The 107,885-nt window shown below is 43.3% G+C and overlaps 1 protein-coding gene across 2 annotated transcripts; it reads left to right on the forward strand.

The window, feature by feature from the left end:
- Positions 1-12,180: 12,180 nt before the first annotated feature.
- On the forward strand, positions 12,181-97,463 carry kat2b (K(lysine) acetyltransferase 2B). 2 transcript variants are annotated; one of them, XM_068011930.1, is made up of 18 exons: positions 12,181-12,570; positions 18,873-18,999; positions 27,816-27,961; positions 40,103-40,192; positions 42,461-42,642; positions 56,573-56,764; positions 63,880-63,983; positions 64,244-64,399; positions 65,614-65,750; positions 68,252-68,460; positions 69,638-69,764; positions 78,252-78,362; positions 79,948-80,091; positions 84,042-84,156; positions 84,296-84,332; positions 91,286-91,349; positions 91,451-91,535; positions 97,257-97,463. In XM_068011930.1, exons 1-18 carry the CDS (start codon positions 12,292-12,294, stop codon positions 97,448-97,450), a joined length of 2,499 nt encoding a protein of 832 aa, XP_067868031.1. In that variant the 5' UTR covers positions 12,181-12,291; the 3' UTR covers positions 97,451-97,463. The 2 variants fall into 2 exon arrangements, with proteins under 2 accessions (XP_067868031.1, XP_067868036.1); XM_068011935.1 differs by lacking the exon at positions 64,244-64,399.
- Positions 97,464-107,885: the final 10,422 nt, after the last annotated feature.

Raw genomic sequence — 107,885 nt, forward strand, 5'->3', positions numbered from 1 at the left:
AATGGCAGAACCCTTAGGAGTATTGACAGGCAGAGAGATCTGGGCGTACAGGTCCACAGGTCACTGAAAGTGGCAATGCAGGTGGATAAGGTAGTCAAGAAGGCATACGGCATGCTTGCCTTCATCGGTCGGGGCATAGAGTATAAAAATTGGCAAGACATGTTGCAGCTGTACAGAACCTTAGTTAGGCCACACTTAGAATATTGCGTGCAATTCTGGTCGCCACACTACCAGAAGGACGTGGAGGCTTTGGAGAGGGTACAGAGGAGGTTTACCAGGATGTTGCCTGGTCCGGAGGGCATTAGCTATGAGGAGAGGTTGGAAAAAATTGGATTGTTTTCACTGGAACGACGGAGGTGGAGGGGCGACATGATAGAGGTTTACAAAGTTATGAGTGGCATGGACAGAGTGGATAGTCAGAAGCTTTTTCCCAGGGTGGAAGAGTCAGTTACTAGGGGACATAGGTTTAAGGTGCGAGGGGCAAAGTTTAGAGGGGATGTGCGAGGCAAGTTTTTTACACAGAGGGTGGTGAGTGCCTGGAACTTGCTGCCAGGGGAGGTGGTGGAAGCAGATACGATAGTGACGTTTAAGAGACATCTTGACAAATATATGAATAGGAAGGGAATAGAGGGATTATGGGCCCCGGAAGTGCAGAAGGTGTTAGTTTAGGCAGGCATCAAGATCGGCGCAGGCTTGGAGGGCCGAATGGCCTGTTCCTGTGCTGTACTGTTCTTTGTTCTTTGTTATTTGCGCCACACAAGTGCCAGGCAATGACCATCTCAAACATGAGAGTATCAAACTATCTCCCCTTGATGTTCAATGGCATTATCATCGCAGTATCCCCCACTATCAACATCCTGGGGATTACCATTGACCCAAAACTGAACTGGACAAGCCACATAAATACTGAGTAGAAGAGCAGGTCAGAGGCTAGGAATTCTCCGATTAATAACTCACCTCCTGCCTCAGTGCCTGTCCACCATCTACAAGGCACAAGTCAGGAATGTGATGGAATACTCTCCACTTGCCTGGATGAATGCAGCTCCAACAACACTCAAGAAGCTCAACACCATCCAGGACATAGAAGCCCGCTTGATTTGCACTCCAATTACCACCTTCAGCGTTTACTCCCTTCACCATTGCCACACAGTGGCAGCAGTATGTCCCATCTACAAGATGCACTGCAGCAACTCACCAAAGCTTCTTTCAACAGAACCTTCCAAACCCATGACCTTTACCACCTAGAAGGATAAGGGCAGCAGATGCATGGGAACACCACCACCTGCAAATTTCCCTCCAAGCCACACAGCATCCTGACTTGGAACTATATTGCTGTTTCTCCACTGTCGCTGGGTCAAAATCCTGGAACTCCCTTCCTAACAGTATTGTTGATGTTCCTACAGCCCGAAGACTGCAGTGATTCAAGAAGGCAGCTTACCACCACCTTCTCAAGGACAATTAGGGATGGGCAATAAATACTGGCCTAGCCAGCGACGCCCATAGCCCATGAACAAATAAAAAAAATGTGTATTTTCTAAACTGGACCTAAAATCTAGGTGTCACCAGCAGGAAGTCAATGAGGACAGCCGCTGTATTACATTCAACATGAAGGGGTGGGGAAGTCTTGGGATTAAGGAGCATGGTGATGTAATGGTTATGGCAAGCTATACAGTCGCACTACAGTAAATTGTGAATTAATTTGGGGGTTAATACCAGAAAACCCTGAAAGCTGCTAGATTGTTACAAAACTCCAACTGATTCACTAACAGGAGCCCTCCACCTGTATCTGGTCTGATTTACATGTATCTCCAAAGCCATACTATGTAGTTGATGGATTAACACATCACTCGATAGGAAGAAACAATAGCTCTATCTGGGGGTGGGCACTAACTATAGCATTGTCAAAGTCACTCACAGAGCAATTTTTTAAAAAAAGGTTATATTGCTGCTCCATATTACTAGCCAGGGAAAACATGCTTTTGGAACTATTCTGAATGGTGTTCAAATACTGGTTAAATTTATACTGATAGTAAAAAGCAGACTGGACAGTTGGTGCTGTCTTAATATTAAAGAAGTTAAAAATGAAAAAGCTCCAAGGCTTTCAGCTGGATTTCTGGGGAACATTTTAAATTTAATTTTGCACTGATTATTGTGTACATATTACTTCCTCAACCTCACAAAGCTTACTCAAGTTTGATCCTGGTGCTTCACAACAGGTTTTTGTTTCCAAACAACTTCAGATTTAGCATTGATTGATGTCTGCCTCATGCTGAGCTAACACAAGACAGAAAAAAAAAATAGACATGAATTTGTTCAGAACTGAGTCCAGGTTGTCATGAAGACCCCTCCTGCCAAGAATGAGGCATATTAATTTTGTCATATGAACATTAATTTTAAGCTGTTGCTGGACTGAAAAGATAACTTGTTTAAAGAAATCACAGCAGTGGCTAGAAACATTTTGCATACTAAGAGACAGATGCCTTTTTAGAATATTACAGCGCAGTACAGGCCCTTCGGCCCTCGATGTTGCGCCGAGCTGTGAAACCATCTGACCTACACTATTCCATTTTCATCCATGTGTCTATCCAATGTCCACTTAAATGCCCTTAAAGTTGGCGAATCTACTACTGCTGCAGGCAGGGCATTCCACGCCCTTACTACTCTCTGAGTAAAGAAACTACCTCTCACATCTGTCCTATATCTATCACCCCTCAACTTGAAGCTATGTCCCCTCGTGTTTGCCATCAACATCCGAGGAAAAAGATGCTCACTATCCACCCTATCTAACCCTCTGATTATCTTATATGTCTCTATTAAGTCACCTCTCCTCCTCCTTCTCTCCAACGAAAACAACCTCAAGTCCCTCAGCCTTTCCTCGTAAGACCTTCCCTCCATACCAGGCAACATCCTAGTAAATCTCCTCTGCACCCTTTCCATAGCTTCCACATCCTTCCTATAATGCGGTGACCAGAACTGCACGCAATACTCCAGGTGCGGTCTCACCAGAGTTTTGTACAGCTGCAGCATGACCTCGTGGCTCCGAAACTCGACCCCCCTACTAATAAAAGCTCACACACCATATGCCTTCTTAACAGCCCTATTAACCTGGTTAGCAACCTTCAGGGATTTATGCACCTGGACACCAAGATCTCTCTGTTCATCTACACTAACAAGAATCTTCCCATTAGCCCAGTACTCTGCATTCCTGTTACTCCTTCCAAAGTGAATCACCTCACACTTTTCCGCATTAAACTCCATTTGCCATCTCTCAGCCCAGCTCTGCAGCCTATCTATGTCTCTCTGTACCCTACAACATCCTTCGGCACTATCCACAACTCCACCGACCTTAGTGTCATCTGCAAATTTACTAACCCACCCTTCTACACCCTCTTCCAGGTCATTTATAAAAATGACAAACAGCAATGGCCCCAAAACAGATCCTTGCGGTACACCACTAATAACTAAACTCCAGGATGAACATTTGCCATCAACCACCACCCTCTGTCTTCTTTCAGCTAGCCAATTTCTGATCCAAAGCTCTAAATCACCTTCAACCCCATACTTCCGTATTTTCTGCAATAGCCTACCGTGGGGAACCTTATCAAACGCCTTACTGAAATCCATATACACCACATCCACTGCTTTACCCTCATCCACCTGTTTGGTCACCTTCTCGAAAAACTCAATAAGGTTTGTGAGGCACGACCTACCCGTCACAAAACCGTGCTGACTATCTCTAATATACTTATTCTTTTCAAGATGATTATAAATCCTGTCTCTTATAACCTTTTCCAACATTTTACCCACAACCGAAGTAAGGCTCACAGGTCTATAATTACCAGGGCTGTCTCTACTCCCCTTCTTGAACAAGGGGACAACATTTGCAATCCTCCAGTCTTCCGGCACTATTCCTGTCGACAATGACGACATAAAGATCAAGGACAAAGGCTCTGCAATCTCCTCCCTAGCTTCCCAGAGAATCCTAGGATAAATCCCATCTGGCCCAGGGGACTTATCTATTTTCACACTTTCCAAAATTGCTAACACCTCCTCCTTGTGAACCTCAATCCCATCTAGCCTCGTAGCCTGAATCTCAGTATTCTCAACAACATTTTCTTTCTCTACTGTAAATACTGACGCAAAATATTCATTTAACACTTCCCCTATCTCCTCTGATTCCACACACAACTTCCCACTACTATCCTTGATTGGCCCTAATCTAACTCTAGTCATTCTTTTATTCCTGATATACCTATAGAAAGCCTTAGGGTTTTCCCTGATCCGATCCACCAATGACTTCTCGTGTCCTCTCCTTGCTCTTCTTAGCTCTCCCTTTAGATCCTTCCTGGCTAGCTTGTAACTCTCAAGCGCCCTAACTGAGCCTTCACGTCTCATCCTAACATAAGCCTTCTTCTTCCTCTTGACAAGCGCTTCAACTTCTTTAGTAAACCACGGCTCCCTCGCACGACAACTTCCTCCCTGCCTCACAGGTACATACTTATCAAGGACACGCAGTAGCTGCTCCTTGAATAAGCTCCACATTTCGATTGTTCCCATCCCCTGCAGTTTCCTTCCCCATCCTACGCATCCTAAATCTTGCCTAATCGCATCATAATTTCCTTTCCCCCAGTTATAATTCTTGCCCTGCGGTATATACTTGTCCCTGCCCATCGCTAAGGTAAACCTAACCGAATTGTGATCACTGTCACCAAAGTGCTCACCTACATCTAAATCTAACACCTGGCCGGGTTCATTTCCCAGTGCCAAATCCAATGTGGCATCGCCCCTGGTTGGCCTGTCTACATACTGTGTCAGAAAACCCTCCTGCACACACTGGACAAAAACTGACCCATCTAAAGTACTCGAACTATAGTATTTCCAGTCGATATTTGGAAAGTTAAAGTCCCCCATAACAACTACCCTGTTACTCTCACCCCTGTCGAGAATCATCTTCGCTATCCTTTCCTCTACATCTCTGGAACTATTCGGAGGTCTATAAAAGACTCCCAACAGGGTAACCTCATCTCTCCTGTTTCTAACCTCAGCCCATACTACCTCAGTAGACGAGTCCTCAAACGTCCTTTCTGTCGCTGTAATACTCTCCTTGATTAACAATGCCACACCCCCCCCTCTTTTACCATCTCCTCTCTTCTTACTGAAACATCTAAATCCCGGAATCTGCAACATCCATTCCTGCCCCTGCTCTACCCATGTCTCCGAAATGGCCACTACATCGAGATCCCAGGTACCAACCCATGCTGCAAGCTCACCCACCTTATTCCGGATGCTCCTGGCGTTGAAATAGACACACTTTAAACCAGGTTCTTGCTTGCCAGTGCCCTCTTGCGTCCTTGTAACCATATCCCTGACCTCACTACTCTCAACATCCTGTACACTGGCACTACAATTTGGGTTCCCATTCCCCTGCTGAATTAGTTTAAACCCCCCCGAAGAGCACTAGCAAACCTCCCCCCCAGGATATTGGTACCCCTCTGGTTCAGGTGAAGACCATCCTGTTTGTAGAGGTCCCACCTACCCCAGAAAGAGCCCCAATTATCCAGGAAACCAAATCCCTCCCTCCTGCACCATCCCTGCAGCCACGTGTTCAACTCCTCTCTCTCCCTATTCCTCGCTTCGCTATCACGTGGCACGGGCAACAACCCAGAGATAACAACTCTGTTTGTTCTTGCTCTAAGCTTCCACCCTAGCTCCCTAAATTTCTGTCCTAAATCCCCATCTCTCTTCCTACCTATGTCGTTGGTGCCTATGTGGACCACGACTTGGGGCTGCTCCCCCTCCCCATTAAGGATCCCAAAAACACGATCCGAGACATCACGAACCCTGGCACCTGGGAGGCAACATACCAACCGTGAGTCTCTCTCGTTCCCACAGAACCTCCTATCTGTTCCCCTAACTATGGAGTCCCCAATGACTAATGTTCTGCTCCTCTTCCCCCTTCCCTTCTGAGCAACAGGGACAGACTCTGTGCCAGATATCTGTACCCCATTGCTTACCCCTGGTAAGTCGTCCCCCGCAACAGTATCCAAAACGGTATACCTGTTGTTGAGGGAAACAGCCACAGGGGATCCCTGCACTGCCTGCTGGTTCCCTCTCCTTCCCCTGACGGTAACCCATCTACCTACTTCTTTTACCTGAGGTGTGACTACCTCCCCATAACTCCTCTCAATAACCTCCTCCGCCTCCCGAATGATCCGAAGTTCATCCAGCTCCAGCTCCAGTTCCCTAACGCGGTTCTCGAGGAGCTGGAGTTGGGTGCACTTCCCACAGATGCAGTCAGCAGGGACACTCTTGGCGACCCTTACCTCCCACATTCTGCAGGAGGAACATACAACTGCCTTAATCTCCATTCCCACTATTCCAAATTCCCAACAAATCTACTGAAAAACCAAAAAAACAAAAAGTCAAAACTTGTTAGGTTAGCAATCCAACGGACAGAACTTCCCAAATAAAAAGCTTACCTTATCAACACACCAGAGTCCTTTTTTTTTGGTTAGAGGAGGAAGGTGGGTGGGAGACACTACACGTGTAGTGTCTCGGGTACAGCCACCACACAAATATATACCTTTTTCCTTACCCAGCAGTCCCCTGGTCCTCCGAAAACAAAAGGGAATTCACTTTTAAACTTACGCTGAAATTGACTTCCCAGCTGTAAGCCCGTTCACGCACCTCCGTTGCTATCCAAGCTGCAGTCACCGAAACTAAAAGAAAGAGATTCTAAACCACACAAATATATACCTGGACAGACAATAGAGCTGCTCCCTGATCCAATTAACCCAAATGGATTTTGATCACCTGACACTGAATGTGGAACATGCCAGCTTTCCATTCCACCCCCACCCCCACCCCACCTCACTGCGGCTGTCTGCTAAGATGAAAGGAATCCACAAAATGCAGGAGAGTTTGTTTAAAAAAAAACAACTGGTCACATAACTAACCTGCTGGCCTAGGTTTGGTTTTGAATTGCTCAGAGAACAGTTTGGGTCAGACTGCAACTGAACTTGAAGAAAGAACCTCTTTCCTGCCTGGCTCTCTCTCTCTCTCTCTCTCTCTCCCTCTCATGAATTTCCAGATCCACTGAAGAACTTAGACCTCAAGAGAGAAGACTCCTACATCGAACCAAGTTTGAAAGCGTCCACTGGGGCCCAACAAAATGGCAAGATCTAACTGCAATCAAAGACTCCACATTGAACTCAAAGGACAGTAAATGAACCCTAGCCATTGCTTCAAACTTTCCCCCTTTATTCTTACTCTTTTTCTGTCTCTATCTGCGTGTGTGTTTATCATTTATGCATGCTAGCATGGTCGCGTTGCGTATTCGTAGTAGTTTTAACCGAATTAGAGTTTTAAGGTTAATAAACTTACACTTTTCTTATTTAAATCTAAGAAAACCTGTCTGATTGATTTCTTTGCCTTACAATTGGAGAGCAGTGAACAAGGATTCACTGAGGGGCAGCTAAAAACAGTGTTTTAAAAATTAAACCCTGTTACGGTCAAACCAGGCGAAGGCTGAGAGGGAATCCCTCGACCCCTTCCTCATCTGGTCGTAACAAATATTTGGGGGCTAGCATCCGGTTTTGACCCACGGACAAACAAGGAAATTGGAATTGGGAAGTCTAATTGATCCCAATCAAAAAGAAAACAGATTTCAATACAGGTTTTCTTGTGGTTGTGTGTGCTAGAATACTAACATGTCTGCAACTGAAGCTAGTAGTGACCCAAGCCAGGATGAAGTAACTTGGGATAAGTTAAAAGCACTGTCTATGGGTTGAGAAAAATGACTGAGCAGTGTGGGATCACTGTCTGTGCCAAGGCTAGAAAGTCTGAACTCCTAAGACTAGTGGCCAACCATTTTCCCCTTGAATATGAAGAAGCAGAAACAAGGTTAGAAATAGACTCTGACAGGGTATGGCTAGCATATGTGAAGAAAAAGAGAGGAGAGAGGGAAAGAGAGAGCCTTCCAGAAAAAATGCGAAGAGAGAGAGCTGAGGCAACTTGAGTTAACAAGGGGGCGACAGAGTAACCCCAGTGAAAGCATGGCCAATATGGAGGATTCAGGGCTGGGTACAGAAATGTTAAAATTTGAACAGAGGAAACTTAAATTAGAATACAGGGAAAGAGAGAGGTGGGAGAAAGAAAAAGAGAGAGACGAGAGAGAGAAAGAAAGAACCTTTCAGAAGGAACATGAAGAAAAAGAGAGGAGAGAGAGAAAGAAAGAGCCTTCCAGAAGGAATGCGAAGAGAGAGAGCTGAGGCGACTTGAATTAACTAGGGGGTGACAGAGTAACCCCAGTGAAAGCATGGCCAATATGGAGGATCGTAATTCAGGTCTGGGTACAGAATTGTTAAAATTTTCCCAATTGATCCCAAAATTCAATGAGGGAGACGTGGAAGCATTTTTTGTATCTTTTCAAAAATTTGCAAGGCAGCTAAAGTGGCGGGCTGAGGCTTGGACTCTCCTGCTACAAAGCAAGCTAACAGGAAAAGCCCATAAGGTTTATTTCATGCTGCGAGATAAGAGCTCATCCAATTATGAACTGACAAAAAATTCTATCCTCGCGGCATATGAGTTAGTACCAGAAGCCTATCGCCAAAAATTTAGAACCCTCAAGAAGCAAGCTGATCAAATGTACCTGGAGTTTGAGGGAAGTAAGCAGCTGGCTTTTGACCAGTGGCTGAGGGCTCTTAAAATACAGCCCAGCTATGAAAATCTCAGAGAAGTAATTTTGCTCGAGGAATTTAAAAACTCTCTCCCACTTTCCATAAAGACACGTGTAGAGGAACAGAAACTTCAGAGAGCTCGGCAAGCCACAGTTCTGGCTGATGAGTTTGCTCTCATTTATAATTCGGTTCCCCAGGGGAAAACCTTTCCTAATCACCCCCACAAATCCGAAAAAAGGACAAAGGGTGGGAAGGTGATAGAAGCCCAAGCATTCCTGGGAGGGAAAGAAAAGCAGGAGACACAAGGGGCCCTCCTCCAGCCAAAAAGGAAGGTGCTGTAAGTAGGAGTGAGACCCGGAGACCTGTGTGCTTCCATTGTAATAAAGCAGAGCATCTACGAGCTGACTGCTGGGGAAAAAAAGGGAAAACGTGTAGGGTTAATCAGGGCACACCGGCTCAGTGAAGGAGCAAGGACCCTGATGGAAAGCACAGCTGAACAAGCTGTGGCTTTAACTGCAGTAATATTAAGGCCCATGAAGCCTACTGCTGCAAGTGCAGGAAATTTAATAGGATTCCTGAAGGTTATCAGGATTTTGTGTCTGAAGGGAGAGCAACCCCACACCCCTCAAGTGGGGCAAGCAAGCCCATAGTAATCCTCAGGGACACAGGAGCCACTAGATCCCTTTTACTAGGGAAAGGCCTAACCTTTCCCCCAGAGAGTGCAGTAAATACCAGAATGGTGGTGAATGGTATTGGAGGGCAGTTGCATGCCTGTACCTTTACACTGGGTGCATTTGGAGTGCGACCTAGTTTCAGGACCGATGACTGTAGAGATTGTCCCTAGTTTGCCTGTGGACGGGGTTGGCCTGCTCCTAGGTAATGAATATGGTGGGGGCAAAGGTGGTAGCTTCCCCAGTAGTGAAAGAGAGACCACAGGAGGTCAGAGAGACAGGGCAGTGGCAGGAGACGGTCCCCTGCAGTTTCCCTGAATGTGTAGTGAATCCATGATCAAAGCAGCTCCCCCAGAGGAGACTGAATTAGCACTGCAGGCAGAGATCTGTCTGTCTGAGACTTTCTTTGGAAAGTTAGAAGACGCAGGGAATGAATTAAATGAATCTTCTCCAGCTGAGGCTCAGTGAGCCAACCCAGTACTGAGAGAGTTAGCACAGGCTGCCCAGTCTGAAATTGAAGCAGAGTCCCTGATTGCTATTATTTAAAGAATGAGGTACTGATGAGGAAGTGGAGGTCTACTCACAGACCTGAGAGCAAGAAGTGGAGAGTAGTTCACCAGTTAGTGGTGCCGCAGAGGTACCGGAGAGAAATATTAAGAATGGCCCATGAGATTACAATGGTTGTACATGTCAGTATATGAAAAATCAAAGCCCACATAAGACAGCAATTTGACTGGCCAAAACTCCATAAAGATGTGGTGGAGTACTGTAGGAGTTGCCATGTGAGGGTAAACCCCAACCTACAATGAAATCTGCACCCCTAAGTCCTGTATTAGTGTTTGGAGGATCCTCCAGCAGAGGGCTGGTGAATTGTAAGGGACCCCTGCCAAGAACAAAAGGGGATAGACAGGCACAGGGCTGGCAAAAGGTTAGAGAGGAAAGGGGAAAAGGAACAAAAAGGACAGGTTAAAGGAATTCCTATAGGAATCCCATCTGAAACCCCCTACTGTCCAGTCAGCCAACCCCGAAATGTTGGAAAACTTAGACCCCACATCCTCCTATGTAAATGCAGACACCAGAAGCACCCCACCAGAGTTGCTAACGGCATTTATAGAAACCTGCAGAGGCAAAGGAAATACTCAAGAGGGCAGAGAAACTGTGAGGGTGATGCCTCACCTAGTCTAAGTGCCGCAGGGGAGTGCAATAGAATCTGTACAAATACCTGGAAGCAGGAGTGTCCCAAAAGACAAAGGGAAGATTAGCAGAAAATCCACCCCCACAGTCAGGGGAAAAGGGAACCAATCATCCCCTAAGGTGAAAAGCCCTTACATGACTCATCAAAGCACTGAAAGGGAGTTCAGAGCGGATCCAACCACTGCCGACGCCCATGAGCAGAATTCCAACCTGGGGCTAATTAAATCTAACCCACCGCCTGCAGACCTCAACAGGGACAAAGACACCCTAGGCAGTCATGGAAATGTGCAAACTGGAAAAAAAACTTGCTCAAAAATCACATGTTCGTTGGGATGCCAAAAAGAACAGTTTAAAGCAGCACTGCTACCAAGAAAAGACAGGTGGTAACAATTTTTAGGATTTCTGAATGAATGGGAGAGATGAATATGTGTTTTCCTGTACCTACTCTTCTCTCTAGTCCCTTTTAATGAAAAGCGTATCTAAAAATCAGATTTCATTCCGCTGGGTGTGGAGGTGTCATGAAGACTCCACCTGCTAAGAATGAGGCATATTAATTTCGTCATATGAACATTAATTTTAAACTGTTGCTGGACTGAAAAGATATTTAAAGAAATCACAGCAGTGGCTGGAAACATTTTGCATACTGAGAGATAGTTGCCTGGAGAGACAATAGATATGCCTCCTGATCCAATTAACCCAGATGGATTTTGATCACCAGAAATTGAATGTGGAACAAGCCAGCATTCTGGAAAGTTTGATAAAAAAACAACTAGTCACATGACTAATCTGCTGGCCCAGGGTTGGTTTTGAACTGCTCACAGAACAGTTTGGGTCAGACTGCAACTGAACTTGAAGAAAGAGCCTCTTTCCTGCCTGGCTCTCTCTCTCATGAATTTCCAGATCTCTCATGAAGACACTTAAACCTCAAGAGAGAAGACTCCTACATCGAAACAAGTTTGAAAGTGTCCACTGGGGCCCAACAAAATGGCAAGATTTAACTGCAATCAAAGACTCCACATCGAAGTCCAAGGACAGTAAATGAACCCTAGCTATTGCTTCTGTCTCTATCTGCATGTGTGTTTATCACGTATGCATGCCAGCATGGTCACATATTTGTAGTAGTTTTAACCAAATTAGAGTTTTAAGGTTAATAAACTTACACTTTTCTTGTTTAAGTCTAAGAAAACCTGTCTGGTTGATTTATTTGCCTTACAATTGGAAAGCAGTGAACAAAGATTCACTGAGGGGGAGCTAAAAAGTGTTTTAAAAATTAAACCCTGTTAGGTCAAACCAGGCGAAGGCTGAAAGGGAACCCCTAGACCCCTTCCTCACCTGGTCTTAACAAGGTGCAGCAAAACAGCGATGGGCCTGGTGACTCCTGGCGAATATACCAGCTCCTTAAGCTGGTTGCTAGAGATGCGTGAAGAAAATGTTTAATTTCATTTCTTGCTGATAATTTTCCTTTGATTGTCATTGTGTTGGTGTTTCCAATATGCAGCCATATATGTATTCCAACATGTTGCTTTTTTTTTTCTTATTGGAGTGAATGGAACAAAAATATGTGGGAAATGACCTGGTGTGCGCCTGTGTGACAGTTTGTGCTCTGTACCGCCCCTGGCGGGGTGCTACTACATACAGGGAGGTAGGGCAGTGAGCTGCCACCACCGCTGTGGTCACCATTCCAGCTCGGATCACTTCCTTAAAAAAAAGCACAACACTGTTCTGCACGTACAGAGCAGCTGGGAGTTATGGCGGAGAGCGGCGGCGGAGGAGCAGGCGGGCTGCAGCCGGGATCGTTGGCGGTGTGTGTCGGCGCCTCGGACTCGGTGCCTCCTGTGCCGGTGCCGCTGGCTGTGCCGGTGCCGGTTGCCGGCTGCGCTGTGGTTGCGGAGAGCGGCCGTTCCGCCGGCACGGGGAGTCAGCAGCAGCAGCAGCGGCGGGAGAGGATCGCGCTGAGGAAGGTGCAGCTCCGCAGCTACCCCCGGACAAAGAAGCTAGAAAAACTCGGCGTTTATTCCGCTTGCAAGGTAGCGACTGGACCCTGCTGCTCCAAGAAGGGGCGAAATGCGCCCCCCCCCCCCACCACCACCACTCACAGCAAACAAACTAACCCGTTTTTTCAAAACAAGCTCTCCAATGAAGTGACATGTCAGAATTAATTTTGTTTTGACTGTATTCGTGTCAGGTCGGGTTGTTTTGCAATAGGGGGCGGGTTTGTTTCTGTCTCTGGCTCTTATGTGTTGTAAACAATGTTAGGATTGCTACATGCTGTGTCATTTTCTAAAACTCGATGACAGGTTTTAAGATTGTAATGTCATGTTCGTGTAATTTTCTCGCATGCCAGTGTGGCAGACTAGGTGTTAGGTTGTGTACTGTAAATAATGTCAGTGAGAAAGTTTTTATTAGTTTGACTTTTGGTACTGGTGAACTGCCAAAGGAATACATTTCTTAGTTGCAATAATTTAAATTTCCTACAAAAAAATGGAATTAAACATAGATCTCTGGACTAAAAATTCGATGTGGCTGGTTCTCTGGCACGAGAATTGCGATGCATGATTGATTACCCTGCGCCCAATCAAACTTTGTGCTGCCTGCTCATCTCAATGATTGCAGCATGTAGCCTAAGTGCTGCTGACAGGGGGCCCAGGTACGTGCAAGGGTTACAGCTAGCCCGCATTTCTGAAAACCAGCCTTCACCTCTTGAAAGGTGGGGGGTGGGGTTGCGTTATGGCTGCAGCAGTTGTTGTAGCTGTTTTGGAAAGTGTTTCTCAAAGCGTACTGAAGGAGCAGCAGGCCAGAGAGTGGTCTCCCAGGTTCTCTGATGCAGCACTGGAGGCCTTAGTCCAGGAATTGGAAAGGAGGAGCGATGTTGTCTTTCTGCAGGGGTCCAGGAGGCCCTGAAGGCATAAACTGTAAAGGGAATGGGAGAATTTAGACATGGAGTGTGGCCCCAAGGACCTGTTTGCAGTGCGGCAAGAAGTTCAATAAATGCATCTAGAGATGCCATCTGCCACCCACTGGGCCACCAACCTCACATGTTGCTCAGTTCACCATACCCCTATCGCTTCTCTATCATCAATCTCCAGCAATCAGCACTGGGGCATAACATTCATATGCTCACCTCAACCTCAAATATAGCACTGCTGCAAACCTTACACCCACATCTCGCAGCTTCCACATATGTGTCACAGGCACATCATCCATTGCTACACGCTCACTGATGGTTTTTCTTCTCTCTTGCAAGGTCACACATAACAGGAGAGAGCAGCAGAGAACCGGTGGGGGACAGGCCCACCTGCATCTCCTGAGACCCTCGGAGGAGACGGTGCTGCGAATTATTGGCGTAGCAGTAAGTGAGACTGTTGCAACCAGCATTGCCAAGAAAATTCAGAATGACAGTATTTTCTTGTCTTATGCACCTTCCCAAATCCCACTTATGCATTTCTGCTTTTAGATACCCAAGAACTGGGGCCTAGCCAGCCAGTGCAGCCTCACGATGAAGGGCGCAAAACAAGAGGAGACATCTGATGAGGAAGCACCTTCATTTGATCTGACACTCGCAGTCACCAGTTAGGCACTATATGTACTTTAGAGGATAGTATAGAGGTGAGATCGGCACGTGCTGAGTCATCAGGCATGAGTGGGCTGCAGCCCGGCCAGGAGGAATGGGGATAGCTTTAGCTCCCCAGAGGGAGAGGTTGCAGACGAGTTCTGCTGCTGAGGACTCCGATGAGGACCTCAATGGGCATTTACACAGAAATGCTTGGTGCATTGGCAGGCCTGTTACAAAGCAGGTCAGACAACGTCTGTGGAGAGAAGAACAGAGTTAACGTTTCAGGTCTGTGACCTTTCATCATTACTTATGAACTGTTGAAAGGTCACGGATCTGGAACATTAACTCTGTTTTTCTCTCCACAGATGCTGCCAGACATGCTAAGTGTTTCCAACATTTTCTGTTATTTCAGATTTCCAGCATCTGCAATAATTTGCTTTTATGCTACAAGGACGGATGTCACAGCCAAGGAGCATAGAAGAGTTCGGCTCCAACTTGGCACAGGGCTTCCTGTAGAGCTTGGAGTTCATCCTTTCCAATGTGGAAAGGGTGGCCAATTCCATCATGAGATCCATGCTTGTTGCCACGCAAACCCAGCTTGGTGCCGTGCAGGCTCGTTCTGCACAGTCCCAGAGGTCCATCAGTCTGTGCTAAGGTGCCTCCTTAGAGGAATAGCAGTGGCTCCATGGTCCTCCTGGGAGGACAGCATTCGTGCTCCCATCACTGTCATTCCACCAGTGCCCTTACTGATACCTCTCAGCCAGACTTCTGCCTATGCTAAGGTGCTGCAGTCCGAATCTGGGCCTTCTAGGCCCACCATCAGCCATGATGCATCCACTGGGGTAGCACTGCATAGGAGCACTCGGCCACGCAAAGGCATACACAAGGGCGGCGCAGTGGTTAGCACCGCAGCCTCACAGCTCCAGCGACCCTGGTTCGATTCTGGGAACTGCCTGTGCGGAGTTTGCAAGTTCTCCCTGTGACCGTGTGGATTTCCGCCGGGTGCTCCGGTTTCCTCCCACAGCCAAAGACTTGCAGGTTGATAGGTAAATTGGCCATTGTAAATTGCCCGTAGTGTAGGTAGGTGGTAGGAGAATGGTGGGGACGTGGTAGGGAATATGGGATTAATGTAGGATTAGTATAAATGGGTGGTTGTTGGTCGGCACTGACTTGGTGGGCCGAAGGGCCTGTTTCAGTGCTGTATCTCTATGACTATGACTATGATAAGAGAGGCACGAGGAGACAGCACAAGGACGAATAGTTGAGTATTGTATGATTGGAAAGGTTGTTGGATAAATATGTTATGGAATTGTTGGTTTGTGATGTCTTTTATTTCAAGATTATGGCCAAGAGGATACTTTGATGGTCCACAGCAGAAGGATGCAAAGGTGGGAAATTGTGGAGCAGTGGTGATGTGGGGAATAACGGAGCCTGATGAGGTGCTCATGGACAGCCTGTCTGGAGCTAGGATGTCCTGACTGTCTCCCTGCTGCTTCCTCCTCCTTCTCCCTCCTCCTCCTCCTCCTTCTTCCTTCTTCTTTCTCTTCCTCCTCCTGAGGTGCTTTCCAATGGCCTGGTGGCAAAGACTGTGCCCTTGTGATGGCCAGATTGCATGGAATGCAGCAGACCAACATGAATTTGGAAACATGCTCTGGTGAGAATTGTAGGGCTACCCCCCGAGTTGTCCAGGCAGCTGAACTGTTTGAGAAAACTGATGGTTTGCTGTTCCTGGTTACAGCATGGCTTTTGTTGTATGAACGCTGTCCATGTGTTTTTGGCTGACGAAGGGGAGTCATAAACCATGTGTGGCCATGAGCCATGGAAGTGTTTGCCATCAAACAGCCACCTTCTGGTTCGACGATGACTGACGTAGGATCAAAGCATCATGGCTGCTATTGTGATGTTCTGTGCTCAGAGGCCTTCAAACTCCACTCAACTCCTTGCAAAGGTCCATCAGCACTCTCTTCAGACTCCAACAACTCTTCTACTAATTCTGCAGCAGCTCTCTGCAGCAGTACAAGAAAATCAAAAACACCTAAGCCAAAAAGTCCCATGCTGATCTTTTTAAATAATGCCACTGGGGTTGGGGAGTCCCTTGTGCATGTTTGAGAGGATGTTAACAAGACCAGTGAGGTCCAAATTGGCAGATCAGGTGCCAAATCAGCGTTTGATGCCGACTGACATCATAATCTGTCAACTCTACATGTTTTCAGCGCATGCACAGTATGCCTGTGCTATCACCCCTCCTAAGATGACGACTGGCACAAGGAAATGGCTGGAAGGGGATCTTCCACTATTTATAGCTCCTCCAGGCTCCCATAGCACCAGAAACAGTGGTTCTACAGAGCCAGCTACAGTGGCAGGGGTATTTGTTTCAAATGATTAGATTCTTTAATCTAGGTAGGCATAGAAGGAGGATATTCGGTCCATCAAGTCCATGTCTGCTCTCTGGAGAGCAACCCAGTCAGTCCCATTCCCCCACTCTATCGCTGTAGCCTGCAAGTTTATTTCCCTCAAGTGCCCATTCAATTTCCTTTTGAAATCATTCATCGTCTCTGCTTCCACTACCCCTTGTTGGCAGTGATTTCTAGGTCATCACCACTTGCTGCATAAAAAATTTTCCTCCTATTCCCCCCTGCTTCTCTTGCCAAAACCTTAAATCTGTGTCCCCTAGTCGTTGTACCATCAGCTAATGGGAACAGTTTGTCTTTGTATATCTTATCTAAATCTGTCATAATCTTGTACACCTCTATCAAATCTCCCTTCAATCTCATTTGCTCCAAGGAGAACAGCCCCAGCTTTTTTAACCTAACCTTGGAACTAAAATCCCTCATCCCTGGAACCATTCTGGTAAATCTCCTCTGCACCCCCTCGAGGAACCTCACAACCTTCCAGAACCTGACCAGAGCTGAACACAATACTATAGTTGTGGCCTAAGCAGAGCTATATAAAGGTTCAGCATAACTTCCGTGCTTTTGTACTCAATACCTCTAAATATGAATACCAAGATCCCACACATTTTGCTAACTACTCTTTCAATATGCCCTGCCACCTTTAAAAATCTGTGCACATGTCCTTCTGTCCCTATACACGCTTTAGGACTGTGCTATTTAGTCTATATTGCCTCTCCTTATCCCTTCTGCTGAAATAAATTACCTCTTGCTTCTCTGTATTAAGTTCCATATGCCACATGCCTGCCTGTTCTGCTAGCCTGTCTATGTTCTGTTGCAGTCGATTGGTATCATCTCACTGTCTGCCACATCTCCATGTTTGGTATCATTGGCAAATTTTGAAATTTTCCAATATATTCTATTCCAATATATATCAGAAAAAGCAATGGTCCTAGAACTAACCCTTGGAGTACACCACTGTCCAGTCGGAAAAGCAACCATTTACCATGACTGGCTGTTTTCTGTCCTTAAGCCAATTTTATATCCAAGCTGACACAGACCCTCCTATGAGCCTCAATTTTGTTAACCAGCCTTTTATGTGGTATTGTGTCACACGCTTTCTTAAAATCCATGTAGACCATATCCATTACTTTCCGTTCATCAACCTTCTCTGTTACTTCATTAAAAAAATTCAAATAGATCAGTCAAGCACAGTCTGCCTTTTACAAATCTGTGTTGACTCTCAATTAACTCCGATCTCTCCAAGTGCCTGCTGATTTTTTCCCCCTGATTATTGATCTAAAACTCTAATATCCTTACACCCTTTCCTGAATAAGGGTGTCACATTTGCTGCACTCCAATCCTCTGACACCTCCCCCATATCTAGGGTAGATTGGAAGATTATGGCAAGCCCTTCCGCTACCTCCACTCCTACTTCCTTCAGCAACCTTGGATGCAAGCCATCTGGACCAGGTGACTTATCCACTCTTAAGCATAGCCAACCTTTCCAGTACAGCCGTCCTATAAATTTTCATCTCCTCCATTACCTCCACCGTCTCCCCTTCTACCAATATTATGTGGTTATCACAGAACCGTTACAGTGCAGAAGGCAGCCATTTGGCCCATCGTGTCCGCACTGGCTCTCTGAAAGAGCAATTCCCTCAGTTCCATTCCCTCGCCTTCTCCCCGTTACTCTGCACATTTTTCCTTTTCATATAACTCTCTAATTCCCTTTTGAATGCTTCAATTGAACCTGCCTCCACCAAGTTCTCAGGCAGCGCATTCCATACCTTAACCACTCGCTGCGTGAAAACGTTTATCCTCATGTCATTTTCATCTGCATACTCTACTACCGGTCTTTGTTGGTGTGCTCGTTGTTCGAGGTGATCAAATTACACCAAAGTATTAAGAAAACATTTGAATATGATATTGAAGTTAGATCAGGAAAGCTGAGCCTAGATGAACACTGTGGAGAAGCCATTTAGTTTATTTTGTGAAATGTGTATACACAAATATAATTGACAACAGGCACTGCATTGCACAGTTTGAGGAACAAAAATTAAGATTCCAAGTGTATGCACAGAGATTCACCGAATCTGCCTTCTGTAAGCAGAATATGGAATTGGGGAGATATTTTTGTAACTGCCCCTTGAGTGCATGGTTGCTCTTTAAGTGAAATCGCAAATAAATATGAGCAGTGTTATGTAAGATTTTTCACCCCAGCTTGGAAGGCAATTACTTTTAAAATACTTATTCATAATTTGCTTTTATTAGTCATATTTTTTTGTCAGTGAATTTTAATGATCTATTTAAATACAGAAATTATATACTACAGAGGATCTGACGTGTATGTCATGTGAATGTCATGTGTTCCTAATCCCTTTAGGCTGAAGAATCCTGCAAGTGCAATGGCTGGAAGAATCCAAGTCCTCCTTCCACTCCTCCAAGAGTAAACCTCCAGCAAACAGCAGTCAGTCTTACAGAACCATGCCGGAGCTGTGGCCATACACTAGGTAAATACAGAGTTTTCTCCAATCCACTTTCTGACTCAGGATGAACAATGCAGTCTAACCTCTTAATTCAAAGTCGTTTAATTCTGAGAATTTCAACCTATCACTGCTTTGGTTAATCAGTGCCAACAGAAAATTCTTGCTACTTTGAGCCAAGCTGTAGTACTTTTCAGTGGGAAGTCTGTGTTACAGTTGGAGCTAGTGTCGTAATTGTATTTTGAAAACACAAGAATGGACAGTTGCACATTATTATTACTTAGATTTTTATTGCACTTTTTATGCTTGCAAAATTGTTAGATTCCTGATTCAGGCGATATTAGTTTATAAATGTTTCTTTTAAAATATGTATTTTTTAAAGTTATCTTTTTAACACCAATGTTGCCATATCTAATTTAGTGACTGTTGACTTAACATCATTGCCCACAGACTTTTTCCCTTAAAATTTCTTTGGTCTTCCCTTTCAGAAAAGCTGGCTCTCAGAAAACAGCTAAATTGTCATACAAGGCAGAGTGATACTGAAATTTGATGTTTCATAATACCCTGGGCAATAGCAACCATGATAAACTAGATCATGCCAAATGAAATCATAAACTATGAACCAATTGTGCAAACCAATATTCAGTTGACTTCAAAAGAGGTAACTTCAAGGGAATGAGGGTCTTTAAACTAATCAGAAGCAGTATTCAAAAAAAAAACCTCAGTTTAGAACCTGTAGTAATTTCAAAGACATTCAGCTGAACGTATAAAGTAAATACATTTTAAGGACTAGGAAGCACAAAGGTGACCTGAGACTACACATGAGAAAAGAAATAGGAAATCTATTTAATATCATTAAAAATTCACAGAATCAGATGTATAATTTGCACTTTGATCCTGAAAATGTAAGAGGTTTATTTGTGCACATTACACTTCTAAATTGGCTAACTTTGCTAGCGAGGTAGTTTCATTTTATGAAGGTATAATATGACCCTCAAGATTTCATTTGGTTCTTTATCTTGGAACATTTTTTTCTGAAGTCTAGCTGCGCTGTGGATACCTCTGTGGAATTTATAGTTTGTGGTAACATTATAAAAATGGGAAAAATTTAACCATGACTGAAATTGGTGCATATTTGCTGATGGTCTAGAAAGCACTAGTAGTAATAGCAGTAATGGAGCAACAAAATATATTGGCACCATTTGAAGATTAATTTGAAGAAATCAGGCCAAACACACTGGATAACACTCTGATCATATATATCGTAGGATAGAAGTTTTACTGAAACAGCAATAATAAAATGGTTGGTGGGGAAGGAAAAAGGAAGAGTTGATGCACAGATGACATTTCTTTAATTTCTCCTTTTGTCAATACTTTATATTTTCATTATCAATTTTTCAGTTTTTATCTTACTGTATTAACAGTGATTTGCTTTTATTTTGTAGTGTTACTTGAATAGGGAAAATTTACATCACTGTTCATCTGTCTTTGTATCTGCAGACATTTTACCATGCTTTTATTCAGTGGGCAGCTTGCTATTGTAACTATGGCCCCACCCAAAAGCTGGAAACCCAGGTTGAAATTGTTGCTTCCTCTAACATTTCAACACTGAATCTTGGTGGGTTTTTTTGGTTTTTCACTGTATGTAGTCCTCATAGTCATAGAATGCTTCATCTGGAATGGGAGAAGAAAGGTGATGGTGTAGATAAAATTATCAGTAAAATCCACCTTCAGTCAACAGACCAGATAAAAGCAAAGCAGCATTGATAATACCTGCAGAGGTTTTATGAACCAGACCATCACATATTCCTTAGTAAAGGAGGAGCGCAAGGCTGTTAAAGCAGCAGACTGGTATGTAGAGTAGGAAGGAAATTTATATTAAAAAAAGTCCAGACTTTATCTGAATCACTTCAAGCAAAAGAAAACGCAGCTTTATCTTTCAGCAAATTTTGCACTTCAGTGGCGGTAATTTTTGCCTTTCAATGTAAAACAATTCTATTTTTGTTTCCACTCCTTTAAGACCCTCCAGAATCTCAAGTGCTAATAGTACACCATCTTCATGTCTAACCTTGTTTGCATAATGAATCATAATTCGAAGTACAAACTCTGCTAAAGTTATAAAGTTAAAAGACATTATTTGGGTATAAAATGGTGAGCATCACAAGGAGGCAAACAAAATTTTAGAAAGATTCAGGAGAGTATTAAAATATGTCTCAGCCCATCAACGACCTTTGTCAAATTATAGGATTGAGAAATGGCAGGCCAGGACAAAAAGAAGGGGATACAAAGGGGCAGGCATGAATATCCAGATAAGTGATGGTGGAGCCCAGATAGCTGCTGAAATTAAGTTGATGTTACGTCAGATTCTTGCGAGAAGGATTTCCCTCTGTGCCACTCAACAGCACCAGCCCAGAGGTCAGCTCTGCAGCATACCTGCATTAAGGTACAGTCAATTTGCAGGCCACAACTGACCATTATTGTAATAAAAACAATAAATGCTGGAACCACTCAGCAGGTCTGGCAGCATCTGTGGAAAGAGAAGCAGAGTTAACGTTTCGGGTCAGTGACCCTTCTTCGGAACTAGCAAATATTAGAAATGTCAAAGGTTATATAAGCAAGTGAGTCGGGGGTGGGGCAACAGATAACAAAGGAGAAGGTGTAGATTGGACAAGGCCACATAGCTGACCAAGAGGTCATGGAGCAAAGGCAAACAATATGTTAATGGTGTGTTGAAAGACAAAGCATTAGTACAGATAGGGTGTTAACGAACTGAAGATTGGACAGCAGCAAGTACAAACATGAAAAAAACAATGGGTAAACAAATTGAACAAACTACGATGAAATGAAATAGACAAAAGAAAAAAAAAATTGTAAAAAATGAAAAAAGAGAAAAAATAAAAAATAACTAAAAATAAAAGTAAAATGGGGGGCCCGTCATGCTCTGAAATTATTGAACTCAATGTTCAGTCCGGCAGGCTGTAGTGTGCCTAACCGGAAAATGAGATGCTGTTCCTCGAGCTTGCGTTGATGTTCAGTGGAATACTGCAGCAAGTCCAGGATAGAGATGTGAGCATGAGAGCAGGGGGGAGTGTTGAAATCGCAAGCAACCGGAAGCTCGGGGTCCTGCTTGCGGACTGAGCGGAGGTGTTCCGCAAAGCGGTCACCCAGTCTACATTTGGTCTCCCCAATGTAGAGGAGACCACATTGTGAGCAGCGAATACAGTATACTACATTGAAAGAAGTACAAGTAAATCGCTGCTTCAGCTGAAAGGAGTGTTTGGGGCCTGGGATAGTGAGCAGAGAGGAGGTAAATAGGTAGGTATTACACCTCCTGCGATTGCAGGGGAAGGTGCCATGGGACGGGGATGAGGTGGTGGGGGTAATGGAGGAGTGGACCAGGGTGCCGCGGAGGGAATGATCCCTTCGGAATGCTGACAGGGGAATGGAGGGGAAGATGCGTTAGGCAGTGTCATCACGCTGGAGGTGGTGGAAATGGTGGAGGATGATCCTTTGGATATGGAGGCTGATAGGGTGGAAAGTGAGGACAAGGGGAGCCCTATCACGGTTCTGGGAGGGAGGGGAAGGGGTGAGGGTAGAGGTGCGGGAAATGGACTGGACACAGTTGAGGGCCCTGTCAACAACAGTGGGGGGGAATCCTCAGTTGAGGAAAAAGGAGGTCATATCAGAAGCACCGTCATGGAAGGTAGCATCATCAGAGCAGATGTGTCGGAGACGGAGAAACTGGGAGAATGGAATGGAGTCCTTACAGGAGGTAGGGTGTAAAGAAGTGTAGTCCAGGTAGCTGTGGGAGTCGGTGGGCTTATAATGGATATTGGTAGACAACCTATCCCTAGAGATGGAGACAGAGAAGCCGAGGAAGGGAAGTGTCAGAGATGGACCATTTAAAGGTGAGAGAAGGGTGGAAATGGGAAGCAAAGTTGATAAAGTTTTCCAGTTCGGGGCGGGAGCAGGAAACGGCACTGATACAGTCATCAATGTACCGGAAAAAGAGTTGGGGGAGGGGGCCTGAGTAGGACTGGAACAAAGAATGCTCGACATATCCCACAAAAAGACAGGCATAACTAGGACCCATGCGGGTACCCATAGCAACATCTTTTACTTGAAGTAAGTGAGTGGAGATGAATGAGAAGTTGTTCAATGTGAGATCAAGTTCAGCCAGGCGGAGGAGGGTGGTGGTGGTGGATGGGGATTGGTTAGGCCTCTGTTCCAGGAAGAAGCGGAGAGCCCTCAAACCATCCTGGTGGGGGATAGAGGTGTAGAGCGATTGGACGTCCATAGTGAAGAGGAGGCGGGTAGGACCAGGAAACTGGAAATTGTCAAAATGACGTAGGGCGTCAGAAGAGTCACGGATGTAGGTGGGAAGAGACTGGACCAGCGGAGAAAAGATAGAGTCAAGATAGGAAGAAATAAGTTCAGTGGGGCAGGAGCAGGCTGACACAATGGGTCTGCCGGGACAGTCCCGTTTGTGGATTTTGGGAAGGAGGTAGAAGCGGGCTGTCCGGGGTTGCGGGACTATGAGGTTGGAAGCTGCAGACGGAAGATCTCCAGAGGAGATGAGGTCAGTGACAGTCCTTTGGACAGTGGCTTGATATTCGGTGGTGGGGTCATGGTCCAGAGGGAGGTAGGAAGAAGTGTCTGTGAGTTGGCGTTGAGCTTCTGCAAGGTAGTGGTTGGTACGCCATACAACAACAGCACCACCCTTGTCTGCAGATTTGATGACCGTGTCAGGGTTAGACCTGAGAGAACGGAGTGCCTCAAGTTCAGAGGGGGACAGATTAGAGTGAGTGAGGGGGGCAGAGAAATTGAGATGACCAATGTCTCGCCGACAGTTTTCAATGAAGAGATCGAGCGGGTAAGAGGCCGGGGGAGGAGTCCAGCTAGAGGGAGAATGCTGGAGGTGGGTGAATGGGTCTGCTGGTCGTGGGGGGGGCGGGGGAGGACTCCTGGTCAAAGAAGTGAGCCCGGAGACGGAGGCGACGGAAGAAGAGCTCAACGTCATGCCGAGTGCGAAATTTATTGAGGTGGGGATGTAAGGGGATAAAACTGAGACCTTTGCTGAGTGCAGAACGTTCAGCATCAGAGAGGGGGAGGTCAGAGGGTATAGTGAATACACGGCAAGGGGTCAGATCAGAAGGGGTGGGGTCAGAGGGAAGTGAAGCGGAAGGAGGATCTGGAGGAGCATTCGTCCCTGTCAGCTGCTGGAGCTTGCGTTCCTTGACAGTTGAAAGGAAGAAAAAAAGTTTTTTGTTAATGCGTCGGATGAGACTCATTATTGTATCTGCATATTGCAAGTTCTGTGCTGAATGGTAGCTGCTGGTATCCTTTCAGCAGATGGTAGACCTGGGCTTCTTGCTCGCTGCTGATCCTTCTTTGAGAGGACCAGTTACCATAAACCATTCCCAGGTAGCCTTGCTAGACCCACAGAAATTGTTAGAAGCATTCGGCAGGTGCGGCCGAAGAGGCACCATTGGCTCCTGATCACCCTGGAATGCAGGACCATATAAGGCATGACATATTGTGATTGGGAAGCTTCTGTAGAGTTTTCCAGCATAAGATTTAAACAAGTTGTACCACAAAGAGGTCTGCTGGGACAGTTCACATTGGGAAGAGGAGCTTTCTCCAACAGCGTTTGACTGTTAAATGCCAATGGAAGGCTTACAATAGGACGTGATGGTGTCCTCCGATACTTTTTACAGATTTCACAATTTTCACAAATTTCTTCTATTATCCTTGTATACTCTTCATCGATCATACCTGCATCCTTTAGCAGGGCTTTTAATCTCTGACTAGAAGGGTGAGAAAATTATCTGTGTAGCTTTAAGACAATTTGCTTTTTATCTCTCTGATTCTTATCACCTGATGCCATTAATACTTCTGTAACACTCTGACTAGAAACATGAGGTTTTGTTAAGGGGATACAATAATGCCCTGACTGAGTAAACTGGAAATTAACTGACTTTCTGAATGCTTTTATGGAACTTTATGCTTCATATCAAGTTTCATTTGTGCCTTTTTCATACAACGTTTACTCAACAGTAAAGGTATCTCACTGAATACTACATCCGTACTGATAAAGTGGCTTACCCCAGCTATTTTACAAGGAATTACTACTCTCTTCAGTGACTTCAATGTGTTGTCATCACCAATTCTAAATCTGGTTGCTTTTATACTCCTTAAGCTTGCGTCAATCTTCACTACTAGGCGAATCCAGATAACATTGTAACCAATTAGTTCCACATACTGTCTATATGCAAGCACTATCTAATACAGCACAGTTGAACGAATCCGCAACTAACTCATTCATAACAGGACTAAAACTCTTTGTGACCAGTACATTTTGTTCAGATTCATCAGTATCTTCCTCTTCTACCTCAGAATTCTCTGTTATTTCAAGGACTCTGCCCCTCCGCTTAGGGCAGTTCATTGCATAATGATACTTTGAGTCACATCTGAAGCACCTATTAACTGTTCCTTGGGCATTCCTGGGATTCATTTGCCTATGATTACTGTTCCAATTCTGTCTTCTGCTGTAATAGTTAGACCTGCTAAAGGTGCTTTCATTCTCATTCCTCCCGTCTTTAACTCTTCCATTATACTTATGCCTGCGTCCAGTATCTGGACCATTTCAAAATCCAGTAAAGATTGGCTCCTCCATTCTTTGTGTCACCACAGAATGCCCTGTTTGTTCTACCAGGGCTGCAAGAAATGACTGTTTCCCCAGGAATTTATTTAAGGCAGCAGACATCTGATCTAACAGGGAGTCTTTTTTTCCAAGAACCGAACCTCTGTTAGAAATAGGAGCCTCTCCATATGCAACACCGTAGCACGATCTAGCAATTTAAATGCTAGCACTGAACTAGGGATCTCCAAATTGAATTTCTTCAATCTTCTATACAGTCTTTTAAAGTCCATGATATATTCCCCATTGAATAACCATCTGTTTTCAAAAATCTATCAAAAGTCTGATCATAGGCATTCAATACGTCATCTTTCTGTTAAATTTCGTCCAAGAATTCTAACAGAATATCCAAACCTTCATCAGTATCCAACTGATGAGCATCCAGTTCACAAAACACTTTACTTCTGATTTTACTTTTGGTAGGAAGTGACAACGCCAAGGCCATACCTTGTTTCGTCTTTGATAGGGACGTAACCCGTGTCCACATATCCACTTCATTATTCTGCTGGCCAGATATTCAGACTCGGAGAACATCGGAGGGTAATCATACCCTGACAATTTACATTTGCTTTCTGCCATATTTTCCACAATAGCTTAGTTTTCTATGTTCCAATCTTCAGCTTTAGGCAATCATCCTCTGCTACCGTGTTGAATTCCAGAAATCTTGTTTATTTTATTTTTTTATTTTAGAGATACAGCACTGAAACAGGCCCTTCAGCCCACCGAGTCTGTGCCAACCAACAACCACCCATTTATACCAACCATACAGTAATCCCATATTCCCTACCACCTACCTACACAAGGGGCAATTTACAATGGCCAATTTACCTATCACCTGCAAGTCTTTGGCTGTGGGAGGAAACTGGAGCACCCGGCAGAAACCCACGTAGTCACAGGGAGAACTTGCAAACTCCGCACAGGCAGTACCCAGAATTGAACCCGGGTCCCTGGAGCTGTGAGGCTGCGGTGCTAACCACTGCGCCACTGTGGGAGGATGATGCTGAAGCCTGTCTATACTCAGTTTCACAGTTATTGTACAGAGTAAAAAGATTACAAACATGTAACTCCTCACTCAAAAAACTTTCACCAGTCTCAGTAAGTGTCTCCTTATAAGTGCTCAAGTAAGACCCCTATTAACATCCTCCATCTGCATATCATTAAACAATTGATACAAAGTTAACATGACATAGCAGCGGTATCGTTGTGGCTGACGGGGCCCAGAGCAACCCTGGGGCAACCTGACTGACAGGGCACCTTTGCACAGGTCCTCTTTTCCTCCAAACACATCACTTCAAAAGATTCCCAATGGTGAGTCCTGGTGCCAATAAAGATAACTAAATAAATAAAATAAATAATTACACCTGGCTGTAAGGCTGATAGCCTAAATGACAAAAACAAGGACCTTTTAAAAGGCCTAATGTAATTACCTTGAAAATGTGTAGGTCTTTGAAATGTTCTCCTGCCTGCAGATCCACTTGAGGTCTTATCTTCCACCAGTTTTCACTGGTGTGCTGGAGACTCGACATCCAGAGTTTTCCTGAAGTTTTTGCATGTCCCCATTTTAATACAGTAATGAAGCTCCCACCTGTTTCTGGCCAGTTTCAGATGCTCATCCCAAGCCTGATGAATATTGAGCTATGATAACTGAGTGGGAATCCGGTGGTACTCAGTCCTGCCAGATTTTTGTTCCTTTTCCATCTTGCTACCACCCAAAATCAGGGCAGTAGTCTGATGAAAGTCACCCCTGTCTGTTTCGTAACTAAATTTAATCTGCATTTCTAGCTATTTTGATCACTTTCCATCTCTTCCTCTTTTAACACTTCCATGGGTGGGACAGCTTATTATCAATGATTTTTCTGATTTATTTGCATTTTTCCATTTTGCATTTGTAAACCTGCTTGATTTACATTCGTGAAATCCATTTAGCAGGAAAATTGAGATCTCAAGTATGTTTGCAAAGCATGTTCCAAATTATGAGGCTGCTTGATTTTCCTGATCTGGATGGTGGTCTTGTGATTTTTAATGGTGTTGTGTGGGATTTGCAAAACCAATATAGTAACTTTGTTTACCCAGAGGGAAGTGAAATCCTGTTAAAGCTGAAATGCAGAACCAAGAACAAACATTGTACTGTTGTGTTTTTCAGCTGATCACGTTTCCCATTTAGAAAATGTATCAGAAGAAGAAGTGAATAGGCTTCTTGGAATAGTATTAGATGTGGAGTACTTGTTTACCTGTGTTCACAAAGAAGAAGATGCAGACACAAAGCAAGTTCATTTTTACCTGTTCAAAGTAAGTATAGATAATTTTTCATTTTGAGTCTTTGACAATTAAGTGGATGCCTCATTATATTTAATTTTTACTCAAATGACAATTATTGATGAAAAAAGTTTAAATACCCTCTACTAAATAGAATTCACAGGGCTACTTGAGGCCTAATAACATGCTTACCAACAGTATATGTTTGGTGGCTATTTTTGAGATGCATTTAAATGCATCACCAGTCATTGTCAGGTTCCACACTGGTTTCACGGCACCAAGTATCCACACAAAAATGTTTTGAAACAAATTGCAATAAATGCTTATCATATAAGTGGAAAATAGTATAGTTATCTACAGAATGCTGTAATGCATTTATGATCTGCCATTCATAACCCATATTTAATCTTGGGTGAAATGAGCAATTTGGAGACAAATTGCCTTCAAAATTGCACCAATTTTCCAAGCTGAATTCTGCTGAAACTCATTTGCATATTTGAGAATGTAAAATCTTCTCTGAACCAGTGCAATCAGGCAGCTTTTCAGAACATAATTTTTAAAAAAGTATTAAAAATATTCCTTGAAATATTTAAGAGTGGCAACCTGGTGCAGTTTTATTATTACCACTGGAAAAGGGTTTATCACGTAAAATAAGCATTTTTAAACAGAGTCTACCACCAGTGAGCCACCCAATTTTAAATAACTTTACAGGACCATTTACTATTTTCATTGGTTTACAGTAGTCAGTTTCTTAGTCAATCAAATATTTTTTTGTATCCAAAAGCTTTTAAAAGGGTGCCTATAAGTGTATTTGTGCCAAAAAAAAAACCTAAAGAGCCTCCTCAAAGGCCTGCAAACGTATGCAATCAGTGGAAACTCGCCACGGTGATTAATTCGATCAGGGGTTGTGCCCAGTTTTGTGGGCAGGGCTGGCTTTCCATGTGAAACATTGCAGAAGCCATCAGATAATTGTTTATTAAACCAGCACAAAAGATTGTGGAAATGTAACTTGCACTTGAAATTCCTCAATCCTTTGTTCTAGTTTGGTCGATTATAGGGGAATTGCACTGGGAAAATCAGTGCAACCTAGCACAAACTCCAGGCCAATATGTTTAGAGCATGCCATGTGTTTTTATGTGTGTATGTATGTATGTATATAATAGAATCTCATGTATGATTTTCTGAAGGACTAATTCAAGGGAGGAAATCTTCTGTCCTTATCCGGTCTGGCCTACATATGACTCCAGACCCACAGCACTGTTCTTGACTCTGACTGTTAATTGCCCTCTGAAATTGTAAGCCACTTAGTTGTAAGAAACTTCTACAGAAAAGCCAATAAGAATAAAACTGGATGGATCACCTGGCATGGGTCTAGGCACTGGAAACGACTAAGGCACACCCTGCCCAGTCAACCCTGTAACCCTCACCAATATCTGGGGCCTTGTGCCAAAATTAGGAGAGCTGTCCCATTGACTAGTTAAGCAACAGTCTGACATAGTCATACTCGCCGAATCATATCTTACAGCCAATGTTCCAGACACCACTATCACCATTCCTCGGTATGTCCTGTCCCACCGGTAAGACAGACCCAGCAGAGGTGGCAGCAGAGTGGTATACAGTCGGGATGGAGTGGCCCTGGGAGTCCTCAAGATTGACTTTGGACACCGTGAAGTCTGCCAGAACCAACAAGAGGGGAAAACCTACTGGACCTCATCATCACAAATCTACCTGGCGCAGACAATCTTGATAGGAGTGACCGCTGCACAGACCCTCCATCGTCTAGTGTGGCATCACCACCGTACTAAATGGGATAGATTCAGAACAGATCTAACAGCTCAAAACTGGGCATCCATGAGGCTCTGTTGACTGTTCAACAGCAGCAGAATTGTATTCAGCCACAATCTGAAACCGCATCGCCTGGCATATCCCTCACTGTACCATTACCATCAAGCCAGGGGACCAAAGCTGGTTCAATGAGGAGTATAGGAGACCATGCCAGGAGCAGCACCAGGCATACCTAAAAATGAAGTGCCAATCTGGTGAAGCTACAACAAAGGACGACATGCATGTGTGTTACGACCAGGTGAGAAGGGGTCTAGGGTTCCCTCTCAGCCTTTACCTGGTCTTATCATAACAGGGTTTAATTTTGAACACACTGTTTTTAGCTCCCTCTTAGTGAATCCGTGTTCACTGCTTTCCAATTGTAAGGCAAAGAAACCAGCCAAATGGGTTTTCTTAGGTTTAAAGAAGATTGAACTTTATTAAACTTAAACTCTAATTCGGTTAACGCCTACGGATACTCGACACGCCCACGCTAGCATGCATACGCAATACACACATGCAGATAGAGACAGAAAAGAGCAGAAGAAATGAAGTGGAAAAGATTGAGGCAAAATCTGAAGATGGTTTTGGTTACGGTCCTTCGAGCTCGCTGTAGAGTCCTTGATTGTAGGTAGTTCTTGCTTTTCATTGGGGCCCAGTGTTCTTCTTAAACCTTGTTTAATATAGGAGACTTTTCTCTCTTGAGGATCATGTGTCCTCAGTGGGTCCAGAGGCTTGTGAGAAAGAGATGAGAGCAGACAGGAGAGGTCTTCTCAGTCCAGGAGCAAACAGTCTTTCTGAGTTCAAACTCTCTGTGGCTAGTTCAAAAAACCCTGGACCAGCCAGTTAGTCTTGTGACCAACTAGTTTAACCAGTCCTGGCTTTTGCGGATTGTATCACCTTAGCAGTCTCTGGAATGTTCTTTCTTACACCTTCAATGTCTGGTGATCAAAGTCCATTGTGGGTTAAGTGGACCAGGGAATAGCTCTTTGTCTCCACAAGCACTGTCTGTTAGTATGAAAATGTCCTTCCAACCAAGTGTCTGGTGATTTTTTAACAAGTCCTTTCATCACTCCTGCAACAGTTTAAAATGAAGGTTCATATGACAAAATTAATACGCCTCATTCTTGGCATGTGGGGGCCTGCATGACACATGCTATACAGGGGACATATGCTATAGACAGCAAAGCGATCCCACAACCAATGGATCAGATCAAAGCTCTGCCACATCCAGTTGTGAATGGTGGTGGACAATTAAATAACTATCTGAAGGAGGAAGTTCCAATAATATCCCCATCCTAAATGATGGGGGAGTCCAGCACAAAGACGAGGCTGAAGCATTTGCAACCATCTTCAACCAGAAGTGCCGAGTGGATGATCCATCGTGGCTTCCTCCTGAGGTCCCCACCATCATAGATGTCAGTCTTCAGAATTAGAATCACTCCGTTTGGTGTCAAAAAATGGCTGAAGGCACTGGATACAGCAAAGGCAGTTGGCCCTGACAACATCCCGGCGGTACACTGGGGAGGGAGTGGCCCTGGAGTCCTCAACATTGACTCCTGACCCCATGCAGTCTGCCAGACTGGGCCTGCAGTAGGTAGCGAAAGAACCAATAACAGTGGAAAACCTACTGGACCTCATCCTCACAAATCTACCTGTCGCAGAAGACTTGTACTCTAGAACTTGCTGTGCCCTTAGCCCAAACTGTTCCGGTACAGCTGCAACACTGGCATCTACCCAACCAAGTGGAAAATTGCCCAGGTATGTCCTGTTCACAAAAAGCAGGACAAATATAATCTGGTCAATTACCGCCCATCAGTCTACTCTCAATCATCAGCAAAGTAATGAAAGGTGTTGTCAACAGTGCTATCAAGTGGCACTTATTCAGCAATAACCTACTTACTGCTTAGTTTGTGTTCCACCATTGCCACTTAGACCTCATTGCAGCATTAGTCCAAACAAGTACAAAAGAGTTGAAGTCCAGAGGTGAGGTGAGAGTGACTGCCCTTGGCATCAAGGCAGCATTTGACTGAGTATGGCATCAAGGAGCCCGAGCAAAACTGAAGTCAATGGGAATTGGCGGTGGGGAGAGAAGAAACTCTCCACTGGTTGGTGTCATACCTAGCACAAAGGAAGATGGTTGTTGGAGGAGAATCATCTCAGCTCCAGGACATTGCTGCAGGAGTTCCTCAGGGTAGTGTCCTAGGCCTAAACATCTTCAGCTGCTTCATTAATGACCTTCCTTCCAACATAAGGTCAGAAGTGGGGATGTTCGCTGATGATTGAACAGTGTTCAGTACCATTCGCAACTCCTTAGATACTGAAGCGGTCCGTCCCCACATGCAGCAATACATGGACAATGTTCAGGCTTAGTCCGATGAGTGACATTTGTGCCGTCCAAGTGCCAGGCAATGACCATCTCCAAAAAGAGAGAATCTAACTATCCACCCTTGACATTCAATGGCTTTACCACTGCTGAATCCCCAGTATCAACATCCTTGTGGGAGTAGGGGGGGGGGGGGGGGGGGCACCAATGGCCAAAGACATAACTGGACCAAGAGCAGGTCAGAGGCTGGGAATTCTGCAGATCATAACTTAACCTCCCTACTCCCCAAAGCCTGTCCACCATCTAAAATTGAGGAGTGTGATGGAATACTCCATTTTCCTGAATGAGTGCAGCTCCAACAACACTCAAGAAGCTTGACACCATCCAAGATAAAGCTTGATCATACCCCATCCACCGCCTTAAACATTCACTGCACCACTGGTGCATAGTGGCGGCAGTGTGTACCATACACAAGATGGGCTGCAGCAACTTGCCAAGGCTTCTTCAACAGCACCTTAGACATAGAAACATAGAAAATAGGAGCAGGAATAGGCCATTTGGCCCTTCAGGCCAGCTCTGCCATTCAAAAAAGATCATGGCTGATCATCTAATTCAGTACCCTGTTCCCGCTTTCTCCCTATATCACCTGATCCCTCTGGCATTAAGAAATATATCTATCTCCTTCTTGAATATATTTAATGACTTGGCCTCCTCTGCCTTCTGTGGTAGAGAATTCCACAGGTTCACCACCCTCTGAAATTTCTCCTCATCTCGGTTCTATGTGGCATACTCCATATCCTGAGACTGTGATTCCTGGTTCTGGATTCCCCAGCCATCGGGAACATCCTCCCTGCATCTACCCTGTCAAACCCTGTAAGGATTTTGTATGTTTGAATGAGATTACCTCTCATTCTTCTAAACTTCACAGAATAAGGCCCAGTCTATTTACTCTTTCCTCCATAGGACAATCCCTCCATCCTAGGAATTAGTTTGGTGAACCTTCGTTGCACTCCCTCTATGGCAAGTTTATCTTTCCTTAGGTAAGGAGACCAAAACTGCACACAGTACTCCAGGTGTGATCTCACCAAGGCTCTATATAATTACAGTAAGACGTTTTACTCCTATACTCAAATCCTCTTGTAATAAAGGCCAATATACCATTTGTCTTCTTAATTGCTTGCTGTAACTGCATGTTAGCTTTCAGTAACTCATGAACAAGGACACCCAAGTCCCTTTGAAGTTCAACACTTCCTTGCCCCTCACATTTAAGAAATGCTCTGTATTTTTGTTTTTCCTACCAAAGTGGATAACCTCTCATTTTTCCACATTGTATTCCATCTGCCAAATATTTGCTCATTCGCTTAGCCTCTCCACGTCCCCTTGAAGCGTCTTTGCATCATCCTCACAACTCACACTTACAACTAGTTTTGTGTCATCTGCAAACTTGGAATATTACATTTAATCTCCACTTCCAAATCCAGTAGCTGGGGCCCAAGCACTGATCTTTGCGGTACCCCACTAGGCATAGGCTGCTAACCTGAAAATGACCCATTTATTCCTACTCTCTGCTTTCTGTCCGTGAACCAGTTTTCAATCCACGCCTGTATATTTCCCCCGAATCCCATGTGCTCTAATTTTGTTTACTAACCTCTTGTACGGGACTCTTATCAAAAGCTTTCTGAAAATCTAAATATACCACATCCACCGGTTTCCCCTTATCTATTCTGTTAGTTACATCCCCAAAAAACTCCAACATGTTTGTTAAACATGATTTCCCTTTCATAAATCCATGTTGTCTCTGCCCAACCCTACCATTATTTTCCAAGTGTCCTGTTATCACATCCAATATTATAGATTCTAGCATTTTCCCTACGACTGATGTTAGACTAACAGGTCTGTAGTTCCCCATTTTCTCCCACCCTCCTTTCTTAAATAATGGGGTTACATTTGCTACCTTCCAATCTGCAGGAAACATTTCAGAGTCTATAGAATTTTGAAAGATGACTGCCAGTGCATGGGAACACTACCACCTGCAAGTTCCTCTCCATGTCACTCAGCATTCTGACTTGGAACTATATCACTGTTCCTTCAATGTCACTGTGTCAAAATCCTGGAACTCCCTCCCTAAGAGGACTATGGGTATATCTACACCACACGGACTGCAGCGGTTCAAGAAGGCAGCTCACCATCACCTTCTCACGGGCAGTTAGGGATGGGCAATAAATGCTCGCCTTGCTAGCGATGCCTACGTCCCAAGAATGAATATTTAAAAAAAACGACTAACAATGAAGTGTCTTTTACACTACCGTTTCTGAACGCACAGATTTATGTTGGGGTATTGTCCAACAGGTGGCTTATAGGCTGTTCTATCGCATGTGCTTCACCAGTGAAAATCAGAAGACTATTGGAGCATGGGGACATCTACAGCAAAGCTTTGTCCTGTCCACTTCAAGACCTGTATACACACTGTATACACACATGCATTTGCAGCAGCAATATTTGCTCAGTGTTCAAGAGTGGGAACCCTAGCTGACTCTTTTTGTTAGTATGGGAAAAGGACAGAGGCATTAAGACCAATTTGAGTATTTTTTGATTTAAAAATCAGTTGCAATATAGTGTTTATCTGATAATCTATAGCAAAACTACAAGCTTCACTTTTATCTTTAATTTTTAAAAACTTTTATGTAACTTTGTGATGTATCTTTCTGCTTGCAACCTGGTGTGGCAATTCACCCCACCTGCCAAAACCCCCTTGCTGAGAAGGTAGTTATGCATCTTTCTGCAAGTCTGCTTTCAGTGTTCCTGTAGTTTGCATCTGATGAACATAGTCTGATGGGAATTATGGGGGGAAAAAAGCCATTGCATGTAGTGTATTCCACAGAGTCAGAATGCTGTGCTACGCTTTTAGGGTGTGTTTGTGTGTGTATATATCTAAATCATAATAAAGAATCTCATGTCAGTGTGCATTTCCTGTCAGCTTTTTCCATTAAATGCCTATGTGCACATTCATCATGGCAACCGCGTATGTAAACTTGTCACAATGTAATTATGCCCTCCTCTTATTGGAGGTATGACAGCATCACCACTAGTAGGAACATGTAATGACAACTTGACACATTTACACGGACATTTTAAATTATGACTGTGGATATAGGAATTTATAATAAAGAGAGCTTGTTTTTTTTTAAATGGGAACTGAATTATGTCTGCATCGTCTGGTCCAACTGCACCTGAAGATTATATTTGGTCTTGGCTCCTCTTGTACATGCCACAGGAGATTGAATACTGTGTATGTGCGTATTATTGAATATATATGTGTGCATGTGTGTATTTCATACATTGTGGCTGGAATTTTATTGCCAGCCACAGGTATTGGGGGTAATGTATTAGCATGGATTGAAGATTGGTTAACCCACAGAAGACAGAGAGTCAGGATTACTGGGTCTTTTTCAGGTTGGAAAGACGTAACTGGTGGAGTGCCACAAGGATCAGTCCTAGGGCCTCAATTGTTTATTATCTATATTAATGACTTGGAGGAGGGGGCAGTTGTAATATATCCAAATTTGCTGATGAAACAAGAATAGCTGGGAGGGCATGTTGTGATGAGGACATAAGGAATCTGCAAGGGGATATAGATAGCTTGAGTGAGTGGGCAAAAACTTGGCAGATGGAGTTTAATGTAGGAAAGTGTGGGGTCATGCACGTTGATAGGAAGAATCAAAAGGCAGACTATTATTTAAATGGAGAGAGACTTCAAAAAAGTGCAGCACGGAGGGACCTGGGTGTTCTTGTGCATGAAACACAAAAAATTAGCATGCAGGTGCAGCAAGTAATTAAGAAGGCAAATGAAATTTTGGCCTTTATTGCTAGGGAGTTGGAGTTTCAAAATAGGGAATTCTTGTTACAACTGTACAGGGTGTTGGTGAGGCCACACCTGGAGTATTGTGTATAGTTTTGGTCTCCGTATTTAAGAAAGCATATGCTGGCATTGGAGGCAGTTCAAAAGAAATTCACTAGGCTGATTCCTGGGATGAAGGAATTTACATATCTAGAACGGCTAAACAGGTTAGGCCTTTATTCATTAGAGTTTAGAAGAATGAGGGGTGATCTTATTGAAATGTACAAGATTCTGAGGGGGCTTGACACAGTAGATGCTGAGAAGATGTTTCCACTAGTGGGGGGATCTCGAACTAGAGGACATAGTTACAGAATAAGGGGACACTCATTTAAAACTGAGATGCAAAGGAATTTCTTCTCTGAGGGTAGTGAATGTCTGGAATTCTCTGCCCCAGAGGGCTGTGGAGGCTAGATCACTGAAAGTATTTAAAGAGAAGGTAGATAGATTTTTGAAATGTCAGGAGTTGAGGGCTATGAGGAGCTGGCACGAAAGAGGAGTTGAGGTCTGGGGCAGATCAGCCATGATCTTATTGAATGGTGGGGCAGGCTTGAGGGGCCGAATGGCCTACTCCTGCTCCTATTTCTTATGTCCTTATGTTCTAGGAGCGGGCTGGTAGCGGGCAGGGGGATGGCCGTAAAATTGAGTGGGAGGCGGAGTGTGCCGTTCCCAACGCCTTCCCGCCCCACAATAATTTTACGAGGGGCAGTGATGGCGAGAAACTGCCCGCCTGTCCCAGACCGATCAAGGCCCTTAAGTGGGCAATTAACTGCCACTTAAGGGCCTCCTCCCACTGCTGCTGATATTTTACCAGTGGCGGGCGGGCAGCTCAGGCCCCCAGAACACCGCCAAGTAAAACCTGGCGGCCTCCTTGCTGGCTGGGCAGGGGGCCCTTCTGTGCCCCACGGAGGGCCACTTGTCAATTCCCAATCGCCCCCACTGAAAGAAGGTTCTCCCCCGCCTTCCCCCCCCATTCCCACCTCCCCCAACCACCCCCTTTGCCTTGCCGGGGCCCGGCTGATTGTCCATGGCGAGGCCCCACAAACTTACCTGTCTTCCGGAGCTGTCGTCCTCTTGCTGCTGTGGCTGGGTTGCAGTCCCAGCATTGGCCACCACTCCTGGCCAGCAGCTCCATTAGGTGGGACTTGCTGCCTCAGAGAGGTGGAAGTCCCACCCAAGGCCAATTAAGGGCCTAAAGAGCAAAAATTCCCAGCGTGGCTCCCCAGGCCAGGCAGAGGCGGGCTCGCCTCCCACCCAATGTAAAATTCAGGCCTGTGTGTATTAATATATTTAATATGTGTGTACAACACTGTGTGTACTTAATATTATTATGTTTGCATATGTCATACTTATTTCCTGCATCACAATTTTCAATAATTTGTATTCTTTTTCTTCTGCCTCAGACCATTAGGTAATCCTTATCTATAATTTATTTTATTTTTATTTGCTACCACCTTGGCTGCCTTCCTCATGTTGAGGTACAGTGGAGAAATGGCAGCCAACAATGGGGCAAAGGAAGTGTGGGATGCACAACAAACCGGATTTGGAGTATTGCAGAGTTCCAGAGGGTTGGAAAGCTAAAGAAGGCTACCAATATTTTAATTTCAATTGTCCATACAGAAATGGAAGACAAAACCATGAAGGGATTTAAATAGAAAGATGAAAATTTGAAATTTTGATGTGTTTGGGGACCTGGAGTTAGTGAACACCGAAATGATGAATGAGTGGGACTTGGTGCGAGTTACAATACAGGCTTTACAGTTTTGGATTACCTTAAGTTTATGGAGGGTGGAAAAAGTGAAAGCAGCCAGAAAAATATCGGAATGGTTACGTTTGGAGCTGAAAGAAACAAGGATGGGGGTTTCAGGTACATATGGGCTGATGCAGGAGTAGAGATGGGTGAGTAGCCCCCACGCCCCACACCTTGGGTTTGTTAACTCATCTTTAATTGTTTTCCAGCACTGAGCTGCGAAACTGACAATCATGATTTGAAAGCAGTCATTGTATTTATAATGTATTTACTTGACATTATAAGTACAATGAGTGCTTTTAAAACTGAACTGATGGTTTTGTTGCTCTGTATTTGGAAACTGGCCAAGATTAGGCAGCAGGCCTGGGGGAACAACAGGTATAGCTGCAGAAAACTATGTACTAGGCATGGGAGTGAGGAGAAAATGGTAAATGATGAATGGTGAAAAAGGGGAGCATAGAAGACCAGAAGGTGGGAAGGTTTAGGGATGGGAATGACAAGGGGAAAAGTGGAGGGTAGATGTAAAGGTGAGGGGGAAGATGTTTGAAAGTGGTGAGGAGAGCTAAATGAAGAGGAAAGGTGAGATATATGCAAATTAGAAACAAATCTTAATTCCATAGATGCCTTGCTAATCAAGTTGGCAGCACAAATAAAAATCACCAATTGTGAATTTCAGAACAATTTCAAAGCAAGAATGCGTGCTCATTGAAAGTTGTACTGTTAAAATTTATTGTCGGCAACAGCTACCAATTTTTTAAAAAGGGACCAATCAAATCTGGAAATATGTTTTGAAAATCCTTTTCCCTGCCAGCTTTTTTCAGTAATTTGGCTGTACTGACCAAAAAATACTTGACTATCACAAAATGTACATATTCTACATTAGCACATAAACTTTCTCAATAATTATCTTTTGTGTCTTTATTAACATTTCTCATTGGAAACCTCTTTGTATTAGAGAAGCTTGTACCTATATTTAAGGCTATTTGCTGTCTTACAATTTCTTTTCTTGGGCTTCGTAGCCCAGCTTTTGCTTTCAGCTGTGGTCTGTGGCATATCTATGGCAGGTAACCATATGGTTTATGCTATATTTTGCTAAGGGTCCTTTTTAATCATTATCTTCCAGTTTAAAAAAAAATAGATTTTCATTTCACTGCAGTTATTCAGGATTTAATTTTGGAGTGTTGGGTTACACCTGTATGGCAGTATGTGTTGCCCTTATTTTAGTGTTTTATTTATGAGCTCCTTTAAAATACATCCTTGAAAATTTTTATTCAGTTTTTAAAATGGTTCATCCCTGCTCGCACCTTTATTTATGCAGGACAGTGTACACACGACTGTTATCACACAATCTGCACACACGTTACTCTCCGGGGATACTTTCTACTTTCTCGATTGATGAGTGGAACCATAGCAAAATTAAAATGTTTCACTATGTTGCCTATAAGATAGTGAAAGTAGAAAGAGCCAAAGGGAGATGATTGAGATTGAAGTAATTGGGGGATGAGAATGTGGAAATTGAAGAAGTGGAGACAGGTAAGCATGCTTAGGAGAGAACAGGGAGCAGAGACTGGTGAAAAAGGGGTGGGTTAAGGGGTGGCACAGATAATGCTTATACTTTATATATTTTTAAACTACTTTGTTTTAAATATATTATCAATATATTCAATTTTTAATTATGTTCCTGTTTTTAAAATCTGACTAAAATTCATTACGTTTGAATTGGCTCAGTAAGGCACAGAATTTCTACCTAGTGGCCTTCTAAGGGACCAAACTTGAAGTTGCATACGTCTGTACTTTAACATTAGAATTATGTGTAGCGTGATATGACACTCGTGTCCCTATATAATTGCATATCCCCCAACTGACTGTGAGCAGGATTACAGAAGATTGGCTAGTTTTAAAAAAACATATAAATTCTACTTCAGTTGCTGCAAACCATTTTAGTATTACAACCCTTTTTTAGCAAAATATGTTGTTAGTTTCACAGCAGGCACGCTTTACTCTGTATAGCCTGAGAGTAAACCTGGGATCCTCCTGGTCTATATGGTTCAGCACCACTACACACAGTGCATTTATCAATTGAGTGATTAGATATATTTAGATCCATCTAGTTCGAATAATTATTTCAATTGAATTTACTATTGTATAAGGCTCTGTTGTTTAATAATGTTTGATGTTTGCATCCTGTTGAAATCTGTAGTGGTACCCAATTTATTTCCTTCCCATTCTTGCTGTAGCCTGGCCTTTGATCCTGTTTCCGCAGAACATTTGTCATTCTCTCTGACACTGAATGCATCCCAACAAGTTTGAAGCATATCTTCCTTCCATTTTATGCTTTTATTCCTTTCTCAACTCATAATGTGTTTTTAATTACATTTGCAGCTATTGAGAAAATGTATTTTACAAATGGGTAACCCTGTGGTGGAAGGACCATTAGGAAGTCCACCTTTTGAGAAACCCAGCATTGAACAGGTAAAGAGAGTGAAGCTATTTGCAAACTGCACTCTGAAGATTTAGCTTAAGCTGTAGGCACTGTAAAGACATTTAGGTCCTAAAACAATAGTATGCCCAAAAATAAAAATTGACGGCTGGGAGAGACTGTTCCTGCTGAGATTTAGTTTAGAAAAATGTAACCTAAGAGTCGATTGGATGATTCCTTTCGAACTTTCTGTTCTTAAGTGTGCTGCCCTTTTTTCTTTAAATGCTACCATTTGCTTCTAAATTCCTCATTCATGCCTTATTGCTCCTTGTATGACAGCACATATGCTGTCGGAAGCACTGCTGAATAAACATTCTTGTTGCAGGCAGTGAAACTCTCCTGGTACACAAATTTTATGATCTGCTTCTGACTGAAAGTTCTGCACAGCTGACATTGAGCATAGTTTTCAGGTGTAGCGGTCACTGGGCTGACCTCTCAGCCTGCCCATACAGCCCAGTGCTAAAGTTACAATCACTGCTTTGGAGCAAATGCATGAATTTCAAGTGTGCAAAGTGTCAACCCAGCCCATGGAAACTTGTCCAATTACTAAATCACTTTCAGTGGAAGTGATTCAGTTATACAGTTTAATAAGAGATATTAGAAAACACATTTATATCCCCTCATATTTTTGAGTGATATTGGAAGCTGTATACATTGGTGTAGGCTGAAATGCTATCATTCTTGAAGAAACATCATGATTCATGTGTCTCTGTGGACAGCAGGACATGTGGGGAAGGGAATGATATTTGAAGGGCAGCAAATAGTGGCGATGGAATGCAAAAATACACCACAATATAAGACCAGGAGTAGTCTATTCACCCCCTTAGCTATGTTCTGTCATTCACCTAGGTAATGGATGATTTGTACCTCAATTCTATTTACATGCTATTGCTCCATTTTGCTTGATACCTTTACCTAACAAAAGCTCCATCTTGAAAATTTCAGTAGATCCAGAATTCACAGCCTTTTGGAGAGAGAGTTCTAGATTTTCACTGCCATATGTATAAAAAATTGCTTCCTGATTTCAATTCAAAAAGGCCTAGCTCTAATTTTAAAATTATGCCCCTTATTTGGGATTTCTCAACCAAAGAAAATCATTTCTCTGAATCTAACCTAACAAATCCCTTTATCATTTTAAAGACCTTGTAAAGATCACCCCCAAACCTTCTAATCTCAAGGGAATACAAACTAAGTTTATGCAACCTGTTCGCATCAGTCAACGCTTCAAGCCCTGGTATTCCGTTCTCCCCTATCCACCTTGGCACCGTGCTAGTGACTGTCTCAAAAAATTCAGTTAGATTAGTCAGGCAAAACTATGGTGATGTTCTTTGATCAGCTCATACTTGTTTCAGGTGCTTAGTCTCTCTGATTACATTTAGGAATGAGAGAGTACTTTTGTAGAGCTATTCCTCAGGAGATTAAATAGGTGAAGAAGAATTCAAAATAGGGTAGGGTATAAAATGTTAGTGACTCAAAAAAGTACACAATATCTACCTGTTTTCTAAATATGGGGCCATGGTATTTATCTCAGAGGGATAACTGCCCGAGTGAGCTACTTACCCACAAAACATAAGTTCATAAGTTTCTTTTTAAATTAAATTGCCCTGCATTTTCTCTCGCTTCCTTGTCCCTTTGGCTAAGGAATGGCATGTGAGGTAGAGATTTGAATATAAAAATTTGTAGAGGAAATAAATTTTAATACCGTAGTCACAATGATAGATGAAGATTCTAGAGTTTTTACTTGGTTATATTTGTGGATCAGGAATTATTTATTGCAAAACTTTCCCTTGAGGCTTGTAATTCTGTGGGATACTAGCATATAAGCATTTCAGTATTGATCTGAAACATTTCCTCTGCTATTTTAGCAGAGGCATTGACCCATTTATTTTAAGCTGGTTAATACCTTGGCTAAAGTAGTGGAGAGATTATTTTCAGATGAATACGTTTCTATTTGTATTTTCATATTCCGCAAGATCAAATAGCTGGTTAGTTTCTGTGTGGTTTGGGGAAAGACTGGGCTAAGCACATTGCTTGCTTTCTAATTTCTGAACACAAAGCAGTGCAGCTTCCTTTTATTGTGCTTTTTTGAGATCAGTTCCAGCATACAGAAGTTATCCTGTTCTTTAATATACATTTATGAACCAGCTTGAAATTGACAAGTAGAAGCAAACACTCTACCTTTAACTGACATGTTTTTGCATACAAAATGGAGCTGGTGATTTTTTTTAAATGTGCTTTTACATTTTCTCTTTTTTATTTAGGGAGTTACTAACTTTGTACAGTACAAGTTTAGTCACCTTCCACCAAAGGAAAGGCAAACTATTTGTGAACTGTCCAAAATGTTTTTGAATCGAATCAACTACTGGCAGCTGGAAACTCCCTCACAACGGAGGCTTCGGTCACCAAATGATGATGGTGCTGGATACAAGGTTAATTACACAAGGTATTAGACAAAACATACACAAAGTATGAAGCCTCTGAGTGTTGTGAGACTTGGATGTAGGCCATGTTACAACTTTTAATTCTTTAAAAGCTCTCATGGCTTTTTTTGTTGCAGTTGTTCTTTGGTTACAACACAGTGACATATAATGTACACTATGCTATAAAAGTATAGTATGACATGGTATATTATGGGTGCGATTTGCTGAATGGGATAGGTTAATGATGACCCTGGAGACTATAGTTGAATTCATAGGTTACAAAAAGACATGAAGGGCTGAATATATCGCCTAACAATTCCTACTTTACCCAGTGAACCAAGACTGGGATTTCCTCGATGTTAATGCTGTGCAGGAAGTGAAACTACTTGGACTGAACAAATTGGGAGTGCAGTAGTGTTAGAACATATTGCTGTGGCTGCTTTGTGATACCACAGCTTTTCAATTAGTGAAGGCTGGGACATGGCCAATGTCAAATTGAACAGATGACTTTGGGACTGAGCACCAGAGATGCCAAACTTTAGTCCATCTGCTCTTTGAAAACCGAAGTCAGTAGGATGAAAATTCTCCATGGATTCAAATTCCTTATTGGATCATTAGCACCATTTGAACATGCGGGGACTGGATTACAATATGCCACTCTGAATGAGCACAAAGGGTTACCACTCCCCTAATATAAAGCTACTCACTGATCAAGAACGTCAGTCACATCATGCAGGCCAATGCTTGCCTCCTAGGCAGCAGCCATGATGCTTTCATTCCAACATAGTCCTTTGTTCATCCTTATTTGAAGGTGAAGACAGATTGCAAGAATGGCTGCTCAGAGACCAAAGTTACCCTCTTCTGCCAGGCTACAACACCTCAACACAAGCAATGGACCAAAGTGGAATGCAGGTCGAAAAAGGCTCATGCATTGCAGTACTGCTTTTTTCTGGGGAGTGTGCCTTGGAGCGCCAAAAGATGCAACCCTTCTTGTAGTTACCGTACACAGACACACTTCTACTTTAGCATAGATCAAACCGTACATTTGGTTCCTGTGCCATTACCATAGTCTCTGTTTTTGTGCCTCCAGATCATTCTGGCCCCCCATTTTTGTACCTATAATTTGCTATTTTCCCCCTGCCACAGGCCACTTAACATTAAGTGACATTTCCTTTTAAATGGTTGCTGCTGCCCTTTTAGTAGTACAGCAGAACAAAGAATCTTAGCTCTCATTCTGCATTCTCCCAGGGACAGCCCAATATATGACAGAAGTTCACAATGGGTTTATAATTAACTCAGACCTACACCTGAGTTTGGTGGAAATGGTGGTGGCCCATGTGTGTGGTTCCTACTGAGGGTGCATGTGAACTGGCAAATCCTTCCATGGTAAAGAAATAAGACAATCAAAGGATGAAGAACAGTATTTGGCCCATCAAAGTTCAGTCATTTATAGCCTCTACAACTTTGCCTCCTAGATTATTCGATATAGCTTTCAGAGTCATAGAGTTTTACAGCACATAAACAGGCCCTTCGGCCCAATGCGCCTGCGCCGACCATCAAGCACCCGTCCTAACTAATTCCATTTTCCAGCACTAAATTTACTTCTCACTAATTTCACATTTATGTCCTCTGGTCCTATTGCACACTTGAAATCATAAGTAGATGACGATACTGCCTTATAAGGAGCCTTGAAATAGTTTGGGCTGTCAGCCAAGCTGATATCCATCTGAGAGTCCTTAAAAAGATGGGACAGGTGCTATGCAAGCACCTCACTCGCATCTTTAATAGCTGTCTGGAGTTGGAGACTGTTCCCTTAGACTGGAGGGGTACCGACGTAGTCCCACTTTTTAAAAAAGATGATAATGCGGAACGGGATTTTGGCCCATTACCTCACTTTGGCAATAGGTAAGATGGGCAAAGGTCTAACTAGAGATTCCCTATATGACCACTTGGATAGAGAAGGCCATATTTGGGACACCAGAAGAAAAAGTTGTGTCTTACGAATTTGAAAACATTTTTTGAAGAAGTCACCAGGATGATGAATGTGGGTAACCTGGGAGATATTGTCTACCAAGACTTTCAGAAAGCATTTGATGAGTTACCTCTCAAGAGGCTTCTCTACTGGATAGAATCTAATGGGATTAGTGATAATCTGTTGCAGTTGGTTCAGAATAAGATTATTACCTGTAGGCAGAAGGTTGTTGTCAATGGATTGGATCTACTTGAAGACTGTTCATCAGTGGTGTTCCGCAGGGATTGGTTATGGGACCTTTGCTTTTTTTTTCATTAATTACCCAGATGTAAGTATTGGGGGAATGATCTGCAATTTGCAGATGACACCAGGATATGTGCAAGTGTTAGGACTGTTGAGAATGCTTGTTCTCAGTACGTTGGGGAATGAGCCTGTGTTTGAGAAATGACATTTAACTTAGAAAAGTGTATAGTAATGCTAAATATATATAGCCCTACAGGAAACAAAATTGAAACCAGTGATGACACTGAGATATGGATGTTATAGTCCATCATTCTGTAAAGCTTCATGACCATTGCAATGTGGTTATAGCCAAAGCAAACAGGGTTCTAAGGTGTTTTCACAGGACAGTTCACTACAAAGCAAAGCATACTGTTTTGGACTTGTATAATACCTTGTTGAGGCCACAGAGTAGCGGACTGCACGTGTTGGTGGATATTGAGGCTTTGGAAAAGGTGCAGAGGAGGACCACTGAATGAACTCCCAGTTTAAAACTTCTTAGCTACCCAGTTGGCTTAAAGAGCTAGGTCTGTATACTTTAGAGAAGGATAGACTTGAGAGCAATTTGATAGGAGTTTATAATAAAATGAAGGGACTATATTGTGTTTGTATGGACCAATTATTTCAACTGGATAAACTAGGAAGAACCAAGGGTTATGCTTATAAGTTATATAAGACCTAGGTTGGATGTTAGGTGTTTCTTCATTTCCCAGAGAATTCTTCTTCTTCTTCTTCTTTGGCCTCCTTGTCTCGGGAGACAATGGGTAAGCGCCTGGAGGTGGTCAGTGGTTTGTGAAGCAGCACCTGGAGTGGCTATAAAGGCCAATACTAGAGTGACAGGCTCTTCCACAGGTGCTGCAGAGAAATTTGTTTGTCGGGGCTGTTACACAGTTGGCTCTTCCCTTGCGCCTCTGTCTTTTTTCCTGCCAACTACTAAGTCTCTTCGACTCGCCACACTTTAGCCCCGTCTTTATGGCTGCCCGCCAGCTCTGGCGATCACTGGCAACTGACTCCCATGACTTGTGATCAGTGTTACAGGAATTCATGTCGCGTTTGCAGATGTCTTTAAAGCGGAGACATGGACGGCCGGTGGGTCTGATACCAGTGGCGAGCTCGCTGTACAATGTGTCCTTGGGGATCCTGCCATCTTCCAAGCGGCTCACATGGCCAAGCCATCTCAAACGCCGCTGACTTATTAGTGTGTATAAGCTGGGGATGTTGGCCGCCCTGAGGATTACTGTGTTGGAGATGCGGTCCTGCCACCTGATGCCAAGGATTCTCCGGAGGCAGCGAAGATGAAGACCTAGGTTGGATGTTAGGTGTTTCTTCATTTCCCAGAGAATAGTGGACTTGTGAAACAGGTGATTCACTGTATTTCTTCAGGAGGAACCAAAACCTGTTGGTGGGTGGGGCAGCGATCATCGTATAAGTAGGTACCCTGTAATATAAATTGGGTCAAACTCATCTGGACTTGTTTTGATCGCCTAAATTGATGAGAGATGAATTTTCTAGATTTTTGTCTCTCATTGCCTGGGGCATTTATCTGTTTTTTCGCCTCTGCCAGGAGAATACCTGTCTCCAGGTGGGTAGGAGTTTCTGTATCGTAATGTATAGGGTATCCCAACCATATGGAACAGGCTAGATAGACCAGTACGTCTTTTCCTGAATACCATTTTTGTATGTTCTCTTCTGAGAAAAGTGTGGACAGTGATGAATGGAGATTGAACATTTTTCTTAAGTTACCAATTGGATAGATATAGGGAATGAAGTTGATGTGCTGTATATAGATTTCAAAATGTGTTTGTTAAGATTTCTCACTGGAGGCTTGTTTGAAAAATTCAGGTAGATGGCATAAGAGGGAATGTAGCAGCATTGATGGAAACTTGGTTGACAAGAACGAATGAATAAAGGTAATTGGATATTGCTTAGATAGAGTAAGATTGGAAGCGATCACCTTGGGTTAGTGCTAGGTCCACTTTCATTCATGGTATATCTAAATAATTTGGACTTCTGTATAGTAAATGCAATCTGGAAATTTGATTATGCCACAAAGTAAGGCTTTGGCAAATATTGGGGATCACTGTAAAACACTTCAGGAAGGCATATGGTAGCAGGATGGGCAAACAGGTGACGGCTGCAGTTTAACGTGTAAGAGATTACATTTTAGGAGGGAAAGAAAAACAAGAAATGGGAGTGTACACAATGAAAAGATGTTGAAAGGTATGGATCAACAGAAACACCAAGGGGTTTAAATACCTAATTGCATGAAAGTGTTGAGTTCAGGTGCATAAGGCCATGACAAATGACCAGCAGTATTTTGGTTTTTATAAAAAGAGACTTAGTAAAGTAAAGAGGCTAGGATTAAATGTATACAAACCATTAATTGGGCCAAATAGAGTATTGTGGATGGTTTGGGTGTCCCATTATAGTAAGTCGTTAAAGTGATAGAGAGTTTACAGTGTAGCTTAACCAAGGATGAAGAGAAACAAAATACCATCAGAGAAGTTTGAGACATTGCTAGAGATTTTCAACATTCTGAATGATTTTGGTAGAGTCAATAGGGAAATATTATTTCCTCTGGCTGGTGAAACGTGACTGGGGTTCAATAATTTGTTACAGAACAAGTGCAGAGAGAAGCTAGGAACAATTTCTTCAGTGAAGGTTGTTGTTGTTGCATGGGTTGCTTTTCCACCGGGAGTGGCTGAGGCAGAGTTTATTTCTTTTCAGAGCAATATTTGAAATAGATCAGGTTACAGTGCTGTGGGGCGAACCTGAAGTAGAGGGGTTAGTTTTGGATTGCTTTAGTAAAGAAGCAGCATATAAGCAATGGATAGATGATTGGTTAACAGACAGGAAGCAACGAGTGGGCATAAAATGGGGCAGTTTCAAGTTGGCAGGCAATAAATAGTGGAGTGCTGTAAGGATCAGTGCTGGGGCCTCAGCTATTTACAATCTGTATTAATGACTTAGATAATAAGAGAGAGTAATGTATCTTAGTTTGCTGATGATGCAAAGGTAGGTGGAAAGATAAGCTGTGGGGAGAGGCTGCAGAGAGATATTGACAGGTTAAGTGAGTGGGCAACAAGATGGCAGATGGAGTATAATGTAGGAAAGTGTGAGGTTATGCATTTTGGTTGTAAGAATAGAAAAGCAGAATATTTTAAAAGGTGTGTAACTTGTAAGTGTCAATGTTCAAAGAGACTTGGGTGTGCTTATAGAAGGAACACAGAAAGTTAGCATGCAGATACAGCAAGCAATTAGGAAGGCAAATAGCATGTTGGCCTTTATTGCAAGGGGATTGGAGTACAAGAATAAGGATGTATTGCTACAGTTGTACAGGGTTTTGGTGAGGCCACAACTGGAATACTGTGTGCAGTTTTGGTCTCTACATTTAAGAAAGGATATACTTGCATTGGAGGCAGTGCAGCGAAGGTTCACGAGATTGTTCTCTGGGATGAGGGGGTTGTCCTATGATGAGAGGTTAAGTAAATTGGGCCTGTATTTTCTGGAGTTTAGAAGAATGAGATGTGATCTCATTGAAACATACAAGATTCTAAAGGAGCTGAATAGAGTAGACACAGAGATTATTTCTGCTGGTTGAGGAATCTAAAACACGGGGACGCAGTCTCAGGATAAGGGACGATCATTTAGGACTGAGATGAGAAATTACTTCACTCAAAGAGTTGTGAATCTTTGGAATTCTCCACCCCAGAGGTGTGGATGCTCCATCGTTGAATACATTAAAGGCTGGGATAGACAGAATTTTGGTCTCTCAGGGTATCAAGGGATATGGTGAGCGGGCGGGAAAGTGGAGTCGAATCCTAAGATCAGCCACGATCATATTGAATGGTACAGCAGGCTCAAAGGGCCATATGGTCTACTCCTGCTCCTATTTCTTGTGTTCTTGTGGGCTGAACATAAGAAATAGGAGCAAGGATAAGCCATACAGCCCCTCAGGCCTGCTACACTGTTCAATAAGATCGTGGCAGACTTCATACCTCAACTCTGCTTCACCACTCTATCTCCATATCCCTTGATTCCTCAGTGCCCCGAAATCTATCAGTCGGTTTTGAAGAGACTTAATGATGAGCATTTATAGTCCTCTGGTTTACAGAATTCCAAAGATTCACAACTTCATGAGTAAAGAAATTTCTCCTTAGTTCAGTCCTAAATGGCCAACATGTTATCCTGACACTATGACACCTAGTTCTAGACTCTCCAGCAACGGAAAACAGCCTCTCAGCATCTACCCTGTCTAGTCCTGTAAGAATTGTATGTTTCAATGGGATTATCTCATTCTTCCACACTCAAAACAATATAGGCCCATTCTACTCAATCTCTCCTCATAAGACAGCCCTCTCATCCCAGCAATCTATCAAGTGAACCTTTGTTGCACCCCCTCTAAAGTAAGTATATTCTTCCTTAGGTAAGGAGACCAAAATTGTACACAGTACAGCAGGTGTGGTCTCACCATAGCCCTCTATAATTGCAGCAATATTTCCTTACTCGTATACTTCAGCCTCCTTGCAATAAAGGCTAACATACCATTTGCCTTCCTAATTTCTTGCTATACCTGCATGAATGGACTCCTTTACTGTATAAACATCTGTAGTGTCGTCCTTACTTTACGAAGCATATTGAGCATATCAGTTATTATGAAGATATTATTATGCCTAGGGCACTAACCAGTAGATGGGGCTGCACACCTGGCTTGGCATCACCTATACCCTGTAAGGATTTATAAGCTATTCTTATATTTGCCTCCTCAAAAGTAAATGAATATAATTGTAACACTACTAGTTGCCTGTCACTTTCTTTTATTAAAATATTAGCTCGTCTTGTAAAGAAAACGTTATAACAGCAAGTTCATTATGCAGTAACCTTGTAGGTCAGCAAGGCATGGTTTAATGTCATTATGGCTGCTGCTGTACTATTTGAATGAACTATTCCTCTTGAGATAAAGGAATTTGTGATGTTATTTCTAGAAAGGGATCTTCCTCATAATTAAGCTATTTATGCTCGCCCTTCCATCCCCATAACTGCTTATCCTTTCACTAAGTAGAAAGATGATCTACTCTCAGATTGTCTACTTTGCATTTCTCTTTTAAGTCATGCATCTTTTACACTTCTCTCCAAGTGTAGGTTCTGTATTTACCACATAAGTTATCTGATATGCTTGCTTTCTCCACAGGAATGACACAGACTGCACCCTTTTTCCTACACCCATAGTCTCTTTACAGTGTCCCTTTGCCTTTTCATTATGGTCTGCAGAAGAATGAGACACTAATTAGACAAGTGTGAAGCAGTGCAAGACTGCACTTGCTGACACATAGTATGCTGACCTCTGTGTGTATTTCCAGGGTCAGCCTAACTGTAATATTATAGGTGAGAAATTGTATGATGCCACAAGACCTGTAGGCTGGGAAATCTAATTACTTTCTGAAATTTGCAAGTCAGTAAGCTGGTGTGAAAAACAATGTCTGAAAGGTGAGCAGGAGGCTATTGAGTGGCCTGTTTCTTAAGTAGGGGCTTAAAGGTTCTGTGAGAGGAAGTGAGACAGAGGAGTGGGTTTCTCTTGGCAGTGAAAGCCACAGATTGCCTTAAAGACTAGTATGTGTGAATGGGAAGACATAGTCATCAGCAAATGAAGCAGTGCACAAAAACATTTAAAAACCAGCAACAATCTTCTACTTAAGCAGTGTAGTAAGTGTGTATATGACAAAACCTACTCCTCACACTGCCTTCAAGAACTTCCAAACAATACCAAAAATATCCACGGGATGCCTTTTGTACCCAGCCTTCACCTGGAAGTGTTTCGTCACTCATATATTGTACATGCATTTAGCCCTTAAGAATATTGCCATCTGCTGTGGCTGAATGTTGCATCACACCTATTATGGGCTGCTTCCTGACACAGATATTATTTCATGTCTTCTTAACAATTGGAATATGCCACTTCTTTTACTCTGCAGGAGAAGACAGCCCATAACAGTTGAGTGAAAACAATTACAGGAGGAGGACTCCCTATCATTATACCTTAGACCCCATATGAGGAAGAAACTGTTGAAATGCTATGAAGGCAGGCCATGGAAGGTGATAGGATAGGAAATAGGAGGTTTGCTGCCATATTTGGGTTTGTTCTAAACTTCTTCCTTCTTATCCTATTCTTTAATTCAATTACAGCCTGCCATTATTCATGTAATTCAAACTAAAAGCTAAGGGAGGACTTTTATGGGGCCTACAAGAGTGGCTTTCGTGATGGGTGGAGTGACTTAATTACGCGGGAGGTGATATTTTGGATTCCCGATGGCAGGTTTAATTTTAGAGATTTAGTGAGCGGCATGTTTGTGGCAGGTCAGGGCTCACACCGTCCTTTGGTGGATTCCAAGTTTTCATACATTTGCATACCATGAATACTCATTGCCTTATAATTATTTGAATTTAAGTCCTACCTGCCAGATTCAGTCAGTGGCACACAGGAGTTTTGTGGCACCTGGTTCATGTTCATTTAAAGGTGACGTGCACCAGTCGGCTTTGTGCAGTTGTGTCCGGGATCACTGGTTTTCTTTCTTGAACTCTTTAGTGAAGAAGGGCAACATTGGAATGAATGTTTGGCTCCTGGCTCAGGACCAACAAGGGTGATGCTTTGGGGGTGATGGGGTGGTTCATAGGGTGGGGTATCGGGTGGCTGGAGGTGCAGAGGAGAGAATGGTCTAATGTTCGGGATGTGGATTTGGTGGTGCTGTTGGGAGGGGGTGGAGGGGTGTGGTTGGAGTGGATAATGTGTGTGAGGTTCAGGATGGGCCTAAAGGGAGAGGTGAGTACTGTCAACATTGGGGTCTTGTGGGGCGAAATCAGGGTGCTGTCTGGAGGAGGAAATAGTCATAGTCACGGGGGCAGTGGGATTCTGTAGGGGGGGGCGGTGCGGGGCAGGTCCAGAGTCAAGGCTGGGTATTGGATGGAATTGTAGGGAGGTGCACAGGATTGTGCGGCTACATTAAGGTGGATAACTGGAGGATTTAGGGTATATCTGGTGACGGGTGTAGGCACGGGGTAGAGATGGTATTTAAACGTCAATAATGATGCAGTCCAGGGTAACGGGGGAAGGATCAAGGGTCAAAGTATAATGTTGAGTAGGCCAAGGGTGATGGGGACAGGCTGGAAGGTGGCAGGAGGAGGGTGGAAGGTGGAGGAACCTGCCTCAAACCTTATGTTCACCATTTTTCCAAAAGAGACAAAAATCACGTGGGCACTGCAGGAATGTAAATCGAAGCAAGAGGAGGCTAATGTTGGGTGGGTGGAGTTGTGGATGTGCACAGTGGTAGGCACATACAACCTATCTGTTTATGAGTTCAATGGTTGCACGTCGTGTGCAGACAAGTTTTAAGTTTAATGCTAGTCTCATTCAAATAGTTACAAAGTTTCAATGACATGGGTCTCATACACCTAATGTTCGTGCTACCTTGGGAACAAGAGCAGAGGTTGCAACTGAGGAGCGGTGTTGCCGCTTAGCGGCTGATGCCGCAGGCAGCAACAGAGTGGGAAGCTGCTCAGAATGAAACCCTTCAGGGAAGGCATCAAAGAGGACGTGCACTGGCACGTCAGCACATCCTCAGTATAAGGACCGAGTTACCTTCAGATGTCGGAGAGGCAATGCCCGATATGTATGAGGATGTCACATGAAATGGTCACTGAAATTTGTGGGATCATTCAGCAGGACCTGCAACCACGTGTTTTTGGTGGAAACCCTATGCCAGTTGCCCTCAAGGTGATATGCGGCACTTAATTTTTTTGCAAGTGGTGCTTTCCAGGGCTCAACGGATGACATGTGGCATCTCATAGCCTGCCGCTCACATATGCATAAAAGAGGTCCAATGCCATTGTGCCAGTGATTTCATCCATTTCCCAGTACATGAGGACAGCCAGGCAGCAAGGTCAGCAGCCTTTGGCACCACCGCTCGTTTCCCAAGAGTGCAAGGGGTGATCGACTGCACCTATGTAACCATTAGAGCTCCTTGGGACCAGCCAGCTGCATTTGTCAATTGCAAAGGCTTTCATTCACTGGTTGCAAACTAGTTGAATGTTCACAGTCACAAAATCATCCTGGTCTGTGCTTGTTTCCCAGGGAGCTGTCACGATGCATACATTTTGCAAAACTCACAACTAACTGGAATTTTTGAAGCACCAGCCTGAGCTGACAGCTGGATCCTGGGTGACAAAGGTTTCCCGTTTGGTCATGGTTGATGAAACCAATGAGGCATTCCCATAGCGCAGCTGAAGAGCGATACAATGCAGCGTACACCTCCACCAGAGCCATCATCGAATACACCATTAGCTTGATGAAAATGCACTTCCGCTGCATTGACCGGTCTGGAGGGGCTCTTCAGTCCACACCACAGTGGGTATCATGAATAGTCATAGTCTGCTGTGCACTACACAACCTGGCAATACAATGTGGATATATTTTGTAGGAGGTGGAGGAACAGGAGGAGCACCACTCCTTCTCTGAGGTGGATGATTTGTATCAGCCTGAGGAGGAGCCCATTAATGTGAATGAGCCTTTACTGGATGCCAGGGCCATGGAGAGACATGCAGGGAAAACCTTATATTTGGACGTTTCAGCTAAGGGTGAGGCACCTGCAGGATTACAGTTCCAACACAAAAACTACATTGGCTTCCTGGGATGTTCACCGATCCCTGTCAGCCTAACCAGTGCTCCAATTTAAAAGCAGGCGTCCTCTGCCATCTACAATTGCACATGGAGTGGAGCTGTGCTGAATGCACTGGCTGTTGAACACTGAATTCGAAAACACCTGTGGCACACTTGAACATATGTCTAGCATCCAGCCATCAATCAGAATCAGCTACATTATAATAGCACTTTGAGTGAACCTACACCTTCTAATGTCTTCGAGTTATAACTGAACTCTGACAAACTCCTTTGCAAGGCATATAAGGGAGGGCTTGCTGAACCTACATATGAAAGCATGTCATTACAACTCAATATTACAAAACTGCAAGCTACGACTGCAGCGATTCAAGGAGGTGGCTCACCACCACCTGCCCAAGGGCAATTAGGGATGGGCAATAAATGCTGTCCTAGCCAACGACACCCACATCCCGTGAAAGAGTTCAAAAAAAAATTGACAGGCTTGGGAATTTTCTGAAGAACTATAAGGCAAGGTTTCCTGATCTCATTTGTGTCATTAGGTCTGCCATTCTGGCTATCCAGTGGCCATGGGGACAGGGTGGGTGGGGGGGGTGGGGGGGATACAATAATCAGTAATTGGGGCATGACTAGCACAAATTAGGATGCTGTTTCTTAGGATGTCAGCACATCTGAACCATCCTGCAAGCGCCACCAACCCCCCCCCCTCCCCCCCCTCCCAGCCGAATACCTGCACAAGTGTCAGCAAACACTTGGGTGCAGGCTGCTCATATAGTACAGTAGTATAGTGTTTATGTTGTTGAACTAGTAATGCAGAAGCCTGGACTATTATTACAGACAACATTGACTTTAAATCCCACCATAACTGAATTCAAATGCTCATACTATGTTAAAAATCTGAAAATAAATAGCTAGACCGTGAAGCTGTCGGATTGTTGTAAAAATTCAACTAGCATCTTTTAGGGAAGAAAACCTGCCATCCTTACTTGGTCTAGCCTGGGTTTGACTCCAGTCTCTCACCAATATGGTAAATGTTTAAGTGTCCTCTGAAGTGGCCCAGCAAGCCATTCAGTCATATCAAAAAACTACTAAAAGGCCAACCAGGGCTAGCCAATAATTGCTGGCAACACCCTCATCCCAAGAATTGAAATAAATTTGTTAGTTGAAGTGTCACAGCATGCAGCTGGTGCACCTCAGAACTTAGCTGAAGGGATGTAAGGGCTACCTCAATTCCAAGAGTCTCCCATACACACAAAATAGCCAACCAACTCACATACTACTGCCACTGAGGTAGTACCAAACTAGGCTTAAGAGTAAATATACCACATACTGTCACCAAGAGGAAGTGAAAAGTGGACACACAATATGTTCAGCTGTATTGGCCTAAATCTATCCATGTATTTGAAGTACTGCTTCAACATGCAAATAGTATGCTTGATGATTACTGTGATCCATGCCAGCACTTTATTATACTGTGTGCACAGCTGGTGCCTGAGAGACTGCAAATTCGCCATCAGCTAGGATCCACCCTGAAATTTGTTTTTGTGTATCAAATATTGAACAGATGACAGGTTCCTTTAAAATTCTGACAGCTGCCTGGGAAGTGAGCATTAACTTGCATAATCCAGTGTTATGGTTGCAAATGAGCAGAACAGAGAGTGGAATCCTTTTTGATCTGTTTATGCAGTAGTATTGTGCTAGGGATTGGGAGGGCCACATGGGTACAATCTGTAACCTCTGGACCTTTTAGGATTCTTGCCACTTGAGATGATGTCTTGGTCCTATCATGCTGTTATTAGTTGTTTGTGGTGAAAGAGATGAACTTTCTCACTCAAGCAAACAAAACATTGGTCGCTTGCTTTACACATTTACGCATTTTGGACAGCTGATTGACTTGTTACCAATGTCTGCATTGTAAGCCTGAAATGATCCCTAAAGATAAGGGCTGTGGAGGAGCTTGACTGTGGGTATGGTTGGAGGAACATAACTCTGTCATGGTGTTGTTCGTAAATTACAACCTCTGCTCTTCTTGGACAAATGGCGGCATGTCCAGCTCTGCCCTTGGATTCTGGTCTGGGGGTAGCAGTGGTTAAATGTCTTCCCTTCATTCGTCCTCTTTCTATTCCTCCAAAAAGTACAGTTAAAAGTGATTCCCTTGGGGGAAGACGTTGTGGGATGACTGCAACTGTTGAAGAAAAAAAGGCAGCCAGCCCAGCAATTTGGAATATTCAGGCTCAAAAGGAGATGTCTGAGAGGGGATCTTACTGCGGTGTGTAAGATAGTTAAGGGATTCGAAAAGGAAAATCCAAAATGTTGGTTTAAATTGCGAGCTTCGGACAAAGGACATAAATTCAAACTAATAACAGGTAAATTCAGGATTAATACAAGGAAATTATTCTTCAAATAAAGAATGATGAATCTATGGAATAGAGCAGTTGAGGCAAAAACCCTAAAATCTTATGAAAAACAATTAAGGTACAGAAAAGGGGGAATTCTCTCTGGAGGGATAAATTAGGATGGGCCAATTGGTCTTTCTCAACCACAACTATTAACTGATCCTATAATTTACTACAACAGCTCTTAAAAGCTTTAGTGATAACAGGAATAGAACAATAGAATGGCCCAGAAATGAACTTCGTATACAGCAGAGTCCCTAGCAACCATGGAAGCTCATTCTATATGAGCTGTAGATTGCTTTCAGAAGGGAGATTCCTGCCCCCAATAAATTACTTAGATAGAATATATTGCACAGAAACATGCCTTCGGCCCAAACAGTCCATGCCGTTGTTTATGCTCCACTTGAGCCATTTCAGCACCAGAAATGCACAAAGTAGGTTGAGACCCAGAGTCATTAGCAATTTATAAATCAACCATATTGAATTCTAATACTGGTTCAGCTATATAACTACTTTACCAAGAACAGTTATGCTTGGACCATATTATGCTTTAACTATTTGTACAGTGGGAAAATGAGAATTGTATCTTTATTACATACTTACCTGAGCTCAATTATAAGTCTCTTAATGTTTTTCAGATGGCTGTGTTACTGTAATGTCCCTCAGTTCTGCGACAGTCTCCCGCGGCATGAAACCACCCAGGTTTTTGGCAGGACATTGCTTCGCTCTGTTTTTACTGTCATGCGGCGCCAGTTACTGGAGAAGTCCAGGCAGGAGAAAGATAAGCTACCTTTAGAAAAACAAACATTGATCCTTACCCATTTTCCAAAGTAAGTACTGATCTTAAAGCTTGTACGGTCTCATTCCTTGAATGTTCTTCCATCATGTTGTTTTATGCTGCCTGTCAGTGTTTGAATTAGAATTGATATTAAAGCTCTTGTTAAACAAATTGTTTCATTTAAATGTTTCCATTAAGAAAATTTGTCATGTTAGCTTGGATGTAAGGGAAGTCTTTACATCACTGATTTAGATTTTTATAAATATAAAAGGTAGAGAAAGAATTTGCATTTATAGCGTACCATTCAATGACCTCAGGATGTCCCAAAACAATGAAGTAGTTTTGAAATGAAGTTATTGTTGTAAAGTAGGGCGGGGAAAGAAATGAAATAATATGGCCCCAAAGTTTCCAGACCTGGGAGGATTTAAATAAAACCTAAATTTGTCAGGGAGGTAGGATTTGGGGCAGAACTCATTTCTGCAAAGAAATTCCAATCATTGAGGAGGCTGTACCCATTTTACTCCACTCAAAGATGTAAGATTAGCAGGATAACAACTCCCAACCAGAAAGTTCACCAGTTCCACCTTTGCTAGGACCAAGAGAAAGTACACCTGCAGGAAAACAGGTGAACTTAATTAACCACTAGCGGCAGTTGACACCGAAGCGATCAAATGCCATTAGAAATGTGGCATTGAGCATTTCCGGCTACATAAAAGTTGTATAGGGAGGGAATTCCAGAGCATTGGGCCTTGCTGAAACCTGTAGCCAGGGATGGGTGAATGAATGGTGAGTGGGCAATATAAGCCTAGAGGAGGTTACAGAAATAGGGAGGGGTGACTCCAAGAAAATATTTAAACACAAGGATCAGGATTTTAAATTTGAGGACCAGGTGTTAGGAGTGATGGCACATTGCAAGATATGATATTGGGGGAGAGGTTTTGGATGAACTGAGGTTTATAGGAGGTGGGGATAAAGAATGGGAACTGGTCCAGAGAGCATTGCATCTGGAGGTGACAAAGGCACCTGGATTTAGGTATGGGGAGCATCATTTCAAATTTTGCAGATGACACAAAGCTTGGAAATGTAGTAAACAGTGAGAAGGATAGTAACAAACTTCAGGAGGACAGACTATTGAAATGAGCAGTCATTGGCAAATGAAATTTAATGCAGAGAAATATGAAGTTATGCATTTTGGTAGGAGAAATGACAAGAGGCAGTATAAACTAAATATTTTTAAATGGGGTGCAGGAACAGAGAGAGCAGGGGCTCACATACAACAATTTTTTAAAGGTGGCAGGACACGTTAGTAAAGCTGTTAAAAAGACTTATAGGATCCTTGGCTTTATACATAGAGGCATAGGGTACAAAAGCACAGCATTTATAAATAACTGGTTAGATCTCAGCTGGCATATTGTGTCCAATTCTGTAAGAAAGGATAAAACTGCATTAGAAGCAGTTCAGAGAGGTTCACTTACTGATTCCTGGAATTAAAGTGTTATCTTATGAGGAAAGTTTGAACAGGTTGGGCCTATATCCATTGGAGTTTAGAAGAATGAGAGGTGATCTTATTGAAATATATGAAATCTTGAGGGGACTTGACAGAGTGGATGCTGGAGGGATGTTTCCACTTATGGGCAAGACTATAACTAAGGGACACAGTTTAAAAATAAGGGGTTTCCCATTTAAGACGGAGATGAGGAGAATTTTTTTCTCTCAGAGGGTAGTTAGTCTGTGGGATTCGCTTCCTCAGAAAGCAGTAGAGGCTGGATCATTGAATATATTCAAGGCTGAGTTACATAGATTTTTGATAGACAAGGGAGTCAAGTGTTATGGGGGGTAAACAAGAAAGTGGAGTTGAGACCACATTCAGATCAGCCATGATCTTATCAAATGGTGAAGCAGGCTCGAGGGGCCAAATGCCCTACTGCTCCTCCTAATTCCAGGGAACCCTGGATGTCAAAGGACATAGAGGATTGGATAAGGTAAAAAAAAAGGAGGCTTATGGCAGATTCAGAGCGCTGAAAACAGTGGAGGCCCTAGAGGAGTATGGAAAGTGTAGGGGGGATATTTAAAAAAGTAATTAGGAGAGTGAAGAGGGGACATGAAAAAACACTGGCGGGCAAGATAAAGGAAAATCCCAAGGCGTTTTATAAGTGTATTAAGGGCAAGAGGAAAACCAGGGAAACAGTAGGGCCCATTAGGGACCAAAGTGGCAATCTGTGTGTGGAGCCGGAGGAGATAGGTGAGGTTTTAAATGATTTCTTTTCACCTGTGTTCACTATGGAGAAGGACGATGAAGGTATAGAGATCAGGGAGGGGGATTGTGATGTACTTGAACAAATTAGCATTGAAAGGGCGGAAGTATTAGCTGTTTTAGCGGGCTTAAAAGTGGATAAATCCCCAGGCCCAGAAGAGATGTATCCCAGGCTGTTATGTGAGGCAAGGGTGGAGATAGCAGGGGCTCTGACACAAATTTTCAAATCCTCTCTGGTCACTGGAGAGCTGCTAGAGGACTGGAGGACAGCAAAATTGGTACCATTATTCAAGAACGGTAGCAGGGATAAACCAGGTAATTACAGGTCAGTGAGTCTAACATCAGTGGTAGGGAAACTATTGGAAAAATTCAGAGGGACAGGATTAATCTCCACTTGGAGAGGCAGGGATTAATCAAGGATAGTCAGCATAGCTTTATCGGGGGAGATCGTGTCTAACAAACTTGATTGATTTTTCAAGGAGGTGACTAGATGTGTAGATGAGGGTAAAGCAGTTGATGTAGTCTACATGGACTTCAGTAAGGCTTTTGATAAGGTGCCGCATGAGAGATTGTTTAAGAAGGTAAGAGCCCATGGGATCCAGGGCAATTTGGCAAATTGGATCCAAAATTGGCTTAGTAGCAGGAGGCAGAGGTTTATGGTCGAGGGTTGTTTTTGCGAGTGGAAGCCTGTGACCAGCGGTGTACCGCAGGGTTTGGTGTGGGACCCTTGCTGTTTGTAGTGTACATTAATGATTTAGACGTGAATATAGGAGGTATGATCAGTAAGTTCCCAGATGACACAAAAATTGGTGGTGTCTTAAATAGTGAGGGGGAAAGCCTCAGATTACAGGACGATATAGATGGGCTGGTAAGATGGGCAGAGTAGTGGCAAATGGAATTTAATCCTGAGAAGTGTGAGGTGATACATTTTGGGAGGACTAACAAGGCAAGGGAATATACAATGGATGGTAGGACCGTAGGAAGTACAAAGGGTCAGAGGGACCTTGGTGTACATAGATCATAGGGACCATAGATCACTGAAGGCAGCAGCACAGATATTTATTTATTTTTATTTATTTAGAGATACAGCACTGAAACAGACCCTTCGGCCCACCGAGTCTGTGCCGACCAACAACACTACAGTAATCCCATATTCCCTCCCTACACTAGGGGCAATTTACAACAGCCAATTTACCTATCACCTGCAAGTCTTTGGATGTGGGAGGAAACCGGAGCACCCGGCGAAAACCCACGCAGACACAGGGAGAACTTGCAAACTCCGCACAGGCAGTACCCAGAATCGAACCTGGGTCCCTGGAGCTGTGAGGCTGCAGTGCTAACCACTGCGCCACTGTGCCGCCCATATGCTAGATAAGGTGGCTAGGAAGGCATTTGGAATACTTGTCTTTATTAGCCAAGGCATAGAATATAAGGGCAGGGAGGTTATAATGGAGCTGTATAAAATGCTAGTTAGGCCACAGCTGGAGTACTGTGTACAGTTCTGGGCACCACACTAAAGGAAGGATGTGATTGCACTGGAGAGGATGCAGAGGATATTCACCAGGATGTTGCCTGGGCTGGAGCATTTCAGCTGTGAGGAGAGACTGGATAGACTATTGTTGTTTTCCTTAGAGCAGAGAAGGCTGAGGGGGGACCTGATTGAGGTATACAAAATTATGAGGGGCATTGATAGGATAGACAGGAAGAAACTTTTTCCCTTAGCGGCGGGGTCAATAACCAGGGGACATAGATTTAAGGTAAGGGGGCAGGAGGTTTAGAGTGGATTTGAGGAAAATAATTTTTACCCTGAGAGTGGTTGCAATCTGGAACACACTGCCTGAAGGGGTGGTAGAGGTAGGAACCCTCATAACATTTAAGAAATATTTAGATAAGCACTTGAAACGCTATAGCATACAAGGCTACAGACCAAGTGCTGGAAAATGGGATTAGAATAGATAGGTGCTTGATGGCCAGCACAGACATGATGGGCCGAAGGGCCTGTTTCTGTGCTGTATAACTCTATGACAGTATGACTCTAATTCGTATGTTTGTATGTATCACACTTTAGAAAGGTGTCAAAGCCTTGGAGAGGGTGCAAAGGAGATTTACTATAATGGTATCAAGAATGAAGGGTTTCAGTTAACTGGAAAGACTGGAGAAAAGGTTAAGAGGTGATTTAATAGACATGTTCAAAATTATGAGGAGTTTTGATGGAGTAGATAGGGAGGAATTGCTTCTCCTAGCATGAGGGATGGTAACCAGAGGACACAGATTTAAAATAATTAACAAACAAGCCAGGGGGAAGTGTGGAGATTTTTTTTTTACACAGCCTGTTATAATCTGGAATACATTGCCTTAAAGGATGGTGGAAGCAGATACAACTCCACACTTCCCCCTGGCTTGTTTGTTAATTATTTTAAATCTGTGTCCTCTGGTTACCATCCCTCATGCTAGGAGAAGCAATTCCTCCCTATCTACTCCATCAAAACAACAAATATAACTTCCAAAAGGGAATTAGATAAATATTTGAACAGGAAAAAATTGCAGGTCTATGGAGAAATAGCAGGGTAGTGGGACTAATTGATCGCCCTTTCAGAGAGCCAGCACAGGCACAATAGCCCAAATAGCCTCCTTCTGTGCTGTATGATTCTATGAATGTTTGAGAAGCTGATTAACTGAGCTGGGGCAAAACCAGTGATGTTAGGGAGGTGGAAGTAAAGCAGTATTTGTGATTGAGAAGATACAGATCGGAAGTTCAGCTTGGGGTTGAATAGAACCTGTGGTTGTGAAAATTCTGGTTCAGCTTGAAAGAGTGGCAGGAAGTCTGTGGCAGTGAGCTTCTGGTGGGGATGGAAGACAATCGTTCAACCTTCCTAGGTTGAGGAAATGCTGGTTTATTGATGACTGAACGTAGACAAACTGTCTGACTGTACAGAGTCAGTAGTGGTGCTCTGAGAGGTGGTGGAGAGGGAGATCTAGGTGCCGTTGCTGTACATGTGGAAGCCAACCCCATGTCTGCAGATGACGTTTTAAGACACAGCCTGTAAAACGGGGAAGAGGGTGAGACCAAGCATAAATTCCTGGAGAATTCTGGAGTTAATAGGATGAGAAGAGGAGTCATTGCTGATGATGCTCTGGTTATGATTGGAATCAAGTGAGAGAAATCCCACCATGCTGGACAATGGAGGAGAGGTGCTACAGAAAGATGACTCAGTTCCTGGGATTTGGGACAAGGTTAGTATCAGGCATTCTAGCACTAAAGTCCCACTTTCCAGGTGTTTTTTCCCCTATATATTTAAATAGTTCCTTAGCTGAAGGATTAAACTCTTAAATATGATAGTTTTTCAACATCAGTCTTGAATAATGTTGTGTTCCATTTGATCTTCAGGCTGAGATTGACATTCCAGAAAGTCAATTATTTGGACATTTCCCAAACACATATCTGCTCACAGAATAAAAAAGGGATTTCTATAAGTGGAACAAGTTTCCTATGATCTAAAGTTTGTGTATAGGATGGCATGCCCAGAATTAACATATGGTGTACTGGAGTATTGCACTTTCATCTATACTGCTTTCGATGTTATCTATCCTTGTACCATTGGTAAATTTGGATGAGTGGGTTTCTATTGCATCATCTTAAGTCATTAATGAATATGGTAAATAGTTGAGACTCCAGCACAGATTCTTGTCGGACCACTAGTCACATCCAGTTAGGGTACCTGCTCTCTAACCTTACACTCTGCTGTCGCTCAGGCAATTTGTGAACCAGTTCAATACTTTTCCTTCAATTCCATAAACTTCAGCTTTAGCTAACATTCTCTTATCAAATGCCTTCTGAAAGTCTAGATAAATAACATCAACAGACATTCCCCTTCCCATTACTTTAGCCACCTCTTCAAAAAATTCAGTTGGATCAGCAGAAAATTTTCAAGGTATTCAGTCACCCTATCCTTAATGATAGACTGTAGTAATTTCTCAACAACAGATATTAGGCTGACTGATCTATAGTTCCCTGGTTTTCCTCTCTCACCTTTTTTAAGTAGTGGAGCGACATTGTTTGTTTACTTTTTATTTTTATTTAGAGATACAGCACTGAAACAGGCGCTTCTGTGCCAACCAACAACCACCCATTTATACTAACCCTACAGTAATCCCATATTCCCTACCACCTACCTACACTAGAGGCAATTTACAATGGCCAATTTACCTATCACCTGCAAGTCTTTGGCAGTGGGAGGAAACCGGAGCACCCAGCGAAAACCCACGCGGTCACAGGGAGAACTTGCAAACTCCGCACAGGCAGTACCCAGAATCGAACCCGGGTCCCTGGAGCTGTGAGGCTGCAGTGCTAACCACTGCGCCACTGTGCTGTCCAGACATTCCAGAAAGTCAATTATTTGGGCATTTCCCAAACACATATCTGCTCACAGATTTCTATAAGTGGAACAAGTTTCCTATGATCTAAAGCTTGTGTATAGGATGGCATGCCCAGGATTAACAAATATAGTGTACTGGAGCATTGTGTATAATTTAATTATAATTTAATTAATTTCAACAAAGCCCCCATATCAGGATTAATTTCCAGAGCAATCAATCTGGTCAGTCTCTAGGTGGTTGTTTTGAAATTGAGCTAGGAAGACCTCTTCCATTTCAAAACTGTAAAATGAAATACAAAAATTGTCTTATTTTATAACCTCAATTAAATGCGGGCACCATCTGCACCTTTGGAGGTGCCTGCAAACTGTACTGTACTAGCCCTCCCTTTTACCTGGAAAGGAAAACTGTACAAAATTGAAAGGGTGGAGAAAGAAAAGAATTGCTATTGATCGAAAGCTGTTAATATTGTAATTATTTCCAAGTATAAAGTTACTATAGTGTGTGCAGAAAATAGCACTGCATTTTTTATATTATAGATTCCTTTCTATGTTAGAAGAAGAAGTGTACAGCCACAACTCTCCTATATGGGATTTAGACTTCATGGTGTCTTCTGGTAACATCCAACTAGGAATACAACCAGGTAACTAATGGTCAGCAATTTTTGAATACTCAAGAAGAGTTGGGAACCTGAGACAAAGTTTACAGAAAGGGAATATTAAAATTAAAATGTTTTCTGAAAAGTTTTTCATTAGGTCAGGTTTACATCTTGTTTTTTCAATAACAGACTTGGCTAAGTTATACAAGTGCTGAGCACATTGTTATAACACCTCAGCTAAAATTATTGATACTGTTAGATCGTTGTTTAATTATTTTGGCTTCTTTATGTCTTTGGAATGTTAGTTGTCAACGCTCCTGGGGTTCCTGGGATCCTGCCAAACACAAAGCCATTTGGGTATGGATCAAGCCCAGCTTCCGGCAGCATTGATCAAACCAACAGTGGAAGTTTGAGCCCTGTCTGGAGGAACAAAGTGGCTTCTGGCTCAGAGCAAATATTGGGTATGACAGATTGGTAAATCTTAAAAATGGAGAGCTTATTGCTGAAGCCTGGCAAAATCTCTTAATGATACAAAACCTATTGATCCATATCCTTACTGAAAGCAGACTTCAGGATTTTGTACAAGTCACTGTGGAATGCCTTGTGAGTATTATCCATTCAGACTGAGTGGGCTTTACCAACAAACACTATTCAGCCAATAATTTGTGGCATTTTACATATAATTCACGAAATCTGTCTTGTTGCATGGAAAAAGGGTAGGGAATATTAGCTATTCTTCACCTTGGAGTGATTTGGCCTTGGTAAGATTTTCATCAGTTGGATGTAGATGAAATCTTTCACGCCGCAGCATCAATCTTGCCTAATGGTCTGTTTCATGCCTTCTACCTTGGAAGCTGATCAAAGACAATGTTACCTGCTGTCAGTATTATTTCACATCTAGCCATAGCCATATTATCACCACACAATGCTATAGAGTGGTAGGGCACAGGTTTGATCCCAACTCTACTGTGTACCTGATCTCAGCCACACTGTCATGGAGAGAGGATAAGTAGAGGGAGAACAAACTCACCAGACAAGTTATCCCTGGCTGTTGTCAGTATGGATCCTAGTTCTATGTAGAGTATAGAATTAAGTCTGGAATGGCTTATCCACTGTGGCTGTATACTCTGCTGTAGGTGATGCACAGTCTTAGGTGGAACACAAGAAGGGGGCAAATATTGTCAGGAAAGAGTGCTTTTTTTAATATACAGAGTTCATTCTTTATTTCTCACTGTTTTACATATCTGGACTGCAAATTAGTTGATAAGTATTTTTGTAAAGGTGGTTGCACAACACAATGACAGATTTATCTGTGGCATTTAGTTGCTAGTCTCAGCTGTGCTTCTGCAGGGAGGGATTATCAGGGAAAGACTCACTTTTGAAATGCTATTTTGTGCCTCCTAGAGGGCAGCTGTAAAGTAGCATTGATGCAGGTTTTGGAGAAGGTCATCATCTCCCATTTTTAACTTTACATGGCCTGTGAATAAGAACAGTGGAGAGAAAATTGGCATTCATACCACCACAAAGAAGATTGTAATATTCAGCACTCTATTCTATGTTAATAGTCTGGTCAGTTGTTACCTTAATTATATTTTATTAATTTTTATGGCCAGTGTCTTAAAAGGCTTATCATTGGACCAGTTAAAATTTCTGACAGAATTGTTTGTTTGAAAAGGAGAGAAAAGGAAACCTACAGAATCATTTAATATGGAAGATGCCAAGAGGCAAAGAGTTTTGGGGGATATCCCTATGGAGCTAGTGAATGAAGTAATGTCAACTATCACAGATCCAGCGGCTATGTTGGGTCCAGAGGTAAGTACATCACATCCTATTTGCACTGAATTCTTGCTAGGAGCTATGTTGAGTGCAGTTCAACTTTGTTACCGAGAAGTTATTTTGTTATGTCAGTTTTAAACAAAGAAAATGGTTATCCATTATCCCTTTTTTTTTTCTCTTAGCATTCATAAGACTGCAGTATCCTGCTCATCCTTCACCTCCCCTCCAAAAGTTGTCAATGTCAAGGATTGGATTAATACGTTAGGTTTCAACACCAAAATTAAAGAGTTGTAATTCCCTTTTTAGCTATTGTTACAACCAGGTAAAGAAGGGTATCTCAGGCTCCCCTTTCGTCCCTTCTCTGATTTGACCACAACAGGGTTTATCCTTTTTAATCCAGTGATTTAACTTACCACCTCAGTGAGTACTTGCTCCTGTTCCTCTAATATAATTGCAAATGAATCAATCAGACAGGTTTTCTTGAGTTTAAACAAGAAAGATGTAAGTTTATTAACCTTATCACTCTAAACCAGTTAAAATTACTAAGATACACGACACATCCATGCTCACATTCACATAAAAGCACACAAACATACACAAATAGATTACAGAGGGATAAACAGAGGTGGGAGGTTGGAGTAGAGTCCTTAATAAATGGAATTTAGATACTGAGTCTCAGTGTCTTTAGTTGAAGTTGTAGTCCTAAAGTCCGTGCTGGGCCACGTGCACAATTCGAGCTTCCTTCTCTGGTTCCAGAAGGCAGAAGAGGGGCTTTATCCCTGTCCCCTTTGTTGCTGATTGTAAGGACCTGCAGTTTTGTCTTCCACCAGCTGTAGTTCGAGGTTTCTCAGGATCTCTACTGGAGAGAGAGCGGGGAAGGATGTTCCTTGGCTGAATCTCAGTTACTGCCTGATCTCTGAGTCACCACTCACAAATTTCCAGAGTGGCCCAAGTAGTCATGTATTGTGACCACCTCTGTGTTTCAATCAGCATCTTCTAGAATAATCTTTGAAATTCAAGGCTGTTCAGACATACTTGGTAGGGGATGTTTGGCTATTTCAAAGTCAATGGGCTGAATTTTACGCTGGCCCAGTGGGTCGGATAGTGGCATGGGGGCGGTGAAAAATTAAGCGGGAGACTCCGGGAGGCCTTCCCGCCCCGCCTCCGGCCAACTTTACGGCGGTCGGGTGGGGGGGCAGAAATGGCCCACCCGACCAAGGCCAATCAAGGCCCTTAAGGGTCCGCGCCCGCCTCCACGTGTATTTTACCTGTGGCAAGCGGGCGTGCTGGGGATGTGAAAGGTCACCCACCGATAGTTGCCGGCCTTTCTGCTTGCCGGGTCGGGGGGGGGGGGTGCCGTGGCAGTTGGGCACAGTATGCCCAATTGAGAGCTGTCCCCACCTCCCAACCCACCCCTTGCCCCAAACGACCACCCTAGCCTCATCAGGGCTCGACCGATCCCCCTGGTGAGGCATACCCAACTTAACCTCCACTCCTGGCTCCATTTCGTCGGCTGGGCTGCAGTCCGAGCAGTGGCTACTGCTCCCGGTGGTGCTGCTGGGACTAAGAGCTGCTGGCCCGCTGATTGGCCGGCTGCTCATTGAGGTGGGACTTCCTCCCTCAAGCGGGTGGAAGTCCTATCTCGGGAGAATTAAAGCCCGGGGACCCATAAAATATGGGACGGATCCCCGGGCTGGGCAGAAGCGGGTTCACCACCGACTTTTATGTCAGTGGCAAATTCCCATCCGCCTAAGGTAAAATCCAGCCCAATGGATGTCGATGTCTTTTGATGACATTCATTGGTGAGGCTATCTTAGATAAGTGAATCAGAGAGCACCCCATTGTTCTGGCTAGACTGGGTAATCACCTCTGTCTCCAGCCTGCCTTAGGCTTTTCATGTGCAAATTGTGCATGGCCATCTTGGCTGCTCACTGTTCTGTTTTTTAAAAGTTATTTGTAACAGTCTCATTAAAAGTCTCAGGCAAAGTTCCATACGATGAAATTAATATTTCCATTTGGCATGTGGGGTTTCCATCACACTATATTACAATACTGATGAGAAATATTTTGTTATATTGAACCTAGATTCCTCATTTTGATTTAATATATGCGTGTTGCTGAATAATCTGGTATCCAATAACCTAATAGTTACACAATCAATGTGAAGTATTTGTTTAAACATTGGTTAGTTATCGTAATATGCAAACATTAACATCAGTCCTTTGGAATTGCAACTTTTACTTTACATTTTATTTAAAATAAGGAAGTTTAGTAATTAATAACTTGGGTTTTCAGATAACGTATACGTTATCTGTAATATCAAGTTCTTGATTTAGTTATAACTTCTTCCTTGTTCCATGTGTGGTATTTTGAAATGATGCTATACTTTATTGCAGTTTATGCATGCAGAGAAAATGGAGCTTTTTGTCACCTATTAAATCAATCTGCATTGCTCAAGTATTTATAATATTGATTGTAATCTTTTTAAAGTTTACAAAATACAATGGGAAAATGTTACTTATCCTGTCCTTCACAAGACCAGCTTACTATCTGCACATGCAGCCAGAGATGAGGCAGCAAGGCTTGAAGAAAAAAGGGGTGTATTGGAGTTCCATGTTGTGGGAAACTCACTGAGCCAAAAACCAAACAAGAAAATGATGATGTGGCTAGTTGGATTGCAGAATGTTTTCTCCCATCAATTACCCAGAATGCCTAAGGAATACATCACTCGGCTTGTCTTTGACCCGTGAGTGCATGGCTTACAACTGGTGTTAATGTGAATACTGTCTCAATTCAATCAACCTCCTATCTTGCTTTGTTAATTGATCTAAAAAAACATTTGTTTGTCATGTGGTAAGGCTCAAATCTTTAATCATAATGAGGGATAAATTGGTCTTGGGTGGTAGCACACAATAAATGATAGCGAATCATCAACACATTTTAAACCCACTCAACGTTCTTTTCCCTTGACACCCAAGATTAATTTCACCCTCATTATATTTACTTTGTTGTATTCTTAGTAAGTACTCATTTTCAACTACTGATGATAACAAATTTAATAGCACAAAGTCTGTTTGCTTTCATCTGTTTTGAATGTTGAGTAGATTCTTGTTTACTTGGTCGGTTTTAGGGTAATCGCCAACTTGTTCTGTAGGAGTACACTCAAGGCAGCAGAATACAAGCTGTCAGTGTGCAGCAGGATGCAGCACAGAGGTTAGCTTTTTGGACCCCATTTTATAGACATCAAGAGATCGTAGGCATCACTGTGGTCTCTTTACAGTGCTGCTCTGTGATAACTTATCCATCCTTGGAGATACATGGCAAGGGAGGACTAAAAATTGAATTAGAGACATAAAAGGAATATATTGAAAAAAGAAATAATTTAACAATTATGCCTGATAAATAGTAAGTACAACAGTCTGAGTGGTTTTACGTTGTGTGCTTCTTTTTTAATTGATGGGTATATTATAGACACAGAACTTAAAAAAAAAAATACTGGAAAGATACTCATTTACTTACTTTAGATGAAAATGTGTGATTTTGTTTGATCATTAGAAAGGCCAGTTTACCTGAATATTAGATGTTAATACATTGAACTAAAGCAAATATTCTAAATATTTCAAGAACAATTTCTTATAGCGAGCGCTATTGAGTTTAGGTTAAATAAACTTATTTACATGGGACAGCATTTTTTAGGATTGACTGTCTGAACCCCATGTGCTTAAAACTATCGCTGAAAGTAACACTTTTATCTCCTTTGATCAGCATCTAGATCTTCAGAAATAAACATCAGTGCATAAGACCAACCTTTTACAACTCAGTCACTTACCATGAGAAGCATTTGTAAAAAAAATAGAGGCTGTAAAAAGATTAGTTGACTGATTTTTAATTTTGAAGTAATTTTGTTTGTGGTTATATCTCAGTAAACACAAGACCCTTGCTTTGATCAAAGATGGCCGTGTGATTGGCGGTATCTGTTTCCGAATGTTTCCAACACAAGGCTTTACAGAGATTGTGTTTTGTGCTGTAACCTCTAATGAACAAGTGAAGGTAATGTAAATTTTACAAATAATTAGTAACTTGTGTTCACCAACGTGCAATAAATTAAAACATAAATGCTGTCTCTAATGTGTTAGAGTTCCAGTGTAATTATATTTTATGGTGGTAATAGAGATGGGCCCACATTTTTAATGTCTTTAGACCAGTACCATAATAAACGTGATAAATATGTCTGTTAGGAATTTGGAACTAGCGAGCCAAGATAGTCCATTATTTCTGCTCATGGAGTCTCACCTAAAGTGCATATCAGCAAATAACGGGCTGTGTTTTATTGGAGCCACCCTGAGACAGGTTCAGAGGCGGGTGGGTGGGGGGGGGAGCCCATAGAATTGCGGTGGTTGGTCCGTCACCTCCCAAGGGGATGGATAGGCCGAAGATGGCCTTCCTGCCCAGAAGCCAATTCAGGCCCTAAAGTGGCCTATTAGCAGTCACTTAAGGGCCACTTTCTGCCACCGCTGGGATTTCGGACCTCCAAGGCTTTGGGTGGGGCATCCTCCATGGGCAATCTATGGCTCAATGAGGGCCCCACCCCGGGTATACCTGCAACTCCCTGAACACCCCTTCCCCTGGCTGTCCATCCTTCACTCGGGCCTTCTGGACTGGCCCAGCGACACCACCCCACTTACCTTGGATCCGAGTTCCAGCACTGGGCTTGGGTCCACCGTCTCTTGCACTACCGGCAGTGGCCATCGCTCCCAGTGAAACTGCTGATACCGCTGTGATTGGCCGGCAGCTCTTGGAGGCAGGATCCCTGTCTTTAAACGGACAGGGATCCCGGCACCAGGTTGCTAATTGGCCTGGTGCCGTAGAATCACTTCGGGGGTCCTCCAGCTGGCCAAGGCAGGATTCTCCTTGTTGATTTGGCCCGACGTGGACACAAAATCTAGCCCAACATGTTGATCCCCACACTTTTCTGTCCATTCATTTTAATTGTGGGGTGCATGCCAGTGTTTCTTGGTAGATGAGGTTCCACACCTGGAGTGCACAATTTAGAAGTCTTCAATAATTTCTTTTGGAGAAGCTGTACTTCAAGAATAAGATAAAAAATGAGAACTGATTTGTAAAGATGATAAAAGTCAGATATAGCTTAAAGAATGATTGGTGCAGAAGTGCAGATTGGTAATAAGTTGCAACAAGAGAAGCTGCAATAAAGTTTTTTTGTACTAATTGTGGTCTTTGGAAATCAAATGGAATTTTCATTTTGCATGTGTATAAGCCAATTAGGGCTCGTGCTTCTAATGACTCTTCACATCATATCAGACTCTTATAAAGATTTACTTGGTAAAAGGAAAAAACACCATTCAGAAAATCCTCCATTAATTTCTATTCCCTGTTTTTGTCATTGTAAATCAGATCACTTCTCCTTTACAGCTCATATAACCCTCATCTAGCTTTAGATTAGAATTCTTCATATCAATACATCTCACAAGGTCACAATTTATTTCTCCAGGCTTTTTATTTAACGAATGAACAGTGTACAGAATGTACAGAACCTTAGTTAGGCCACGATGTACAGAACCTTAGTTAGGCCACACTTAGAATATTGTGTGCAATTCTGGTCGCCACACTACCAGAAGGACGTGGAGGCTTTGGAGAGGGTACAGAGGAGGTTTACCAGGATGTTGCCTGGTCTGGAGGGCATTAGCTATGAGGGGAGGTTGGAAAAACTCAGATTGTTTTCACTGGAATGACGGAGGTGGAGGGGCAACATGATAGAGGTTTACAAAGTTATGAGCGGCATGGACAGAGTGGATAGTCAGAAGCTTTTTCCCAGGGTGGAAGAGTCAGTTACTAGGGGACATAGGTTTAAGGTGCGAGGGGCAAAGTTTAGAGGGGATGTGCGAAGCAAGTTTTTTACACAGAGGGTGGTGAGTGCCTGGAACTTGCTGCCAGGAGAGGTGGTGGAAGCAGATACGATAGCGACGTTTAAGAGACATCTTGACAAATACATGAATAGGAAGGGAATAGAGGGATATGAGCCCCGGAAGTGCAGAAGGTGTTAGTGTAGGCAGGCATCAAGATCGGCGCAGGCTTGGAGGGCCGAATGGCCGGTTCCTGTGCTGTACTGTTCTTTGCTCTTTGAAACTTTGTGTATTGCGGCGCAGTGGTTAGCACCACAGCCTCACAGCTCCAGCGACCCGGGTTCAATTCTGGGTACTGCCTGTGTGGAGTTTGCAAGTTCTCCCTGTGTCTGTGTGGGTTTCCTCCGGGTGCTCCGGTTTCCTCCCATATGCCAAAGACTTGCAGGTTGATAGGTAAATTGGCCATTAGCAATTGCCACTAGTATAGGTAGGTGGTAGGAAAATATAGGGACAGGTGGGGATGTGGTAGGAATATGGAATTAGTGTAGGATTAGTATAAATGGGTGGTTGATGGTCGGCACAGACTCGGTGGGCTGAACGGCCTGTTTCAGTGTTGTATCTCTAAACTAAACTAAACTAAATTGAGAACCTTAGATGAAGGGTCAACACCCATAATGCAAGAAGCAGTTGAAACAGCAGGAAAGAAGTTGAGATAAATCATGAAGTAGTGATTAACTGACACCAAGTTTAGTTTTCAAACACTTGCATACTATGAGGAAGCGTGAAACAAAAGCAGAAAATGCTAGAAATACTCAACAAGCAGCATCTGTAGAGAGACAAACAGAGTTAATGTTTCCGATCTGTGACCTTTCATACGGACATACGAATTAGGAGCAAGAGCGGGCCACTCGGCCCTTTGAGCCTGCTCCGCCATACAATATGTTCATGGCTGAACTGATTACTCCACATTTCCATCTACCCCCGATAACCTTCCACCCCCTTGCTTATCAAGAATCTATCTACCTCTGCCTTAAAAATATTCAAAGACCCTGCTTCCACTGCCTTTTGAGGAAGAGAATTCCAAAGACTCACGACCCTCTGAGAGAAAAGAATTCTCCTCATCTCTGTCTTAAATGGGCGACCCGTATTTTTAAACAGTGACCCCGAAATCTAGATTCTCCCACAAGGGGAAACATCCTTTCCGCATCCATCCTGTCAAGACCCCTTCAAGATCTTATATGTTTCAATCAAGTCGCCTCTCACTCGTCTAAATTCCAACAGATACAAACCTAGCCTGTCCAATCTTTCCTCATAAGATAGCCGGCCCATTCCAAGTATTAGTCTCGTAAACCTTCTCTGTACTGCTTCCAACACATTTACATCCTTCCTTAAATAAAGAGACCAATACTGTACACAGTACTCCAGATGTGGTCTCACCAATGCCCTGTATAGCTGAAGCATACCTCCCTACTTTTGTATTCAATTCCCCTCGTGATTAATGATAACATTCTATTAGCTTTCCTAATTACGTGATGTAGCTACATACTAACCTATTGCGATTCATGCACTAGGACATCCCTCTGCATCTCAGAGCTCTGCAATCTCTCACCATTTAGATAATATGCTTCTTTTTTATTCTTCCTTCCAAAGTGGACAATTTCCCACTTTCCCATATTCTACTCCATTTGTCAGGTCTTTGCCCACTTACTTTCCCACTCACTATCTATATCCCTTTGTAGACCCCTTATGTCCTCTTCACAACTTACTTTCCTGCATATCTTTGTGTCATCAGCAAATTTAGCAACCAAACCTTTGGTCCTTTCATCTAAGTCATTTATATAAATTGTAAAAAGCTGAGGCCGCAACACAGATCCCTGTGGCATACCACACGCTACATCTTGCCAGCCAGAAAATGACCCATTTATGCCTACTCTTTGTTTCCTGTTCAGAGAGTTATACAGCACAGAAACAGGCTCTTCGGCCCATCATGTCTGTGCTGGCCATCGAACACCTTTCTATTCTAATCCCATTTTCCAGCACTTGGCCCGTAGCCTTGTATGCAATGGGGTTTCAAGTGCACATCTAAGTACTTCTTAAATGTTGTGAGGGTTCCTGCCTCTACCATCCCTTCAGGCAGTATGTTCCAGATTCCAACCACCCTCTGGGTGAAAAGGTTTTTCCTCCAATCCCCTCTAAACCTTCTGTCCCTTACCTTAAATTGGTTATTGAACCCTCCACCAAGGGAAACGTTTCTTCCAATCAATGCCCCTCATAATTTTGTATACCTCAATCAGGTCCCCCCTCAGCCTGCTCTGCTCTAAGGAAAACAACCCTAGCCTATCCAGTCTCTCGTCACAGCTGAAATGCTCCAGCCCAGGCAACATCCTGGTGAATATCCTCTGCACCCTCTCCAGTGCAATCACATCCTTCCTATAGCGTGGTGCCCAGAACTGTACACAATACTCCAGCTGTGGCCTAACTAGCATTTTATACAGCTCCATCATAACATCCCTGCTCTTATATTCTGTGCCTCGACTAATAAAGGCAGGTATCCCATATGCCTTCCTAACCACCTTATCTACCTGTGCTGCTGCCTTCAGTGATCTATGGACAAGTACACCAAGGTCCCTCTGACCCTCTGAACTTCCTAGGGTCCTACCATCCATTGTATATTCCCTTGCCTTGTTAGTCCTCCCAAAATGCATCACCTCACACTTCTCTGGATTAAATTCCATTTGCCACTGCTCCGCCCATCTTACCAGCCCATCTATATCGTCCTGTAATCTAAGGCTTTCCTCCTCACTATTTACGACACTACCAATTTTCGTGTCATCTGCGAACTGATCATTCCTCCTATATTCACGTCTAAATCATTAATGTACACTACAAACAGCAAGGGTCTCAGCACCAATCCCTGCGGTACACCACTGGTCACAGGCTTCCATTTGCAAAAACAACCCTTGACCATCACCCTCTGCCTCCTGCCACTAAGCCAATTTTGGATCCAATTTGCCAAATTGCCCTGGATTCCATGGGCTCTTACCTTCTTAACCAATCTCCCATGCAGGACCTTATCAAAAGCCTGACTAAAGTCCATGTAGACTACATCAACTGGTTTACCCTCATCTACACATCTAGTCACCTATTCGAAAAATTCAATCAAGTTTGTTAGACACAATCTCCCGCTGACAAAGCCATGCTGACTATCCATAATTAATCCCTGCCTCTTCAAGTGGAGATTAATCCTGTCCCTCAGAATTTTTTCCAATCGTTTCCCTACCACTGATGTTAGACTCACTGGCCTGTAATTACCTGGTTTATCCCTGCTACCCTTCTTGAATAATGGTACCACATTTGTTGTCCTCCAGTCCTCTGGTACCTCTCCTGTGGCCATAGAGGATTTGAAAATTTGTGTCAGAGCTCCTGCTATCTCCATCCTTGCCTCACATAACAGCGTGGGATACATCTTATCTGGGCCTGGGGATTTATCCACTTTTAAGCCCATGAAAACAGCTAATACTTCCGCCCTTTCAATGCTAATTTGTTCAAGTATATCACAATCCCCCTCCCTGATCTCTACACCAATATCATCCTTCTTCATAGTGAACACAGATGAAAAGAAATCATTTAAAACCTCATTTACGTCCACCAGCTCCACACACAGATTGCCACTACGGTCCCGAATGGGCCCTACTCTTTCCCTGGTTTTCCTCTTGCCCTTAATATACTTATAAAACATCTTGGGATTTTCCTTTACCTTGCCCGCCAGTGTTTTTTCATGTCCCCTCTTCACTCTCCTGATTACTTTTTTTAAGTACCCCCCCCTTACACTTTCTATACTCCTCTAGGGCCTCTGCTGTTTTCAGCCCTCTGGTTTTGCCATAAATCTCCTTTTTTTTCCTGATCCAATCCTCTACATCCCTTGACATCCAGGGTTCCCTGGACTTGTTGGTCCTACACTTCACCTTTACGGGAACATGTTGGCCCTGGACTCTCACTATTTCCTTTTTGAATGACTCCCACTGGTCTGATGTAGACTTTCCTACAAGTAGCTGCTCTCAGTCCACTTTGGCCAAATCCTGTTTTATCATTTTGAAATCGGCCTTCCCCCAATTCAGTACTTTTATTTCCAGTCCCTCTTTGTCCTTTTCCATAACTACCTTAAATCTTAGAGTTATGGTCACTATCCCCGAAATGTTCCCACACTGACACTTCTACCACTTGTCCGGCTTCATTCCCTAGGATTAGGTCCAGTAGCGCCCCTTCTCTTGTAGGACTTTCTACGTGCTGGCTCAAAAAGCGCTCCTGAATTCCACCCCCTTTAAGCCTTTTGCACTAAGACTACCCCAGTTGATATTGGGGAAGTTGAAATCCCCTATTATTATTACCCTATTATTTTTACAACTGTCTGAGATTTGCCTACATATCTGCTCCTCTATTTCTCCCTGACTGTTTGGAGGCCTGTATACACTCCCAGCCAAGTGATTGCCCCTTTTTTGTTTTTAAGTTCTACCCATATGGCCTCATTTGAGGAACCTTCAAAGATATCATCCCTCCTTACTGCAGTAATTGACTCCTTGATCAATAGTGCAATGCCACCTCCTCTTTTACACCCTCTCCTGTCATGCCTGAAGATTCTATACCCTGGAATATTGAGCTGCCAGTTCTGCCCTACCCTCAGTCATGTCTCTGTGATAGCAATAATATCATATTCCCATGTGTTAATCAACGCCCTCAATTCATCTGCCTTACTAGTAAGACTCCTTGCGTTGAAATAGATGCAGTCCAGCCTTGCATTATTCGCTTGTGCCTTAACAGGTCTATATTTGATCTGCCTTCCAGACTGACTCAGTTTCTGTTCTATATTTGACTGTGCATCACCCCCTACTGTACCTCCACTCTGTATCCCATCCCCCTGCCAAATTGGGTTAAACCCCCCCAACAGCACTAGCAAACCTCCCAGCAAGGATGTTGGTCCCGTTGTGGTTCAGGTGCAGCCCTTCGAACTTGTACAGGTCTCATCTTCGCCAGAAACAGACCCAGTGATCCAGAAAACTAAAGCTGTCCCTCCTGCACCATGTCTTCAGCCACGCACTCATCTGCTCTATCCTCCTATTCCTATACTTGCTAGCATGTGTCACCAGGAGTGATCCAGAGATTACAACCTTTGAGGTCCTGCTTTTTAATATGCTATCTAGCTCCCTAAATTCTTGTTGCAGGACCTCATCCCTCTTTCTACCTGTGCTGGTACCAATGCTTACCACGACCTCTGACTGTTCACCCCCTTCAGAATGTCCTGCAGCCGCTCCATGACATCCTTGACCCTAGCACCAGGGAGGCAACATACCATCCTGGAGTCACGTTTGCGGCCACAGAAACGCCTGTCTGTACCCCTTACAATAGAATCCCCTATCACTATAGCTCTTCCACTCTTTTTTTTACCCCCTCCTGTGCAGCTGAGCCACCCGTGGTGCCACAGACTTGGCTCTTGCTGCATTCCCCTGCGAAGCAATTTCCCCCAACAATATCCAAAGCGGAAAATCTGTTAGAGAGGGAGATGGACCCAGGGGACTTCTGCACTACCTGCCTAGTTCTTCTGCTCTGCCTGGCGGTCACCCGTTCCCTTTCTGCTTGAGCATTCTTTACCTCTGATGTGACCACCTCCCTGTACTTGCTATCCACGATGACCTCAGCATTGCGGATGCTCCAGTGTCTCCAGCCACCGCTCCAGATCTGAAACACGTATTTCTAGTAGCTGCAGCTGGAGATACTTCCTGCACATGTGTTCGCCCTGGACACTGGAAGTGTCCCTGACTTCCCACATTGCACAGGAGGAGCACTCCACGTTGCCGAACTGCCCTGCCATGACTTACTCTTAATTTACTCCCTTAAATTACCCACAAATTAGCTGTCAGCTAGCCAATCTTCTATCCATGCCAATATGTTACCCCCTACACCATGATCTTTTATTTTCTGCAATAACCTTTGTTGTGGAACCTTATCAAATGCCTTCTGGAAATCTGAGTACAATACCTCCACCAGTTCCCCTTTATCCAGAGCATATGTGTCTCCCTCAAAGAACTCCAATAAATTGGTTTAACATGATTTCCCTTCCACAAAACCATGTTGGCTCTGCCTGATTACCTTGAATTTTTCTAAATGCTATAACGTTTTTAATAATAGCTTCTAACATTTTCCCTAAGACAGATGTTAAGCTTCATCTGTTCATCTCCGGAGGGAGTCATTGGTTAGAAATTGGGAGCAGGGATACTGACTGATTTTTTTTCCCCTCCCAAAACAAGGGATAGTGAGGCTAGTTTAGTGTCCCGCGCCACCTTAGCTGAGATCAGCTAACTAAACATAGACCAGGAATTAAGCATGACTGAGTTAAAAGCCAACCTTACCAAATGAGGCATATGGGGAGATGCAAATAAAGGTGGCAACCAGCAGTGTTAAATTTATGAGCCACCATCTTCACTGTTGAACCCTATTATGCCAACTCCTTTAAAAATAAATTATGTACATATTAAAATCTTTCTCCTGCAATGATATTTGAGACATGTTTTAGTACATGAGCAGTGCTATAGAAATGTAAGCTTTTTTTAAATAAAAACTATTGATGGCAAATCAAGTAGAATTTTATTCTTTACTAAATGGTCAAATGTTTATTCTTTAGGGCTATGGAACTCATCTAATGAATCATCTGAAGGAATATCACATCAAACATAACATTCTAAACTTCCTCACTTACGCAGATGAATATGCGATTGGCTACTTCAAAAAGCAGGTATGCAGTTTTGTGGTCTTTGTTTCTATGTTCCTCAAAGAGTGTATTACAGTGGGAAAGTAGATATACGATTACTAATGAGAAATCTAAATAGCATGACATTCCAATTTTCATACAGATTAATGAACTGGATTTTCGGACAATATAACACTCGACTCCGAGACCTTTTGATGTTTATATTGCAGTCTCAATCAAAGTAGTTACTTATCTATGTAGGGTCAAAGTTAATAAGTGACAGATTCACAGCACATTGAATAAAACTGTGCAACTATAGAAAGGAAACCTGGAATTAATTTCCCATTCCCGCTCAGATTCTGTCTGCTGTCATATTTCCCAGGGTCTTAAGGTGGAAAACAGGTGGGATCCTCATTACGGCATGTAGAATTATTATTGTGTAGCCAGGAGAAGCAGATATGCTACCCCTGCAATCCACAGGAATGCTGTAGGCTGTCACTGCCCAGGTCTTTCCACCCTCCCCCACCCCCACCACCTTTCTGCAGTCGGTTCCTGGACCTATCCAGTGGCCGCTTGAGATCCATTTCACTTGATATTGTGTGGCCTGGAGCTAGTGAGCTGCAGCGAGACATCTATACAGGGCGTTTAGCTTGCCAGTGGCATGTTAATGCGGTCTGGCTTCAATGTCTTGGGTCTCCCATTGGCAAGAATGGGTGGGTGGGTTTCACCTCCCGCCTGCTCGTTCCATGCCTGGAGTAACATCTACCCCCTTGGTCTCATGTTTGAGTTTGTACTTCACCAGAATATAAAATATCATGACACACCTGCGCTGGTATTTCCATTAACAGTAGGAGGAAGTAAAAGAGTGGTGTTTAAAAATTCATGGCATTTTTCATTGAGTTCCCTAGCTCTTCCGCTGAATCTAAGGTGATCAAACGGGAGAACTCCTGTAAAAATTCATCCCAAAGAATTTAGTAGAGAAAGAAAGCATATTGCGTATCCAGATAGGATGAGATATTCATGTGTATTGATGTATTGGCATCTAAGAAAGTTCAGGCATAACCGTCTTGCTTTACGTAACCAAGGATAATAGTTCTGTTGCTTATGCTTTCAATTTTAGAATATTGTACTCATCTAAATATTGTAAATTCACTATCATTACAATGAAGACAAATTTACATTCCAATTTCAATGTGATTTCAAAGGGTCACTTCTCTAAATGGGCTGTTTGATTAGTGGCAGCACACTAAAACAATTCGGATTGTACACAATTTACATTCATATAGACCTAGAGGTCGCCTGTGTAAATGCAGTTGCAATTATCAGTGTATCCTGCAATCTCTCAGGGTATGTAAATCTTGCCACCTGATATGATTTGTAAATCTAAAACTATTCAATTAAATAATTGGAACTAAAACTCAGCCAGTTTAATTATTTGACATATCTGAGAGATTAGTGCTTACTGTTAAGTTGTTATGGAGTATACTAATTTTGTCAACAAGCTTCAGAAAAGTTTAAAATTATTACAAGTAATTCTCAACATAATTGCTTTTGAGCAAATTGACATTTATTTTATTAAGTACATTGAATTACTAAAACAAAAATATTATGATATTCTTTATTGTTTCAGGGGTTCTCGAAGGATATAAAAGTTCCGAAAGTGAAGTATGTTGGTTACATTAAAGACTATGAAGGGGCTACTCTGATGGGCTGTGAGCTGAATCCACGGATCCCGTACACTGAATTCTCTGTGATCATAAAGAAACAGAAAGAGGTGACTGCTTGTCCATTTGTTGCTAATGTTTTACTTCTGATCAGTTAGTAAAAAGTAGTTTCCCCTTTTTGCCCACAAGGTAGGCAGTCAAATTGTCAACTTTCAAGGGCATAAATGTGTATTTATGTTGTTTGTACTGCTCCCTTGTATTAAGTAAAAATGTCAATAATTAGGAAAAATATATTATTCATCAGATAAAAGCAATGTCTTGTTAACAAATTTTGCCATTAAGTTCAACTTCCCCTTCCAAAAATGTTTAAAATATTGATAACTGATCACATAGATTTTATTTCCGAGTAATTTACTGTGAATCATTACTCGACACACTGCCAATGATTATGTCACCCTCTTCTGTAAAAGGCCATTATCCCTTTCTCCCAGTTTTTCTGTCTCATTTGCCCTGAGACTACACCTTCTGCAACAAAGCTTCTGAAATGCCCTCCTCTATTTGTAACCAAGGGCAGTGCTTAACTGTGTCGTTCCAATTCCTGTGCCTCTGCTCTCGATACTTCTCCCTTTTACAACAATGCCAGCCCCTTGACCTTGTCCTCACTTTCCATTCCAACAGCCTCTACATTTACCAGATCATATCCCACCACTTAAAACATGAACCCATTCCCATCTCCACTCTTCTATCTGGAATGCCTTTATTCATTCTTCCACCACCTTTTGTCCTGGCACCCTGCACTGAAACTGCAGCTACCTAATCACTTTGTGGAGGGCCCCAGGCACTTCTTCCTCTAATCTAATGTACTGTATTTACCACTCAGTATGCTCTTCTCCACGATGGGGAGGACAAATGCAGCTGAGGCGACCCCGTTGCCTAACACCTGGGGCAGGACTTTCCTGTGAGCTTCTGAATCCCACCGTCAGACTCAAATGGGGGTCAGAAACCCACACTAGGCTGCATTTTATTGGCTTGCTGCCGTTCTCAGTGGCGAGCTTGAAAAAATGCGCGGTGTATGCACAGGACGTGCTGCGGAGCCACCGCGATGTTACGCGTGGCGGCTCACTAGCTTGCAGGGGGCGGAGAGTCCGCCCCCAATATCCATCCCCGGCAACGGTGTCCGGTGCCACCGTGCAGGCACCAGTGCCATTTCTAAAGGGCATCAAGCCCTGAATGCTAATTTAATTTTTTTAAGAGAACAGCACTTTTAATTTAAATAAAAACAGTCAATTAAGCATCATAAAAGCCCCTCTTTCACCCCTACCAATTATCAAACAAGATATTTATTTCCCTCCCCACCCCCGATAAACCATTTTTGCTGGTCCAGCCATTTCACCCCCAAACTTTATAATCTTTGCCCTTCAACCCCTTCCCGCCAGCCCCTCAACCAATGGAAACAGTTTTCCCCGCTTCCCCCCACCTCCTGCCCTGAAAATTGCACTCCTCCCACCTCCCCATCAGTGACACGCCTCGGATCTATGATGCGGGAGTTCCAACTGGAGGCCGGAATATCGGTTTGGGACTCTGTTGCTACCAGGTATGTCATTATTCTTTAATTGTAATATCATTTGCATATTCAGATGAAGGCTGCACCGCTGAGCGGCATGGGTGCCGCATTGAGTCCTCGCCGTTGCCGGTGAGCCTCTCCCGGAAGAGTTTTCTGGGCACCCCCCATCCCCACCACGACCCCCGACGTTAGAGGGCTGGTAAAATTCAGCCCGCTGTGTGAGAGACAGTCACTCATTGTGATTTTTCCCAAATTGGCCAATTAATGGCCAGAAGGCAAGCTTGCTGTCCAATTAAGGACGGTGGGCAGGCTCTTGAAGCTGGAGGCCCAATAGGACGCCCTCCAGCTTGAAAGCAGCAACAGGATGCCATGTCAGGTAAGTGAGGGTGAAGGCGCCTGAAAATGGAGGTGCCCTCTTCAACACTTTTAAATTTGAAATAATAAAAGCCTTTGCAGCTGGACCACCACAGTAGTGGGGGAGGAGTGAGAGGGGAGGTGGTGGGGTGAAGCCCCTTCACAGGGCAGCCTGTGGCTGCTGCTGAACTCGGGCAGGTCCCTCGTCTGCTGCCTGGAGGCCGCCTGCAGGCAGCTATACTGTCTCCCGCTGCTTGCGGGGACCTGGAGGCCGACTGGAAAATCCCAGTCGGTCTCCGTCAATAGGCTTCAATAGGCCTTTAGTTATTTTGGTTGGCTACCTACCAGGTAGCTCTGCTGCCCGCCACCACACAACCCACCCCCAACCATCCTGCCTCCAAGAAAATGGCCTGGGGGTGGGATGGAGTCGGGAACCGGCAGGTCGGCCGGCAGCACCATTTTTAGCACCCACCCAACTATGTTCCCAGCCCCAGCAGGGAATAAAATTCTGCTCCTTGTCCCCAATATTCCCAGTATTAATGGAGAGTCAGGGACGGAGTAGGGAAATGTGGGAGAAACCCGACAAGGACGGGGATGGAGAGATTCTGCTGAATTTAATGGCAGGACCTCATTATAATTTTTCTTTCAGGCAAGCTGGCCAGCTGACACATGAGAAAACCAGCGATAGGAGGCTGCATTTGGGGATGCTTGGGGATGGTCCCCGGCAATTGGGATCATAGGTCAGCCATCAGTTTGGGGTTATTCAGCAAATCGTTGCACAAGCATCAGTTGAGGGCAGAGAGAGGGTGTTGTGGGGTTGGCATCAGACTTCAGATTGGGACTTGCGGGGTGTTGTGAGGGGGTTGGTGGGGTTTGTTGAAAAGGTTACAAATCTTGGCCAGGGCTAGAGATAGGCTGCGAGCATCAGAAGGGATGCCGAAGATTTGCTTGACGGGCCAGTGGAGTACTCCTGCTCCTCCTGGCCCACAAGTGCTATAAAAAGCACTTAACGTCTGCAGCCAGCAGCTGTCATCTCCGTTTCGCTGCTAGATTTCCTGACCTCTGGGAAACCCATCCAACAGCTGTTAAATTTAAATTGGGCTCCCTATTTCACTCTGGGAGCCCAATTTAATTATATTGAAGTGTCCTGCCTCTCGTAATAGCAGCAACAAGCGCATATGTGTCGGGCTAGGAAACCGTTCCCCTTTATTAGAGCTTAAGCTCCTTACCCCTATTGTGGGGTGGGGCTAACATCAAGGCTCTCCTTTCTGTCTGCATGTATAACCCTGATCTTCCTGTGGCTTGCCACTTTAAGTCCCCTTCCCATTCCCACTCTTAGCTTTCTGCCTTTGACCTCCTATACTGTTCCAACTGAACAGTATCTCTCATTTCTCCTGGGTGCTCTACAGATCTCTAAACTGAAATTTAGACCCTGGCTATATGTACCATTTTTCTTTAGCAAGGATACAGAGGATGTGGTTGGAAGGGAATGTGGCTTGATACAGTTTTATTGGGGTGGAGAAGGGTGTTTGGTGTTGGTGTTGGCCTATTCTGTGTGTCCCCAGAATTTCCTGTTCCCAATTAGCCAGCAGGCCTTTCAGCATCTTATTATTTGTGCATACATGGACCCACACATGGACTGCAGCAGTTCAAGAAGGCAGCTCACCACCACCTTCTCAAGGGCAATTTATTTTTATTTAGGGCAATTAGGGATAGGTAATAAATGCTGGCCTAACCAGCGACGCCCACATCCCATGAATGAATTAAAATAAATACTTTTGTTCTTCTCCTATCCTGCTTCTCTATTAAGCAAGTGGCAGATAATTCAATCCTTTAATTTCCTCTAAGTGATCAGTATTTCTGTTGTCTCTTTCCCTGGCTTCTTCCTTTTTTTCTTTATGCCATTCAACAAAGGGACTTGTTTATCTTTCAGTTTCAGTTCTGAAGAAGGACCACATCCATATTATTAACTTCTCATTTTTCTTGATAGATGTTGTATTTGCAGCATTTCCTCTTTATTATTTCATTGTTACTGAATGTTTTCCTCGTGGCCTGTGGGTGCTCTGTGGAGCACAGTAGATAAAGAAACTGTTCAAGCTATTTCTTATACCTAATTATGGTGCTATTTCTCCTTTTTTGAAGATCATAAAAAAGTTGATTGAAAGAAAACAAGCACAGATTCGAAAGGTGTACCCGGGACTCTCCTGCTTTAAAGAAGGAGTGCGACAGATTCCTATTGAAAGCATACCTGGAATAAGTAAGCAACCTAGCACAGGTTTGAAGTATTTGCGCTATTCTTTATAACAATACCAGCTTATCTTACCTTATACCAATCTTTAAAATTGAATATGATTTTAATAGAGTCAAGCTGAATAACTGATTTAATTTATCTACAGGGGAATCTGGTTGGAAACCTAGCGGAAAAGAAAGAGGGTAAGTCTGTTTTTAAACATAGGTGTAACTGTATCGAGGATGTCTTCTACGTAGATTGTGCAAAAGTGAGATCGTATTGAGATGAGATTGAGTATGCTAAATAGATTTAAAATTGAATTAGCAATGGATGAACTAAAATTTCCTCCACCTCCAATTGACCAACACGAAGAGCAAAGCCAACATTTTTGACCCTCTGCATAAAGTATGTTCCTTTTCTCTAGTCTATTCTTGGCAGCCAGTCATTCATTAGAAACAGATTGTATAAAACCTTGATGTTCAACCCTTATATATTGTCCCTAACTGCTGGACCAGCCACATAAATGCCATGGCTATATAGCAGGTCAGAGGCTGTGCATCATGTAGAGAATGGCTCACCTCCTGACTCTGCAAAGCCTTTCCATTACCTACAAGGCACCATCAAGAGTGTGATGGAATAACTTCCACTTGCCTGGATGAGTGCAACTGCCACACCAGTCTAGATGGTCAACACTATCCAGAACAAAGCTGTCTGCTTGACTGGCCTCCCCTCCACTGTACCATAACTGCAGTATGTACTTTCTACAAGATACACTGCAGTGAGTCACCAAGGTGTCTTCAGCAATACCTCCCAAACCCGCAACTTCCACCATCTAAAAGAACACGAACAACAGGTGCATGGGAACACCATTACCTCCAGGTTCCCCTCCAAGTTGCATTTCATCCTGACTTGGACATAAATTGTCATTACTTCATTGTTGCTGGATCAAAATTCTGGAACTCCATACCAAACAGTACCTTCACCATACGACCATACGAATTAGGAGCAGAAGTAGGTCATTCAGCCCGTCGAGCCTGCTCTGCCATTCAATAAGATCATGGCTGATCTGTTTCTGTCTCGAATTCCTCACTCCCATCTACCCCCGATAATCTTTGATTTCCTTGCCTAACAGGAATCTATCTACCTCCGCCTTAAAAATATTCAATGACCCCGCCTCTACCACCTTCTGAGGCAGAGAATTCCAAAGTCGCATAACCCTCAGAGAAAAGATTTCTCCTCATCTCTGTCCTAACAGGGCGACCCCTAATTTTAAAACAGTGCCACCGTCCCCCTCCCCCCACAAGAGGAAACATCCCCTCCACATTTACCCTGTCAAGACGGTTCAGGATCTTCTATACTTCAAGCAAATCTCCCCTCACTCTTTTAAACTCTAGTGAAACAAATCCAGTCTGTCCAACTTTCCTCATAAGATAACCCACTCATTCCAGGTATCAATCTAGTAAACCTCCTCTGAACCGCCTCCAATGCATTCACATCCTTCCTTAAATAAGGAGACTAAAACTGCTTACAGTATTCAAGCTGTTGTCTCACCAATGCCCTGTGTAACTGAAGCATAATATCCTTACTTTTCTTTTCAATTCCTCTCTAAATAAAGGATAGCATTCCATTTGCCTTCTTTATTACTTGCTGTACCTGCATACTAACCTTTTGTGACTCATGCATCAGAACACCTTGATCCCTTTGCACCTCGGTATTATTCAGTCATTCCTTGTTTAAGAAATACTCTGCTTTTTTATTCTTCCTGCCAAAGTGAACAACTTCACATTTTCCCACATTATGCTCCATCTGCCAGATTTTTGCCCACTCACTCAAGCTATCTATATTGGCCTGCAACCTCTTTATGTCCTCTTCACAACATACTTACCTACCTATCTTGGTGTCATCTGCAAATTTAGTGACCTTGCCATCGCTCCCCTCATCTAAATCATTGATATAAATTGTAATAAGTTAAAGCCCCAGCACAGACTCCTGTGGGACTCCACTCATCACATCCTGCCAATCAAAATAGGATCCATTTATGCATACTCTCTGTTTTCTGCCAGCCAGCCAATCTTTTATCCATGCTAATATGTTACCCCCTACACCATGAGCTCCTACTTTGCGCAATAACCTTTTATTTGACACCTTGTCAAATGCCTTCTGGAAATCCAAGTACAGTACGTCAACTGGCTCCCCTTTATCTACAGCACGTGTTACTCCTTCAAAGAACTCCAATAAATTGGTTAAACATGATTTCCCTTTCATAAAACCATGCTGACTATTCCCAATTACCTGGAGTTTTTCTAAGTGCCCAGCTATGTAGCCTCCTTAATAATCGATTCTAACACCTTCCCCACAATAGATGTCATGTTAACTGGCCCATAGTTACCTGTTTTCTGCCTCCCCCCCACCCTTCTTGAATAGAGGGGTTATATTTGCTACTTTCTAGTCTGATGGAACCTTGCAAGAATCTAGCGAATTTTGAAAAATTAACACCAACGCATCTACTACCTCATTAGCCACCTCTTTTAAGACCCTAGGATGAAGTTCATCAGGACCCAGGGACTTGTCAGCCCGCCGCTCCATTAGTTTGGTCAGTACCGCTTCCCTGGTGATTGTAATTTCACCAAGTTCCTCTCTTCCTTCCATCTCCTGATTTGCAGCTATTACTGGAATGTTTTTAGTATCCTTGAGAGTGAAGACAGCAGCAAAATATTTGTTCATTTCATCCGCCATTTCCTTATTATCTACTATTAACTCCCCATTCTCACACTCTAGAGGTCCAACGCTCACTTTACTTACTCTTTTCCTTTTTAAATACCTGTAGAAACCCTTGCTATCTGTTTTTACATTTCTAGCTAGCTTCCTCTCATACTCTAATTTCTTTCTCCTGATTAACCTTTTACTCATTCTCTGCCGTTCTTGATATTCTGACCAATCATCTGACCTGCCACTCATCTTTTCACAATTATATGCTTTTTCCTTAAGTTTGATGCTTTCCTTAACTTCTTTAGTTAACCACAGATGGTGGGCCCTCCCCTTAGAATTTTTCTTTATAGCAGGAGTATACTTATTCTGAGTTTTCTGAAATATCCCCTTAAATGTCTGCCACTGCTTCTCTATTGATCCATCTCCTAGCCTTGTAACCCAGTTTACTTCAGCTAGCGCAGCTTTCATGCCCACATAGTTGCCTTTAGTTAAGTTTAAAATACTAGTCTTAGATCCACTCCTCTACCTTTCAAATTGGATGTAAAATTCAATCATATTGTGGTTGCTGCTACTTAGAGGTGCCTTTACTCTGAGGTCTTTAATTAATCCTGTAACGTTACACAATACCAAGTCTAATATAACCTGCTCTCTGGTTGGTTCCAGAACGTGCTGCTCTAAGAAACTATCTCAAAATCATTCCATGAACTCTTCATCCAGGCTACTATTGCCAATCTGATTTTTCCAGTTTATACGTAGATTAAAATCACCAATGATTATTGCCGTCCCTTTATCACAAGCACCTAATATTTCTTAAATAAAAACAAAAAGTGCTGGAATTACTCAGCAGGTCTGGCAGTATTTGTGGAGAGAGAAGCAAAGTTAATGTTTCAGGTCTGTGACCTTTCATCAGAACCTGATATTTCTTCTTGGATACTTTGTTCTACATTTTGGTAACTGTTAGGGGGCCTGTAGTCCACTTTCACTAGTGATTTCTTTCCCCTACTATTCCTCATCTCCACCCAAATCTCTAACTATTGCACCAATGCCATCCTTGATTAACAGTACTACCCCTCCACCTTTACCTAGCTTCTTCTTCTTGAATGTTATATACCCCTCAATATTGAGGACCCAATCCTTGTCATCCTGCAGCCATGTTAATGGCTATCAGATCATATTTATTTACTTCAATGTGCACTATCAGTTCATCTACTTTGTTGTGAATGCTATGTGCATTCAGATACAAAGCCTTTAGTTTTGTCTTTTTGTTATTTTTGTAACATCTAGTCCTGACTGTTGGTGTGTTCTTCGGTTTTTCTCTCTGTCTCTTCCTGCCATTCTCTGACCTTCATTTCCCATATTACTATTCTACTCTCCTGCCTTCACTTTACCCCTTGATTTGCTACATCTACCCAAGCATGATCCCTCTCCCCCCTTCTTTAGCTTAAAGCCCTCTCAACTTCCCTAGTTATACAGTTTGCTAGAAGATTGGTCCCAGCACGGTTCAGGCGCAGACTTTCCCAACGGTACAGCCCCCACTTTCCCCAGTATTGGTGCCAGTGCCCCATGAACCAAAACCCACTTCTCCCACACCAGTCTTTGAGCCACATATTCATTTCACTAATCTTATGTGCCCTCTGCCAATTGGCACGTGGCTCAGATAATAATCCAGAGATTATTAACATTGAGGTTCTGCTCTTCAATTTGTTTCCTAACTCCTCATGCTGTCTAAGCAAAACCTGTTTCCTAGTCCTGACCTATGTAGTTGATATCTACATGGACCACGACAACTGGATCCTCCCCCTCCCACTCCAAGTTCCTGTCTAGCCTTGAGAAGATGTCCAGAACCCTGCCACCGGGCAGGCAACACAGCCTTCTGGACTCATGCTCTCGGCTGCACAGAACAATGTCTGTTCCCCTCACAATACTATCCCCTACTACCACTGCATTCCTTTTTGCTTCCCCCACGTGAATGACTTCTGTACCATGGCCTATCTGCTCATCCACCTTGCAGACCTTGCTTTCATCCACACATGTTGAGAGCACCTCAGACCTGTTTGACATTGCAAAGTCTGAGGCTCCTCCACTAGTGTCTGCTGAGTTCCTTTACCTGCCTCACTCAGGGTCACATCCGCCTGTCCCTCACTGCAGATCAAAACAGATGACCCTGTTCTAAGAAGTGTGACCGTCCTCTGGAACAAAGTGTCCAGATATTTCTCCCCCTCCCTTATGTTGCACAGTGTTTGCCGTTCGGCTTCTAGATCAATAATCCTGACCCGGAATTCCTCTAGCTGCTCTCACTTTCTGCAGATCTGTTTGTCCTGGATCGCCTTGGTATCCAGGAGCTCCCACATACCACACAGACAAGAGCGTTTTAAGAAGGCAGCTCACCACCTCGAGGGCCATTCGGGATGGGAAATCAGTGCCTTCCTTGTCAATGATGCTTACATCACCTTCACAACATCACCCATCTCTGCTTAACCTCACCCCCACGCTCCACCCCACTATTGCTGAAACTCTTGTGCATGCTTTTGTCACCTGTAGACTCGACTTCTCCAACAATCTCCCATCCTGTCTCCCAAATTCAGTTGTACTTGTTCAAAATTCGATTGCCTGTATCGACAAAGACCCACACTATGCCCTCTATCCACAAGGTCCCACACTATGCCCACTGTCCACAAAGTCCCACACTATGCCCTCTATCCACAAAGACCCACACCATGCCCTCTTTCCACAAAGTCCTACACTATGCCCGCTTGCCCAACACTCCTTACTGACCTATGTTGATTCCCAGTCCAACTCCTTATGTTTTAAATCTTCATTCTTGTCTTCAGCTCCTCTGACGCCTTGTCCCATGCTATGTCTGCATTTTCTCTGGCTTTATGTTCTGACTTATGCCCTCCAAGTTTGGGTTTTTGTTCATTCCCCTCCCTTTATCCCACCATTAGTGGCAGAACCTTTAGTCACTACTCTCCAGAACTCCCTCCACAAATGTCTCCTCCACCCATTTCTCTTTCCATCTTTTAAAAACCATCTCAACATGCATCCTTTTGACCAAACCTTGATTGACCCTACTGGAAGCCAGTAGTTTGCTGTGTTTTGGCAGCACCCAATGTTGTTGATATAAAGGAATATTGCTGATCAATGGCAGTTTCACCCAGTGCTGTGGATGAGGGAACTGGAGAGGTGCAAAATTGCCTGAGTATTGATCCCAGCGGCGTCTGAGATGGCTTGGCCATGTGAGCCGCATGGAAGGTGGCAGGATCCCCAAGCACACATTGTACAGCGAGCTTGTCACTGGTATCAGACCCACCGGCCGTCCTTGTCTCCGCTTTAAAGACGTCTGCAAACGCGACATGAAGTCCTGTGACATTGATCACAAGTCATGGGAGTCAGTTGCCAGCGATCACCAGAGCTGGTGGGCAACCATAAAGGCGGGGCTAAAGCGTGGCGAGTCGAAGAGACTTAGCAGTTGGCAGGAAAAAAGTCAGAAGCGCAAGGAGAGAACCAACTGCGTAACAGCCCTGTCAACCAATTTTTTCTGCAGCACCTGTGGAAGAGTCTGTCACTCTAGAATTGGCCTTTATAGCCACTCCAGGCGCTGCTTCACAAACCACTGACCACCTCTAGGCGCTTACCCATTGTCTCTCGAGACAAGGAGGCCAAAGAAGAAGAAGAAGATTGATCCCAATCCACACCATCAAAGTGCCAATTGGAGCATATGCTGTAATGTGGGTTGACAGTAGGAGATCTGCAGTGGCACTTTTCAATCACTGGCACAGCTGGGACATGTTTCTGAGCCAGTGTTAGCTGATGGTAAACTGCGTACTCCAAATTATTGAGATTGGGCACATTGCTCAGTACTGCTTCAACTCAGTATTTGGTTCAGAGATGCACTATATAGCACACATGCTAACAATAAAAACATATTAACTGGATGCTGTATTAAAAATAATGGATGTCATTTCTATAATGGTCGCTTTTCACTGCAAAATAAGCCAGTTTTTTCCAAAGTGAAATGCAGAGACTGTACATGCCATCATTGCCTTTGTATCTGCATTTACAGAGCAGGAATTTTGGTGTTTCAGTAATATGTTCCAAATATTAGACCTACTGCTGTTGTAAAGCTTGACGTTTTCACTGCCAATAGGCCAAACTTTATACATGGGTTTGTTAATAGCTTTTAAAAAAAGATACATATTTTCAACAAAATCACTGTGGATTTCAGATAAGATGGTGGCCTTTTTTTTAAGGAGGATAAGTTTGAAAATAGTCTAGGGCAGCAATTCAGTAAAAGTGATTAAATTACTAACAGAAAATGTGTTGTTTTGAAATTATTTTGTTTACTTACATCCATTTTTCTTTTACGTTTTGCTCCAGAAAATCTGAGCAGTTGTATTAAGAGATTCCACTGCAGGTTCTTTTTTTAAACTTGACTGCTTTGTTTCAGAAAAGACTCCAGAGACCCTGACCAGCTTTACAACACCTTGAAGAACATTCTGCAGCAAGTAAAGGTAAAAACCAAATCTGATCTTAATGTTGACAGCTGTTTACTTATTTTGTATCTATTCTTGTCACTTGAAACTAAAAGCCTGAATTATTCATTCTGCTGTAGAGTCACCAAAGTGCTTGGCCATTCATGGAACCAGTTAAGAAAACTGAGGCCCCTGGTTATTATGAAGTCATTCGCTTTCCAATGGGTGTGTAAGAATTCTTTTATAAAGCTTCAATTATAAGTACACGGGCTCCTAATTAATCCTTTTTTAATCCTAAAAGTGACCTTCATGTTATATTGCTGAAATGTCACCAATTTGCCCTGAAACTGCTTCTAGAAGGAATTTTTTTTAACGAACATACAAAAAGGACAGAGCCTGTCTATCCAGACACATTGCAGCCCACATGTACCATATACTCATCACCCTCTCCTCCATATACTGCCAATTTCTTGGAGAGGCAAAAAAAAACATAGACCAATTTACAGAAATAAACGCTGGGATATCCTAGCCCCATGAAAGGAGGAATTCTGGATCGTCTTCAGTCAAGCCACCAGCTGATACTGGTTGGAGAGTGCATGGCACATGCTCTGGCCAGTTTAATCAAAAATATCTGCCCAGTGGTAAGCTACAGTAAACATTGCCATGGCCATAGCAATGGTATTGGGGTGGTCGCTCATTTCATTGGGTGCTAGGGCTGAAAACCCAGAATAATTTCACAGTAAAATTATTATAGATACTAAAATTACTAACTCCAGCGTCTTTTATTTGTACAGAAATAGGTTATTGAATTAGTGCAAACTGCAAATCTAAGGCTAAAAACAGCAAGGCAACACAAAATCTGTTATTAAGGATGTGGTAACAGGGCACTTGGAAAATTGTAATATGATTAGGCAGAGTCAGCATGGCTTTATGAAAGAGAAATCGTGTTTGACAAATCTATTAGTTTTTTTTGATGGTGTAACTAGCAAGGTAGATGAGGGGGAACCAGTGGATATAGTAAACTTGAATTTTCAAAAGGCATTCAATAAGGTGCCACAAAAGAGGTACAGGAGAGTGGGGTGAGTGAGTATGAGTAAGGGCCTGTAAAACTGGCCTCTGTACCACTCGCAGCTTTGCTGGTATAGGTAGTGCATTGGTACCAAAATGGCTTTCGTGCCGCACTTTGAACGCTTCCAGCACGACCCATGCCAAACATCATCTTGGTGAGGACCTAGTGCAGGTGTTCGGAGCATGCGCTGGATGTATGCAGAGAAGGCAGATCGTGACTTCAGTCAGTGCATTGCACTGTTTTGATGCCAGTGCTGCTATTTTTGACCTCGCCGCTCCAGCTAATGCCCACTCTTAAACATGCACAGCTGAGCATGCATCCAGCAGCAGGAAGGACTGGCACCCACCCCCATACACACACACACACACACACACAAACCAGCCCTTTTTAAAGAGATTATCAACTAATAGCAAGTTAATTGTTGATTAATTCTACTGTGTTTGCATTTGTAGAAGTGCTTGGTGGTTTGTAGAGTTGGTTAAAGTTCATGAAGATGACAGGGAGCAGTGCTGCATGTGGAGAAGGCCTGGGCTTTGACTTCAAGGGTTCTGGTCAGACCACTTGCTCCCAGTCATGATTGCTATAGTTACCGTCCCCATTGGCCTGCAGTGTGAGAGGGAGGTGGAGTAGAAGAGGACAAGCTGCTCACTGAGGGAGGAGGAGAGGGAGAAGGGCTGTCAGTGAGAGGCCTTATCCACCTAGGGTCTTCCGGAAGCACTTCTCTTACCTCAAACTCAGCCAGGAGCAGTGTGTGCATTGTCAGTGTTTTATGAAGGAGATGCTCACAGCAATCTGCCACCTCCTGCAACTTCAAACGGTGCTGCCAGTGGCTGTGAAGGTGACTGTGGCCCTGAATTTCTTGGCATCCAGGCTGGAGCAGGCGACATGTGTAACATCTCCCAGTTCGCTATCCACTGCTGCATAAGGAAGGTATCTGACACTCTTGGTGCCAGCAGGCAGAGTATGCAGGGGGGAGGCTTTGTCAGGATAGCAGGCTTCCCCACGGTGTGAGGTGCCATCGACAGCATGCATGTGGCTTTGCAGCACCGCATCTAAGCGTTGAGATGTACCACACCTGCAAAGGTTACCACTCACTGTAGGTGCAGTTGGAGTGTGAGAATGCCCACTATCCTGGCAACAATGATGATGCTTTTATTCTGCGTCAGTCCACCATTCTCTCAGTATTTGAGCTACCACGTCAACCCAAAGTCTGCAAAGTGCCAGTAGCTGAGCTGGTGGGCTGTGTGTGAGACCGAGTGATAGTGTTTCTTCTTCATCAGTGTCCTGCTCCTCTTGCACTACATCTCTGGATTACTCCCAGTGCCACACCTAAGCAAGAGTAGAAATAGGAAAATAGGGAGATTCAAAGCATGATGCAGGAGGAAGGGCTTCAGATTCTTGGGGCCGTGGGACCAGCTCGGGCAGGAGCCACCTATTCAAAATGGACAGGTTGCATCTCAACAGGACTGGAACCACTGTGCTCGCGGGGAGGTTCACTAGTCTGGAGGGTTTAAAGGGAGTAATCCAGTGTTCTGATGAAAGGTCACAGACCTGAAACGTGAACCCTGCTTCTCTGTCCACAGATGCTGCCAGACCTGCTGAGTATTTCCAGCATTTTCTGTTTCTATTTCACATTTCCAGCGCCGCAGTATTTTGCTTTTATTTTAACGAAAAAATGGAGGTGGGGTGGCAGTACTGATTAGGGAAGACATTGTAGTGTTGGAAAGGGACAATGTCCTTCAGGGGGCAAAGACAGAATCCATTTGGTTAGAGTTGAGAAGCAAATAGGGTACGATCATGCGACTGGGATATTCCTTAGGCCTCCAAATAGAGAGAGAGATAGAGGAGCAAATCTGCAAGGAAATCACAAGAACTATAGACTGGTGATATTGGAAGACTTCAGTTACCCAAATATCGATTGGGATAATGTTAGAGTAAAGGGTAAGGAGGGGGAGGAATTTCTGAAATGTGTTCAGGAGAATTTCCTTGACCAGTATTGTTCCCAGTCCAACTAGGAAGGAGGCATTGCTGGAACTGGTACTGGGAAATGTGATGGGCCAAGTGTCTGTGGGGAACACTTGGGTAAGAGTGATCATTGTATCATAAGGTTTAGATTAGTAATGGAGAACAGCAAGGAACAATCTAAAGTAGAACTTCTAAATTGGAAGAAGACTAACGACAATGGAACGAGAGGGGATCGAGCCAGGGTAAAATGGAACCAAAGATTGCCAGGAAAAACTATAATGGAACAATGGGTGATGTTTAAAGATGTTTCAGGTGCAGGCTAGATACATTCCAACGAGGGCAAAAGGTAATGGAACCAAGGCTCCTTGGATGATAAGGGAGATAAAGAATATGATGAAACAAAAATAGAGGCTGTATGATGCATGTCAAGTGAATTCTTCAAGTGAGAACCAGGCCAAATACAGTAAGTTGAGAGGGGAAGTGAAGAGAAAAAGACTGGCAAAGAGAGATTATAGAAATAGAATGGCAGTTAACATAAAAGGGAACCCAAAAATCTACTACCAGCATATAAATAGTATGCAAGTAGTAAGAGGTGGAGTGGGGCCTATTTGGGACAAAGAGGATGATTTATGTTTTGAGGCATAGGGCAAGACTAGAATACTTAATGAGTACATTGTATCAGTGTTTACTAAGGAAGAGGATGCTGACAAAATATTGGTAGAAGCGGAGATGTTAGAGGTAATGCATTGGGTGAAAATTGAGGGTCAGGACCACTTAGGGCGGCACAATGGCGCAGTGGTTAGCACTGCAGCCTCACAGCTCCAGTGACCCGGGTTCAATTCTGGGTACTGCCTGTGTGGAGTTTGCAAGTTCTCCCTGTGTCTGCGTGGGTTTCCTCCGGGTGCTCCGGTTTCCTCCCACATGCCAAAGACTTGCAGGTTGATAGGTTAATTGGCCATTATAAATTGCCCCTAGTATAGGTAGGTGGTAGGGGAATATAGGAACAGGTGGGGATGTGGTAGGAATATGGAATTAGTGTAGGATTAGTGTGAATGGGTGGTTGATGCACAGACTCGGTGTGCTGAAGGGCCTGTTTCAGTGCTGTATCTCTAAACTAAACTAAACTAAAGGATGTGGTGGAAAGGAGTGGATGCTTGCGGTGGATAAGTCGCCTAGTCTGGATGGCTTGCATCCCAGGTTGCTAAAGGAAGTGGGAGTGGAGATAGTGGAAAGGCTTGCCATAAACTTCCAATCTTAATTAAGGAGAGAAAGCACAAATTTGTAAAAGGCATATTGTGTTGATGGATCAAATTGATTTTTTTGATGGAGTAACAGAGAAGGTTGATGAAGGGAAAGCAATAGATGTTGTCTATATGGATTCTAAGAAAGCGTTTGACAAAGTACCACATAAACGGCTGGTTAATAAAATTGAGGCTCATGGAGAGTCAGTATCAGCTTGGATAAAGATTTGGCTCAAGGACAGAAAACAGCGAGTCGTGGTTAAATGATTACTTTTCAAACTAGAGGATGGCAGATAGTGGTATTCCTCGAGGTTCAGTGCTCGGACCACTTTTTTTGATATATAAATGACTTGGATATTGGAATACAGGGTAAAATTTGGAAGTGTAGCAGACTCAATACACTTAATACCTTTTTATAGATAGTCTAACAGAATTGGCAGACAAATGGCAGTTGGAACATAATTCAGAGAATTGAGTTGATGCATTTTGGCGGAAAAGAAAGGGGAAGGCAATACAGACTTAATGGCACAGTTCTAAAGATTGTACAGGGACAGAGGCACCTCAGGGTTCATATGCATAGATCTTTGAAGTTGGCAGGACATATTGAGAGAGTAGAACAAGGAAATTATGCTGAACCTTTATAAAGCTCTGGTTAGGCCACAACTGGAGTATGGCATCCAGTTCTGGTCACCACACATTAGGAAGGATGAGAGGGTCCTTGAGAGGGTGCAGAGAAAATTTACCAGAATGGTTTCAAGGATGAGGGATTTTAGCTACAAGGTTAGGATGGAGAAGCTGGGATTGTTCTTCCTGGAGCACAGGATATTGAGGGGAGATTTAATAGAGGTATACAAGACTATGACAGGTTTAGGGAAGATAGACAAAGAAAAGCTGTTCCCATTAGCTGATGGTACAAGGATGAGGGGACACAGATTTAAGGCTTTGGGCATCAGATGCAGGGGGAATGTGAGGAATATTTTTTTACACAGTGTGTGGTAATGACCTAGAACTTGCTGCCCACGAGGGTGGTAGAAGAGGAGACAATGAATGATTTAAAAAGGAAATTGGATGGACACTTGAGGGAAATAAACTTGCCGGGATAGAGTGGGGAAACGGATTGATTGGATTCCTCTACAGAGAGCTGGCATGGAGGCGATGGGCCAAATGGCCGCCTTCTATGCTGTAAAGACTCTAAAACTCTATGATTTCATTGAAATGTATAAAATTCTTAGCATAAGCCAGGATGGATGCTGAGATGCCGTTTTACCTGGCTGGAGAGTCTAGAACCAGATATCATAGTCTCTGGATAAGGGGTCGGTCATTTAGGACTGAGATGAGGAGAAATGTTTTCACTGAGGGGATTGTGAATCTTTGGAATTCTCTATCCCAGAGGGCTGTGGATGCTCTGTCTTTGAGTTATGTTCAAGACTGAGATCGATTTTTGGCACTAAGGAAATCAAGGGGATAGAGTGGGGAAGTGGAGTTAAAAAAGTTCAGCCATAATCTCGTTGAATGGTGTTGCAGGCTCAAAGTTCCATATGGTCCACTCCTGCTCCTATTTATGTTCTTAAAATAGCCAGCACTTATTCTAAATCTGGACATTTCACATACATCTTTTAAGTAGTGAGAATGCCTTTCTTTAACATTTTCTTTGGTACAATATCTTCACAGATCTGAAAACAATGAGTGAACGTGTCAAGAACCGTTATTACGTGACCAAAAAGTTATTCATGGCAGACATGCAGCGTATCTTCACCAACTGTCGAGAATATAATCCTCCAGAAAGTGAATACTTCAAGTGTGCCAACATCTTGGAAAAAAACTTTTACAGTAAAATTAAAGAAGCTGGACTGATAGACAAGTAAATTCAAAATTTTATTTTTTGTGGTGCTCTGACCAGTCTATGCTATTTTAATGTACTATGTAGTGTATAGAAGGTCTATTACAATGCTTACCAGTAGCTCTAATAACTGGCTGTTATTGATTTTTGTGGGAAATTCTTGATGCAGCCGGTTGCAATTTGAGACAGGCTGGATCAGTTTTACACACTAAGATCTCTCCTGCAAAGATTCTTCCACATAATGAGAAAACATTGAGATCTGGGACACTACCTCCTGTAAATAGGCAGTATTTGGAGCACAGGTATGTGAACACATGCCCGCATAGCCCCAGCTCATTGATCACCTTGATTTGATTGCTGAAACTCCACATGTCCACCAATGCAGCTACTGTTCAGTAGGGTATGGTGTATTTGTCAGATACAGGAGAAATGCCGTGAACAACAGATGCCCCTCTACATTGCTTTCATTGATCTCACCAAAGCCTTTGACCTCGTCAGCAGACGTGGTCTCTTCAGACTACTAGAAAAGATCGGATGTCCACCAAAGCTACTAAGTATCATCACCTCATTCCATGACAATATGAAAGGCACAATTCAACATGGTGGCTCCTCATCAGAGCCCTTTCCTATCCTGAGTGGTGTGAAACAGGGCTGTGTTCTCGCACCCACACTTTTTGGGATTTTCTTCTCCCTGCTGCTTTCACATGCGTTCAAATCCTCTGAAGAAGGAATTTTCCTCCACACAAGATCAGGGGGCAGGTTGTTCAACCTTGCCCGTCTAAGAGCGAAGTCCAAAGTACGGAAAGTCCTCATCAGAGAACTCCTCTTTGCTGACGATGCTGCTTTAACATCTCACACTGAAGAATGCCTGCAGAGTCTCATCGACAGGTTTGCGTCTGCCTGCAATGAATTTGGCCTAACCATCAGCCTCAAGAAAACGAACATCATGGGGCAGGATGTCAGAAATGCTCCATCCATCAATATTGGCGACCACGCTCTGGAAGTGGTTCAAGGGTTCACCTACCTAGGCTCAACTATCACCAGTAACCTGTCTCTAGATGCAGAAATCAACAAGCGCATGGGTAAGGCTTCCACTGCTATGTTCAGACTGGCCAAGAGAGTGTGGGAAAATGGCGCACTGACACGGAACACAAAAGTCCGAGTGTATCAGGCCTGTGTCCTCAGTACCTTGCTCTACGGCAGCGAGGCCTGGACAACGTATGCCAGCCAAGAGCGACGTCTCAATTCATTCCATCTTCGCTGCCTTCGGAGAATACTTGGCATCAGGTGGCAGGACTATATCTCCAACACAGAAGTCCTTGAAGCGGCCAACATCCCCAGCTTATACACACTACTGAGTCAGCGGCGCTTGAGATGGCTTGGCCATGTGAGCCGCATGGAAGATGGCAGGATCCCCAAAGACACATTGTACAGCGAGCTCGCCACTGGTATCAGACCCACCGGCCGTCCATGTCTCCGTTATAAAGACGTCTGCAAACGCGACATGAAATCGTGTGACATTGATCACAAGTCGTGGGAGTCAGTTGCCAGCATTCGCCAGAGCTGGCGGGCAGCCATAAAGACAGGGCTAAATTGTGGCGAGTCGAAGAGACTTAGTAGTTGGCAGGAAAAAAGACAGAGGCGCAAGGGGAGAGCCAACTGTGCAACAGCCCCAACAAACAAATTTCTCTGCAGCACCTGTGGAAGAGCCTGTCACTCCAGAATTGGCCTTTATAGCCACTCCAGGCGCTGCTTCACAAACCACTGACCACCTCCAGGCGCGTATCCATTGTCTCTCGAGATAAGGAGGCCCAAAAGAAAAAGAAAAAAAAAGAAAGGTGTATTTCCATGCTGGATCAGGAGGCTGGTGGCAGTGTGCTCATACATTTTTGAGTGAACAATGTTCCTTACCATGTTGCTTGTGAGTTTCTGCTGTCTGCTTAGTGAGCACTCAAACCAACACTTGTCAGTTGATTAACAATCAATTAACTATCCTGCTTTTGGGGGTAGGTGGTAACAAAGCACAGTGATGAAAGACTAGAAGCAAGTCAGTCCTCTGTGGCAGATTCAGTGAGGCAATACCAAGCCAACCAGTTCTGTAAGTGCTGTTGATGATTGAAGTGGCTCACTGAAGGGACCTGATGGGGGTAGTCCTTTTATTTAGGTCTGAAAATTCTTCCCATTGAGCTCTGTATCACTAAAAGCCAAGACCTTCACAGTTCCAGTGGCTGTGGCTGGATAGGCTGCTGGGAGTTTCCTGGTGCACCATGCTGAAAAGCTACAAGGTTTTAGCCAGTTAAACTCCACACACAATTGGGGGTTCCTAAACATCGCATCTTAAGCATTGGCCGAAAGAGAAAAGGGACAAAATCCGATAGGCCCTAAAAACAGGCTTGGGGCTTGTGATGCACCTGTATCTTCTGATGCAGGCACAACTCAAACTTCATACTGCCTACTTATTTAAATGATAGCATGCAGCCCAGTGCTAAACACACTGGTGAGTGGCTGCCTGCCTGTACAGTGATCCAAGTTTCTGTGAGGATAGCAGACTTAAAGCAAGCCTGCACCTCCTATAGGGGAGCTGCCTTCTGTCTGCAGCAGGTGCTGAAAGTCCTTGGGGAAGAGTGTCTGACCTGCAAGAAGAACGAATATGGTGCAGCACGGCTCGGCGTTTGCTCCAAGTTTCAGTGATGTAGCACTGGTGCATAAGGTGAACAGGAGGAGTGAGGTTCTCTATCCACAGGGAGCCAAGAAATCCTCCAGACAAACTTCGTGAAGGCAGTGGGAGCAGATAGCCGTTGCTGTAAATGCAAGCAGTGTAGCCCTAGAAACTGGATGTGGTGTAAGAAGTTTAATGACCTTGCACGAGTGGTCAAGGTTATTGAATTTATCCTCAAATGTCTTATCCTTACAACTGAGCCATTGGCCTCACATACTGTTCACTTTACCACACTCGCTTCACTCACCTACTAACAATCTCTATCAACCATGACTCAAACCTCATATTCATAGCTTCACCTCACTTTCACGCAATTAGCACTGCTGCAAGCCTGATGCCCAGATTGCACAGCTTGCACAGACTGCCATGACGCAACCATGACAGCCACATCACCCAAACACATTTGCACCACACTACCTGACCCACTTCCCCCTCTCATGCAGGACAAGGTGGCACACAAATGAAGATAGCAGGAACAAACCGGAGGGAGACAGGCACACCTGCATGTCCTCACCCCAATGGAGGAGATGGTGCGAGCCATTATTGAAGCGGCCATAACTGGGACTGTGGCCAGCAGTGAGGCTGAAAGCATTGAATGACGTATGCTCATATCTAATCCACCTTCTAATATCGCACAACTTCTTCTGATTTATAAGCTGAAGATGGTTTAAGGGTGCACCTCTTGCTTTCCTCCCCACTCCACCCCCGTCCTTGCTGCAACCCTCCCCTTGTGCCTTTCTCCTAATAACAGATACTTGAGGACTGCAACCTGGCCAAGCAGTGGTACAGGAGAGTGAAGTGGTAGAGGGAAAAGAGATTGATGAAGAAACATAGTCATTCGCTCTGACACTCACAGCCACCAGCTCAGATCCTGACACTATGCCTATTTTAGAGGCAGGATCTGCACGAATGGCCTGAAACCAGCCTGAAGGAAAGTATACCATAGGTACCAGTTTACCAGAGGGCGAGACTGCACATGAGTTCTATTGGCAAGGATTCAGATGAAGAATTCAATGGGGTGGCATAGAGGAAAAGGCTGATTGGTATGCATACAGAAATGCTTGATGTATTGGCAGGCCTGCCAGAATGCCTGATGTCACTGTCAGGGAGCATGGAGGAGCCCAACACCAACCTTTCACAGGGCTTGGAACCCATCCTTTCCAGCATGAAAGTGGTGGTCAGCTCCATGAGAACATTTGACGAGCCAACCATGATGCAGCATCTCATGGCCAATGTCTCAGCTTCCATTGCAGCACAAGCAGAGGCTATGCAATGTCTGAGTGCTGCAGTGGAAGCTCAGATTAAGTCACATAAGCTTAGCTTGCTGCCATGTAGGTGCTGCCTGCTGCCATCATGGCTGCGGATACCAGTGCTCAAAGTGGCTTGCAGGGGGTCTCAACAATCCAGCAATCTGTGTTCCAGTGGATTACTCGGATTGCTGAAGCGCTGTTCAAGGGGAGTGTCATTTGTCCTCCCACCACTACCACTCCTTGCTGTTGCCCGTCGGCTAGGCAGCCCAGACTGCTGCTGTCCATGCTGAGGTGGTGCAGTCTGAAGCTGGGCCTTCTAAAGCCAAAGTTTCATAATGCCATCCTGAAAGGCCGTCTGCAGTCTCTCTCACTGAAAGTTTGCAGCTTTCCACCAGCCATGCTGCAGCCACTGGGGTAGCACTGCATAGAAGCACTAAGTCAGGCAAAAGCACACAAGAGATAAGCACTAAAGGTGGTTAGTTGATTTTTGTATGGAATGTTGTAAGGTTTGTTTGTTAAAGTTGGTTTAGAATGTTTGTTTTGTGAAGCTTTTATTTCAGCATTTGTGGCCAAGACGCTGTGCTGGTTTGTAACAGAGGGATGGGAAGGATGGGACTGTTGTCAGATGGTAAATTCGGGTTGTGTTCAGTGGTACTGCACTTGGTTGAGCTGATTGCTGACAGTCCAGACAGAAAGGGCATGGACTGGTCACCTCCTCCTCAGCTGCTATTCGTATACCTGGTGACAAGGGCTGTGCCCTCATGATGGTGAGGTTGTGAAGGATGCATGATGAATCGGGACACCCCGTTCTGGTGAGTACTGCAGAGTTCCTCTGCGGAAGAAGTGTTGCTTAAGCATCCCAATGGCTTGCTTGATGATATTTCTTGTGGCAGCTTAGTTCTCATTTATATGCATGCTGCTCATGTGTGGGTTTCATACCAGATTCATGAGCCAGCTGGTCAGCTGATAGTCTTGTTACCTAATAGTCATCATCTAGTCTCTCATTGTGGCTCAGATGCTGGTGGTACTGCAGACTGGTGCAGATAAAAGGCATAATGGCAGCTGCCAGGATATTGGGTATTGACTTGCATGATCCAGAGTATGGTTGCACACCAACTGAACAATGAGGGAGTGGATCCCTTTGCAATTGTGGTACATCTCTGAATTTAGATGCAATGCCTGCAAAGCAACATACGTGCAGTCAATCGCACCTTCCACCATGGGGAAGTCATGTTTATGCTCTGCCTGCTTCTCTCTGAAAAGAGAGAAGACAGTGCATTCCCCTTTCTTTGCATACAGGGTGTCAGTCACCTACCTTAAACAATGGTAGACAGCAAACTGCGAGATGTTGGAGATGTCCCTTGCTTCAGCCTGGAAGAAGACTCACATCGAGCTCATGATCACGGTCACCCTTACAGCTACTGGCAATGCTGTTCTTGCCCTGCTTTGAGGCTGCAGGTCTGCCTGCAAGAGGCGACGGATTTCATTGAGCACCTCTTTTGTGAAACCGAAACATCACACATACTATTCCTGGCTTAGGTTGAGGTAAGGAGAATTGATCCTTGAAAACTCTGGTTGGATATGGCCTCCAGCTGATTACCCATTGAGCAGCTTGTCTGCCTCTGTGTCTCCTCTCATTCTCCTGTAGGCCAAGGCGGGTAGAAACTACACCACCCATGTCTGGAGCAAGCAGTGAGAGCAGAACCCTTGAAGTGAGAACCAACAGCTTCACCACCTGCCACATTAATCCATGAAGACTTTACCAAATTTAAATAGCAGTACAAACCAGCAAATACTTCTACTAACCCAGCAATCGCCAATAGGACTCAATCAATCAACAACTAGCCTGAAAGTAGATGATAATCACTTTAAGTAGCCCTGGGGGCGGGTCCCTTCTGCTGATGAACACATGTTCAGCTCTGCAAGATTAAGAGAGGGCGATAGCTGGAGCATTCAGGTTGAAAATGACATGCAGAGTTATGCGCTGACTGAGGTCAAGATCTGCCTACTCTGTATACTTCTGGCATGCACACTCATTCACGCACTAACAACCTCACCAAATGATGTTCAGTGCAGCCTGCAGCAGAAGTGAGCGCGCTCAGTGTGGATGCCATTATGGACCCAAAACAGCAACTGTAGCACTGAAAATGTGGGCGCTACACAACCGAATTTTAGTGCTGAAAGTAGCTACTCCACATCTGTAAACAAAAACCATGGTGGATTTCTCAATTATGTAGTTTAAAGACTTGAATGTAAAATGTTTGTGTAAGTATCAGACCCCAGATTAACAAAAAAATCATTGCTTTAGGAGAAACATTCTGTATAATGTAATTGATAAAGTTTTGCATTTGAATGAATATGTGCATTTTAAACTAAGTCAATATATTTAATAGCTAATTATATTGGAAAGAAAATTCCAATGTATGAAATTCTCTTGTTATGTAGACAGAGGGTAGTCATTTTGTGTTTCTAATAACAGTCTGATTATTCAGCCTCCTCCTCAGGAATGAGATTAATTGATTCCAGGAATCTTCTGTGCAGTTATTGGTGGAGCTGCCCAATGCTGCTGGTGGGCTTTTTTCTTTAGATTCATCCGCTCTCGAAAGGATAAACATAAAACTAGCTAGAATATTTAAGAACATGCTTTTTCCTCTAATTAATGTGATCAGCTGTGTTTAGAGGTGCTTGCAGGCAACTGCATATAATAGTGTTTGCCTATCAGTCTGCATCTATCTCATTATCCAAGAACGTTACAACACATCTGTATCTAAAACAGTTGACTGTAGAATTAACAGCTTATACTCCCTCATCACACATTGGCAGCCTGAGTTCCCTTGCTTGCCTGCATTCCAGCAATGATGCAAACTATAATCTAGAATTGAAGACCACAGTAGTAACCATATTATATTCCTCAATGGTAAATCAACTAAGACTAGCTCTCACGTACCTTCAAAGAGGAATTTCCACCCTGTTTTTAGTTTTTACATGAACATAGAGGATACAAAATCTTACGTTAGTATGAATGGAGGAAGATTTTCAGCAACTGAAAGAGGATAACATACTATACAACTAAGCCATTTACAGAATTAGCAAAATGCAATAGGAGGATTTTGAAACCCTCTGCCCAGTGGAAACAGGGTGATCGTGCCCCAAAAGTGGTGGGGAATAACTGACCACCCTGTTCCTGCCATCGCTGTCACCAATGAGATTTTCCCCTAAGCCTACCACTACGTGGCCAGAATTCCCACCCAAGTCAGGTTAATTTAAAATGCAAATTGGGATCCTATGATGTACAGAGGACCCCGTTTGCCATTTTCGGGCAGTGCTGGACAAAATATGCATAGCATATACTCTGTTCAGTATAAACTGACAGTCTAACCAAAGACAAGCCCAAAGCTAAATGTTCCTATATTTCTGTGGGACCAGGAGGAGCAGGAGTGCTTCCCAAACTCCACAAAAATCAGCCTGGGCTGTTGCTGCTGAGTGACCATTTTCCTCACCACAAACCTACCTCTTTCTGGCTGGGCTGCCAGATATTGCAGTGATCCATAGCTGGCTGGTTGCCCCAGGATGCTCAATCTCTGGCCACAACCTGACAGCTTAACATTAATGAGGCAAGGCCTCTAAAATGGGCGATGCCTTCCACTGGGACTGTTGGGTGGCTGAAGTCCACACCAAGTGAACATCTAACCTGTTTTGTTTCAGTGAACAGATGAATTTGTTTCATTCCTGTCCCACTTTTTGGTTCCAAATGCACATAATTATATAAAATGTACTAAGTTTAGATAATATTTTGAAGTTATATCCCCCAGTGAACCCCTAACTTTTTGACATTGGCCTCTTGTTATTTTTGTTATTGTTCAAATGCTTTACTTCAGAAAAAAAGGTTTGGTTTCATAATCTAAGATTAAAATAAAGTTGTTTAGTGAGGATTGAATTCTTTTTAAGCTAGTTCTTTTATGTTGATTGATTCTCATCAAAATTTGGAGCATTATTTAATCGGACACAAGAATTCTAGAAACTAAACCATCCAATTACTCTTTCACCTCAATAATAAATTTTTCCTACAAACAACTGAACCCTTTTACAATGATACTGAAACATCCCAAACATGAGTTACAAGAGGGAGAGAAGAAACACATACAATGTCTGTGTCTTAAACCATTACAATAAAGTCTTAGCATTTTCAACAAAAAAGCTTTGCTTTATTGCTATATTGGCCAATACCTAATCTGTGGTTTTAAACGGAACTCATCTCGGAGTGACTTGAATTCCTGGTGCATTCCTCATTATACAGTTAACTTTACATTAGGCTTTTTTCCATTTCTTTTAGCCAGTTAGTTACCTTTATTTCTATTGGTGCCTGTTGTAATCATGGTTGAAAAGGGGAAACAAATCACAGAGCTGTACATCACTATTCAAAAGAACAAGGATGCTCAAACTTTTGTATTTTTGGGCCAGACAATACAGAGCCTTGGGGACAATGTATAAAGTTTTATTTCTATTATTCCATTCATGTGTATTGATCTCAAGTTGCTAATATGATGAACACGTCGGTGTTCTGCTTGAAAATATATCCATCAATGAGGCAACAGTATTAAAATAGTCCTTTCTAAATTTTCATGTCCACAAAATCCAAACAGGTTGAAACAAAGTTAAAAATAAGTGCAATTTAGATTACAGAGAATTACGTAGAATATACAGCACAGAACAGGTCATTTAGCCCAACTAGTGTGGGCTCCAAGCAAGCCTTGCCAAATTGACTTCAAGGGCTGGCTTACTAGAACTCAGTGAGGTGGTGGATGGGTGAGTGGGAAAGGGAGGGACAGGTTGGACACCCCTGTAATATAACAGTTCACAAATTTAGATTGTTGGTCTATCCCAATTAATGTGCAAAGTACACAGCTGCCACAGGTATATTGCATGGTTTATGTATGTGGCGGGAAGCAGACCGAATGCTAATAGTATAATAAAATGCTAGACAATACCAAAAGCCATATTCTTTGATAAATATATATATGTAACAATGCTTGTCCCTCATATCTAAAGTAGCAAATATTGTAAATTACTAAATAACGTGGTGCAATGATAGATAAATGGCCATTCGCACCTGTCTTCAAAAATGTTTTTTATTTGGAAGGGTATTTTATGTTACGAGAACACGTAAACAAATACATAGAACTGTTAGGTTAGCTAATTACTGCAATTTATTTGATGGGAGATTCATATCCTTACCCTGATGAGTTGGGATAGGATCAACTGTCCTATATTTCATTTAATACAGCCAGTAGATACCAAAGCCTTTAGTGTGTATTTAAATAAATATCTCTATTTGTTAGCAATGATGTAGCTTCCTGACTGAAAATCATGCTGATCTTAATTTAGAGTAGTTCAGTTTCTTGTAAAATTTGGTCATGGGATGAGAGCATCACTGACAAGGCCAGCATTTGTTGCCCATCCCTAATTGCTCTGAGAAGGTGATAGTGAGCCGCCTTCTTGAACCACTGCAGTGCACGTAATGTAGGTACACCCACTGTGCTGTTAGGAAGAGTGTTCCAGGTTTTTGACCCAGCGACTGTGAAGGAACGGTGAAAGATTTCTAAGTCAGGATGGTGTGTGACTAAATGTCTACAAAAAAACCCTCAAATTTCATTGGGTCTTATTATCTTAAACTTAAATATTGCACTATATCAGTAACTACTGATACACTGTAGTTAAAATGTTGTGATCTAACTTTATCTACATGCAATCCTATTTGTTAAAGAAGCCTATTCAATTTTGTGCAGCTATTGTACCATTTCTATAAATCCCTTTATTCCTTTCTAGTTTCTTAGTTTCCAAAATTCAATTTAGAAACTTAAAACTCAACCTTAAAGTGCTTTTAATAGCAATTGTTTTGCTAAAGAGTTCCTAATTATTATAAAGATGTAGCAAAGTTATGTCCAGTTTCATCATATTGTGCTCTGTATTACTAATGTATGTTTTCAATTTTTAAAAAAATCCAAAACCACTTCAATTGTTCTTAAAAGTAGAAGAGCTGCTCTAAGGAAATTGTGCAAATGTGATTTGTTTATCAGTGGTTAAAACTCGATCTATTTTTCCCTTTTCATGGAGCTTTCTCATGAATATAGAATTAATCATCATCAGAGTCTTTAAAAATACAAGTCTCAACTGGTGACTGCATTTGTGGAATACCTACAAGTGCTACAGTATGCTTGGTAAAAAAATAATCCTTATTTTCTTTTATATATTATGTGTAGAATTTCTGAAAGCACTTTGATATTAAAATGGCTGACATCCTATTGTTGAAGTGAGGATGAATGTTCCAGAATTAGCAATTAAGGACATGTTGCAAGTATTTTGTTACATGTTGTATGCACCATTGAGCCAGTGGTTCCGCACAGTCATGTAACGCATAAAGCTGGTGTTAATACTCACATCATTTGAATGTAATTCAGTTAAATTAAGATTCCAAAGGAAACTAAGACTTA

This window comes from Heterodontus francisci, chromosome 2, assembly GCF_036365525.1.
Source record: "Heterodontus francisci isolate sHetFra1 chromosome 2, sHetFra1.hap1, whole genome shotgun sequence".
NCBI classification, from domain to species: Eukaryota; Metazoa; Chordata; class Chondrichthyes; order Heterodontiformes; family Heterodontidae; genus Heterodontus; species Heterodontus francisci.

Coding starts and splice junctions, on each gene's coding strand:
- kat2b (XM_068011930.1), top strand. CDS start 12,292: ATGGCGGAGAGCGGCGGCGGAGGAGCAGGCGGGCTGCAGCCGGGATCG. Junction 56,765..63,879: donor ATCCTTACCCATTTTCCAAA/GTAAGTACTGAT, acceptor TTTATATTATAG/ATTCCTTTCTATGTTAGAAG. Junction 84,157..84,295: donor TGAAAGCATACCTGGAATAA/GTAAGCAACCTA, acceptor ATTTATCTACAG/GGGAATCTGGTTGGAAACCT.